The sequence below is a fragment of the Xiphophorus maculatus genome, chromosome 4 (assembly GCF_002775205.1).
Source record: "Xiphophorus maculatus strain JP 163 A chromosome 4, X_maculatus-5.0-male, whole genome shotgun sequence".
NCBI lineage: Eukaryota > Metazoa > Chordata > Actinopteri > Cyprinodontiformes > Poeciliidae > Xiphophorus > Xiphophorus maculatus.
The window spans coordinates 12808484-12952662 of record NC_036446.1 but is presented as its reverse complement, the minus strand read 5'-3'; the positions used below and the strand labels follow the sequence as shown (position 1 = coordinate 12952662).

General features: G+C 38.1%; 5 protein-coding genes across 8 annotated transcripts in view; 2 read left to right on the top strand and 3 right to left on the bottom strand.

Moving 5' to 3' along the window:
• LOC102231071 (centriole, cilia and spindle-associated protein) overlaps nt 1-2151 on the bottom strand; it is a 7187-nt gene extending 5036 nt beyond the window's left edge. Inside the window, exon 1 of one of the 2 annotated variants that reach the window (XM_023332360.1) lies at nt 2067-2151. The gene's annotated coding sequence lies outside the window, so the exon portion shown is untranslated. Of the gene's footprint in view, nt 169-2066 lie in introns of those variants that run through there. The other variant, XM_005804239.3, reaches the window with a different exon arrangement.
• A 2413-nt stretch (nt 2152-4564) lies between these two features.
• LOC102225200 (actin, alpha skeletal muscle A) lies at nt 4565-8424 on the bottom strand. Its single transcript, XM_005804216.3, has 7 exons — nt 8317-8424; nt 7350-7486; nt 6688-7012; nt 5691-5852; nt 5412-5603; nt 5145-5326; nt 4565-5046 (listed from the first exon to the last, which is right to left on the bottom strand). Exons 2-7 carry the CDS (start codon nt 7476-7478, stop codon nt 4903-4905), a joined length of 1134 nt encoding a protein of 377 aa, XP_005804273.1. The 5' UTR covers nt 7479-7486; nt 8317-8424; the 3' UTR covers nt 4565-4902.
• Nucleotides 8425-15121: 6697 nt separating this feature from the next.
• abcb10 (ATP binding cassette subfamily B member 10) lies at nt 15122-27175 on the bottom strand. The gene is made up of 14 exons (XM_014470699.2): nt 26194-27175; nt 24894-25100; nt 24018-24220; nt 21968-22102; nt 21583-21729; nt 20447-20582; nt 20274-20369; nt 19281-19490; nt 18096-18175; nt 17812-17992; nt 16784-16827; nt 16507-16541; nt 16316-16374; nt 15122-15670 (listed from the first exon to the last, which is right to left on the bottom strand). The coding sequence occupies exons 1-14, from the start codon at nt 26585-26587 to the stop codon at nt 15477-15479; spliced, it is 2121 nt and encodes a 706-aa protein (XP_014326185.1). The 5' UTR covers nt 26588-27175; the 3' UTR covers nt 15122-15476.
• Nucleotides 27176-27918: 743 nt separating this feature from the next.
• On the top strand, nt 27919-59876 carry urb2 (URB2 ribosome biogenesis 2 homolog (S. cerevisiae)). Of its 3 annotated transcripts, XM_023332352.1 has the most exons (13): nt 27945-27979; nt 28060-28110; nt 28316-28443; nt 29931-30107; nt 31256-32292; nt 34050-34188; nt 35250-37560; nt 38812-38972; nt 40042-40152; nt 45034-45276; nt 50676-50772; nt 52841-52974; nt 59479-59676. In XM_023332352.1, exons 3-13 carry the CDS (start codon nt 28318-28320, stop codon nt 59674-59676), a joined length of 4734 nt encoding a protein of 1577 aa, XP_023188120.1. In that variant the 5' UTR covers nt 27945-27979; nt 28060-28110; nt 28316-28317. The 3 variants fall into 3 exon arrangements, with proteins under 3 accessions (XP_023188118.1, XP_023188120.1, XP_023188121.1); XM_023332350.1 differs by lacking the exon at nt 28060-28110 and having other exon boundaries at nt 27919-27979; XM_023332353.1 differs by lacking the exons at nt 27945-27979; nt 28060-28110 and having other exon boundaries at nt 28318-28443; nt 59479-59876.
• A 4011-nt stretch (nt 59877-63887) lies between these two features.
• On the top strand, nt 63888-138852 carry galnt2 (polypeptide N-acetylgalactosaminyltransferase 2). The gene is made up of 16 exons (XM_005804218.3): nt 63888-64342; nt 102486-102573; nt 114703-114856; nt 121489-121587; nt 121670-121737; nt 121825-121890; nt 121984-122105; nt 126567-126654; nt 126750-126837; nt 126930-127033; nt 129548-129674; nt 133002-133094; nt 135221-135304; nt 136311-136437; nt 137142-137261; nt 137783-138852. Exons 1-16 carry the CDS (start codon nt 64247-64249, stop codon nt 137936-137938), a joined length of 1680 nt encoding a protein of 559 aa, XP_005804275.1. The 5' UTR covers nt 63888-64246; the 3' UTR covers nt 137939-138852.
• The last annotated feature ends 5327 nt before the right edge of the window (nt 138853-144179 follow it).

Below are 144179 nucleotides of genomic sequence, written 5' to 3'. Positions count from 1 at the left end.
TCTAACTAATGGGTTTACAGCTCGCCTTTCGAGCAACAAAAACAGAACCAGGGTTCGGTCCGAATGAAACTGTGAAGAATGACATCTGCTTTCTAAATCTTTCAAAATATCGGCTACAAGAACAGCGAGGAGTCTGTCCGCCATAACTACGTGATTACCAGAAAGTTCCTGAACGCGGTGACGTAACTCTCATCTCTTCCTCTGATTGGCTGCCAAGATTACCTTGACAACAGATTCGAAGAGGTTTGCTACCGTAATTCGCCCAAACCCATTTCAATTTAGTAACTGTAAACAAACACTTGAGCAACAATTTGTCAGTCACGGCTGGTGAATATTTGTAATCAATTATAGTAAAATTACGTAGTTTCTGAAAATCTTTATTTATTATTTCTACATTATTTACGGCAGCCAGATAATCTTTTACACCAAGGATAGTCAGAATACGGTCTATAATGCAAAACTTTTTCAGGGCAGCAAAGAATGAATACCTGGTCAATACAAAACTCCCTCTGAGTCATAAAAGAGAACTCGACATCGTAACCCAAAGACGTTGGGCACAAAACAAAAGCTACATCATTAGTAAAAGAAAAAGAGAAAAGGAGAAACACAAGCATAAAACATTTATACGCATGATGGCACACTTTCACAAATACACACAATAAATATTTAATCATTCTTTAAAATATAAAATAGCCTTTGAAGAAATCTTTTCACAAGATAGAATAAATGAATAAATATTTAAAAACAGATTAACAGGCATTTAACAAATAAATCTGAGCTTCTTTCAAATATGAAATCAAATTTTTGAGAAAAATATAGATTATTACCATTGATAACATTGATTGATGTTACTTTTGTGGGGAATATTTACATAATGTGACAGTAGCTTGTATTTGCACTGCCTGCAGATGATTGTACACAGAGAAAAGAGTGTGACTATCTTGTGTGCCCATGTTAGATTTGCTTAAAAGTTCAAGTTTAAGAAGTTTGTGCATAATTATTTAGAAGTGAAGAAGATTTATTTGTTTGATGTCTGTTAATCTGGTTTTATAGTATATTTCATTCATTCCATCTTGTAAAACAGACCTCTGGGTAAGTTATTCATTTGAAACACTTTGTAGAATAAAACAAATGCTTTTTGTGAAGGTATAGGATTTCTCTGATATCTCTGATAATACCACAAAATATATTTTCTTATCTGTACGCATCGACATGCAGAGGTTATTTGGATAATTGATAACAAACCAAGCACCCGAGACCATCTCTAAAGAGTATAGTAAGATTATTAAATATCTATTCTGGATACAGATGTTCATTTAATAGATTCCCAAGAACTTTTGCTGTCACCTCTGAAGATTTGGAAGAAATAAATTCGCGAAGATGACGCATAGGTGGCATTATGAGGTACTTTGACCGAGTTTATCTCCAAAAATGTGCAATAAAATGATAAAATATTCATTCTGGACACAGAATGTGGATGTGGAAGTATGTGTAGATGTCATGCATTTTTTATAGTTGTGCTTCGTTTCTATTTTTATCTCCAACAAAGGCTCCCCCTGCTGATCTATTACCGTAATGCACCATATATGCGCGATGATGGTCTTTAAGAGAGATCTGGCTTGACTTTACATGCAAGTGTCGACTCAGTTGACGCCAGACGACCAGCTCGGGTACGAAACGACCGGAGTTTAAAAGAAATCATGTAGAGCGACTATTTTTAACACATCCACCAGGAACCATAAACATGTTTTCCACACGACACACATGGACTCAGTGCAGCGCGTCTATGTTCTCCTTTTAAAGTATGCACAGTTTGCCGTCATTAAAATAGCCTGCATGTTGTTCTGCGCAACCTTTTAATAACAAATATATCGCTGTTACGTGCAGCCTGCACGTCAGATTAGTCGTGGCACCACGGGAGCGCTGTAATCGCCTGTCGGCGGCAGCTCCGGTACCAGCTCAGTAAATCCGTCAAACACTCCGTCCAGTCCACAACAGTTGACCCGCTCGACGGGAGCGACTCTTGCCTGCACAGATCTAATTTTGTATACAGTACACATACTTACTGCGAGCTCGGATGTCACGGTAGCGGCCCAGAGCGGATGGTTCTGCTGTAACGACACAGGACTTAGCTCCGCCCACCGGCGAGGACGCTTTTAAAAAGCCAAACACACCCCGCAACAGGTGCTTTATCCCTGCACAGTTTAGTCCGTTTGAGCTTGAAATATTTAAGTGTTAGGTGGCTGATGCTTTGAATAATAATGTTGCCTTTTTTTCCCTCTTTTTTTTTTTTTTTTTTTTTTGTCTCATGTGAGTTTAAGAAAGTCGTTTTATATGAGCTGCATCTGTCAGCGCGACGTAGAGATGATGAACCTCGTGTTGTTTTATCTTAGACTCCAGAGCCTGGTGGTAACTAGTTACATTTACTCGGTTACATTTACCTGAGTAACATTTTGGATAAAATGTACTTTTAGGAGTATTTTTACTACGCTGTGCTTTTACCTGAGTAGTTTTATTATGACGTATTTTTACTCTTACTTGAGTAAAATGTCTATTTTCTACCCACTGAATGAAAAACAAACACGTTTTAACCAAAAATTCACCAGATACGGACACACGCCTGCAGTTTTTAACATTTTTTAGAAGTTTTGTATTGAAAAAAATATATTTGAAAAAATATGAATTTTGATATTTTGTAATTATGTTATTTATATGAATAAATTTGATCTTTAAAATACCCAAATTCCCGCATAACTTTATATTTTGCTCCGGGTAATTTTCAAACATTAAGTTATTGATACTGTTTTACTTGAGTAATTTTCTGGGTACTCCGCCCCTCTCGGATTACCTGGTGAGCTCATATTCATATAAGGCAGAGCTTGCGGAGAGGGTCCCTCTGAACCCAGTATGCTTTCGACTAAAAATGGTCCGGGGTCCAGGGCGGTGCGTGTGGCAGCTCAACGGGATTCCGGAGCGGGTGTCCGGTGTCCCAGCGCTACTGATCCGGGTCAGCTATAACAGCAGAGCCGCTCCTGTTGCGCCTGTTGCCTTTGCGCATTCCTGCCAAGTGCTATTCTGAATGTGCGTGTTGAAGATGTTCCCACTTTTGTGACCGAGCAGTCCGCCAAGCAGAACCGATGATGACGTCACGCACCTTCATCCCACATATCCGTCTCTCTATCTGACATGCTCGTATCGCAAATGCTACATTTGGTCAGGTTGTGTATTTTGGTGTTAATTATTCTTTCTTTTTATGAATGTTTTCGACATTCATGAAGAAATTTAAACATGTGCAGCTCTGGAATAAATGAAGAGTCCGCTGCACTGAGCCCCATTGAAAACCTCCTGGTTTTTCCACCAAATATTGATTTCTGAACTCTTTCTGAGTTAAAACATTAGTATTGTTGTTGTTTCTAAATAAATATGAACTTGTTTTCTTTATATTATTTGAGGTCTGAAAGCACTGCGTCGTTTTAAATTTCACCATTTCTCATTTACTGCAAATAAAAACTAAATTTTTGCTTTGAATATAGTTCATTTTACTCAAACATAGAGCTATAAAGAGTAAAAATTGAGAAATAGATTATTTTAAATGGTCTCTTAATATTTTCCAGCGCTATTTGGACACTTATGGGGACAGATACTGTTATTTTTTAGGAAAAAAAAATGTAATTTCTTATTTGTATGAGGTTAAAATTGAGAATACTCATAAGTCATCAACAAAAATGAACATTTATGTTTAAAGGCTACAAAAAAATTCAATTGCAGTCTTTAAAAGGAGATTTTGTTTGTGTTCCAGGGTCGTAGGTGCAGCAGTTTATTTAAACAATGATCATTTGTGTTGTTGCTAATTTTTGACATCGCAAAATTCAGGCAATAATCAATGTAAACCCCTCCAAAAACAACACATACAATGTCATAAAATAAATAAACACTCAGCAAATTCATTGATATTGGTTCTGGTGAGAATTGAAGTCAGTGATGGATTTTATTGGAAGACTTTTTAACTTTTTATGCTGCATGTCGCTAATGTAGTTATTTTTGTGTTCAAGGGTCATGTGGAGGAATTGATTCATTAGTTATTGATCAGATTCAGTGTTGATGTTTGATTCTCTCAGCTTCAGATAAAACTCACTTCCACCACAGGAAAGAAAGTCAAATCTACAAATATATCATATAGGAAAAAAGAGAAAGTGAGCTTTTGATCGCTAAAACTGGCATTTCAGAGGTGAAAAATTAAGAAAATTTGTACTTTTTTGAGAGAGGGAACTAACAATTTATGAGTTAGAGTATCAAACAATTTATGATAATATGTTTCGCATGTTAAAAACCGAATTTAAGCTCAGGCTTCCTTTTTTTTTTTAAAAAAAGGAAAAGTCACATTATCTTTTTGTGGCAGTCTTTAAAATTTTGTCCAGATGGATCACAAAATGCTCCAAATGTTCAGCTCTCGGTTTAATTTTAGGTCGTTGTTTAAGGAACCCCTGAGCTTTGACTCGTTTTTACTGCATTTTTAGTTTTTCCACCCTCCCCTTTAAGAGAAAACCAAGGCCAGGCGCAAAAATACCAAATAATGGACTTTAATAAATTATCAATATGTATATACACTTACATTCACATGTGTTGGGCAACATGTCGTTGTTATTTCTTTTTTTTTTATTAAAGTTTTTTTGGTGTATGCATGGTTCAGTGGTTGTTTTCACAGCCTTTCTCCGTGCAACACAGACAACAAACAGCTATGAAATATGCAGATTTTAAACCAATATAAATTGCATTTGGATGTCAACGGCGCAGACAGCCAGTCCATTGACAGCAGAGTGTTGCTGTGCCGCAGAGCTCTTCCTTCCTCCTCGCTCGTTCTCCAGGCTGCCGGTGGTGGTGGAGAAGAAGAAGATGGAGGATTTAGAAGCACTTCCTGTGGACAATGCTGGGGCCGGCCTCGTCGTACTCCTGCTTGGAGATCCACATCTGCTGGAAGGTGGACAGGGAAGCCAGGATGGAGCCACCGATCCAGACGGAGTACTTCCTCTCGGGAGGAGCGATGATCTAGAGAGAGGAAGGTGGCGGGAGTTTAGTAAAAAAAAAAAAATCAGTCAAGAAGCTGAAATTTGTGCGTAAAAAAAGTTGTGATCTGGTTTGTTTACCTTGATCTTCATGGTGCTGGGGGCCAGGGCAGTGATCTCCTTCTGCATACGGTCAGCAATACCAGGGTACATGGTGGTACCGCCGGAGAGCACATTGTTGGCGTACAGATCCTTACGGATGTCAATATCGCACTTCATGATGCTGTTGTAGGCAGTCTCATGGATGCCAGCAGACTCCATTCCTGGTCAGGTGAGAACGCAAGTGTTAGGAGGACTAAAGTGGAGTCGTGGTTGCCATTTTAAGACAAAGAAGAATATCTGGAGTACCGATGAAGGAAGGCTGGAAGAGGGTCTCGGGGCAACGGAACCTCTCGTTACCGATGGTGATGACCTGACCGTCGGGAAGCTCGTAGCTCTTCTCCAGGGAGGAGGAGGAGGCAGCGGTGGCCATCTCGTTCTCAAAGTCCAGGGCCACGTAGCACAGCTTCTCCTTGATGTCGCGCACGATCTCACGCTCAGCTGCAGGGAGGAAGATCCATAAGTTATTATTCAGAGAGCAAAAGGGCGGCGGCTGTCAATAAACGTGCGCCAAAGTGAGTCTCTCACCGGTGGTCACGAAAGAGTAGCCACGCTCAGTCAGGATCTTCATCAGGTAGTCGGTCAGATCGCGACCAGCCAGGTCCAGACGCATGATGGCGTGGGGCAGGGCGTAACCCTCATATACTGGGACGTTGTGGGTCACACCATCACCAGCATCCAGCACAATACCTGAGAGGAGACAAGAGGGTGAGCTTAGTAAAGCTCGAGTGATTCTTTAAAAACAAAACAAAAAAAACTTCTCAAAACTACATAACATGATGTGACGGTATGTTCATACATTTTAAAAGAAATTCTGTGTGTAAACGCTGTGCGTAAAATTGGCTAATCTGAAAAAAATACTCAGGTAATTTGTTTGTATCTTTGTGAGGAGTTGCAGCGGAGAAAATCTTGAATGATCCTAAAAAAAAATCTTTAAACTATTAAACATAATGTGACGTGTTGCGACTAATGCAGGTGCGTAAATATTCAAAGAAATGTTGTGCGTAAAATGATCCAATCGGAAAAATCAGGAAAATTGTGAGTATCTTTTCGAGGAGTCGCAGCGGAGAAAATCCCCAGTGATCTTAAAAAAAATCTTAAAATTGTAGAAGGGATGCGACTAAAGTGTGTGCGTAAAGTTATCTAATCTGAAAAAATACTCAAGTAAATTCAGCGGACCTTTGTGAGTCGCTTCTGAGTTGTTGCAAGAAGATGAATTTAGTTAAGACTTAAAAAAATAATGTTAAAACAATTAAACACGATGTGACGGGATGCGACTAAAGTGTGTGCATAATATTCAAAGAAAGGTGCGTAAAGTTATCCAATTTGGAAAAACATCCAGGTAAATTGTATGGATCTTTGTGAGGAGTCGCTGCGGAACAAATCCCGAGTCCTCCTGAAAAGAATCGTGATGTGACTAAAGTATGTGCGGTAACATTCCAAGAAATGTTGTGCGTAAAGTTTTCCCATCTGAAAACTCTTCAGGTAATTTGTGTGGGTCTTTGTTTTTAGTTGTGGTTCTCACCAGTGGTACGGCCGGAAGCGTACAGGGACAGCACAGCCTGGATGGCCACATACATGGCGGGGACGTTGAAGGTCTCAAACATGATCTGGGTCATCTTCTCCCTGTTGGCCTTGGGGTTCAAGGGGGCCTCAGTGAGCAGGGTTGGGTGCTCCTCGGGGGCCACTCTCAGCTCGTTGTAGAAGGTGTGGTGCCAGATCTTCTCCATGTCGTCCCAGTTGGTGATGATGCCGTGCTCGATGGGGTACTTCAGAGTCAGGATACCCCTCTTGCTCTGGGCCTCGTCGCCGACGTAGGAGTCCTTCTGACCCATACCGACCATGACACCCTGGAGGAGGAGGGAAGGAGAAGGTTATCCATGCGGGTGGGCGCAGAGAAACGACCTTTGTGCAGCCAGACTGGCTTCGCATAGCGATCATTGCGTAAATGTGCCAAATAACGGCGTGCGTCACAAAGATGGCACAAGTGACAAATTTAGTCTCAGTGACTGAGCCGCAGTTACACGGCTCACTCTGAGAAACTAAACTTAAACCTGATGCTATGCATTCAAATATTTACTAATATCTCTTCTTTTCATGTGGATAACAGGCTCAGGTGTCACAATTGCTACCACTAGTTTGTATTAAAGTCTCATAATTTGGAGGCTTTTCTTCTTCGTTGGTTACCTGGTGACGGGGGCGGCCGACGATGGAGGGGAAGACGGCCCTGGGGGCGTCGTCTCCGGCGAAGCCGGCCTTCACCAGGCCGGAGCCGTTGTCGCACACAAGGGCGGTAGTCTCATCGTCGTCACACATGTTGGCTTCTGTCACCCAGGAGAGAAACAGGAAGATCAGAGCGCACCGAGTCACCTCACCGTGTGGGAATATATGGATTAAATCCACACGCAGCCTTTAAGGAACCCGCAGTTTTCCTTCAGACGACTGCGTTAACTCCACGTCTAAATTATTAAAAATTACTGCAAGGATTACGAAAATGGAGAGCTTGGTGCCGTTATGGATTCAAAATAGGCTTTAAATGGAAAGTTAAAACACTCTTTGATTGGATTTAATGAACAAAAGCTAAATTGTAAATTTGACTTTGATTTTAGACAAAAAAAAATTGTGGATGTTTTATTATGTAACTGGACATCATTTTTGCAATTTTACCTTTAATTTGGAGGAATTTTAAAATCAAAATATGGCTTACCTGTTCCCTCGTTGTTGTCTGAGGAAACATACAACAAAGTGCGTTGTATGTTCTGATTTAAAAATTTCTCAAAAGAATTTTTGATTCTTTTGAGGAATTTTTAAATCAAAATTTTGCCAAAAATGAATCCAAAATTTTGATTTTGAAGCCAAAATCAAAATTTTGGCTTCATTTTTCCTCAAAACTAAAGGCAAATACAGCGAGGAAACAGGTAAGGCCAACAGTAATTTTGCGCTTATTCAATGCCAATTATTATTTAGGTTTAGTCTTACAGTTTCAGATTCTTAGACTGTAAATATTTCCTCCGGATCGTGTGTATTTTTTTTTACAAACTATCTGGTCCTACATCTTCCCCGGACGCTCCGCCGGTTCTCTAAGGCCTACAGTCTGCGGCTCCAACCGGGACGAGAAGCTTCGGAAAGCGGCCGATCCTCGCAGGAGTCTTACCTTAGGTGTTTGTCTGCGGCTCGGAGAGAACGACCCAACCAGTGCTGCTGCTGAACCAGCTGGAGTCCTGGCCGCTGCCCGTCCGCCTTTTATAGCGGCCGTCCACCATTCACAAAGCTCAGCACTGGCCCCCATCCCGGCCCTCGGCCATATTAGGATGCTGCCAGGCACCGGCGGCGGGAGTGGGTGGGTGTGTTCGCGGGGGCAGAGGGGTTCTGGTGGGGTGGCCCTCATTGATGGGGATCCAGAGTGACGCTGTGCGCCCCCAGCGAGCAGAGCGGGCGCTCCATGTATGGGCCTGTCGCTCTGACCTCCCTTCGAGCCCCGCAGACCCACCTAGACGGCCGTATAAGGAGCCGCCGCGGGCCGCCGGGGGGTTTCTATGGGAGATGCCAGTTGCTGCCAAGCAGGGTTATAGATTTGCTGCTAGTAGGCCTCATCCGGCCTTAAAATGGGAAAACGCTTCCCTCATGTGAACCGATTTAGGCCGCAGAGAGCAGAGCCGGGATGGTCCCGCTGAGGCGGATGGACTCATGGAAATCTACTGGATGGAAACTTTTAGGGATTTTCTTACATTTCTAATCATGAAATGTAAGGAATTAAACTCCGTCAGGTTTTATAAGACAATTCAAGCCTCTCACTCACTCACTCACTCACTCACTCACTCACTCACTCACTCACTCACTCACTCACTCACTCACTCACTCACTCACTCACTCACTCACTCACTCACTCACTCACTCACTCACTCACTCACTCACTCACTCACTCACTCACTCACTCACTCACTCACTCACTCACTCACTCACTCACCATGCACTGATTTCCTTCTGCAAAGCGAATCACACACATCCCACCTGCATTCACATGCATTTTATCCTCTGAATTAATTCAGCGCTTCACTTTTTAAACCTTTTTGCAGAGCACATGGCTCAGTGTGAGCTGGACCGGCCGCCAGCTGAAACCTGATCCTCCTGCAGAGCCTGTACTCTGCTCTGTCACTGCAGCAGCAGCCGGAATAATTATAACTCTGCTGGAGGTGGTGGTGGTGTGTGTGTGTGGTGTGTGTGTGTGGGCTGTGTGTGGGGTGTGTGTGAGAGAGAAAGACAAATGTGGAGGCTGTGTTCATGTGCGCACATGCTTGTTAGTGTGTTGAAGTGCAAAGATGGCTCAGTGTTCATAGAGGAGGAGGAAGGGAAGGACAGAATAATGCTTCATTTTAATTTAATTTAAGTTATTGGATTAGGACAGAGCGCATGAATCTACATTGACAGAATCCAGAGGAAAGTAAATCAGCTCAGTTTCAACCTTTACACAAAAGCTAAATTATTCATAGGACGGATGTTATTTGGGAAACTCAACTGGAAAATCTAACGACAGATAAACTCATCAATCGATCTTTACTTTTAAAATTCTTGGATTGCGTATGCCTTTAACTTAGATTTAGGGTTGTACTTTGACTAGACCACTCAAAAAATCTTCATTCTCGTTCATATTACCATCCAGGGATGCTCATGTTATCTCCCCTGTGCTCTTGGTGTCCCCTCATTTGTTTCAGTTTTATGTCGACAAAACGAGGACAGAAACCTTCCAGAAGTTTCCACTGGTTTCTCATCAGATCAACAAAATATTTCCCATGAGTCTTTGGGATAATCAAGACACTTCTTGTGTGTTTATAAGATGAGGCATTGTTTCCCTGTGATTTTTGCCCTGGATGTTTCTTTCCTATTATTAAATCCTAAATGTTGACCTTTAGGGAGGTTCAAGTTAAACTTTGACCTTTGCTCTTTTGGGACTCAGTGGACGTTGTGTCAATTGGCTATTGGAGTAATTTTGGTTGGAAAGTTTTATTACTGCTCTGTGGTTTCTCCATTTGTGGATGTTTATTATTATTTTACCTCTTCATAACCAGGAAGTACCACTGAAATAAAAAACACAATAAATCAGAACTATTCATACAAGTTAAGTTAAAGTAAATGGCATTGTGATCCTTTTCAGGAATGTTATTGAATTTCTTTCAGATCTCTCGGCCTACTTCATGCTGTCAGGCAGGTTCTGTTCTGCTTCTGGCTTGTGAAATTGAGGTTAATTTAAAAAAAAAAAGTAATTAAACAAACATAATTCATGATTTAAGAAGAGCAGGTTGCCTTGGTCTGATGTTAACTTTGATCCATAAAGTCAAAGAGTGACAAAGAAGCACAAACAGGAGAAATACTGTATCTACACTGCAAAAAACAAACCAAACAAAATATTTTCCAAACGTTTCCAGAGCAAATATTTCAGTGCACTTGAATTAAGACAAAAAACAACTCAGTACAATAAATCAGGTTGCTTTAAGTCAGTAAATCCTGGATTCATTTATAAAAAGTATCAGTTCCGGGGCGTGGCGTAGCGGTTAGCGTGACCCGTATTTGGAGGCCTTCAGTCCTCGACGCGGCCGTCGCGGGTTCGACTCCCAGACCCGACAATATTTGCCGCATGTCTTCCCCCCCTCTCCTTCCCCATTTCTTGTCAGCCTGCTGTCATATAAGGGACACTAGAGCCCACAAAAGACCCCCTGGAGGGGTAAAAAAAAAAAGTATCAGTTCCACTAACAAATTTTTCACTTAAACAGGAATAATGTTTCAGTGAAAGTGAAAGTAGTGCATTTTACCTGTATTCAACAATTATTTAGTTAAATTAAGCTTGGTGAGAAGTTACTTATGAGCTAATTTTGTGTTATTTCAAGCGTACGAAGATATTTGCCAATACTTGGTGATATTTTGTGTTTTTGCAGTGTAAGGTTTCTAATCCCGGGAGCAGGCGATAAACTCTCTAAATGCTGGTGGATGGGAGCTAAGTGGGTGAGGCCTCCTTTGCACTGCATGGATTAGGCAATGTGTGTTTGCGCTTGGGGGGGCTGCAGAGCGAGAGCCAGGCTGAGCTACTTTTATGCACTTGTTGTGGAGCCGTTCTGAACCCGAGGGCCAGAGAAACGCCTAAAATGTAAAGGGGCTGGCAGTTGTTGGGGAAGGAGTGACGGCGGAGGGGAGGGGAGGGCGGAGGTCACAGGGGCCGCGGTGGGGGAGGAGGAGAGCGAGGCGCTCTGCGGAGGCATAGGAAGGTGGAGGAGTGTGTGCAGCAGGTGGCGGAGAGCATGAGTTCAGTCTGAGCGACAGAGAGCAGCAGATTTATGTCGATTTAAGCAGGACGGGGGAGAGATTTCCAGGATCGCTGATGCAAAGTGATTTTTTTAAAAGCATGTTTGGTTACTGACTTCCTGTTCATGTCCTCACAGGTTTAACTCGACTGAAGGTTTCCGGACGGACCCTGGAGAGAGAGATTAGAAAGATCAAACCGGTTCTCCTACAGAATCCCATCTCTGTGCAGCATAGCAGCTTCAGTGGACTCTTCTGATTTCTTTCCTTTTTTTTTTTTTAAAGAGAAATGTATTTTTTGAGGCGTAAATCTTTGACTTTTATTACAGAGGGACTTGGACAGGAATATCTTCTGGAATTTGCCTGAATGACTCCCTGATTATCAAATCAAAATCAAATAACATTTTATTTGTATAGCACATTTCAGCAGCAAGGCATTTCAAAGTGCTTTACATCATATCAAACACAGAAACACAAAGCGACATAGAATCAACAATCAAAACACGACATTAAGTCAGGTTCCATCATTAAATTTGTAATTGATTACATTTCAAATACAATCCTAAACAAGTGGTTTTTAGTCGAGATTTAAAGAAAGTCAGTGTTTCAGCTGTTTTACAGTTTTCTGGAAGTTTGTTTCCAAATTTGTGGTGATTATGTTATTGACATGCTAAATATCTGCTTTCATTTTATAAATTTAGAATCATAAACTGTGACAATTTACCCATAAAGTGAGTTTATATTTATATGCAGCTCTGGAACAATTGAGAGACCACTGAAACTGATCAGTGTGTCTGGTTTTAGTTTTTATAGGTTTATGTTTGAGTAAAATGAACATTGTTCTTTTATTCTATGAACTACTAACACAACATGTCTCTGAAATTCCAAGCAAAAATTTAGTATTTATTTCCAAAAAATGAGAAATGGTAAAGATAACAAAAAAGATGCAGAGCTTTCAGACCTAAAATAATGCAAGGAAAACAAGTTAAAAACAACAATACTAATGGTTTAACTCAGGAAGAGTTCAGAAATATTAATATTTGGTGGAATAACCAGGAGGTTTTCAATCAGAAAGTTAAATCTTAGTTTCATCTGGCACTTTGTTTACTGAGAGCCATAACAACATGATTTGTTGTAAACAGAAAACTCCCTTAATCTTTCCACTCCTTCATAAGAAAAAGCTGTATATATTAAGAAATGCCGGTTGTTACTGATAGTGGTTCTCTTTTTATGATCTTTATATGTAGAAAACTATAAAAACTATGTCCTTCTTCTTCACAATTACTTTGCAAAAGATTATTATTATTATTATTATTATTATTATTAATAATAATAATAATAATAATAATAATAATAATAATAATAATAATGTTGTGGTCGTAACCTGACAAAATGTAAAAATACAAAAAACTAAACCAAAAACAAAAAATTATTACAATCACTAGATTTTGCAAAAACATGTTGGGTCTTCAACAAACTTTGGTTCAGTTCCAGATGGGACAACAACATCCAAACTACATCTGTAGAGGATATTTCAGATCTGTCAACCAAGTCTGTTCAGAGCTGAGTTCACATTATGCATCTCATCTCTGTGAGTTTTATTTTCAGACAGCAGCTCCGGGCTGAAAATGGCGCCACCTGGTGGCAGTCTGAGACATTCCGTAAACTCCTCTTGGTTTTCTGTTTTTGTTCCGTAAAAATTAAAAGAGCAGAAGGTAGGCAACTATTTTTAACATACTGGGCCAAAAAAAAAAAATATATATAAAACACGCAAAGCAAAAAAACTAGAAATTAATATTCCACTTTATTTATTTTCGGAAATAATACTTTATAAAATATGGATAAAATTTAGGTTATATTTATACAGCTTCATATTAAAACCTTTAAAATTAAAAAAGATGAACATATTTGTACTTCCCGTGACAGACATTGATCCTACATTGACAAACAAATCAATCTGATAATTTATTCCAACCTGAAGTGAATCAGATAAACTCAAATTCATTTCCTTCTTTTTAAACATTCACTAAACACAAAAAAGATCAAACATAAAGTGAAAAGATTAATAAACACAATGATGGGATACTGTAACCTGAATAGAGGCTAAAACAAGACACTTTTAAATTGAAACAGGGTAAAACAAACTACAGAATGATTAATAAAAAACAAAAAACATAAACTGGACTCATTTTCTGCAGCCATACAATCTACAAACTTGAATCAATAAATATTTAATGACTACACATTTACAAAACCACAAACTAACAGACACAAAATTAAGATTTAGTGAAAGTTCAGCGCTGGATCTGTTCTCAGTTTCCACGTCAATCTCTCTTATGAACTCAAACAAAAAAAAACTTTTATATTAAAAGGACGTCATTCCGTAACAAATGATCAGAGCGGTTCTGTGATGGCAGTACTTGTATTAAAGGTGCACAATTTTTTGTCCTTCTTTGTAAATCAACTATAAATATACTGTATATACTAGGAGTTATATTTTTATAGTTCTTCACAGGGGGCACAACCTTATGGGATTTGAAAATGGGGAAAAGCAATAATAATGTTTGATGCTTCCAATTAGGTTTTCATTTAAAAGTCAGATATTACAAAAAAAGAGGGGATTTAATCCAGACTTTTTAAATGTTTCATGGAGAGAATTATTCCTTCTTAGTCTGGATTTCTTTACCAGCTGTAACATTTAGTTCGCAATGAACAGTTCAGTGGTTTTTGACATGTTTATAAAGAATTAAAGGCTTTCATGATTAAATATTTATATACAGTTGTTATGCATCTACTCTCTAATTTGCAACAGAAAACATTTAAGCTACAGTATCCAACTTCTATAAAAAAATAAGTCAGATAATCTCCCTGAGATACCATTGTTGTCTGAAGAAAGGCACTGCTCCCCCAGCAAAAACAACCAATAAGAGGCAGAAGACAGGTGTTAGTGCTGTCAATCAACCTCATGTAATCGCTGCTAAATGTGCTAATGGAAAATAAACAACTCATTGTTGCAGAAAAGCCGTTTGTCTGCCGTCATCAGTGGTCATGCTAACTAGCCCGATTATTCCTGACAATTGAAACGTAATCAATTACAAATTTATTGATGGAACCTGACTTAATGTCGTGTTTTGATTGTTGGTTCTATGTTACTTTGTGTTTCTGTGTTTGATATGATGTAAAGCAGTTTGAAATGCCTTGCTGCTGAAATGTGCAATACAAATAAAATTTCATTGATTGATTGACAGGCTATGTTAGCGCCACACATAGGGTGATTGACAGCGCTAAGACCCGCCTCCTGGCTCCGATTGGTTGTTTCTACTTATCACTGGGAGAAGGCAGAGAGTAAACATTTTTTCACAGATTATCTGTCTCATATTAAACTGTTGAATAGCGACAGTTTCAACAAATATGTTAAGAAAAAATCTTTTATAAAAGTTACATACTGCAGCTTTAAGTCGGTCGATGTCTGATTCTGACGATGGTTTGGAGACTCGACCCGCTTTCGTAAAAACGGTCAAGTTGAGCAGCTTTATAGCAGCCACTTCAAACCAAATGTAAATAACTGTAAATGGAGATGTTGAAGAAAGACAATTTTACATAGAAAACAATTTATAGACCAAACCTTTCCAATGAGCACACGTTGGTCAATAAATAATGGTCTTCAGTACAGTGTAAAAACCACATATAGCTGCTTGTATTTATTTAGGCCCTAAAAAGAGCAGTAAAAAGCTTCAAGTTTTCAAGTTCAGACACCAGTACATAAATATACATTTAGCAGTGTTTTTGGCTGATTTGTATAAAGTGATTACACAAAGTGTTTCATAGCACGTGGGAGGGTTTGGTTTAGAAATCAAACATCCAGCGAGTAAAAAGTTTGTCCTCAGATCTTACTCAGATTAAATCGGTGTCCAGGAATAAGTGAATCCCGGCTTCAGTACAAATGTGATCCGCTCTCAGGAAATCTGTTCTCAAACTGCAGTTTCCCTCATATTTGATTCTCCCCTCCTCCTCTTCCTCTCCTCAGAGAAGCGCTCGCTGCTGTTCTTCCTGGAGAAACGCCTGCTTCTCCATCAGCTTCCTGAACAGTCCCTGCCTGTTTCCCAGCAGCTCCGTGGGCTGGCCGCACTCGGCCACCCGCTGCTGGTCCAGGACGGCGACGGAGTCGGCGTTCTTGATGGTGGACAGGCGGTGAGCGATGATCATCACCGTCCTCCCTGTTCATCAAGAAAGAGATTAGGGCTGCAACTAACGATTATTTTAGTTATCGATTAATCAATTATTCTGACAAATAATCAATTATTCTCACGATTAATTGATTATTCTGACAATCAATTACGCTAACATTATTAGCATATTCTGATGATTAATCTGACAATTAATCGGTTATTCTGACGATTAATCAATTACTCTTAACATTATTTGTATATTCTGACAATTAATCGATTATTCTGACAATCAATTACTCTAAAATGATTACAATATTTGATAATTGATTATTCTCTAAATTAATCTCTAAAATTTGCCATTTAAAGCAAATGGCACATTTTAGAATCAGTTAACGATTAATACCTTACTAATCATCATATTAATCAACATATTGATTATTCTGATGCTTAATCGATTAATCAAATTTGGCTCAATTACTGCTCTGAGTATGTTGTTCTTTCAGCAAATTGCAAGTTTTAGAGTCTGAATATCCAGTTAATGACAAAAGCAGTTACTAAATTAGTCGATTATTTCAATAGCCAATTCAACGCGATTAATTGTTTCAGTCCTAAGTGTGATTAACAAGAGTAATGATAAAAGAAGTGCAGGCCGTTTGCTTGTTTAAAGCTGTAACGACTAAATGAATGGTCTACCTTGCATGAGGCGCTCCAAAGCCTCCTGAACAAGGAACTCGTTCTCAGCATCCAGTGCACTGAAGTAAAGAAGAAATCAAACGTTTTCGTGAACAGAATGAAACAGGAAGTGTTTTTGACCAGAAGGTGTCAGGTAAAAGCCACCACAGTCAAAATACTGAAAACAAACTCAGTCAGTCAGTCAGTCTCACCTGGTGGCCTCGTCTAACAGCAGGATCTTTGGGTTCTGAAAAAAAGAAACATTAAAATGACAAATTTGTGTTTTTTAGGAAGAATTTCTCTACCAATTTGTAATTTATGCCCATTTACAGTGATCAATTAGATACTTTAGTACTGTTTCTTGATGTAACCCTACTTTAATCTTCCTTACACCTCTATTCATTACTATGTGCAGAAACAAAAAGGAAAATATAGCCGTGCTTTCCTCTTATGCATTGCAAACAACAGAAAACATGTGGCTGTGGTTACCTTGAGCAGAGCTCTGGCGATGGCTATCCTCTGCTTCTGACCACCTGACATCCAGACACAGATCAATCGTGAGTAAAAGCTGCATGCTAGCAGTGGCAGCTTTAATGTCACTTTTATTTCCACCAGAGAAATATCCCCAGACTCATTTACGTTTATCTTTTCCAGTAGCCATTTTACAGCGCATACAGAGGTAAAACCATGACCACACATGCAGGAGTTCCGCTGGGGTTGCTAGGTAACAGGCCTGGGCTAGGCTGGGGTTGCTAGGTAACGATGCAGTGCTGTGGAATGTGGCGGTATTATGTGAAAGTGACTTTTTTGAGCTTTACATCATGTTATAATGTTATTCCATTATTTTTATGATGTAAAGCACTTCGAAATGCCTTTTTGCTGAAATGTACCATATAAATAAAATTTGATTGAGTGATTGATCAATAGCATACCTGGAGTGTTGCCTTGATTCATTAATGCATTCATTAATGCATGGAGATTAAATACTTTAATCTGCAGTGGCAACCATTCAGCTGAGCCCATTATATGAGCCAATTCTCAGTGCAATGCTAGCAAAATGTTAAAGGGTTAACTGAGAGCGATTTTGTGATCACTTCCTGAAGGTGGAGTTTCACAAAATCAAGACTTTTTAAAGAGACAGTGGCCCAATTTCAAGGCGCTAAATTACAAACGTAAATTTCTTTTAAGTCATATTTGAAATATAGCATTTTTATAACAACTTAAGATAACACTGTTACTTGATTGTGCTATAAAATGGCACTATATAGCTGGAAGATACGCAATACTGTCCCTTTAACAATCTGGAGGTTTTGAAATGGCTCATTTTCCAGACACCAAAAAAAACATTAACCTATTGCCAAAAAATGGCTGGATGCATTTTTAAGCACTTGGTCTGTTTTTAGAAGCAGTTGAGACCCAATTGGAAGCACAAAAATGTGCAAAATGTGAATTTTGCCTAATAGGTTCCCTTTAAAGCGTGGCTCTTAATCCATCCTGTTGCTGCTCCAGTTCCTCACCTGACAGCAGCACTCCTTTCTCCCCCACCACAGTGTCAAAGCCTTTGGGAAAGCTCTGGATGAAGTCATAGGCGTTGGCCACTCTGGCGGCGCTGTGGATGTCCTGAATGGTCACAGCGTCCGGGTCGACGGCGCCGTATGCAATGTTTTCTCTGATGGAGCAGGAAAACAAAACTGGCTCCTGGAAGAGACAAAACACAGTGACTACTGTATTCTCCTTTAAATCCTGAATCCTTTAAGCTGCTTTCCGGTCTGGTGTTGGGTTTCAATGGGTCTTTAATTACCTGGCTGACAGTCCCAATGTGATTCCTGAGCCAGTAGGGATTCAGATCCCTGATGTCATGGCCATCTATAGTAATGGTACCTGGAGAAGAGAGATGTTTCATAAAGATGCAGAAATGTCCATTAACTTGGCAGCAGCACATTCATTCACAGGCTGCCCTAGTGCTGCTAAATCGATTTGATCAATAATCAAATGTTTGGCTTGTGATCATTTAATTTTTGGAAAATATGGAGTTGATTGTAGGCTCAATGTCTGCCATCTCTGACAAGCGTTTTTTTTACAGCTTTTATTCATTTGGACTTTGAATTCAGGTCAACTCTATGACGGAATATTACGACCGTGCTAAGGCTATGTTTATTTTATTACGAGAATAAAGTCATAACATCACAAATGTACGGTCGTAAATTTAGGAGAATGAAGAAGTCATTTTATGAGAACTCTAAAATGAAAATGTGAAGTTATACTTTGGTTTTATTTTTTTGCCAAAGTATAACTTAAGTATAGAAATATTTAATCTTTTAAAACATCAGCATCATTATCAGTAGCAGGATTTGAAACAATCATGCAACCAACTGAGTCTATTTTGAAGAAAGAGTCATACAGACTGAGCAGATTATGTCATATTTTGTTAATTTGATCAAAAAAAAATTTCTTCATTGAAACAACATTTTTCTCGTAATTTTAAGATGTTTCTTTCTGGTAAAATTACATCTTTACTGTGCCAATATTATGACTGCAGTCTCGTAATTTAACAAGAATTCTCGTACAGCTTAACGAAGGGATGATTGAAATATTAACCGTTTTTACAACCGTTTTTCTTTCTAAAAAGAGAAAGCGAAAAAAAACCCATTTAAATAAAAACAAAAATTGATCTGGTATGAAATATATCAGTTTTTATTTTTAACTCATGTCGCACAGCCCTAAGCTGAACAATAAAGCTGTAGTTCGCACTTTTGCCTAGTGGCATTAAGGTAATTGGTTTAAAAATCAGCCTGGAGTCTTTCTAGCATGTTCTTTGTGAGCATACATGTTCGCCAAAGTCCAGAAACATAACTGCTGGATTAACTGAGCTCGCTAAATTATTCTTAAGTCATGCTGCTTTGTCGCCAACCTTGAAAGATGAGCAGGAAAAGACAACAGATCTTTTCCTGGAAAAGACAACAGATGGACATTTATTTACTCTTACCAGCATCTGGGTCATACAGCCTGAGAAGCAGAGACACCAGGGAGGACTTCCCCGAGCCACTGGGCCCCACCACGGCCATGATGGTTCCCGCCGGGACCAGAAGGTTCAGATTCTGGAAAATAGGAGCGTCCTTCCGTGTCGGGTAGGAAAAGGAGACGTTGGAGAACTCCAGCTGGCCTTTCAGGTGATCTGGAGAAAGGATCCGTCCCTCTGTAAATGAGTGGAGTAAATAAAAATAAATAACCTGAAATATTGTTAAAAGAAAAGCAAAGTAATGGAGAAGACATTGTTTTTAGCCAAAAAGCACAATGGGTCAACTAAAACCAAAACAAGACATAAAAATCACTAATGGACAGAGTTGGGTAGTAACCAGTTATATTTACTCAAATACATTTACCTGAGTAACTTTTTTTTTTTTTTTTTAAATGAAGAAAAGTACTTTTAGGAGTATTTTTGCTATGCTGTTCTATGACTCTGTAATTTTACTATGAAATATTTTTACTCTTAGTTGAGTAAATTTCTGGATTTTCTATCCACAGAATTAAAAACAAACTTGTTTTAACCAAAAACTCACCAGACACAGACACACACCTGCAGTTTTTGTTGAAGTTTCGTAAGTTTTTTTATTGAAAGAAACTGATTTGGGAAAAAAACATGTTTTTACCTGATCTAGTTATTTTTGTTACATGTATGAATTATTGTCATTTTGGTTCTTTAAAATACAGAAATTTGAACTTAACTTTATATTTTGGTCTGATGATGTAATTTTTAGATATGAAATGATTAATAATTTAATCAGTTACTCAGTACTTGAGTAGACTTTTTATCAAATACTTTTTTACTGTTACTTGAGTAATTTCTTGGATGGCTACTGTTAACTTTTACCTGAGTAAAATATGCTGAAGTGGTGCTACTGTTACTTTGCTACTCTGCCCACCTCTCCTAATGGATAAGAGAAGTAAATATGAGAAGAAAAATCTTCTTCTTACAAACCATTTAGAGGAAACTCAGGCTTCCTGTCCAGCAGCTCCCAGAGTCTGGCTCCAGCTCCAAAACCTTTCATCAGCTCTGAATAGAATGAACTTAGACCTGCACACACACACACCCCATCAGTCACAAACACTGTGTGTCATACATAGTGCATCAGAGAGCAGTCATGGAGTTACCTGCGATGCTGATGCCCACCCAGAAGGTGTACATGAGGAAGGAGGAGAGCTCTCCCACCGTCATGTGCTGGCTGGCCGTCAGGAGGCCTCCTTTGTAGAGCACCGACAGGATCATGAGGTTACCGCTCAGACCAGTCTGGGACATAAACAGATGCATCGTTTTACTTAATTACAACAGCATCTGGTGCAACTCACAGTGATTACACAAAGAGAACTTGCTAAAAGTCTCCATGACAAAACTTCCCCTTGATACGACCGACTAATAAAAGTTTACAAAATAAAAAACACATACACACCTAGAGATAAAATCCAGCTGGAGAATGGGTTGTTGTCTAACTTATAAATTTTTGGGGGTTTTTTGTGTTTGTTTTAAAGGGTGATCTATTATGCTTTTAACAGGTTAGGATAGATCTATGGTCTTTACAAAACATTTTTAACAACATCATTCTTAGATAATACGATTTTAGTTACTCAGTTCTGCCTATTTTGAGCTTTTCTAGGGCCTTTAAACTCTAAATCCAAGTAAGCTGCTGCTGGCCACAACCCCTGACTCAATGTTTACCCTGAGACAAAAAAACCCCGATGTGCAGTTATACAGCTGGATATCTTTGAAAAGCAGAAGTGGGGCCTCATGCACAACCAATGCAGCTGGTTTATGGATGGTAAAGTCAACAACAAAACACTTGTCTTTTTCCAGGAGCCATTGTATAGCGCATAAAGCAGTAAAACCAGCTGACCAAATGTGGTGGTACTCAGATTGGGTTGCTAGGTAACAGCCTGTGCTCAGCTGGGGTTGCTAAACAATGGCACAAAGCCCATTGAATATGATTCAACAATCAGGAGGTTTCAAAAACGGCTCATTTTCCAGACACCAAAACATTAACCTGCCAAAAAGTGGCTGGATGTTTTTGTTTTTTTTTTAAGTATTTGGTTTGCTTATAGAAGCAGCAGAAACCCAAATGGACGTAAAAAAATTTACAAAATTAAAATTTTACTTTACAATACCCCTGAAATGGAAGAGTATTATTTAGTGGTTCAGTGTTGTAAAAAAAACAAAACACACACACAGCAGAATCCTGTGTGCAATACCTCCTGCTATAACTGTGGATTTGCGTCACAACTGTTGCCACACTTACCACGCCAAAGAACCCGGCTCGGATGACGGCCTCCTTCCTGGCCAGGCTCAGGACGTAGTCCGTCTTCTGTGTGTACTTGTCGACCTCTGACAGCTCCTTACCAAAGGCCCGAACCGTCCGGATGTTGCCAATCCGCTCCTCCGCCAGCTGCATGCACCGTTTTATTAGGGCTTATTAAACTTTATCTCCAGTTTTAATTAAGTTACAACAGGCAGAGCGGGCTTTAAATCACACCAATACAAACTGAGGGCTGAGCAAACATTGGTTTGAAAAGGGCCACATTAAAATAAGAGAGAAGAAAGACGTAACACTGAGCATAAAAGCAAATTAATATAAAGTTTAAAAAAAATAACCTGAAACCACCTTCTGCTGCCAGCCTGCGTACCTGTGTCGCTTGTGCAAGTGCATCTTGTGTTCGTTTGGAGATGGAGCGAAGGTATCGGCCATAGATGATAGCAAGAACGGCGATGGGAGGAACGATCATCAAAACAAAACTCGCAAGACTGGGAGAGACATAGAACTGGAAGAAAACAACAAGAAAGCTGCAATTAGTGGAAAAACAAACAAAAACAGCAGTATAAAGACATCGACAGACTAATTAAATGCATATTGTGGTAAGATTTTCATAAGGAACACACAAAGATAGATTCTGTATAGATATTGTATAATTCTTCACTTTTCATATTTATATTGTATTGAGTCGGTTTCAGTGCCCAACCCAAACTAGTTTCTTTTACGCATCCTAAATGCAATAAACTGATAATTAAAATTGCATTTGTTCTCACAGACAAGGCACAACTTCCTGAAAGAAAGAAAACTCTCTAGTAATTAAACCAGACCAGCGACTCCTCGTGTTTCAGGTGTAAATAAATCCAACAACATATTATTAATGCCAGTTAGATTCAGTCACACTATGAAAATTAGTTGTGAATTGGTGGGATATAAATAAACTGAACTGGATTGAAGCAACAGAGCTGTTGCTGTGTTGTGAATGTAGAAAGCTCACAGTCTAATAATAATAATCTAATAATAATAAAAAGATCAGTGATCTCCTCATTCCGGCTGCAGGAACTGATAAGTAGTTTCAGGGAATTCTTTCACTTCCTCATCATTGAAAAACATGAGAGCAAACCTTGTATTTAATGACTTACTTTCTTTTAGGTGGAAAAAGACAAAGCAAATAATTTAATAAAGTAGAACACGTTTTAATAAGTTTTTTTAAGGAATGAGTTAAAGAAATCTAAGAAATATAAAGCAGGCCTTAGCAGGAAGGAAAAGGAAATAACCAGAAGGGATCTGTTTCCTTTTAGGTATAATTAGTTTTCCTGTGAATCACTTTACCGTGCCAGAGTCTTTTTTTAGTAGCTTGACTGAAACTCGCTTCACTTATACAGGAAGGACATAATGAAGAGGACAAGAAGATGTCAAGACAATGAAAACTATTCCCAATACGAAGCGATTAATACGCTCAGTTTGCTAACTATGCTGTTATTAGCAGAATGACCACAACCTGAACATGTAGGTTGTTTACACAAAATGCCATCCAAAATATCACCAAGGCAAGTTTCTCTACCATGCCTCCTTGAACAGGTCAGGTTAGGATACGTCTACGGGCCACACAAAACATGTTCATTACATTTTCATTACAAAATCATTCTCACATAAAGAGATTTCAGTTTGATCAGTTCTGTCGATTTTGAGGTCTGGCGACCTGCCAGGCTTCTAATACACTGGGGAAAAGCAGAAGTGGAGCATCCGGCACAACCAACAAGAATCCAGCACGTAGTTCCTGGATGATAAGTCAAGAGCAAAACACTTGTCTTTTCCAGCAGCCATTGTACAGCGCATGCAATAGTAAAACCAGCAAACCAAACATGATGGAACTCAGTCGGAGTTGGTAGGTAACGGGCTGGGCTCAGTCAGGGTTGGTAGGTAACGGGCTGGGCTCAGTCGGAGTTGCTAGGTAACGGGCTGGGCTCAGTCAGGGTTGGTAGGTAACGGGCTGGGCTCAGTCAGGGTTGGTAGGTAACGGGCTGGGCTCAGTCAGGGTTGGTAGGTAACGGGCTGGGCTCAGTCGGAGTTGCTAGGTAACGGGCTGGGCTCAGTCGGAGTTGGTGGGTAATGACACAGTGCCCGTTGAATTTGACTCAACAATCCGGAGGTTTCAAAACAGCTCATTTTCCAGACACTAAAAAACATGAACTTATTGCCAAAAATTGGCTGGTGGTTATTTTTAAGTGCTTGGGTTTTTAAAATCAGTTCAGACCAAAATGGAAATACAAAAAAAGTATGAATTTTGGATAATTGGTCCCCTGCTTTAACATTTTAAAAACTCTTCTGTGGAATTAACAGCTTTCTTTCAGATTCTTAAAACTGCTCTCTTTCCTGCCCCGAAGTGGCTGCAGCTTGTTTGTTCAGACTGAGACGGGTTTTACCATCATGCTGACGCCGGCCACTGCCTGAGCGACGGCTCTCAGCCCGTCTGACAGGTTGTCCGTGATCGAGTGGCCCACCACCGACGTGTCAGACGACAACCTGTTGATGAGCTCTCCGGTCCTGTTCTTGTCAAAAAAACCCACTTCCTGCCTGAGGACGGCGGAGAAAACTGCGGCTCGGAGATTACGGACTATCTGCTGGCCTGAGGTGAGAGGAAAGATTATTTTGATGATTTATTGATTAAACAGATTTTTAAAAACATTCTGCAGGTTTTTAATATGAGCCTTATTTTATGCAATATTAGAAATACATTAAAACATCGAAATAAACAGATAATACAATTATTTTTAGAAATGCAAATAAACACCTTATTGCCTAAAATGAAATAGAACAACATTCCTTTAGTGAACACTTGATCATTTGTAGCAAAGGATTCATTAACATCAACAAGAGAAAAGCTCAGCTCTTCCTGCTCGACTTAACATCAGTACAGTTTCAGCTGATCTATTGATATTATTTGGATTAACTGATTAATAATTGGATAGAAAATGGTGCTAACAGGAGATTTTATTTACAGAAGTTGAACCAAGTAAAGCTAAAACTGCCACTTGAGGATTTGAACATATTTACAGACACAAGTTTTTTGTTTTTAAATGCAAAATGTTTTATTTTTTGTTCTGTTTTGTTTTAATTACTGCTCTGAGTGTGTTGTTCTTTAGTTATCTAAATTACTTAATGATTATTTCAATAATTAATTTATCTGATTGTTTCAGCCTTGCTCGACGTAAAACAATGCTGTGTACCTAAGAGGTTTGTCCGTGTCTAAGTAATGCACGACGTCTTCAAGCGAATCCTTCATGTGCCGCTCGACTCACCTGACGCTTGCATGAGGTAAACTCTGGCAGCGTTCGCCGCGCCGCCGCACAGGAAAACCCCGGTCAGCATGAGGCAGAGGGACGTCAGAGAGGCCGTCATCGTCTCCGTGTCTGCGCCGGACGCGTAGATGGTGTCTATGACTCGGCCCAGGAAGAAGGGAGCCGACATGGTCACGGCGCTGGAGACGGTGAGGAAGCCAATGCCGGCTGGAGGAGCAAGAAGCCAAAAACATGCAGGAAGAAATCTGGATTAAAATCTAAAGAGTCTAGTGTTTTTCCAGGGAATGATTGCCAAGCAGTGAACACAGGTTACGTTTTCTATGCGTTTGGGCAACTGAGCATGCAAAATGTACAGAAATAACTGCTGAAAATTACACAAATTGATGAACTTTGTAGAAGTTGTAGAAAATAAGGGCTTCCTGAAATAAAAATGCCAGCCTCCTATTAACTTCAACAAAGAGAAACAACATTTTTTATCATCAAGCAGATGAGGGCAGATCAGTGCTAAAGGCCTTCCGCCAGCCTCTAACACAGGCTGACACATGCACTTTATATAGGAAACCATAATGCATTGAAAATTATGATAGCATAAGCTGGATGTAAATAACTTTGAGTGAATTCATCGTTTAACTTTTACAGGACAAAACTCAGATATTTTTCCTTGACGAACCTCTTTAAACATTTAGATATATGTTCATTTCATATGTTTTTGTTCAATTATATTCATTTTAAGGTGAAAATGTATGTGGACAATACTTCAAGGCTATAATGTTTAGTAAGATATTACTTCATGGAAAAATGGAGCAAGTCACCCGGGCCAGACTTTAGAAATGGCACTTTTTAAGAGGAGACCTGGAAATGTATTTATTTATTTATGAATGCATTTTTTTCAGACATTGTTCTTCATACAAGTGTCAGAGACCTTTATCAGATGAGTTGTAATAATATTTTGGGATATTTATGAATATAAACAGTACTCCAGGATTTGAAAATTATGAATTTATAGCATTTTTTGGGAACAACGTGGAGCTTCTGGCCAAGGGAGGAAAAAACCCACCATGATTAGTTCATACTCAATTTTACAGATTAATGCACTGTAGTTTACATTAGTTTTTTTTTTTTTTTCCTTTAGTGGATAGGACACCAAATCAATTTCTAGCCCAGGTGCCAGAATCGTTGAGAATCAGGTCCCGCAAATCACTGTAATAGTAACTAATATGCTGCTTTTAGTAAAGGTAAAATATGAAGTGATAAATCTATAATCTGAGTCATTGTTTTTAGCCTGTTATCTGCAGGTTACCTGCCAGTCTCCATCTCTCCGGGTGAGCGAGATCCAGAATCCGTTTAACATCATCCAGAGGGACGGTGGTCGGAGTCCGCTGGCTCTCCGCGTCCGCCTGGCTCTTCGCGGACTCAGCAGGTGTGGAGGCCGCCGACGAGCTGGCAAAAGCAACAGGTGTGTGTGCGACAGTCCGTCCACGGAGGGAAGAGAGTCCGCTGGTGAACGCGCTGCAGGACAGGACAGAGAGGACGGGACTGGGTGGTGGACATGCGGAGGTCTTCAGGCCGGCGGACTGCCTCCTCCTCCGGTGGGAAGCTGAAAGGATCGCCCGGTGCTCCAGGCACAGCAACCTGGACTGGGCCAGCTTTAATTTATTGAAGTGCATCCTGTTCATGCGAATTAAAAGCCTCATTGTCCCAGCGGTGAGACAGTAATTTAACAAATCTGATTATATTGATGCCTCACAGAGACATTCAGAACCACTGACTCACTGACAGCGTCGACGCGGTTCTGATTCGGTCCACTCGAAGCAGAGTCCCTCAGCACTCCATATCCTCAGCAGGGACGCTTGTCGTCGCTACATTGCGGGCTCTTTTAGACCGTTATTGCAGACTTTATCAGCCCCTGACAGTCGCCTTTCACCCAGTTTATCTCTTATCACTAACCAGCTCCCAACACCCTGCTGCTGCCCGTCACTATCATCTGCGCCGGCGGCCACCTGGAGCGCAAACAGCAGCGACCGAAAACCGCCGTAACATCCGGGAAAGCCCCGCGACATTCGACCTAAATCCACCTGGAGAGAGCTGGAGTCACACAAACATTAAAGGTGGCCCTCTTCGGCTCGCAGTTAACAGTAACTCACGGTATATCCGCCTCGGTGAGGTTGATGATGTAAGAAAACTTTCCCAGGCCGAACTAAACGAACCCAGAGCGAACAAGCTTGAACACAAAAACGGTTCTTCTTATTCCTTTTTAAAATAGTGGTTGCCAAGCGTCGTTTTAATGCGCACTACCGCCACCAACTGGGATGGAGTGTTATGGAAGAAAGAGTGTGGATGAAGGTACACTTTTTGGGCAAGGTGGGGTTTTAAAACAAGTAGATTTACTTTTACTTGAGTAAAATTATTATGACGAAGTAATACTATCTGAGTAAAATTTGTGGCCACTATTACCCACTTTGACTAACTTCACAAAATGAAGAATAAACATATTTATTTATTTATTTATTATTATTATTATTATTATTATTATTATTATTATTATTATTATTATTATTATTATTATTATTATTATTAGTTGTTTGTTTGTTTTTTCTTGGTGCAAGTTAAATATTTCTTAATAAAAAGCGCAGAGTATGTATCTCTCTTTTCAATTTGGTCAAATAAAAGATAATGCAATCAACAATCTTTTTTAAAAAATTGGATCTCTGGAAGCCCAACACATAATAATAATAATAATAATAATAATAATAATAATAATAATAATAATAATAATAATAATAATAATAATAATAATAATAATAATAATAAGTTACATGAAAATTTGAATAATAAATATATAAAAAATAAATATAAATTTTATCAGCCTATTAACAGGCCGTGAAAATATATTAAATTTTAGTCAGCAAATAATGTACAGAATTCGTCAAAAGATATGCAACGATTAATGTTCATTTTGTTTTTTCATTGTGCATGTTATTAATGTTCATTATTTACGATTAAATCTTGTCCGATCGATTACATCGACTCTCGACTTGCTGGGTCTGTCTCATGGGGAAATCGGAACAGGCGGAAGACACGTGCAGGTACTGAACTCTGCTGTTATGTCTGTTTATATACTGCAATAAATAAGTTAAATAAAAATATTGAACATCTATTCACGCAGTTGACGAATATCGAGAGAGGTTTTATATTTGTCACTTAAAGGAAGCTAGAGGTGAGTGAGTGAGCTGAAATACTGACTCCCACAGATGTAGCTTTCCTATTCATACAAAATATATTCGTGGCCATTCACGTTTATGTTTACTTAATAAATATCTTACAAGATTCTCTGATCATTTTAGCAGAGCGTCAGTTTTTTGTACTTTATTTTCATATCTTTTCGCTTATTGGTGCCTTGTTTCTGTTGTGTCCTGCTGCAGCCATGGCGGCCATATACTCAGGAATCCACCTGAAGCTGAAGAGTCCACAGACTCCGTGGGAGGACAGGCTAAAGCTGGCCCGGTTTGCGTGGATCTCCTCCCAGTGTCTGCTGCCCAACAAAGAGCAGGTATGAACACATGAATGTTAACAGGGTTGCTGTGGGGCACGATTCAATCAGTCACAATCAATAAATTAGAATATAATGGACCTTACCAAGCTCCGCAAACAACCGACCCACGTGACCGTGAGTCTCACAAACAAAGCCTCGCATTGTGTTGTTTCTATGTAAACATGACTCGATTAGTGCATCATTTCTACCGGATTTTCACAATATATCAGCTACAACAATGGACAGAGGAACTAACAAGTTCATGTCATCATCTGGGAGGAGGTTACTGGTTTCTCAGTCACAAGCTGGTTGCAAACCTGAGGCCAGCAGGTGTCAGTCAGTTATGGTAGATCTGAACTTTGACCTCAATATGAGAAGCTACAGCCTGATAGGAGGAACCAAAGAGCTCTGTAAAGGTAAAGGCAAATCTTCTGAAGTTGGGATATAATTAATTTAATTTCACATAATTATCGCGATAGAAGCCATTTGTTTGTTAAAATTTTATGAAATATATTTGTTCTATTTGATGTTTGTTGTGAATGACGTAAACTCACAAACCAACGAGGTAATTAGTCCAACGTTTAGAAACTACAGCGGCTGTAATGCGCCACAGCAAAGGGAAACAAAGGTAAAATAACCTTTGTTTTAAACTGATTAAAAATGTGGTCATTTTTAATCAGTTGAATCAATATGATCATTTTTAATCAGTTGAATCAACGTGATCATTTTTAATCAGTTGAATCGACATGATCATTTTTAATTACAGTCTGAAGTTAAATCAGACTCCCTAAACCTTTCCTGTTTTAGGTCTGCTAAAATTACCTAAATTATTTCTATTTCCTAAACACCAGAAACTTTAGTGAGTACTTTCTTTAGAGAGAGATTTTTTTATCTCTAAAAAAATAAATGTATTTTAGCATTTAATTCAAGCACGAATGTCATTTAGCTTAGCACAATTTGGATTGTTTCAATGTAATGAATATTTATTGTTCTCAGTGTCTCACTTACTGATTGTACTGTATACGTTAAAGTTAATGAAATTGTGGATTTTTTTTTTTTTTAATTAGTGTTTTGTTCTTGGATCAGTCAGGTGTATAGGAGAAAGACATTTCAAAACATCAAATTATATTATATTTTAGTTGATCTTGTCTCTGCTATAGAATATTAGATATGACCATAAAATTATTAATAACAGTAATAAATATGATAATAGTGAAAATAAACACTTTTTAGATAATTTGTATTGTTTTTATCTCCAAAGTTTAAGAACTTACCTTGAAAATGTTTGAATTTAAACTGTGGGAAAAACGTATGAACCCTGATAAAACTCTGATTTCTTAATATTCATATGTAGTTAAAGCACAAACCTTTAGGCCAGGTCACTGACATATTACTGGGTGCTCCAGGATGTAGCTTCAGCTTAGATCACAAGCTAACTAGCTTTAGCATCCACAACATTCTCATGTTTTCTCATGTTTCTTCATCTGGACTTGTTTTGCATGCAGGTTTTGTTGGACTGGTGCACCCACGCCCTGACAATCTGGCACAGTAAGAAGGTGGAGTTCTCCCAGGACGTCCTGGAAGGCTTGTGGCGCTACCTGGATGAAGTAGTTCACAGCAGGAAGCTGCATTCCTTCATCAAGGAGGGGAAGACAGTAACTCTGAGGCTCAACATGGCGCAGGTGTGTAAGCGGTTCAGTTCAAACACCAAGGCTTACTGCATTTACTGTCAGCATTTAGCAATTTACATTTGAATTTTGATGCATTAGAGCATCAAAACTTTAATAAATCTGTTTTATATATATATATGTTTATTAACTTTCACCATGTTGTGACCATATGTTATGAGACAGATAATGTTAGGAAAATTATCTAAGTTCATTTACTTATAAGTTTATTTGAGAGGTTATGTTTTCATATTATTATTTTGTGTGTTGTTTACTTGACTTCTTTTCTCTTGTGGTACATTATTAACTGTTTCTTGGGTGTTTGCTTGGGGGTTAGAAACGTTTATACCTTCCGGTGTTATCAGCTGCTTTGGTCATTAGCTGCCTGTGTTGTCAGCTTCCTGTGAAACTGATTGGTAACGGTCAATCAGTCAAAAGGTTCCAGAACATCCTGTAGTAAAGGTTTTTTGATTAATTATTTGTGTGACTGTGTGAAAAAGACCAACCTCTTTTCTTGTAAACATAATAAAAGGCAGTTGGGGACTAAGAGCTGGCGGAGTTGACCCCAGACAGTGTTTAACGGCGGTTCTCCGCGTCTGGCTCTGCTACCCTCTTCTGCAGAAAAGCAATTTGTGTTTTTGGTTGATTCCTTGCAGGTTAGGAACTAAAATAGACCCCACAGGTAATCTGTGAAAAGATCGAGCTCCTTCACCTCTTCCCTGAGCTACTATAGCTGTGTGAAGAAATGCACCGCTCCCGGTCAAAAACAACCAATCAGAGCCAGGAGGAGGGTCTTAGTGCTGCCAATCAAGCTCGTAAATGCCCTGCTAAATGTGCTAATGGTGGAGAAATGACTCACTGTTACAGGAAAACTGTTATATCGGTGGCTAACTAGCTTTAGCATTCACAACATTCTCTGTTAGATACAGAGAATGTTGTGGCGCGCACATGGACATGATTGACAGCGATAGGACCCGCCTCCTGGCTCTGATTGGTTGTTTCTAGTTAGCACTGGGAGAAGACAGAGGAACTCGATTATTTATTTTTTTTTATAGATTATCATGACAAAGTTACAGTTTCAACAAATATGTAAAAATATATATATATTTTATAAAAGGTACATATTGCAGCATTAATTCTAAGTTTTTCTATGTTTCCTTCAGCTGCTGCTCGACCTCCTGCAGGACTGCACACACGGCCGCCCACCGGTGTCTCTGCCCACCATACTGAGCGTGTGTCGGGGGATTCTGTCTTCTTCTGCCCTTTCATCTGTATTTACCACAAAGTATGAACTGATGGTCAGCCTGCTGGCCAAGTCCTGCCTGTTGGCCTGCCATGAGATTCAGACGCAGTCGCACACAGAACGACAGAAAAATGCTGAATCTGAGCATCTACAGGTGGAACCTGACGCCAATCTGATGATCACTGATGAGTCTAAGACAGACAAACCCTCTTCTAATCTGTTTGAAGTTTTGCTTCAGGTGCTGGTTTGTTATTTATCAGTGCAGCGACAACAAGCCAACCCGAACAGAGTCTTCACTCTGGTCACCAACCAGCTGGTCCAACCTTTAGTTTTGCTCAGATTCTTGCTGACTTCTCAGGATTTTGCTCCTTACACACACCTTCATGTCCGGCAGCAGCTGCGCAAAGATGTCCGCCTCAAGATCGACTCCATCCTCCAGTTGGCTCTGTTCCCCTCCGAGCAAATGGCGTCCTACAAGGCAGAGCTCCTCCCAGCCAAAGAGGATTCTGGGAAACGTGGTTCAGGTGGGACGAAGGGTCCTCTTAAGCCTGTTGGAGCTTTGCTTTCCAAACTGGACGCTCAGGATTACTGCGAGCCGACTCTGCGCTACTTGGTGAAGTCCGACGCCTCGTCTCTGATGTTCAGGTTCTTTCTGGAAAGCTACGGGAAAGGAAAAGGAGAAAGCGACGAGGAGCGGAAGATGTTGTGTTTCTATTTTTTAGCGAGACTGGTCCCGATGTTAGAACTTCAGCTTCATGGAGGTTCTGCTGAGCAGAAATGTCCTCCAGGTTCCCCACAGAGCTGGAGCCAGGCCCTGCAGGCCGCCGAGTCGCTACTGAGCCAGGCTCTGTCCGCAGACATCTACAACATAGCTGCAGACAGGATACGACACGGGGAAGTCCAGCTCAGGTTCTATAGAACCGTGGCCCAAACTCTCCTGAATGAAGCTCAACCGAGGTAACATCTCATTTTAATAGTTTATAAAGTTGTTGGTTTTTTAAAATTTATTTGTAATACAGGTGTATGCTCCAGCTAATGATTATTTTAGTGATTGATTCATTTATTGTCTATTCTGATGACTAATGGGGAAAAATTGAAGTTAACCACTTAATCCAGGGATGTCCAAAGTGTGGCATGGGGGCCATTTGCGGCCCTATGAATGGTCTTGTTTGGCCCCAGGAGGAATTTTTTACAGAAAAATAAAATGTTTTCAAACAATTTTTTAGGTACAAGAGAAAATATTTTTTTTATTGACAATGTTTCTGTTTTCATTGATTACACTTAGGTCTGTCACGATAAGTTTTACTGGGCAATAAATTGTCCCAGAAGTTTTTGTGATGAACAATAATATTGTTGTTTTGCGAAAAATTTCAAGTAATATAATAGTAATGGAGTAATGCAAGAACACATTCAAACTGCAAGACACATTAAATATATCTATAAAGAAAACCAAAAACAACAAATAAAATGAACTATGAAGTCGCTGTAAACATAAATGTCCTTCAAAAGGACCAGACTCAAGGCTTTTGTCGTCTAGTTTCTGGTAGAAAGAGAGAAAAGAGAAAAACAATAAATCATGAAAATGAAAATTATTGAGCTCGTTTTAATTTATCGTACAATTAATTGATTTATTGTTTATTGCAACAGGTCTAATTACACCTGGCTAAAAACAGAAAGTCCTGCCCAACTTATTTTGCAAATCAGAAAAAAATAGGAGAGAAAAAATGAGGACAAGAACCCAAAAAGGTTTTGGAAATTCTCAGTATTATTTACTACAGCCGCTGTTCTAAACCCTGATTATATTTTGAATCAACAATGATTTAAAGATTCATTTTCTACAAAAATTAGACTGCTTTTATGTATAAAATATTGTTTATGTAGTACATTATTGACGAGATTAAAACAACTGATGTTTTTGTTCTGTCAGTTTCTATTAAGAAACAAAAATTGTAGTTCTTGGGCGTGCCGTGGTGGCGTAGGGGTTAGCGCGACCCACATTTGGAGGCCTCAAGTCCTCGACGCGGCTGTCGCGGGTTCGACTCCCGGACCCGGCGACATTTACCGCATGTCTTCCCCCCTCTCCCTCCCCCTTTCCTGTCAGCCTACTTCATGAAAAGGGACACTAGAGCCCACAAAAAGACCCCCTGGAGGGGTCACAAAAAAAAAAAAAAAAAAAAAAAATTTGTAGTTCTTGAATGATCTCAGCTTGATCACAAAACATTTGGACACCACTGGCTTAAGCCTTTTTATACAATAATATATTAAAATATGCAAATAATAAGCTGATTCAGTTCCTTTTTTAAATAATTAAACATTTTACATTTGTTGTGTGTTCAGAGCTAAAGGTGGTCCAACAATATAATCGTGTATGTGACCTTTATATTGTGGTGGCGTTTTATTTTGGCGAGACGGTGTGTAACAGCATAAACTTGCCTGTTTACCTTCTGTTTGTTAACGAGAACAAAGAGCCACTTTTCTGCTGTATGTCTGGACTCTGCTGGAGACCTGAAGCAGGAAGGAGTCCAGACAGGAAGAGACATTAAAACAGGATGAAAGTGAAAAAATTGAATCTGTTGGAAAAAAAACACTCAGCAGATGATGCAGGCGAAAATATGAACAAGGCAAATAAGGATTTTCTGTGTCAGGTTTTCTTTTTGCATCTTTGGTTTTCATGTTTATATCAGGTTAACTGCTTTTGCTGTTTTGAATGTCAGCGTACCGTCGTGGTACCGGTGTCTAAAGGTGCTGCTGAATCTCAACCATCTGATTCTGGAGCCTGACTTGGAGCATCTGCTGTCCTCGGCCTGGGTAAACGCTGAGAACATGGAAGCACAAGTTCAACGCGCCAGACAGGTTAGAGCTTTTTACAGGCCGTTTTCCCTCTTCCATTCTTGGATAAACATCTAAAAACACACAATCAATGGTATTTTTAGATTGATTTAGACAAATCTGACGTGGTTTGTCTTTAATCTGCCAAATCACAGGTTGATAACTTTTTACCCGTCAGTATTTTCACAACAAAAGCACAAAATCTTACCCAGTATTTTTTTGTCTACTTGTAGTGCAAATAGGGGAGAAGAATCAATCAATATCTATAAATAACATGATAGAAACGTGATCAATATCTATCATTGAACCGCACAGAATTCTGGGAGATGCAGGCAGGGGGAAGGCTTAAGCTGCTCAACATCTCACGGCCAGCTAAGTAAAGCTAGTGGAATCGAGTAGCTCTCTCACTCTTTGGTTACCTAGCAACAACTAGCTCTCTCACTCTTTGGTTACCTAGCAACAACCTGCTGAGTAACTGGCATAGCTGCAGTTTAAGGTTTCACCTTAGAACGACTTGGAATGAAAACTGTGGATAAAACAGGAAACGTCACACAGTTTGGTAGTATCTCAGATATTTAAAACAAAAAACTAATCAATACTTGTCGATATTGACCCATATGAGAAGCTTATATTGTGATAAGTTTTCCAGTCATGTCATCCAGTCTTAGACGTCTTGAAATAAGACGAAACTAACTTACAAGTGAGCTTGTTTTAAGTCAATAATTATTTAATATTGATGAAAACGTTCTAGAGCCACTAGCAGATTATTTCACTCATAACATGGGAAAAATGCTGTTATAAGTGAAATAATCTGTCTGTGGAACTAGTACTTTTTAAATCAATAGTAAGGAATTATTGACTCCAAACAAGCTCCTATATCTTGCTGAAAAGTTACTTGTAAGGTAGTTTTGTCTTCAGCTGTACTAAGATATTTGCACTAGAAACTAGACCAAAAACACTTTGTAAGATTGGGCGTTTTTTGCAGTGTAAATTTGATTTATCCTCATCCTATGCTACATCTAAAATGTTGAAAATAAACTACTTGTTTTTACTCAGAATAACAGAATGTGTTTGTGTCTGTCCAGCTGATGGTGAGCGCTCTCCTCCAGACCTACGCTAAGCTGCGGCAGCTGCCTCATCTCTTCTCTTCGCTGCTCTCTGTGATCTGCCAGCCGGCTCCGGACCAGCGCCGCCCCCCTCTGCTCTCCGAAGGCGTGTCTGCTTCTCTCAGGTTTTGTCTCCTGGACTCGTCGCCTTCTCAGGTGCTGGAGATTTGCTCGTTAGTGTTACAGAACGTCAGGACCCATTTACTGCCCGACTTGGTCAATGAGGAGTTAGCCGAAGAGGAAATGGAGATAGACGGACACCAGAAGAAAGAAGCTGCGTCTCTCAAGCTGCGCTGCCTCTGTCAGCTGCTTCATGTCGTTTTGATCAACCTGAAAACTCTCGATAACTCGTCTCCGCTTCTTCTAGTCAGGCGGAGCAAAGCCTTCATGGAGGAGATGCAGGAGATGCAGAAAGATCTGCTAAATATGTCTTTAAAATCCTCTCCAAAAAAACGTAAAAATAAAGTACCAAAATGGGAACAGAATACCCAGGAGGCCATTCTTCTGCTCAGATACACCTGGGTGGAAGTGGACGCTCTCTTCCACATCCACTGCAGCAAATACATGTCAGTGGATTCATTCCTGACTGCTGTGGACGGGACTGAAGGGTCTCCGCTGCTAACCCACCTGGAGGCACTGATATCAGGTGCGTTCCTACCGACTCGTCTCCATCCGACTCCGTCCTGCAGCCCCGTGAGCTGCTTGCTACTCAAACTCCTCACCCTGCAGCAGATGAAGAAGGTTTTACTGGACAGAGCCTTACTGGGTGAAAGCAGCACCACCGACCTGCTAAAGACGGCAGTCCGGTTTATTGTGGCCAAGTCGGAGTTTGAGGAGGAACCCATTGGAGATGATGTGTGGGACGGTCAGATAGGCGGTGTGAACGTCAGCACTTACCCTGCTGCTCACTGGTTTGTTGTTGTGTCAAACTTGCCTCTACTTGTTCTCCACATGAGCGAGGAAGATGTCAGAGACGTAGCAGACGTGTTGGTGGGCTCGTTGATGCACAGAGACGTGGAACGGTCCGGAGATCAGCTTCCTGGAAGTCTGAGTTTCTCCTCCGTTTCCTCGCAGCTTGCGTTGAGCAAAGTTTTTCCAGAGCTGCCGTCAGTCTTCTCTGCTACAGTTCGCTCCATCGTTCGGAGGATCATTGGCGTTCTCAGAGTGGGACTTACACCCAAACGTAAACCTTCATTTGTGATGGTTTATGAGAAAGAAACCGGGTCGGTTCCTTCTGGATCAGATCCTGTGTTCTCGCCGCTGGTCGCCGAGGCCGTAGTTCAGGATATCTCTGCGTCTTTTAAAGCTAGAGAGGTTTTTGTTCTGCTGACAGACACGCAAACCAAGGAGCTCCTCGACTTGATCCAGATCTTATTCAACCTCAACCCAGACGGGATGAACACTGAAGATCTCTCCTCCATCTTCCTCCTCCTCTTCTTCACGTTTACCTCCACCTCCGTGCGTCCAGAGCCTCCTGAATCTGGAGGGGACGCTCTGTTCTTCGGGAAGCTGCTCCGAACTCTGACTCGCCTGCTGGAGGGAATCGGCTTCCCGAGTGTTTTGAGGCTCGTCCACGGCGGGACTCTTCTACAGACCGCTCTGGCTTCTCTCCTGCGGCGCTGCAGAACACCTGCAGTCATAATCACCTCTGATTGGCTGGATTTAGTCAGTGCGGCGCAGGGCTTCATAAAATCATTAGTTCAGCTGATTATAACCAGAAATAGCAGCGTTAGACTCAACCTGGACCAGGTTGGTTCCTACTTGACCAGTAAAGAAATGTTAAACGAGCAGCCCGGTTCTGGAGCGTCCATGTTTGTCCATCTTTTCCTGGCTTCTCTGACTTCCTTCTCCCAAGCATTGATGTCTAATTTGGGAAGAAACAAAGCAATAGATCGGACTTTAACAGAAATACTCACTAGGGTCACTTCTTTGCTGGGACCAACTGTGGAGTCTGCTCTGAAGCCCCAAAGTGTCTTTTCCGAGGCAGTAGCCCAGCCAGCCAGCGCCCTCGGTCAAGCCTTTGTTGTAGAAGTTGTGACAGTGATGCTGCGGAGTGAAGTGGCATCACTGGAGAACAACGGTACGCTGACACACGGTAACCTTTATGAAGCCATCTGCCAGCAGATCCTGAGAGAAATGAGCTCGGCTCCGAGGCCCATGGACTTCCTGGTGTGCTCGCTGCGTTTCCTGTCAGCGTTTTATAAAGCGATGGAGAAGATGAGAGAGCAAGGAGAGGCGATGGAGGAGCTCTACGTTCAGATCATCCAGAATGTGGACCACCTCCTGAAAAGTAAATGGAACAAACAGTAAAATCTTGTATCAAATGTAAATTCAAATGCATAGAATTGTGTCGAATAACAAAAGTTAACGACTGAAGGCTAATTTTTTTTTATTACAGCTAACAAACTCTCATCTCATGGTAATACTTTAGAATGAGATGTACTTTATTGATCCCCAACAGAAAATTGCTTATTTGTTGACAAACTAATCCATCCAAAGTATTAAAAAAATTAACCATAAGTGATATAAAATTTATTTAAAAAAAAATGTAAGTTTGTCATCATACTAAATAAGTCACTAAAGATGACTTATTATTCTTTCTTGAACAGGTTAGGATAAATCTGTGGACTGTACAAAACATGCTCACTACATTTTCTTTATAATATAATTATATAATAATATAGTATACATGTATATATAATATAATATAATTCTTAGATCATGTGATTTTAGCTGGAGTTCTGTTTGGGTTGCTAGATAAGGACGGAGTTCAGCTGGGGTTGCTAGGTAACAGGCTGGCTTCTCTGGGGTTAGTAGGTGAAAGGTCAGTGCCTGCTGTTTTGTGACTTTACACGAAAGTTTTTTTTAAGCGCTTGAGCTGATTTTAGAAGCAGTTGAGACACAAATGGAAGTACAAAAATGTTAAAGCTACTCAACATTAGTAACTTTTATTTATTTTTTAAAATTTATTTAATGAATGTGGCCTAATAAATGGGTTTCTGTGCCAAAAGAGATTAGGATAATATGGCAAATAAAAGATTATGACAAAATGTGTTTTCTAAAGGAGGAACTTCTACTACCGCTTACAAACGCAGTGGTTTTTACATTTATTTTAATTCAAATTGACATGCTTTATACCAAATGATACCTTGATTGTAACATTTTCCGATTACTGTTTTTGGGTTTGAAATTACGGGCTGAAGGCGGACCCATCCGGGAACATACGACCCTTTAGAACCTGTGCTTCCTAAACTGGGTCTAATGTGCCAAACAAAGCCCTAAAACTCCTAATTTGATTAACATTTTCAACCAAATTAAATATAATCTTCATTCAATCTAAAGGACTGGTTCTGTTTTTTAACAAGTTCCAAGAGATTTTTCACAATACAGAAGCCAGTTTTAGCCTTGTATCTTATTTTAAGTGGAACCTATAGATAATCAGACCCAACAGCTATTCAATCAGTTTCAAGGTTAGTTCATTCCACTCAAATGTCTAGGTTATAAAAAAGTAGAAAATAATTAACTTTTTACTTGTTTTCAGCTCCGTGGTTGTCATCCACTGACGCTGCTAAGCTGCAGCCAGAAGTGCAGGACCTGTTGCGCCACCTGGTGGAGAAAAATACCACAAGTCAGTTCAACATGCTTCTGCTGATGATCAGAGAAGGGCTGGATGTTCACAAGCTGAGGGCTGGAAACTGGAAGGTGAAACTGAGCAGAAAGAGAGATACAGTACAGACCAAAAGTTTGGACACACTTTCTCATTGAATTCAATGAGAAGTTGTGTCCAAACTTTTGGTCTGTATTGTACCACACATTGGTGGTTTAAATTAGTCTTGTTGTCATTATTGCACATTGCAGCTTCTTAAATGTAATGTTTTCTCGTTGATGTTAGACAGAGTGGGTTTTCCACCTGAGCTAATTTAACTGTAAATATCCCTGGTATAAATTAGATAGGTTTTATTTTTCGATTTTGCATTTAATCCGCTTTAACTGTCTTTTGTCATAAATCGAGATTTTGTGTGATTGGCTAACACTTGATCTGAATACAGAAGTATGACTGCAGCTAATGATAGTTTTAATAATTCATTATTGATTAATCAGTTTAAAAAATGGCAGTTTTTCATGTAAGCCTTTTTTTGTGCCATTAAAAATGGATGTAATTCAATTCCTTTTAAATAAGAAAATAATGATATTGTCTGAAGCTTAATCATTTGCAGCTAAAAAAATATACTTATAAGATCAACATGTGAAAAGCTCATTTCTGCTTGACTTATCAGTCAAGCATGTTGAGCTGGTTAAGCGATTGATAATTAGATAGCAAAAGGTTATAAGAGATTTTATTAGCAGCATTTGAACCAGGTGAAGCTAAAACTTTCCCACTTGAGGAGTTCTGGGAAAAATTTACAAAGTAGTTGTTTTTTATCTTAAATTCAAGATATACGTATGTTTTTGACTTAATTACTGCTCTGAATGTGCTGTTCTTTTAGTAATTGGTCTTTTTTGAGTTAATATACTCCAATAAATGGGTCGCCGTAAATCCGATTAATCGCTTCAGCCTTATTCTTTTATTTCAGAATTGACATTTTCTTTGAAATCTTTGCAATCATAATGTTTCAGATTTTTCAACCTGAAGATCTCTGTTGGAGTGTTTATTTTTATGTATTTGAATGCAAAAGCATATTTTGAGTAGAAGATGCCATGCACTAAAACTTTCCTCAAATATTCAAAAACTCAAGTTATTCGAAGTTTTGATTTTTTTCCTGTTTTGCAGGAGGTGCTGTCAGCAGTGATCACCGTTGAGCTGCTGTCCAGCTGTCAGCTGCCAGAGACCTGCTCCAAAGCGCTGTGGCTCTTTGCTCCGCAGATCATTTCTGCAATGGTGGTAGGAAAAAAAAAACACATCAAATCTAGCTCCGTAGAAAAACAAAATCTGAAGGAATAATACATTAGACATGTGAGAAAACCACAGCATCCAAAACCAAACCTGAAGGTTGTGACCAAAGACAAAGAAGATGAGAAACTTTATAAACGTGTAAATTAAATTTTAACGTTGGTGCACAAAAAGCCAGAAAAGCAAACTTTATACACATTTTTTTAAATGAAACTGTCTTTGGTGTCACATTAGACAGTAAGGCTGTGACAATACCCTGAAATCACGGCTCTGTGCATAATCAGGTTGCAAAGTAAAAGATTGGTCTGATTTTAGAGAAGAAGAAGAGGAAGTAAAAGTAAAAATATAAATAATCCCAAAACAACACAAAAATATCAACCTGCTGTGACTTTTATATATATTTTTATTTCTTCTGTGCCTTCTGTACATGTAGACTATATTGAAAATTGTGGTTAATTTGCAGATGGTTTCCCATAGATGACATATAATAAACAATTAAAAGTTTTTCATAGGTAGGTGAGTAACTAGAAGCTAGAAGAAGTGAAACTGCACTAGGAAGAGATGTTACATATGAGGATGGATTTCATACATGAGCTGTTTTAAAATCTTTTACCTGAAGTCAAAAGCGTTTAGTTTCCTCAGAAGGTGAGTACTTTGAGTCTTTTTGTTGATCTGGTTCACATGCTGAGAAAAGCAAAAGAGAATCTTCTCCAGGTCTTTGCTGAAGTATTTAAAGGACAGAACCTGATCCAGTGGCCGGCCAACATGATAATCAACATGTAAACATGACCAGGTCATGTTGACGAAACACTCTGCATTGCGGATGATGTTAATGAGGAATTAAGACTTAAAGGTAGTTAATGTCCTTAGAGATGCTGTTCCTAAGAAGTTAGACATTCAAAATAAGAATATAAATATATATGTAACAGGGTTTTATTTTAACATTATAAATGTGAAGTTTGTCAAAATGTGCTTATTTATTCTTTGAATTTATTTTGTTTAGTCAACAAGTTGTTTCTTCAGACATTTATTGGTGTTGCTGTTGCTGCTCTTGGCAGTTGGTGGTTACCATAGCAACCAGTAACTGACGGCTCCTCCCCCTTTTTTTCTGCTGCTGTTTGTACCTGTGGGGCAGAAGCTGCTGGACTGATGTTAACCACCAACTGGAGCTATAATGAACCTGAATGAACCATCATATTTTATACAAATAATTAAATGAAATCAAATAATCAAAAGTTTCTGTAAGCTAAGTTTAATTTTGTCTATGGTTAGTGTTATTGTCCACTTAGAAGACCCATGTGCAGCCAAACAGCCCCACAATGTGATGCTGCCAGTTCCACCACCATACTCTGGTAAACAGAAAATCCTGGGTTCAAATTACGGCAATGCCTCCAAATGTAAAAGTCCTGACAAGGGGAACAATTCAATAAATGAGCCACAAACATGTTCTTTCCTTTGCTATAGTGTGTATTGAATGAGTTACTGTTGCGTACATGCATACCAGTGACGCAGGTCAGGGGAGACAGGCGTCATTATGGAAAAATAAGATATAATGATAAAATAATTTATATTGCTTTTTTTAGCCTGTAGTTTGTACTATGAAGTATTTACTTTTCATTTAGCTTAACCAATTTTGATTATTTTTTCTTCTAAATCGCTGAATTTTCGCATTTTCCCATTCAAATGCTCGGAAGTGCAGCTGGTGAGGCAGCAGCGCGCCAATAAAACGGTTAAAAACACTTAATATATAAACGGATTTTCCATAATTTAGCTTATGTACATAATGTACAGTGTTTTTTGTCACCAACTGTGTGTGTAACGTGTTTTGTGTGCTGAGGAGCGATCATAAACGGCAGAGAACAGATTCGAGGTGAGGCAGGCAGTTCTCTTGCCTCATGGCAGGGGGCGCTCATGATCCCAGACATTGTGACTCCACAACTGCAGAGTAAGAGACAGTAACAACGAGCTAGCCAAACAGTAAAGTCAAGTGTTGCGATATATTTATGGTTTTCTCCTCTTACCACAGCAATCACTTATTAATAATAGCAAAATAAACATTAAGCCTAAAACCACACTACAGATTGAATGTTCTGCTCTTTGAATGAATCATTCACTTAATTCACTGATCAAGTGAATGAAAAACGTCATGGAAGTCAAGAAAGAGAATAAAACTATTTTCTGATATTAAATCTGAGTAGTAAGACAAGTGTTATACTATCAGTTATATGGCTTCCAACCATAAAATCATGTTGAGTTTCCTGAAAAACACCATAAAGGTCTCTGCAAAATGGAGGAAGAGGTTGTTAGGTTAGCTATGAAATCATATTCACCTCTTTTATTTGCTTTGGTGATCAATTTTTGGTTAGTACAATTGCTTTATGGTCTGTTAAGAGTGTTGTCATAATTTCTGTTTGGCAATGCTGCGATTGTCAGCCTTTGCTTCGGCAATCTCCTGGTCCTTCTGTTTTAGCTCCTCAGAGACCTTATGATTGAGTGCAGGTTGGCATTCAGTTTCAGCTGTCGATGCATCCAGCTCTTTTTTTATATCTTACTTCATTTAAAAAGAGCTTGCGTTTAACTTCATCCAGTTCCTTCTGTAGCAGGTTCTTCTGGGCGTGGAGGAATTTGGCTCTTTTACCATTACGTATCTCAACCTCCGCATGTCGATATCTCTCATCCCTGTGTTCCTGCTCCATTGTTTGCATTTGTTCTCTAAGGGCTAAAATATCGACTTCATACTTCTGAACTATTTCCAGACTTGCGTCTTTGGCTTGCTGGATGCATCTCTCTGCTTCTCTGGAAGCGTCTTGCATCGAAGCCATTTTTTGACAAAAAGTTTCATTCTCAGCTTGTAGCTCTGCGTAAAGCATTTTGTTGATTTTCGCCATCTTGGCATGAGATTCTTTGTCGTCTTTCAGCTCCCACTCCAGATGTTTTAACCCGTTTCTTAAGGGTTAAAACATCTGTTTCGAATTTCTTGGTCATTTCCAGGTTTGCCTCTTTGACTTGGTCCAGCTCGCTCTGGAGACATGTCTCTGTCTCTCTGGTGGCGTTTTGCAGGGATGACAGTTGTTGACGAAGAGCCTCATTCTCAGCTGCTAGACCCGCATAAAGTGTCTGGTTCATCTTCAATACTTCAGCATGAGCTTCTTCATTGTCACTTAGCTTCTTCTTTAACGACTCTGCTTGTTGTACCAGGACTTTAACAGAAGTTTGATAATTGCTGTATAGTTCCTGGTATGACTCCGTCATCTTCTTCAGCTCTTCCTGTAGATGCCTCTCCTTCTCTGCAGACGTCTTTCTCAGCAGTGCCATGGCCTTCTTCATTTCTGTACACTGAGCTGTGTTTTCACCTTTTATGATCTTAAAAAACTTCTTGTTCGTATTTGTTTGAGAGTTAGCTGTTCTTTCTATTTCCAGCTCTTCTTGTAACGTTGCCACCTGTTCTGACAGATTAATCATATCAGTTTCAAGCTTAGCAAGGACTTCTTGATATAAGGCCGTACTTTCCTGCATCTCTCTCTGTAAAAGTGCCTCTTTTTCTTGAGAAGATCTTAGCTGATGTTGGAGGGTTTTATTTTCCACGAGGAGCTCAGAGGATAGGATGCCCTCACTGGCATTTGATCCTTTTTTGCCTCACTGCATACTCCAATGTCATTTTCATTAAACCTGCATTTTTCTTGCTTGAGGTTTGCGTCATGCAGTTCTTTTCCCAAGTCATTTGCTCTTTGGTGTACCTCATTGAAACAGTAAAGTCAAGTGATGCGATATATTTATGGTTTTCTCTTCTTATATATATATATATACAGTATATATATAGTACAGACCAAAAGTTTGGACACACCTTTTAATTCAATGAGTTTCCTTTATTTTCATGACTACTGACATTGTAGATTCACACTGAAGGCATCAAAACTATGAATAACACATGTGGAAATGTGCACTAAACAAAAAAGTGTAAATAACTGAAAATACCCCTTATATTATAGTTTCTTCAAAGTAGCAACCTTTCGCTGTGATTACTGCTTTACACACACTCTGCATTTTCTTGATGAGCTTCAAGAGGTCGTCACCTGAAATGGTTTTCACTTCATAGGTCAACCTGCCCTGTCAGGTCAATAAGTGGGATTTATTGCCTTATAAATAGTCATGAAAATAAAGAAAACCCATTGAATTAGAAGGTGTGTCCAAACATTTGGTCTGTACTGTATTTCCAGGCTGATATATAATTTCTTTCTGAAGAAGAAAAAAATACTTTTTTGAATGTTGTATTTACGTATGTATTTAATACAACAGAAATATAAAACTTTTCCATCTTCTGTGTCTGTGACAGTTTCATTAATAAATTCTGTCGTTCTAATGGGAACTAGAAGGAAGTTATTCAAACTTCTGTTTCACTCAGGAATATGCAGTCATGAGTTCAGAAATCTGGCGTAAAATCAGTAAAATGAGGCTTTATTAAGAACTTTTTTAAGGTGAAGTCTGAAAAAATGATTAAAAATCTTGCTGCCTGAGGTTTTTTTTTGGGTTAGACAGAAGTAAAACCACACAGAAAAGCTTTGTATGACAGAAAAGTGACAGGACTCTCAGATCAGCAGTTTTACTGTCTGTGTACTGGAAACGCAGAAACTATTTTAAATGACACAGCAACTTAATGACCTAAACATTTTTGTGAGTGTATGTGTGTGTGTGTGTACTCATTGACCTTTCCTACTTAAATACAGACACAAATCATGTAGATTATGTTTTTTGATGCTTTTGGATCATGTAATCCTTTTAAGCTGTGTAAATAAAGTAAGGAGGAAGCCTTGACTGCTGAATATTTTTCTTTTATTTATTTTTTTACAGTTCTTGTCTCGTTCTGTGTTGCAGTACTTGGCGAGATCGGCCAGCCAGGACCTCGCTCTGACCCTTTGTTTTACCGTTCCCACGGTGACGGCGCTGACGTCACTGTTGCGCCAAGGCGAGGGACGCATCGCCAACCCTCAACATGTGACTCTGGTTCTTGGAGCGCTGCAGTCGCTGCCTCTCGACCACCGGAACCCAAACGTTTACCACTCTGCCTTCCTGGCCGTCCACGAGGCGCTGTTCGCCATCATCAAATGTCATCCCCAGGTAGATGGACACAAAACTCTGTGTTTATTGACTTTAAGGAATAAAACTAGTTATCAGGTAGATCTAGACAGTATGGCTTAATAGTAAAATATCTTTCTTACCAGATCAGAAAAAAAAAATGTTACTCAAGGCTGAGAATCAGATGGCTGATTTCACACACTATTAAAACTATGTCACATAAATGTTTACACTACAGGGCAGTTTCTCCTGTCTGAGTCTGTAAGGACAGGGTGAGATGTGGGTAAAAGAAAGAAGAAAATCTGAACCAAAAAACCTGATTTTAATTTTAACTGATTTCTTTTTCTTCTTCTTTTTGTTCATTTTAATTGGTGGCTTTTATTTCATTCATCCCTTCTGTTCTACGGCTGAATATGAGGGCCAAACTATGAGAATTTTTGTTTAATTACAAGAATGCAGTCATCATAATAGCAGAAAAATTACAAGAAAATTTTATTTTAATGAGAAAACAGCTCGGTTATTCGGATCTGAAGTTACCATCTCAGATCACGTGGTTCTTTCTTTGAAATAAACAGTTGTTTGCGCTATTAAATTCACATTTTGCACATTTGTATACTTCCTTTTGGGTCTCAACTGCTTCTAAAAAAAAAGCCCAAGCACTTAAAAAAAAAGAAAGAAAGAAAATACATCCAGTCTGTTCTTTGATGTCTAGAAAATTTAAAAAAACTCTAGGGGTCCTCAAGGGCCGCAGTCCTGCAACTTTTAGATGTGCCTCTGCTGCACCACCTGAATAGAATAATTAGGTCATTCAGGATCTGGAGATCTGATCTACACAAGGAGAAGGTAATTAAGCCATTTCATTCCAGTGTTTTGTACGTGTGGCACATCTAAAAACCGCAGGACAGCGGCCCTCGAGGACTGGAGTTTGACACCTGTGCTCTAGAATGAAGCATCAGAAATCAGCAGGCAGTGCCCGTTACCTAGCAACCACAGTAGAGCTCAGGCCATCGCCTAGCAACCTGAACATCAATACAAAGCAGGGCTGATCTGTGGACTATTTTTTAATTAACCAACTAATAATTGGATGCTTAATAGATTTTTTTGTGCAGAGTTAAATCAGGTGAAGCCAAATCTGTCACTTGAGGAACTCTAAGCAAAACATATTTACAGACAAAAAAGGTTATTTTATCTTAGATACAATTTTAGAGTAATTACTGCTGTGTTTGTGTTGTTCTTTCAGCAAATGGCTTTTTTTGAATCTGTATAGTCAAGTTAACAATCATTACTAAATTGGTTGTTTGAATAATCGATTAATCACGATTAATATAATTAATCATTTCAGCCCTACACCACATGTTCTGTAATGAGCTGCGCTCAGAAACTTGTGGTAATTTTCGCGTTTCCAAGTAATCACAAGTCAAGTTAGGCCCGCTTTATTCCTAAGTTCATATTCTGCTGTTAAACTGAACCCGCTGCACTATGATCACCATCTGAAACAATAAGCAACCCGTTTATTTTGGATGTGGAGAGAATTTCAGATGAAGAAATGCTGCAGGTAGTACAGACCTGTGCGAGTAACTTTGTGTGACAAAGATTAACAAGACGGCACATGAGGCTCACCTCCAAAATGAGTTTCCACAACGCTGGACTTTCCTCCAAACATTAATGAAGTTGTTGCCAGGAAACGAGGCTGAGCATCTTCCTCTTACAGCAGGGCATAAAGGTTGGAGAAAAGAAAACAGGTCTTTGTTCAAATTTAGTTGTTACTTGTGGTTTTTGCACTTTCTAAGCACTAATCAGTTTCTGCATCTAGATTTCTAAAGTTTATATACGTTTACAGCTTTGGTCCCGACTGTGGTGGAGTTTAACACTGATGCTGTAAAAAAGTGCTGTCCAAGCGTTTAATCTTTAGGGCTGAAAGGTCAAAATGATAATAATTTATTCTCTCAATTCAAATTGAAAAAAATAATAATAAACTTAAAAGGCCAACCTTTTCTTGTTTTAGGTTAGTTAGAATTACCAACATTATTTAAATTTGCTAAATCCGTGCGGTGTGCTGTGGTGGCGCAGGGGGTTAGCACGCCCCACGTTTGGAGGCCTTAGTCCTCGATGCAGACGTCGCGGGTTCGGAGAAAAAAAAAAAAGGACAAAAAACAAAAAAAAAACATAATATACAAAGAAATTCACAAATAAATCTCTAAAAAATTTTCTTGTTAAGTTTTCTGGGATTTAGCAAATTATTATTATTTTTTTTTTCCCGAAGAGTTTTTGCGGCGCTAGTGGCTCGTATCTTTTCGACAGTAGGCAGACAAGAAGGAGGGTGAGTAGAGGGGGGAAGACATGCGGCAAAGGTCGTCAGGACCGGGAATCGAACCCGCGACGTCCGCGTCGAGGACTAAGGCCTCCAAACGTGGGGCGTGCTAACCCCCTGCGCCACCACAGCACGCCCGTATATTATGTTTAAGCATTTAATTTAATTTAACTTGAACAAGAAGGTAATTTACCTTAACAGGATTTGTTTGGATTATTGCAATATAATTTATATTTATTATTCCTAATGGTCTTTGTATTTGAAATAAAATCTGGCTTATATTTTATGCGTTAAACAACGTTACTGACGTTTCGGGAATTTTTGGTTAAATTAGTGTTTTCTTTGACTCGGGTCAATAGGGTGTGTTTAAGAGAGACTATTCAAAACATAAAATGTTATATTTTAACTTTAACTAGAGAATGTGGAAAACTTTCAAAAGACATTATTAATGATATCCAGAGGCGCACCGATTGCAGTTTTTAGGCCGATCGTGATTATTGATCTTTAAAAAGCCTTACCTGTCGTGTTCTGTGTTTTCTGTTTGTTAATTTCGAGTTTTCGGTGTCTCTGAGTCTCTTCGTTGTCTTGTCCTCCCCTTGATTGTTCCCAGGTGTGTCTCGTTTCTGTGATTACCCTCCCGTGTATTTAATGCCACCTGTGTGTCTGCGTCTCTATCAGGTCCTTGTCGAATGTGCGTGTAGTCCTTCGTCTTGTCCATTGAATTTACCAGTTGCTACCGGCGTTGAGCCCTGGCTTCTGCTCAGTCGTGCTGCCTGGTTGTGTGGACTTTGTTTGGGACATTCATTAATAAAATCATTTATTCATCCTGCCTGGGTCTACAAGCGTCTGCCTCACCATCACCTCAACACCACCGTTTCATGACATTACCTGCCGATTCCATTATTTTTCTTGTCTGAAATGTTGATAAATATAGTAAAAAAGTCGCTGAGTGGGAAACAGTGGAGAGACTGTCGTTAACGGCAAACATGCAGACATGACCAGGTGGGCCAGTCAAACCTCTCACTGTAGAGCAGAAGAGGACAGAGGATGATTTTTAGATCTTTGCCGAGGTAAATAAGATCAGTTTCACGTAGTAAGTATCGGCCAATCTCCCAAAATTAAATAATTCGGCACAGATAAATTGGTGCACCCCTTAAAATAACAGTAGTAAATTGTTCATTAATATTGTTTTTTTTGTGTGGTGCTGGAAAAGTACCTTGAAAATGCTTGAAGTTTACGAACCCTGAGGCGTTATCCTCTCCTTAGAGACAGAACCTGGTCAGATTCACAAATCTCTCTTTTTAGAGATTAATTGTTAACGTAAGCTTAAAAATGTCTGTGTTTGTGTTCTTGATGTTAAGACTCCGTACATATTGCTGCATTCTGCATAAGAAACCAGTCGTTTGCTCTCATGTGTTGGAAGTGAATTTAGGTGCTTTGAATCTATAATATGATGAAAATGTGCTATGTGTTGCCGCTGAGCCCTCAGGACACTCCACTCAGGAATTTCACTTCCAACCAGAGGATATTGCAGCTCACTACAGTTGCACTTCACCAGCATGGAAACCTTGTGATGTTCACATTTTCAGCTCCTCTACAAGTTTGCATTTTGCCCCAAAGGCTCAGTTAAAAAGAACATTTTCCCCTGAAACTGAAACATTTAGATTATAACCACACACAATAGCTTTTGTTGCCTTTGTGCTGATAGGATTTCTTTTTTTTAAAACTCTGTAAATTGTTTTTTCCAAAAACAAGAACTGAGCAGAATTGAAACTATGCAGCTGCTATGAATTAAATGGGCCAGGAACCAGTTAAGTGTTGTCAGATGTTTGCGAAGAGAAAATACACCAGAAAAGGAGAGGAGAAGAAAAGAAAGTGGAATAATTTTTAAAGAGGAAGAGATGTGGAAATGAGGAAGGAAGCCGGAGATGAAGGGTTAAAGTGCTTGATTGGATCAGGACACAGAACAGGGTCTGGTCCAAAATGCAAAGTATGGGCGTGTTGTAGAGAGAGGAGACTGTAGTGGGTTGGCATGAAGCATGTTTAAGTCAATGGAAACCACTGCTGAGCTCCAACCTGGGCCGGTGACTTCATCCTGGCCTCGTTTATATTCTTCCTGTTGCTCTTTACCTCCATCTGTCACAGCAGGAACGAGCTTACAGCTCGGTTTGGGCCAGCAGGACACTCTCGCATCATAACTTTTAAGTAAAAATACCAATGTTTCACTGTGTCAAAGTATTTCGTCGTCTATTTTTTTGTGTTTAGTCCTGGTTTAAAAGCTAACAAGGATTTGTTCAAATGAATATTTTCTCACCACTTCTACAAAATCCTGCAAATATTAGCGATATCTGTTTAGTTCTTTGTTAAATTGTTATAGTTTTTAACTGAAGAGGAGAAAAACATTACCACTAACAAAGAACAGTGCACTTTGACTTGTCACGATAACACGTTGTACTGGACGATAAATTATCCCGGAGGTTATTGGGATAAACAGTAATATTGCTTAGGGTTTCCCACAGTGAATTATAAGCCTGGCGGGCCTCCAAGCTTCACTTGTGCCCCCACCAGGCTTAAGACTTTATTGTGGTTGTTAAGGTATTCATCCTCCAGTCTTCCAATAAGGCATAACTATCAAGTGATATTTTCAAATTTCCTGTCAACTTTAAACATTTTTTAACTCAAAAACACGACGGGCCGCTTAATGAATGTCCTAGCGCCCCGAGCACCGGGGTTTTCTGGGGTAAAACTTGTTGTTGTTTTGAGACCATTTTCAAATAATGTAAAGTTAACAGCGTAATAACACATTCTCAAAGATCAATAAACTTTCAATTTTCATGAAAATTTAACAGTGGAACTGGGAGACATTTTAAATATAAAAATAAAACAACAGAAACAACAAATAAAAGTGAATTATGAAATTTGTGTAAACAAAATTATCCTTAAAAAAAAAGTGATAATTGAGACCGAAGCACAAGACTGATGACTTTTGTCATCCAGTTTTGGGTATGAAGAAGGAAACAATAAATCATGCAAATTGGAATTATTGAGCTTGTTTTAATTTATGATGTGATTAATTGATTTATTGGGACAGGCCTAGATGCAGTAAATTATTGCACTTGTGTGTCTCCAGGTGATTTCCAGGGCCGCTCCATCCTTCCTGAATGTCTTCTATCGGCTGGTGTCGTCGATCATGCAGGAAGGTCGGCAGAGGGGAGACACTGATCCAGGTACCTGAACCCGATGTTATTCACACATCGCCTTTCAAACGCAGGACACATTAGAGGCGACCTATTGCACTTCTTTGAACAAGTTACAGTTGTTTAAGGTCTATAGCTTAAACAAAACATGTTCAGTACATTTTTTGCACAAAATCCTTCTTAGATAATGAGATTTTAGTCTGATCAGTTCTTCCCATTTTGAGCTGTTTTAGGGCCTCTCATCACTCTAAATCTAAACAAGCTGCTGTGGGAACCATGACCCCCGACTCAACATTTACACTCCTGGGAAAATGGCTGCCAACACATGCGTAACACACAACCGTACATTTTTGAAAAGCATAAATGGAGCCTCCTGCTCAACCAACAACAATGCAGCAAGTGGTTTCTGAATGTTAAGTCAACATCAAAACACTTGTCTTTTCCAGCAGCCATTGTACATTAAACGTGCTGGAGCGCTGCTTGTGTTGCTAGGTAGCAGTGGAGTCCCCATTGATTGTGACTTAACATTCGGGAGGTTTTTGAAATGGCTCGTTTTCTAGACACCAAAAGTCATTAATTTGCTGCCAAGAAACATCTGGGTGTTTTGTTTTAAAGTGCTTAGGCTATTTTTTGAAGCAGTAAAAACCCAAATGGAAATATAAAAATGTGGAAAATGTGAATTTTATTTTAGGTGTTTAGATGCAGTTAGTCAGGATGGGGCGCAGCGCTGCTCACCCCCTCTTTAGATGGTACTCAGCACAGAAATCTGCTACATATTGTAATAATGTTCAAAAATAAAAGTTCTTCAACTCACCCTGAGAAACTTTCCTCCTGTATCTTCAGGCTTTCATTTTTGTGATCTGGCTTTAAGCCATTTATACATTATTATTTTTAAACACAGTCCTTTGGTAAGCTAGCTGCAGCGTAGCACTTTGAGCTGACGTCTCGGCAAATAAATGGTTTTTTACATGCAGTACCTTAGAGACCACCGGGGGCGCCCACGGACCACCAGTAGTCTGACTGACAAGCCAGGCAAGAAGAAGAATAGTCAGAGAAATAACTTAAAGGCCACACTTTTCAGATTATCCATCCATGCATTTTCTGGTCCTATTTCATCAATTAAAGTTCATAAATGAATTTATGTGCGTAACTCTGTAACTGATTACTGTGAAATGATGTGATGTTCTTCCTGCACAGCATCACAGACTAACGTTCAGCTGCTGCTTAAACATGATTTATCCAACCACTAATTCAGGCGTTTTCACTTGAGAGTTTGATGAAAAGCTGCTAGCTGCTGAGGTAAATCATGTCCTCAAGACTTCAAGGTGAAATTGTTTCTTTTGATTTGAAGCAAGTGAGCTGCCAGTGAATTACTCACACAGTCCTGGTCTGGCCTGTGGTTTTCTGTTTATGCACTTACCGCTGGGCTGCTGCCTCTTTATTTTAAGAGAAATCTCTTGTTAGTCGCAGACATACTGGTTTTTATGCGCACAAGTTGGAGTACGTATGAAACATACTGAGAAAGTATTTTCTAATCTTCTATTTTTGAAAATTGCATGACTTAACCAGCTGTGTTTGAGTCTTTCACTGTGATTTTAAACATTAGAGGACCTACTTTACAAGATTGGTACAATTCAGATGCTTGAAATCCTTGAAAATGCTTGAATTCCAATCAGGTGTTCACAAGGTTTGAAAAGTGTTTGATTTCTGCATATTCAAAATGCTCAGTTTTATAATAAACTGCATTCAAACTCTTGATTAAATCTGGAAACATTTACATTTAATTAAAAAAAACAGAATATTTTTTCTCACTGCCTAAAATGAAATCAAGATTAATTTTTTGCTGTTGTAGCTTATTAGGTATGTATTAGGTATTTTTTGTCCATTTGTATTATTTTTTTATAAAGTTTGGTGCTGGAGAAGTTTTAAAACTTACCTTGAAAATGCTTCAAAAGTGCTTGAATTTTGCTGTGTGAAAAGTGACTTTGACTTTAAGAAGAGGAATCCTCTGAAACTTGATTTCTCAGTTGCTTTAGCTAAAAATACACGTTTCATGTCTCTCAACCCAGTTAGAAAATAAACATGTTTCTTTCTGCAGGTGCGGACGGTGACGTGTATCTGCAGTGCTCCAGGCTGACGGAAAGGATGTTCTCTCACATTGCTGCCACACCTGAAAGCTTCACTGCATTGCCAGCCTTCATGGTGGCTCAGTACGTCACGGAGCTGCAGAAGGTATTCACTCAACCAGCCGAACACAGAATAACATCTTCTCTGCCTCGAAACAGGATTTACTTGATATATATCTCTCTATTTTCATGATGTAGTAACAGTTTGGTAGCTACATGCATATATCTGGTGATCTCTGAACAGGTTAGGATACGTCTAACGTCTGAAACAAATCACAAAAAAGATTTTGTTCTGCCTATTTTGAGCTCCTTTCAGAATGAGATGTTTTAACTGTAACCTGTAACAATAGAGCAAATACTTTAAACTTCTGTCAACATCTGAGTCATAGAATAGAAGAAAAAACTAAATATCCTTTAAATCCAAGGGAGCTGCTGCTGGCCATACAGCAGCAGCAGCTCCTCACCTCAACATTTTGTGAAAGTAGCTGCAAACGGATGCGCAATTGTACAACGTAATATCTTTGAAAAGCAGAAGTGGAGCCTCCTGCACAACCAACAAGAATGCAGGAAGTGGTTTCTGATTCCTAAGTCGACAACAAAACACTTGTCTTCTACAGCAGCCATTGTACAGCGACCACAGACTGAAACTAACTGACTGAATGTCAGTTAGTTTTACTGGAGCTCCTCTTGGATTACTAGGTAACAGCAGAGTGCCCCTTGATCTTTGAAAAGCAGAAGTGGGGTCTCCTGCACAACCAACAAGAATGTAGCAAGTGGTTTCTGATTGAACCGTTGTCTTTTCCAGTAGCCATTATACAGCACATTCAGCGGTAAAACCATATAACCAAACGTGCTGGAGCTGCTTTGGTTGCTAGGCAACAGGTGGAACTCCACTGGGGCTGCTAGGTAACAGGCAGGGCTTTGATGGGGTTACTTGGTGAATGGCAGTGCCTGCTAATCTCTGATGTTACATTCAGTTTTCTTATATGGGTCTTTTTTTCAGACACAAAAGAACATGAACCTACGCCCAAATAACAGCTGGGTGTTTTTTTTTAATGTTTTCAGATGCAGCTCAGACCCAAATTGAAGCACAAAAACATGCAAAATGTGAATTTTGTATAATAGATCCCCTTTAATAATACAGTACCAAGCCAGCGCCGTCTCATCCGTTATAAGTTTTAACAGACATTGGAGTCTAGGCAGCAGGATCTCAGCTGATCTGTTCCCTCTGAGCTGAATAACTGAGACGCTGACGCTCTGAGGAAGAGAAGGGAAATATTCCCAGTAGCCAAAACTGTCGATGTTGACACAAGCCACTGAGCGGGCCCAGGATTACTGCTACATTATGTGCAGGAATGAAGCTTGAGGCTGGATGTTCCCTCAGTCCGGTGAGTCACGTCTGGCCTCAGAGTGCGGCTGCCGTCTGCTGCCAAGCTGCTTTTAACGCGACGCCTGAATCAGCAGTTTCCATCCCAGAAGCACATCAACGCATTATGAGGAGTTTCTGTCAGACAGGAGAAAACTGGAACATGAAGGTGTTGGGGAGTCTTTAACCAATTTGTTTCAATAAGTAGGAAAAAATTTAGCTAGTGCATTAAAACATAATATTCTCTATGTAAGTTAGAGGTAATTTAATCATCTGTTTTTAAAATTAAATCCCAATATAGCAGCCAGGAGTCATTCTATAGTCTTTATGTTAATCAAAAGTTCTGTATTTTCCCACAGAGGGAAAATTCAGCAATATGTCGAAGCCTGTGAATTCATACGAAGGTAAAAAATACATATATAGACATAAAAACTGGAAAATAGGAATAGGAAAGTGTACAGCAAAGGCAAATTTACAACATCTACAGTTATTAAAAGAAGAAATGTGCAAATGAATAGGATGATTTAAAGGAAAAAATGCACAAAATGAAAAAAACAAGGTCTGTACAAGAAATAAAAATAAACTGCAAACAGTAGCGATGTATTTATATCCACTTTAACGTTTCACAATTTGTCGCATTACAACCATATGGAATATATTTTATTTGATAGCTCGACACAAAGTACCGCAAAACTGAAACAAAACAAAAACTAAGCATAGTTTTTCTTTTTTTCTGTTACACATAAATGCCAACTTTACTCTGATATAATACAATATGGATATAAATACAATCCAGAGCAACCAATTATTTTCAAATGTTGACAGATTAATAGTCATCTTGTCACCTAATGTTTGCAGCAGATTTTATTTTAAATTTTTACTTAGAAGAAATTGGTAACAATTTATTTGATGGGTTGTGAATAAGACTGTCATGACACCGTCATAAACATGAATAAGTCTGGCATAAATTTGTTATAAAAGTATTACTGATTAAACGTTAGCTTTAATAACACAAAGCTACATAATTTTTAAAGTTTAATCAGTAATACTTTTATAACAAATTTATGTCAGATCATGATTTCTTGGTTAATGTCAAGTTGTCATAACAAAGACATTTTGAAAAATGTCAACTTCGTATTTAAAGTGTCATGATTTACCAAATGACACTTTATGACAATAGTCATAAATATTCATGAAGACTTACTCATGTTCATGACAGGTGTCATGTCATGTTTATGACTGGGTCGTGACATGTTTATGACGGTGTCATGTCATGTTTATGACGGTGTCATGTTTATGCCGGTGTCATGTCATGTTCATGACGGTGTCATGTCATGTTTATGTTGGTGTCATGTCATGTTTATGACTGGGTCGTGACATGTTTATGACGGTGTCGTGACATGTTTATGTCGGTGTCATGACATGTTTATGACGGTGTCATGTTTATGACTGTGTTGTCATGTTTATGACGGTGTTATGTCATGTTCATGACGGTGTCATGACATGTTTATGACGGTGTCATGACATGTTTGACTGTGTTGTCATGTTTATGACGGTGTCATGTCATGTTTATGACGGTGTTATGACGTGTTTATGACAGTGTCATGTTTATGACGGTGTCATGTCATGTTCATGACGGTGTCATGTCATGTTTATGCCGGTGTCATGTCATGTTCATGACGGTGTCATGTCATGTTTATGTTGGTGTCATGTCATGTTTATGACTGGGTCGTGACATGTTTATGACGGTGTCATGACATGTTTATGACTGTGTTGTCATGTTTATGACGGTGTTATGTCATGTTTATGACTGGGTCGTGACATGTTTATGACGGTGTCATGTCATGTTCATGACGGTGTCATGTCATGTTTATGCCGGTGTCATGTCATGTTCATGACGGTGTCATGTCATGTTTATGTTGGTGTCATGTCATGTTTATGACTGGGTCGTGACATGTTTATGACGGTGTCGTGACATGTTTATGTCGGTGTCATGTTTATGACTGTGTTGTCATGTTTATGACGGTGTCGTGACACGTTTATGTCGGTGTCATGACATGTTTATGACGGTGTCATGTTTATGACTGTGTTGTCATGTTTATGACGGTGTTATGTCATGTTCATGACGGTGTCATGACATGTTTATGACGGTGTCATGACATGTTTGACTGTGTTGTCATGTTTATGACGGTGTCATGTCATGTTTATGACGGTGTTATGACGTGTTTATGACAGTGTCATGTTTATGACGGTGTCATGTCATGTTCATGACGGTGTCATGTCATGTTTATGCCGGTGTCATGTCATGTTCATGACGGTGTCATGTCATGTTTATGTTGGTGTCATGTCATGTTTATGACTGGGTCGTGACATGTTTATGACGGTGTCGTGACATGTTTATGTCGGTGTCATGACATGTTTATGACTGTGTTGTCATGTTTATGACGGTGTTATGTCATGTTCATGACGGTGTCATGACATGTTTATGACGGTGTCATGACATGTTTGACTGTGTTGTCATGTTTATGACGGTGTCATGTCATGTTTATGATGGTGTTATGATGTGTTTATGACAGTGTCATGTTTATGACGGTGTCGTGTCATGTTCATGACAGTGTCATGTTTATGACGGTGTCATGACATGTTTATGACGGTGTCATGTTTATGACTGTGTTGTCATGTTTATGGCGTGTCATGTCATGTTTATGACGGTGTTATGATGTGTTTATGACAGTGTCATGTTTATGACGGTGTCGTGTCATGTTCATGACAGTGTCATGTTTATGACGGTGTCATGTCACGTTTATGACGGCGTCATGTCATGTTTATGTCGGTGTCATGTTTATGACTGTGTTGTCATGTTTATGACGGTGTTATGACAGTCTTATTCACAACCCGTCAAATAAAGTGTTACTGAAGAAATACACTTATGCATTTTTTTACTGAAAGGTCCTGATTTTAACCTCTTTAATGTTGATTTATTGTAGTTATTAACATTAACCTGCCTTCTTTAATAAAACCAGTCTTCAAACGATGCTGTTTGCATATTTAGTCTAGTTTTAGCTTATTTTGTATTCCAAGACAGGAAGAAATGAAATACTGTTCAATATTATGCAATTTTCTTATCACTTAGAAAGCTCAGTTATCATAAAACAAAAATGCAGAAACACCAGGAAACACATTAGTGAGTCACACGGGTGAGAAGCTGTCACCGGAGTAATAACATAATGATGCATTTGGAGATTCCCTGAACTCCTCATCACATTTCATCAGCTGGTGCTTGTGGTGACACATAACAGGTTGTGTTCCTCATAATGGGAGCCTTGCTGTTTAAATCACTTAGCATGGGCGGCTCCGAGCGACAGCCGTGTCTCACAAATGTCTGTGGCGCGGACCGCGTCACGGCGGACGCCACCTGAACCCTCGATGAGTGTAATGTATCTGAGATGAATAAGCAGAAGCTATTAAATGTCCTGCTGCCTCGCTGGTTAGGGTTCACCGATCACGATGATTGTTGTTCGACCGGGGTGTGTTTACCTGTCGTTGCAGAAAGAAAAGCTCGCTCTGTCTGCTTGTCTTGCCTTTGTCTCACATGTTGAGCTGCAGCTCAGCCTCGTGTGGATCAAAATATTCACTTTAATAAACAAACTGTGTCTCTAAACAAAGGTCCAGCGTCAGTGCTGCAGGTTTGTAAATGTAATAGTACAGGACTCTGTTCTGGTTTGCACTGCAAAAACACCAAATGTTTCTGATCTAGTTTTTAGTGCAAATATCTTAATACACTGGAAATGAGAAAAACTAACTTGCAAGTAAATATTCAGCAAGATATTGGAGCTTATTTTAAGTCAATAATCCCTTAACATTAATGGAAAATACTGCTTCAGTTGGCAGATTGTTTCACTTATAACACATTTTCCCCTTCTTACCAACTGAGCTAATAATTTTTTTATCAATATTAAGGAGTCATTCACTCAAAACAAGCTCCTGTATCTTGTTGAAAACATACTTGTAAGTCAATTTGTCTTATTTTAAGCGTACCAAGATATTTGCACTAGAAACTAGACCAGGATTACCTGGTAAGATTTTGTATTTTTGCAATGTGCTCTGCATCCCCAGAACCAGAACCAAACGAGGAGAAGCAGCATTCAGCTTCTACGCACCACAAAATCTGGAACAAACTTCCAGAAAACTGCAAAACAGCCGAAACACTGAGTTACTTTAAATCTAGACTAAAAACTCACCAGTCTAGAGTCACTTTTGAACCATAATAAAACAAACATTGGCCAACTTATTTGATGTGAATGATTTTGGTGACGGCTCTCATCAAACTGTTTGTTCAGTTGCTGACTGCATAATGTTTTCTTTATAACTTTGTAATTTTTTTATTTTCTTATGTAAAACATCTTGCTGCTGAAATGTGCTATGCAAATAAACTTCATTGATTGTTTGAAATGTGAAGGGAATTAGAGCTGAAACGATTAATCGTGATTAATCAAATATTTAGATAATGGTCAACTAATTTAACATTTGATTAAATAACAATTACTTTAAACAAACATATATATATATATATATATATATATATATATATATATATATATATATACTTTTAAGTTAAAATCACTTTTGTCTGTAAATATGTTTACCCATGCCTCCTCAAGTGGCGTGGTTTTAGCTTCACCTGCTTCAAATTCAGTAATATAATGCTATGTTATTGCATTTTAGGGAATAGAATATTTAGTTTCTTATTTAAAAAATTATTTAATTATTTGTTCATTTGCATCTCTTGATATATTTCGAATATTTTATTTAAAAAAGGGCTCAAGTGGTTAAATGAAAAACATGTAGAATATGCTTATTATTTTACCTGATTAATCGATTGTCAGAATAATTGATTGAATATCGGTTCCTAAGGTAAGCCTTAGTTGCAGAATAAGTACAAAGTAACATTAATCAACCACTTTATGTTTGTCTGTCATAGATTATGTAAAAGTTTGATGTAATCTCAAAATATTGAGGAAACATGAATGAATACTTTATCAGCATGACCGTGAAAATAAGAGACTATTAAAGTGTTTCTGTAAGGAAATGTGAAAGCTTGGAGTAATAATTTTTATTATAACCAAAATTAAACTTCATAAAGTGAAGAACCTGTGATTTATGAAGCGGAAACCTCTCTGTGCCTCATTATCTCCTCCTCCGTCTCTTCTTTTCCTTTAATCTGCATATTTTCTGCCTCTGCAGGTCACCCTGCGGCCAGACGTGAAGCTCCACCTGACTGAGGGCGTCTACTGCGTCCTGGACCTGTGCCTGGAGTCGGACATCAAGCTGCTGAGAGCCGGGCTGAACGCCGGAGTCAGAGAGGTGTTCAATGAGCTTTACAGCGACTACACCCACTACCACAAAACACAGAGGCAAGGAGAGGACAAGTACACCGTCTGACCCGAAACAACCGGATCCAAAGTGATCGTGATCAAAGTCATTGAAGACTTTAGTAGAGCTGAAAATTAACTGCTTAACTTTTATTTCCTGTCATGAGTTTTATAAATCTGTGTGCTTATCTTGTTTATAAGGTTTTATATCCAATGCAAAAATACATTTATGAATAAATTTCTGAGATGTTTTGCTTTCTGCACCATAAAGCTTTCTTCTGTTTGTGATTTTTTTTGTTTTGTTTGTTTGTTTAATCACACTCAAATCTCTCAGATCATCAAACAAATGTTAATATTAGACAAGAATAATCTGATTAACTATAAAACTCAATTTTCAGGTGACCAAATAATGTATGCAGAGAAATAATTTAACTTTAAACTTTAATAATTGGTTTTGACACTTTGGTTGTGTTTGATATTCGCATCACTTTTGACTTTTTTTTTGCAGAATTATTTTAATTCATCCACAGTGGAGGGTATTCAATCATTAACGTAAGCATCTCAATCAGATTTAAGTCTGGACTTTGACTAGGCCAGTCCAAAACCTTTTCTAAAGCCATTCACATGTGAACTTGCTGGCGTGCTTTGACTCCCTCTGCTCTTGAATAAATGAAATATTCCTGAAGTCATAAACTGACGGCAGAACATCCTCCTTCAATCTTGTGCAGGTCTATGTGTTAATTTTAAAATAATTTGTCCTACTTCATGTTGCGGACAGGTTCTGCTCAAGTGACTTCTTGAATCTGACGGTAATTTGTTTACAAAAACAAAGATTTAATCTTACTACCTGATTTAACACTTTTAAGTAAAATCATTTGAACATTTCTTTATGCAACTCCACAGCTTAACTTTGCACAATTAAAATTTGCTTAATAATCTGGAATATTGAAGTGACATATTTGAAATATACTTTCTGGCAGCGCTGTATAATAATATCTTAAATTATGCAAAGATTACTGTATTTTATTTAGGAGGATTAAGGCTTTTTTTTCTTAGGGTGGCAAATGAATTACTGGAAGTAATAAATTGTTTAAAGACTCAAATGACACAAAAATAATTAAATTAGAGACACAGTGGTGTGGCTGTTTAATAAGAAACTATTCATTTACTAAATGTAGAACATTTTAGGGATTTCAGACGTTTTAAGATTGTCGTACTGCTACTGAGACTCTTATCAGCTGTTACTACAGGAGTTTTTATATGCTTTGAATCAATATTTGCACATCATGATTTAAAGTGACAGTTGTTTCATTATCACAAATCATTTTCAGCATCTGCAGTTTCTGATTTATCTATTTTCTGGAAAAGGAGTGCATGTGGGTTTTTTTTTTTGTTTGTTTGTTCTTTTTGCTATGGCAACCCAGCAGTAGACTGACGGATTGCAGTTCTTGTTTGAATGCTGCCCTTGATGAGCCTCTCCTAATTTGATTTACTATTCAAAGTACTGGATTCATGATGCGGCCTTTCAAAATAAAACAAAAGAACTAAGAATCTGTGTTTTCAAAAAGGTTTTCAAATTAAACTGTTGGTAGGTGTTACGACTGGCTCAAGGTCATAAAAATTGGAGGAGACCATGCAGTGGTTAAAGTGCAGAAAAAGGAATATTTATTAACAAAAACTACAATGGATTGTGGAAGTCAATGTCAGTGGCGTAAAGCAAATGCTTGGATGTGTTGTATGAGTACATATGGAAGTGTTGAAGTGCAAAACAAAGACAAACTCAAATGTGCAACAGGGGGGGGACTGAGGCCGACAGCAGAGCACCACAAGCAGCAGAGTGGACGCCGAAGGCGACCCAGAAGGCTTAAATACTCTGTGCTCCAAATCAACGGGCCAACAGCACCGGCAAAGGGGAGGAGCACAAAGACAGACAAAAGCACCTGCAACCCAGCCCACAAGGCCCAGGGCCGTAACAGCAGGACTCTTTAATCAGACCAAAATATTTTAGCCATTTCAAAAACACTTGATTTCTCTGAAAGAATCTCCTGTAGCAGTCAGTGTAGCAACAAATCTGAAGAGATCCTCTGACTGAAGACTGTCATAAGCAGCCAGCAGCTCAGCTTCCAGGCAGCGTGGACGATATTCACGTTCTGGATGACACCATCAGTTGTTGGCAAGCACTGCTAATCCACCTCATTTGCTTTGGCCACTCCCCTTTAAAATGAGTATGATTGATGGAAGATATAATATAAACTTCCTCTTTCTCTCTCTACTATTTGGTCCTGCTTTGCATCCATGAAGCCTCTCAAATATATTTCTATATATTCTTTGTGTGTGTGTTTTAAGGAACAAGGGCTTTACTCTGTAAGTGTTTTGAGGAGCCTATATTTAGCATGGAATAATCCAGTTTAAATTAGATTTTGAACCAGAACTGATCAAACTCAGTAAAGACTAAAATAAAAGAAATCTTGAATACGATGCTAGCTCAGTTAGCTAACAGGTTAGTGTTTACACTCTGCAGAATAAAGAGGGAAATCCACTTCCTGTTGATTGTAATCTGTGATTAGGAATAGTTATCATGCAAACCCCCAGACAAAGCACCCTGGATAGTGAGCCGTAGTTTAAAACTTTTTTTAAAAACCCTCTGTAGGCAATATACTGAGGTTACCGTATCAAACATGTCTTTACATCATACAGAAATATTTCTGTTAAATGGGTTTTTAACTGATTTGTACTTGTTTTCTGATTTAACCTTTAGACTTGGATACAATAAAAGTAGCTGACTCATGCCCTTTACAGAAATGCATTTCTTAATTTCTGTAAAGTTTAACAGGCTGATTACAAAGTTCATCTGCAGGTCACGTTTGCCTTGAAACTGGCAGTGAGCCGCTGAACTGAAAGTTTCCAACCTTTGACTCATTCACTGACTAATCACGTCCTGAGATTGGCCCACAGTACAAAGAGAAATTCCTCCTTTTTACAAGGAACAGGAGGTTTTACGATCCATCTCTCAGATGTTTGAACACCAACAAACCAAAGTTTTGTTTTCCTGCATCTTGACTGAAGTATTTGTGACACACAATCTATTACTGAACTAATATTTTGCTCTTATTTCAATATAAACAGTTATTACAACCATTTATCATTTGATATATGCATACAATTACAACTACATTACTAATATATAGTGTATTTGTATTAATATTGTGTTATTCAGTAAATTCAGGTTATTTTAGAATATGACTATATGGGAAAAGTGTCATATTTTGACATCTTTCTGGAAAAACAATTGAGGTTTGAAAGATTCAACACTGCCAGATTGACAAAGTGGAGAATTTCTCACTGATTATTCAGTGTTTTTAAAAAAATGTTCTCCAATACTGATGTCACACATTTTGTCATACTTCTACAAAGAAAAGAAATAGCCTTTCTTGTCCCACAGAGCGGAAAAGCAGGTGACATCAAGGTACACATTTCAGCAACAAGGCAGTTAATAGTACTTTAAATCATAAAAACACACAAATAAAAAGTCATAAGAACAACATACAGTCACTAATTGAAAAATCAATAACAGACATTACATTTTGACGAGTGGCATCATCAAAATCATCAATACACATCAAATATGTGGGTTAATGTTCCAGTGGTTATGGGTCGACAGCAACTCTAAACAGGTGGGTTTTAGCCTTGATTTAAAGGAACGCAGTATTATATGTTTACGTTTGTATAAATATTTAATGTATGTACAAATATTTTCGATACTATTACTGACATGGAGCTCTAGAACTGATCAACAAAGGAATTTTGTCTTTTTATCTTCCAATAATTGCCCCTTTCTTTTATAATAATAATAATAATTGTTATTATTATTTAAAACTTTACATTTCTTAAAATGTTTTAATTTCAAGAAATGTAAAATTTTATATAATAATAATAATAATAACATTTATAATAATCAATTTATGATTAAATAATTATTAAAATTATGATATAATACCAATTATTTTATTACATTTATTATTATATAATTATAATAATAGTCATATATATATTTATTATAAATTTATGATTATTAAAATTATTAGTTTTAATTATTTAGATTAATAATTATAAAAAATATATTCTTGTCATCACTAATAATTATAATAATCAATGATGAGCTGTTTTAGGTTCATCTGAGGTTCTTCTTTGCTCTCATCTTTTGTTTGCTGCTTTTAACCCGGTTTAAAGTGTGTCTAGCGCCCCTATCGGCCGCACATGGAAACTGAAACAGTGTGATATATTTCCCCCCTCTGTTCCTTCAGCCACATCTGAACCTTTCTAACAATTCGCTTCCCAATCGGGACTTCCTCCACCCCGGAACCGCACGGCTCGACTCGCCGCCGACCCCCCGGCCCTCCTCCAGCGCTGCCTTAGCCGGTGTTTGATTGGATTAGAGTCGCTTAGCCTTTGCCCTCTAACCCCGCCGATGTTGGCTCGCTGCTTCCTGCTCTCTCCGCTCCCCCTCACCGACTGAACGAAGGCTGGCGAAGCCGCACGGCGAAGCGACGCGCTCCGCACCGGACACAGTGCTCGGCTTCAAGCGGGGTGTCGCGGATCACGCAAACCGGAGAGAGAACAGCGACGCGAAGCTCTCAGCCATGCGGAGGAAATCCAGGGTGTTGCTGTGTTTTGCGGTGCTGTGGGTGCTGGGAATAGCCTACTACTTCTACTCGGGGACAGCGATGAGTCGGAAGGTAGGGTTTCCGTTCCTCGACTGCTTTTTCCGGCGGCACGGTCCGCCCCAGCCGGCGCCCCGGTGGATGTTCCCTCCGGGACAAAGCCACGGCAGCCACGGCGTGATTTGTGGCTGTTCTCCCTGTGTTTTTGTCTGTGGATGTGAGCCGTGTGATAAAAGGCCTGCTACTATCAGTGGGCAGGCATCGATTTGGTGGAGATGCGTGTGGACAGGGTGGCTGGTCCGGCGTGCACGGAGCCCCCTACCCGGTGCCGGTGGTCGCCGTCAAGCGGCTGCCGGAGAAAAGCTGCCCCCATCAGCAGCTTTTCTCTGCTACTTTCTTTATTTAGGTCTTTTTGAATACAGTAAGTGTGCACGCATGCAGAGCAGCGGTAATCAATATGAATGTGCCCGGCCTGGCTTTCGGAACCGGGGGTGTTTAAGCCTATAGAGCACGTCAGCACAAGCTGCCGCTGCTGCCTCCTGAGCAATAAGCAAAGATCAGGAAGTGTGCAGATTAACGCTGCTTCAAATCACTGACATGCCACATGCTCTCACAAAGTGGCTTTTTAATATATAATTCAATGAAAACAAACATTTCTAACACCACTGTTCCACATATTTCAAAGCTACATCGATTATTCTGACGATTAATCAGATAAAAATGAGCACATTCTTGGAATTTTTCATTTGACACATTAAGGATTTTAAAAGTACAATATTAGAAAAACTTTTGTAGATGTAAATAACAAACAGTTTAAATCCTAGGGTGCTGATCCTGAAAAAATGACAAGTTTAAGCTGAATGTAGTTTAGTAATCAATTAGATGATTAATTTATTAATCGAATTAAAAAATAGATGTACAGCACAGTTTTCATTTAACTACTTAAAACATTTTTATACCATATTAGAAATACATTAAATATCCAAATAAATCAGTTTCTTAATATACATAATAAGAATATAAACATTTTATTGCCTAAAATGTAGTAACACCGCATTCATTTAGTGAATGCGTGATCATTTTTTGAAACAAATAATTCATGTGCAGCTAAAAAATACTTCTGACATCAAGATGTGAAAAGCTCAACCCTTTCTGCTTGACTTAATATTTATCTGTTGATTAATTTTCTGAATTATTGATTGATAATTGGTTAGCAAAAGGTGTTTAGTGGGAGATTTTATTTTGTTTATTATTATTATTTGTATTATTATTATTGAAGAATTTGAACTGGGTGAACTGGGTTTGTCACTTGAGGAGTTCTGGGACATATCTTCGTTTTTCTTTTATAATAAATACAAAATGTATATATTTTCTTTACAGTTTTGGCTTAATTATTCCTCTGAGTATGTCGTTCTTTCAGGAAATGGGCTTTTTTTTCATCATATTCTCCAGTTAGCGATTAATCGATTACTAAATTCTCCATTTTTGTTTACATTTCATGAAGTTGTGTTCATGTCTTCTTCAGAGGTTTGTGTGTTGCTTCATCTAGTGTTCTTGCTTGCAGCGCCACCACAGGTGAAGGGAGGAACAAGTTTTATTTTAACGTTTTGGATCGTTGGACACAGTGGAGTGTGAAAGCGAACCGCAGCTGAAAAAATATAACAAATGTTGCAATTTTGATTTTTTTTGATGAGGAAAATGTTTTAGATTTTTCAGTATTTGAACTATTGGTCACCGATTAGAGCTAATGAAGGGAGTTTGGTAATCTATGATCGATTAACTGATTGTTTGAGGGAAAAAAGGCTGAATATTTAGTTGGATTTTAAGTAAGAAAAAAAAACCCATTGGGATTATTCAATATTTTAGACTAATAAATGTGAAACTTATTTGTTATCTTGCCTAATTTACTGTATCCTGCTGCCTATAGTAAGGATGCACAAATTAATCAGAAGTGGCCAATTTTACTTTGGCTTTCTCTGATCTGCAGGTCAAATGTTAAAAATCTAATTTTTTCTTCATCCTGTGAATTAAATGCATCAAAAGCACTTTATTAGATTTTTTTTTTAAATCACTAAATTGGTGTTGGCCAAGAAAGTCCTGATTGTTGCATTTTGATAAATGAGAACATTACCTTGAAGCTGCAACTTGTTCTGACATTTCATAGATTAACTGAGTTCCCACCTGGCAGATTAATCAATAATGGTGGTAATTGGTATTTGAAACCTTATTTCAAACACCTGAGGTGAGTCGGATGGAGTGACCCTCTGTGTTTGACCTCCCTGACTCAGACTGAATTAGTTTTAGCCCAAACTTACCTAATAAGTCAGTCAGTTTTCCTCACATGACAGTGTTTTCCGTTCACATTACACCCAGCCTGTACATGCAGAAGTCATAAAACGCAATGTGTCGATGCATGATGGCTGTTTCCTCTGTGTGTATCCAGGTTGTGTGCTCAGTAAACTAGATGAGGCCGTGTGGACATCCTGTGTGTATTCCACCTGTCTCCCGTCTTGTCCTATCTGTCTCTCTGTTTGCTCTGCTCCAGTCAACCACAGCAAGCCTTTTTACTTTTCCATTAGGCTGATAGCTCGGCTCGCTGTGTGTGCGTTGGTGAGGTTCTCAGAGGGGTCAAAGTGACACACCCAGATAAGCAACTTTCTCCAGGCGTTAGATTTCCAGGAGCATTAATATGGATGAGGGATGCGCCCGGCAGGTGTCTTTACACAGCGGGACAGTTAATCAGTTTAAACAACACCGCTGCAGCTCGGGTAGAGTGTCGCTTTCTGTCACTCTCTTCTTAAGTCTGACAGAAGCGTTTGATGACATATTCCTCCTGTCATGAAGCAGATTTGACAGAAATCTTGTTATGAGCCTAAAGTTAGCTGAGTTTTGGGGAACTCGTTTTAGTAGATGTGATTTACCTAAATAATTAAAATTGATTCATAAATGGTTCTTAAATGCCACTTTAAATCCAAATAAGCTTCTGCCGGCCACGCCCTCCAACTCAACGTTTACATTCACATGTGAAAATGGCTGCAGACAGATGTGCAATTATATAACCCTACTTCATTGAAAAGTAGAAGTAGAGGCTGCTGCACAACCAAGAAGAATGCAGCAAGTGGTTTCTGGATGTTAAGTCAACAAGAAAACATTAGTGTTTCCCAGCAGCCATTGTACAGCTCATTCAGTGGTAAAACCAGCTGATCAAATGTGTTGGACGTCTGCTTGGATTGCTAGGTAACGGCAGACTGCGCCTTAATCTTTGAAAAGCAGAAGTGGGGCCTCCTGCACAATCAACAAGCATGCAGCAAGTGTTTTCGGAGTGGTAAACCCCTCGACCCTAGTCTTTTCCAGCAGCCATTGTTCAGCAGTAAAACCAGCTGACCAAATGTGCTGGAGCTGCTTTGGTTGCTAGGTGACGGGTGGAACTCTCCTGGGGTTGCTAGGTAACGGGGTGGGCTTCACTGAGGTTACTTGATGACGGGCAGTGCCTGCTTATTTGTGACGTTACATTCATGAGGTTTTTGAAACGGCTCATTTTCCAGACACCAAAAAACATTAGCTTATTACCAAAAGTAAGGTAATTTTATTTGTATAGCACATTTTCAGCAACAAGGCAGTTCAAAGAGCTTTACATGAGTTAGAAGGAAATACAAACAAACCAACAAACCAAAAGAAAGACAAAAGGATAAAAGTATTAAACTAAATATTTGTTCCCCATGTTTAATAAGAATAAGTAGTCCATGTAATGTATGAACTATTGGGTGTTTCTCTGGATTCTTGTCCTGATAAAGCTAAATGATGGTTCTCCATGTTTTATTCTATTAGTAAGTATAAAACTTTTAAACTGGTTTTAGAAGCAGTATAGACCCAAATGGAAGCTAGAAAACATTCAAAATGTGAATTTTGCATAATGGTTCCCCTGTAACATCCATCTGCACTCGGCCCTGAACTCCACTCACCTCTTATTGGTCAGGGAATCGCACAGCGCCTGCCTGCTTCCATTCCGCCTGACAAAGATGAATGCCGGCGTGTCATAGCTGGCCCCGATCACTCGGGATGCGCTCGGTCACGGCAGCTGCCTCAAACGGCCTCCTCTGAAGGAATCTCAAACGGCCCTGTCTCTGCGAAGAGAATTAGTTCAGCTGGCTTCTTCGTCTCTGTCACACACCGCTCACGCTCCGGCGCCGCGGATCAAAGCGTGACACTCCAAAGCCTGAAACTTCCTCTGCTTGGGAGAACTCCTCCTCAGAGTGTGTAGACCAATTTAATGAGGCTTTTTGAAACTAAACTGTTAGTCGGTGTGTTCTTTAGTGGGTTTCTCCTGCTATAATGACAAATAAATAAACAAAAAAAATTGTTTAGATCTCATAAACTATCACAAAATATTAGGAGGGATTTAATATGTCCCATTGCTTTGCAAAATAAATAAAACATTTAAACCTTGTGTTACAACCACAAACCTCAATGTATTTTATCTGGATTTCATGTGGTTGTCCAATGCAAAGTAGGGAGTGAAAGTAAATCCCTGACCTTTGTTACATCTTGTCACATTGCAGCTGAAAACTTTATTCGATTTTATTGGGTTTTTATGCATAAAGGCCAATACAAAGTGCTGGGTTATTGCAAGGTCTATAAAAGGCTTAAAAGTTGTCATGTCAACTTTAGATAAAAGGTATAACATTTTTGAAAATGCCCAGATCTTCCATGTTTGCATAATCGTTCCCCTGTAGTTTCTAAAATCATTGCTTTATTTTTGACACATGCATTATCGAAAATGTCAAGTACATTTAAAATAAAAAAACGTTTTGTTTTTCTTCTAAATAACACTATATTATATTGTAGGGCTGAAACGATTAATCAGATTAATCGTGATTACTAAAATAATTGGTAACTAATTTAGTAATCGATTAATCGTTAAGAGTATACAAATTCAACAAAGGCTATTTGCTGAAAGACCAACACACAGAGCAGTAATTAACCCAAAACTATAAAAAAAAGAGAAGCTTTTTGCATTATGATGCAAAAAACGTCATTTTTCTGTGAATCTGTTCTACCTTGAACTGCTCAAGTGACAGTTTCATCTTCACCTGCTTCAAATTCAGTTAAAAAAAAGTGCATTAAACGCCTTTTGCTATGCTATTATTAATACAAAATATAATCAACCGGTCAGCTCAGCACTATATTGTTGAGCGTTTCACATGTTGATGTTACAGGTGTTGTTGAATATGAATTGTACCATTTGTTTATTTGCATCTTTTAACACATTTCTAAAGTGGTATGAAATGAGCTCAAGTTTTACAGGAAAATCATGCAGAATGTGCCAATTTCTTTATCCAATTAATTGCCAGAATAATCGATGACCAAAGTAATCGCTAGTTGCAACCATAAAATCATCTAAGATGGTTCTTGACATGAGGTGCACAGGGTAACATCTGCCTCAAGATAAACGGTGTGATTGTGCACACATGAATTCACGCTCCTGCTCTCACCCAAAGGGGAAGCCGAGCCTCAAGCATCAGGGGAGACTGAGTGGGTTTTGTTCAGGTTTGCATTGGTCGTCTGTAGGTGGCAGCTGAAGTTCTGCGAGTTCTTCCTCTTTCAGAAACCCGAAGCAGGGAGACGAGCTCAGTGGGGAGTCAGGCTGGTTCAGTCAGCTATCTGCAGCTCTAGGCCTTCAGCCTCCACCTGTCTCTGCTGGTAGCAAAGATTGGATTTGTGGATACCACCGTCTTTTATCACACACAGCATGGCTTCTCTGACTCTGCATCCGGCTGGTTTTAAAGTAGGAGCTTTTTTTTTTTTTTTTTTTGGAGAAGTCGGAGTGAAAGTGAAGCTCCCTCGTTAAGGGCGTAGATGAGTTTTCTGTTTGGTGGTTTACAGAAGAAATGGGAGATTGGAGTAGGGCTGAATCGATTAACCGCAATGAATTGAGTATTGAAATAATTGTCAGCTAATTTACTAACTGATTAATCGTTAACCAGAGTATACAAAATCAAAAAAGGCAATTTAAGATGCAAAAAACGTATTTTTCTGTGAATCGGTTCTATCTTGAACTGCTCAAGTGGCAGAAATCCATTATCTTAATAATGGATTCATCACGATTAATCTGATTAATCGTTTTGGCCGTACAATATATTCTGGTTTTATTTTTAAGAATACCTGCAAGAACAACGCACTCAGAGCAGTAATGAAGCCAAAACTGAGCAAAAATGTGTATATTTTGCTTTAAGAAAACGTACAGAACTCCTCAAGTGGCATTTTTAGTCAAATTCTGTAAACAAAATCTCCTATTTGGAACCTTTTCCATCCAATTAATTGGTTAATCCAGTGGTTCCCAAAGATTTTCTGGACTCCCTATGGATTACAATAAAATCTTCCCCAAAAAAGAAAAAAAAAATCAACTGGGCACACACATCGTTCAACCAGACATAAACCTATACACATATTTTTTTCAAACTCCATTGAAGTTTACTGTATTTCACACTTCAGGTTGCAACAAAACACATTTCAAACCATCTTTACAGTGAAACACTTTTGTGTAACAGTTTGGGGTTTTTTCATTCATCCATAGTGCTTCTCCCCCTGCAATGGCACTGCAGCCCCACTGTGGGAACCACTGGGTTAATCCAAAAACAGAAAAAAAAAAAATCACAGATTAGTCCACACTTTAATGTTAAATCAAGCAGAAAGGACTGAGATTCTCACATGTTGGTAAAGTATTATTTTTTAGCTGCAGATGCATTGTTTGCTACTTATGCAGCGTACACTAAAGGAATGCTTGTGTTATTGCATTTTAGGCAACAAAAAGTTTATTTTTCATTGCATTATTTATTTATTGGCATCTTTTAAGGTATTTCTAATATTTTACAAAACTGCTTAAGTCATTAAATGAAAATTCTGCAAAATGTGCCAGTTTTTATCCGATAAATCGATTAATTGTCAGAAAAAGCGATACATGAATCGATTACTAAAACAATCGTGAGTTGCAGCTCTACATTGGAGTGTGAAATTCCCAGATTGTTCACATTTTCACCCATAATCGGACCAAAATCTATGACTTGCACCTTTTATTGCTGTGATTTCTGTCCTGAAACCTGTTCATACGCTGCTTTACTCATAATATTTATCGCACATGTAGGGGTTCCTGCTACAGCAGGGCCACATCTCTTCAACACCGACGAGGCTTCAGCAGCTCGAGAAGTTTACGCTGCCAAAATATAATATAATCTCACCCTCTGTGCTGTTTCATTGAGCCAACCCCAAGAATCAATGACTCAAATTAAGCAGAGAATCTCTGGATCTTTTTTATATGAGATGTTCAACGTAATCCATCTGGAAGTTTAGAAATAATTGATCATTAAAGTTGGGTTAATGATTTTTTTAGCTGGAGAAGGAGTTTTTAAAAAAAAAATTTAGCCGATAATCTACTTCACGCTCTCATTAGAGTTGGTTAACTTTACCCCTGCGAGTGTCGGGGAAAAGACGTTGCTGCTGTGCTGCAGCAGCGCCGCAGATGTGCGAGTCTGTGTGGGTGGTTTTAGGGTCAACAGCTTCTTTTCTCTGGGGACGGCTGTCAGTAAATCTGGGAGGCGAGAAACTTATCAGTGCAGCATCTGGATCTAGAAAGGAGAAATTAACACAGAGGATTTACAGTAGTTGTTATAGTTTACATGAAGGAAAATGGCTTCCTATGTTTGTGAACTTGCACATTGTTGAGTTGTTTTAAAATGAAGGCGAAGTCAGAAACTAAAAATTAGTTTTTCCAAGTTTTTTGAGTTTTATTTCAATGTGGAAAAGACTAACTAAAGGTAAAAGTCATGCTGGTATTTTCTCATTCTTCTTTCTAAATGGAATTGTACTAATTTATCAAATCTGCCATCAAACATAATTTTAATTCCTTTGTAATAAGATGCGAGAAAAGTGTAGAAATGATCCGTTTTCTCTGGACGTTTCAAGCATAATGCGATGGAAAAAGGTCGAATGCATTTAACTACAACAGTTTCAAATTTTACATCAGAGGATGTACAACTTGATCTAATTGCTTTTATTTAAATTAGAAGATGATATAATGCTTATCATTTCTATAACAATGTTATCTAATAATCATTTATCACTTTTTTGTCGCTTAATTGCTGCTTCTAATTGCTTATTATGCAGAATAGTTGAACTACTTGCCACTTTCCCTGTTACAAGAACAAGGAAAGTGCTTCCTTAATATTTGAAGGATAATTGATTTGGTAGTCCTGTAAATTTTCAAAAAGCTTTGTAATACAGAAAATTAAGTTTGCCAAATGAATTTTCCTGCTTTTATAAAAGGTTGTTGAAGCACAAATGTCCTACATTTGTATTGCCCTTTCCAGAGCTTTTTGCTTTTAAACCTCAAGTTGAGTTTACTTGACTATAAACTACTTCAATCTGGAACTTTTAAGATGGAGAGGAAGAAACTATAGCAGAAAAGGACTGATAATGGGACTGCAGTAGATCCCAAACAGGAGAATAAATAGTAATATCTCCTTGGCTGGCTTTATTTCTAGCAGCTGTATGCAGTTTGTATGGAGCCTCTAAAACCCAGTTACCATCTAATGGCACCGCTACAAGGAGATGGAGCCTGAAAAATGGCCAAGAAATCTTGATGCCTGACATAAAACCTCCTTTCTGTGTCTGCTTTTCTTCTACTGTACCCCCTCTGTCATTTAAGCCCTTCTGCTTAATCGCAGCAACATGTTGGATTCATGTCTAAGTTTTAAACTGATTACTTTCCTCTTATGTCATATTTGTTTTATTTTTTTCTTTCTGCCAGATGACAAACTTTAATGGGAAAGTTGAAAGGAGCGATGATATCTATTGTTCTTTGAGCTCATGCAGAGGGAAAGTTTTCAAAGAGATGCTTCTTATTATCACATCAAGAGAAAACAGAACAGCCCTCTATTGTTCAGCTTATTGCAGAGCACCGTATTGATGTAGCCGTCGCAGCTTCACAGTCGGGGTGACAGCAATCTGTGCTATCGGGATACATTTATAAATTTGCAGCTTATGTGGTGCACGAGTGGTCACGGTGTTTTGCCTGTGACCTTTCCACAGCAGAGGCATTCAAATAGAGAGAATTACCTGCTCAGCGCTGCTGTGATAAGGCTTTATTGGGTGCGTGAATCCTCACAGCTGTAAAGTTTCAGCCTTTAACAGAAGTCTAGGTTAGAGGATAGATATTGCCTCTTGTTTTCAGCTTTTTTAAAAAAAAAAAACAAACAATCCTTACAAATCCAAGGAGATAAAAGACAGACTGCATCAGCATATGTGTCAGATATTTACATTTTACACTTTGGCATCTTTTTTTTTAAGCTACTCCATCTGCCCCATTTCATCTGTTTGTTCCTGCAGATAAATCAAATACCAAACATAGTCAGAATAAATTAAGGTGCATAAAAAACAGGCATCCTGCCCACCCACCTCCTTCTCTCCCTGGTAGACAAAGCAGATAAATGTGTGATCTGCCATATTTGGGTCACAGGATCCCAAGACTGACTTTGTTCTTCTACCTTGAATTCAGATAAGATTCATGTCTTTGTTCACTGTTTTTGTGCCTAAGCAGGAAGACATTTAAACATAAAGTGTTGCTTTAAAATAGTTTGTAAAGCACTGCAGATGCAGGATGCTTTTTTGTTTGTTCCCAATTAAAGCTGGGCAATAAATTAATAGCAACGTATCAACACATGATCAATATCAATAGATAAAATGTCTAATATTCTGTAGTTTCACTGAACTCTGATCCAGAACCGCACAGAATTCTGGGGAATGTAGGCAGAAGAAAGACTTTAGCCACTTAAACTCTCAAGGATGGTGGAATCAACTAACTCACTCTTTGGTTACCTAGCAACAACTAGCTCACTCATTCTTTGGTTACCTGGCAACAACCGACTGAGTAACTGGCGCAGCCGCAGTTTAATGTTTTACCACTGTGCTTCATAACTGCTTAAAAATAAGAGAAATAACAGCGTGACGTGAAAACTGTGGATAAAACGGGAAAGGTCGCCTCAGCAGTTTCACAGTATTTCAGATATTTGAAACAAAAAACTGATCAATTGTATTGATATCGACCGATATGAAACGCTTGTATCATGATACGTTTTTCAGCCATAATAATGTCTAACTGGCACCATTTTTAATTCCAAGCAGGAAGTTGTGGTTGTTTTTGAAGCAATCTAATTGGCTGACTTAGGTTTTAGCTTTACGCTACACTGCCCCCTGTTGGTTTGGCATGTTTGTTCGGGTTCATTTGGGTGAAAACTTTTCTGAAACCGATCCTCTGTGTATGCTGGTGTTATATTTTTACATTTTGTGACAGAGATAAGTCTGTGCAAGGCCCAGATCGATTTGTTTCTACGTGTTGTCTCTAACAACAGAGCAAAGCTTCTCTTCTGTTGATATTTAAAGATTTTTCTGGCATGAAATATTTCCACATCCATCTGACCTTTGTTCATTTTAGCTCTCTTGTGTTAAAATGCCATCCTTTGAAGCTCCCATCTGTAATTCACTGTGAATGCCACATCCTTCTCCATTTCCTAGCTTTCATTATCTGACTCCAGCCTTTCTGTGCCAGCACTGAATGAATGAACAATGTGCCATTTCTTGTTGTGTCACTTTTTCGGGTTTTGAAAGCGACCTGAAGGACAGATATTACCAGTTCAACCGTTGGGAACAGACACAGAAGAATGCGGTCAGGTCGTAAAGCAGGTTGTATTTTTGTACAGATGCAGTCAAGGTTTTTTTTTTTTTTTATCTTTAAAACTGGAAAGATAAACAGCCTTCTTGTTCCAAGCAGGCTGTTTTCTGTGATCTCAAAACCTTTGTATGATGATGAGGCAGACTGAAGTGAACACACACTCAGAGAAAAGCGTAAAAGTTTTAAAGTTATGGTCCAAGTTAAAGGAAAGGCCTGTAAAGTTTTCCTTTTACTGTATTGTGAAACGAGTTTCAGGAAGCAAAGTTGCTGATGCGGTTCTACTGGCCTTTACTGCTCCTTTTTAAAAAAGGAGGAAGAAACCTAGATGAATAACAGCCACGGGAACAAATATGTGACGTTTGTTGTTTTAGATAGAAGGAGAAGGCTTAAAAATACACGTAGAAGTCCAACAATTAACCTTTTAGGTTTAAGACGGATTCTTCCTAGACCTTTGAGTTTATGTTAAAAAATAATGTAAAAATCCATAAGTGGAGTTTCCTTTTAAAGCTGCTGGAGTTCTGACGAGAAAAGCATGAATGGTGCGCATAAAAAGACTCGTTGGATGGCACTGATACTCTGCTGTTGTGTAGGACTCCCTGTTCTGATGGAGACCTTGGTTAGTGGTGTAGGATAATTAGACCTATTTAATGTAATGTCTGTTATATTTGGCTCGGTTTTAAACCAAACCCTCAATTTTAACACAAATATGTTGAGCATCCACAGAGAAAACCCTCTGGCTCGGCCATTTTCAGGTTTTTGTAAAGCTGCAACCTGCTGATTCTGATTTCACTAACGTAACTCTTCAGATGTGTTGCCGTTGTAATTTAAACCAAAATGATGTTAATGACTTTTCACTGTAAAATACTAAAAATTCTTTCGTCAGGAAATCGACTAATATCAATCAGGCTTTTTAGCATACAGATATGTTTTATACAAATAACATCGAGCTGATTAGGAATACTGTACACCTTGCTAGGCGTCTACTTTAGATCTTTGAATGTGTACCAATGCAGCAAGTGGTTTCTGGATGGCAAGTCAATAGCAAAACGTTTGTCTTTTCCAGCAGCCATTGTACAGCATATAAAGCGATAAAACCAGCTGACCAAATGTGCTGGAGCTCCGGTTGGGTTGCTAGGTAATGGGGCTGGCTTGGCTGGGGTTGCTAGGTAACAGTACAGTGACCAGTGAATGTGACTTAAAAATTTGGGAGGTTTTTGAATCGGCTTTCAAAAACCTCAAGTTTCAAGTTTGCATAATATGTCCCCTTTGATACAATAAGTGAAATTAAAAGTTGAAGCTGTCTTTAAAATATTTTATAAGTGAGTGAGTTTAGGCTGTATATAGCATTTTTTGTGTAATCGCTCTTATTTTGTCTGAACAATGCTCTATGATACACGTAAATAACCCTAAATTAAGCTCCTTATTTTTGTATCCCCTTTTTAGCGCTTACGTCTTTTATGTAGTTGTATTTGTATAATTTATGATGAACTTCCGGTTTTTGGTTTGGTGCTTTTATTTTGATAGGATAACTTCCGCTTTATGTGTCATCGAACGTCAGTTTAACGACAAAGGACGGAAGACGAGTTGTAACGGAGTTGAAGTGTAACTTATTAGCAGCTCCCTCGATAGAGGCACACAAGGTATGTTTATTTTGTAAATAAGTATATTTTTAATATTTATTTTAAAACTGTGATTCTTTTTTTTACTGTATGAAATAAGTAGAGTATAGTTTTTAGATATTTTTAGTTGTAAACGTTATTTTTTGAGTTAGCAACGTTACGGTTAGGTCCTGTAGCTTACACTGCGTTTGTGTGTGTGTGTGTGTGTGTGTGCGTGTGTGTGTGTGTGTGTGTGTGTGTGTGTGTGTGTGTGTGTGTGTGTGTGCATACAGTACAGCTCTTACGGTGAAACTAAGGGTTTATTTTCGTTTTATCTATGATACATACAGATTCACTAACTGAAGGGCTCCAACCCAGCAGGATTTTGACTAGCTCTAGGTCTTATGAAGGAAGAAAGTCGAATAAATACCTGCATTAAACCTGTAAAAGAACCAATAGAATTTTATAGGCTGACTTTTTAAAAAAATAAAAGTTGATTTATGTGCGTTTCTTCTGTATGCTGGAATCAGTTTCCGGTTCACAGTCCTCTGTCTGTGCCAAAGACGCATGTAATCTGCGCTCTGGGAGCGGGGCCAGGCTGTGCACATGCAGTGTCGTAACTCTACTTAAACAGATTGTAGGATTTTTTTTTTATCAAGTCAGACGGGCAGCTGGTTTGAGAAGAAGAGAAAGTTTCCTCCTCGTACTGCAGTTATGACAAAGCTTACAGGGTTTTTATTTAAATTTTTTAAATGCAATATTAGAAATACATTAAAATACGCAAGTAATTACATTCTTTTTTCAGATAAGGAAATAGATATTTTATTGAAAGTGAAATAACAGCATTAATTTAGTGTGTCTTGATCATTTGAAGATACATCTGCAGCTAATAAAAATACTTCTATCAATACTTTCTGCTGGACTTAACATCAATACAGGGTAGGGATACTCTATTTGTCTATTTTTTGGATTAACTGATTAATATCAGATTTTTCTTTTTTACTTTTTACAAAATTTGAACCAGGTGAAGCTCGAACTATGCCACTTGAGGAGTTTTCGGTAGAATATTTTACAGACAAAAGGTTTTTTTTTTTATCTTAAATGCAAAATATATATACTTTTTTTTTTTTACCCCTCCAGGGAGTCTTTTGTGGGCTCTAGTGTCCCTTATACGACAGTAGGCTGACAGAAAACGGGGAAGGAGAGGGGGGAAGACATGCGGCAAATGTCATCGGGTCCGGGAGTCGAACCCACGACGGCCGCGTCGAGGACTCAAGGCCTCCAAATACGGGTCGCGCTAACCACTACGCCACCACGGCACGCCAAAAATATATGTACTTTTTGTACAGTTTTGGCATAATTACTGCTGTAAGTAAGTTTTTTTTCAGCAAATGGCCTTTTTTGAGTGTATACTCCAGTTAACAATTAATTGATTACTAAATTAGCTGATGATTATTTTAATAATCTGATTCGATTCGAATACGATTATTTTTTGTCAAATAAAAGCAACTGGATTGGGCTAGATTACATTTACTGAATTTGAAAAATACCCGTAAACTGTGGCATTTTAACTATACTATACTGTAACAGTCTCCTATCAGCCTTTGCACAAATGCAGGCCTTTAAAATTCACAAATAAATCCAGTTTTTTCATGTATTTGGTTCTTTTAAAGCAGCTGACCGCTGTGGGAGCCCATTCGCCTACACTTTACACCTCAGATTTTACAGACCCAACAGAAACAGGCCTGTGACTGACTTTCTGCCCAGTTAATCCAAAGTTTCAGCAACCAAACTTATGAAAAAAGTTGTAACAAACCCAAAGCTCTTGGGTTTCTTGTGCTTTTTTCTCCCTTCTGTTGCTGTGTTTCAGCTATAAAAGGTTGGTTTGATTTATCTTTGCTTTCAGCCTGGTGTGGGTGGAGCAGCAGCCCATCAAGATGAGCTAAAAATAGCTAAAGGCATCCAACACCGTCCCTTGGATTGGTTTGAAATGGCTCGTTTCACGCTTTCCCTGTTGCCTGTTTAAATGAACCCGAGTCCAACGTCACGTTTGAGTCGCAGCCAAATCTGCTGCTCCCTCTGCTGCAGACGTAGCTTCACTGGACGGGCCCAGGCTGTGGGAAGCAGTCGGATCTGTGGCCCCCTTGTGATATTCAAGGCTGTGTTGGTGCTTCCTCCTGTCTATCTGTGGAATATGTGGATTGTTTGTGTAGATCATCACAAGCTGCTGGCTGTCAGCTTTGTTTGCTCCTGACGCGCGCTGTCTCACCTGTCATCCTTCATCTCTTCTCTACGTCTCTTTCTCGCGGCCACCCGTTAACAAGATGGCAGCCGCAGACTGTGGCGATGCTCTTACAGGTCAGAGTTCTCCTGTCGGTGAATGATTGACTCAGCAGTGTGTAAACAGAGCAGCGCCTGAATATCTGCAGCCTTGTCTGGTAATTGGTGAAGTCAGGATGCTGCTCCTGTCTGCCGGCTAATTAAAATGCAGGAACACGACAGAATGAAATTACACCGTGAGAAGTTCAGTGGCAGGGCTCGGACAAACTGTGACAGCAGGCAGGTCTGTGACTCCACGCTGAGGCTTTTCAGTCTCTCTTTGTTGTCTGACTACTGAGCTCTCATTAGCTTTTACTCAAACAGAAACGGTACAATGTGACGGACAAATATTATTTGATATGTTTAAGCTGAATCCCATGAAGTAGATCTAATTTCTAATACTGAGTGTGCTTGATTACTGACACGATGATTTAATGATCGTGTGTGTCACTGAGGACTGAAGAGATGAAACATGAGGGAACTAGGCCTGTCACGATAACAAACCTGGCTGGACGATAAATTGTTCCAGAACTTATTGCGATAAACGATAATATTGTTGTTTTGAGGCCATTTTCAGGTAATAATGAGATAAAAATGCAAGAACACGTTCTGAAAGAGCTTAAATTGTAATGAACCTTTAAACACTGGAACTGGAAGACATATTAAATATCCAAAATAAATAAGGAAACAACAAACAAAATGAATTATGAAGTATCTGTAAACAAAATTAACTTTCAAAACAAGGGATAGTTGAACTCAAAGCACCAGACTGACGACTTTTATCATTCAGTTTTTGGTAGAGAGAGAAAAATAATAAATCAAGCAAATGGAAACTATTGAGTTTTTTTAAATTTATTATGTGATTAATTGATTTATTGTTTATTGTGACAGGACTAGAGACAACATATTCTGGTGACAGACTTTTGCGGGCCAATGAGAAAATTCATTCATCATTTGTCGTCTAAATTTGCACAAATTAGTTTCAGTCAATTTCTCTTCATAAATAAGAGCAATGCTGAAAAGTGTGGCATGCAGCTGCTGTTTTTTGCATAACCCCTAAACTTTGCATATCTAGAATCTGAAACTTTTGCCTGTTCTGTTGCAAAGTAGTCCAACTTCCGTCGATGGAGAGCATTTGTGATCATAAACGTTAAATATTTGCCACATATTACCGTTAGCCTCGTCTCACATGAATATAAATGATCAAATTTTCTTACCATCTCTGCCTGTATATATGGAGTCGTTGTCCTGGCGGAAAGTTTAATCCACTCCACTATATTTTGCAGCTTTCTGCAATGTTTTGTTTTTTTTCAACACTGTGTGTTTATTTAGCTCCATCCTAACCCTACTAAAAACATTATATCACTGAACTGCACACAGTAACTGCAATTAGTAATATTTTCAAATTTAGTGACTTCTTTGGAGGGAGAGAAATAAGGAGAGAAAATAGTAAAAAATAAAATTTCAAATAATGTCAGTTTTATTAATACCCTTAATTGAAATATATTGAAACAATGTCAAATCAAAATTCTCTCTGGTGGACTCTGTTTACTCACTCAGTATTTGAAGGCCTGTTTGTTGCTGATTTTATTTAGGGAGTAAAGCTGACTGAATACAAATGATTACACAGGATTTTTATTTTAGTTCCTTATTATTCATCACTTCCTGTTTGCCTGCCACATAAAATCCCAAATGATGGCATTGATGTTTGTTGTTTTAGTGTGAAAAAACACAAATTGTTTGAACACACTACAAACTAATGACTGCATAAATATATATTTTTATTCTTCAACATACAACATTCCTTCAAACTCTTGGTCATTACTAAGAAAGCTTTCTCCTTCTCTCACAGATGAGTTTTAGGGTGAGCGTCTGTTTCAAAGGGACTGTACGTCATTAAAAATGTAAACTTTTATGTGCCTGAAGGGCTGCAGAGCAGGAAGCAAAGTGGCTCCTCAGCCTTCATTAAAACTCTTCCATCTGCTTCTGTAAGTGCAGCCTGTTGAACACGTCAGTGAGGTTTAATGCAGAGCCGACTTTTGGCCGTCATGCATCTCAGGACTGACAGGCTGCGTGTTCGGGAACGCAGCAGCGCAGCAACGTGATGCATCCGTGCATCGAGGAGGGCCCATCAGGACCAGGCGTCTGAATGACACATAACAAACAAGCCATGGATCGTGATGACACAAAATCCAGTGTTTTAACAGAGAACGAAAACATTCCAGCTCCCTGTGGGTTCTTTAAACACATCACCAAACATTAATGTCATTTTAGAGTCGTGTAGCAGCCAACTCTGAGCTGCTGCTGCTGGAAGTCCTCTGATCAGGAAACTGCAGCCAGAGGTGTGTTGAAATTTATTACTGCATGACGGAGGGAGCAGTAATAAACTTTTGATTAATTACCAGTAACGAGCATGACAAGAGAAAATGATATGAGAGGAATCCTTTATCGGCTTTATTTTTGGTTTATTCTTAAATAAATTGAACCTAAATTCACTCTTTGCTGACTTTTATACTTTTATCTGGATCCTATCTGTTTCTACAAACATCCCAAGCGCTTTTCTGGCAGTAAGTTGCTGTTTTTTGGTGCCTGTAAAACTTCCCAAATGTTAGTCACATTTAAAGGGCGTTACCTAGCAACCCCAGCCAATCCCAACCTGTTACCTAGCAACCCCAGTTAATCCCCGTTACCTAGCAACACAAGCTTAGGTCCAGCCCGTTTGGTCAGCTGGTTTTACCTCTGTATATTCTGTACAATGGCTGCTGGACAAGTCGTCTGTTTTGTTGCTGACTTAATATCCAGAAACAACTCGCTGCGTTCTTGTTAGTTGTGCAGGAGGCTCCACTTCTGCTTTTCAAAGATGTACAGTTGTATAATTTGTGTATCTGTTTGCAGACATCTTTACGTTTGAGTGTAAAGGTTGACTTGAAGGGCGTGGCCAGGAGCAGCTCATTTGGATTTTAAAGGGGCAGTGTTATGTAAAATTGACTCTTTTTTTTAGCATTATATCACGTTATAATGTCTTTCCCTCATCAAAAACATACCTGGGGTGTTGCTTACGTTCTTTCATGCATGTTTGAGAAATCCTTTAATCTCTATTGCAACCATTGAGCCTTTGAGACGCAGCTCCTCCTTGGAGCTGCAGTTTCCGTGTTTCCGCCTAACAGAGCAGCTTTTCCCCGTGTCCTTAACACTCAGCTCCTTCAGACCAGCAGCAGCAATTAGCAAACACATCTCAGTGAAACGCTGGTAAAAACGTTGTTAAAGGGTTAACAGAGGAGCCATGTTGTGACGACTTCCTGAAGGCGGAGTTTCAGAAAGAGCAGGAGTTTTGAGACAGAGACCCAATTTCAAGGCAATAAATTAGGGAGTAAAATTTCTTTTAAGTCATATTTGAAATATTTACAGCATTTTTATAACCACTGAAGGTAACAGTTAACAAATTGTGCTATAAAATGGCAGTGTAAACAGATAGTACTAACACAGCTCCTTCTGAAAGGAGCTCAACATCGTCAGAGCTGACCAGACAGAAATCTAATGATCTAAGAATGATTTTGAGCACAAACTTTAATGAACATATTACCATCCTAACCTGTTCAAGGAAGAGTAATAGGTCACCTTTAACTGAACCCTATAAAACTTGGCTCCACAGAGGTTTACTTGTTTACAACGTTGGTTTAAAAGCTTGTAAAAGTGAAGGAAGCAAAATGCTTAACTTTATTGATTGAAATAAAAATAATTATAGGAATTGGTTTTCACCTCTGCTTCTTCTTACCCTCTGGGTTTTGACTAACTCTGCTGCCTCAGAAAAATCAAACTGATACCCGTTTACAACCCTCAAAGCTAAATGCGAACCTTGACCTCTGCACTGACGCCCCCTGTATGCTGACTTTTAACCTCTTGATGAGAAACCAGAACTTTGAACTTTGGATTTTTATGCTCAATACACATCAAGTACTAAAATGATTTTTGGAGGATCTGTCAGGCGTGTTTCCTCTGAGGGTTTTTTGTTGCGTTGGTGTCCAGAATAGATGTTCGAGTTTCTGCTTTGCATGAAGCATTCCGGAATAGACCCACAGTTAATGTCAAAAACTAAAATAGTGGTTTCTAAAACCTTATTCATAAATGAACTGATAACAAATATTTTTGTCTTGTTTTGTGGCGACCTCTAAATCCTATCTTACCCCGTCTTTTAACAACCCTGTTTTGTAAAGCTTATTTTTCTTCCTGAACTTTGATTCAAGCCAGACTTCTAATTATTCATGCGGTTTTAATGTGCAGAAGTTTTTAATTATTTCTTAATCAGCAATTCTTCAGGCTTTCTGAGAATTTTCTTTGCACTTTGACTTGTTTTTTGCTCATTTTTCAAAGCATTACTGACCATGACAAACGAGTTTGAGCTTAATAAATGGTTAAAGTGGAGGAGAAATAAAATAATTAGATGTAAAGTATATTGACAATAACATCCTTGTAGAAAAATATTCAGACAAGTATTTTTTTGTGATGTCAGAGGCTCTGTGTCACAGCTGCTGTGCAGTTTAGTGACACAAGTTACACTTTTTAAAGTAAGTGGCATCCAAACTTATAGTAGATGATGCTTGTTGCAAAAAAATAGGCAGAACTGAGAATGTATTTTCAAGAACAGTATTTGTGTTTGTGGTGCTGTGGATGCTGTACCAGGCCATCACAGTCATAAAGTTGCATAAAAATAAGCAATAAATAGATTTTTGGATCATAGTCTTTATTGTTATACTAGTACCACAAAATAATGTGACCTCTGTTATCTACCCCTGCAATTTGTGATATCCCTTTGCAATCTTTTAGTTAATTGTTTGATTTAAAGTTTACGTTTACATCAATGTCTGGTGAATAATGAAGTCGTTTTCTGTTTTTATATTCTCATTGTTTGTGTGTAGGATCCAGTTCTTGCTTTTAGCTCGGCTGTGTGAGCCGACTTAAACCCAAACGCATAGATTACCCTCGCTTCCTCACAACCATATGTGATTCCCATCAAGGAAAAACACTCGTTCCCCTGCTGATTTACAGGAAGCTGTTCTCCTTGTAGGGTAAAGAAAACATTTATAGACCTAAAGCTCCCTCTTGTTCCCTGCACACACACCAACACACTCCTGTTTTGTGAGATCAGGGTTGGTGTGATTTTTAGTCTTTATCTGAAATCGGATGATGTCAGTGTTGTCGTTTTTATCTGCTTGCCTCGCCTGATGTACCTCATTAGATTCTCCTTTGACCTCTTATGCAATATTCAGTTTTTGTACATTTTAATGCTTCCATTTAAAAAAAAAAACAACCAATAAGCTGTTTTCTGGCAATAAGTGAATGCTTTTTTTGGTGATTGAAAAGTGAGCCGTTTCAAAAACCTTCTGGTAAGTTATATTCCGTCGTTGCCTAGCAACCCCAGCCAAGCCCAGCCTGTCACCTAGCAACCCAGTCAGAGTTCCAGCGGTAAAACTTGGCTGGTTTTACCACTGTATGCTGTGTACAATGGCTGCTAGAAAAGACAAGTGTTTTGTTGTTGACTTACCATCCAGAAACTACTTGCTGCATTCCTGTCGGTTGTGCAGGTGGCTCCACTTCTGCTTTTCAAAGATGTCCAGTTGTATAATTGCTCTTCTGTTTGCAGCCATTTTCACGTGCAAGTGTAAGCGTTGCATATTTGGATTTAAAGTGACAAGAGGCTTCTGAAATTAGCTCCAAATGACTTAGAAGGAATTATTTTGTGCAAAATGAATATAATTTGTATAGGCCATCGACCTATCGTAACCTGGTCAAGGCATCCTAATAAGTCACTTTTATCACACCTGGTTCTGCAGTTTGATCAAACGACAAACCTTTGTGTGTAATAAGCTTCATGATGACATGTAGTTCTCCTTGTAGCTGTAGTAGAAATGTTAGTATTGGCTGTAGTCAGTGGTGACTGAGGAGGGACTATCAATTACTGTTGGCAGCGAGGAGGAGGAGAAGGAGGAGGAGGATGGCTGAAGGAAAAGAAAGGAGAGGAAGCAAGTGGTTGATGAAAGAGTTTGTACAACTGAATTGAGGATTTCAACAGCCTCACCCGCTGCGCCCCACCACCCTGACCTACTTTCCTCCTCCACTGACACGCACTCAGATGATTCAGCTTTTCTCCCGTCTCCCTCCCCTCTCCGTCTTTCAGCCTCACCGTTCCTCCTCGTCTCCCCGCGTCCTTTGTCGTTTTGTAAATTATTTCTGGTTTTGTGTTTCCAGCTGGGTGTTCTCTGGTTTTCTGAGGGTTTGATGTGAACTTGGCCTCTGCCAAGAGCTGGTTGTTTGAATTGATTGTCCCAGACTCCCACCATGTAACAGGAGAGGAATGAGCAGCTTTCACAACGCTGAACAATCGCCATCATATCAACATTTGGCATTTTGAAAATCGCACAGACTGGACTCCACATTTCTTTTCAAAGTGGTGATTCAGTTTTTGAGTGGATTGAGTACACGACCAGATGATGGTGTTATGACTCCGAGTGCTTGTCACTCAACACATGGTGGATGTCTTTACTTCTTTTTTTTGTCTATTTTGTTCCTGGACATTTTTTCGGAATTAACTTTTCTATAACTTTTGTTTTTATTGAGGCAGTTGGCCATTCAGTTTTGCTAACTTATGTGTTTTGGATGACTTTTATTATTTTTCTTTGAAATTCTGGAATCTGTGTCCCATTGATGTTTTCTTTATTATTTTTTATTGTTTTGTTTTTTAGTTTCTATTCTATAGTTGATTTTTTTGCACTGCCCATTACTAAAATATTCTCAAACTTTCCTAATTTAGGACGGTTAAGATTACTAAAGTAATTTTCATGTACTAAATACCAGAATAATTACAGATGTTTTTCTTCTTTGTAAAAGTTTTATTTTTGTTGGATTTAGTTCAAATGTTTTAGGTTTTTATCCATTTGGAGGACCGATTTGTGAACAAGCTTTTACTTCCTGGCTGATGTTTTGAGACGTTGCTTCCCACACATTCCTATTTTCATCCTTCCATCTCTTTCGGGAGATGCAGATAAATGCCCCCACATCCTGATGCTGCCATCTTGACACTTCAGATTTGTCAGACTACAGGATGTATCTCTACAGAAAAACAAAATCTTACCAAGTATTTTCTTGTCTGAATTCTAGTGCAAATTTCTTAGTACACCTAAAAGACAAAACTAACTTACAATTAACTTTTCAGGAAGATATAGGTGCTTATTTTATGTTAATAATCTCTTAATATTGAAGAAAACGTTTTAGGTCCACTGGCAGATTATTTCACTTATGACAGGGGAAATATGTCTTATTATAAGTGAAATAATCTGCCAGAGATCTAAAACCTTTTCATCAATTATTGACTTAAAACAAGCTCCTATATATTGCAGAAAAGTCACTTGTAAGCTAGTTTTGTCTGTTTTTTAAGTGTACTAAGATATTTGCTCCAGAAACTAATTCTGTTTTTGCAGTGAATTCTTGGCTTCTGAGTGAATTTGCAAACTGTTGTTTGTGCTGCTTTTGGAATAAATAGCTTCTTCCTCTCTAAGTGGCTTATTGTTTCTGGACTTGTTTCATTTGGGATAATAATAAAATGAGCTTTAGTCAGCATCTTCAAAAGGTTTTCAGCTTTTGTTCTTCAGTTGATTCACAGATTTGGCACCCAAACGCCTTGAAGAAGGGCTGATGGCTAAAATCTGCATTTACAGCTCATAGATTCCAGAATCAAATGCTCGTTTATTTTTATTTCCAGTTTCTCATCGAACTCCTCAGCGTTCTGCCGTCCGCTGTGAATAAGCTCTGCAGCGTTATTGTTTCTGCTGTCCTGTCCGGCTGCACCGCTGGGCAGAAACACAGAGGCTGCTGTCTGTGGCTCTTCTCACTGAAACATGAAAAGACTGGTTGGCACTGTAGCGTCAGCAGCGCTGTTTACTGTCGAGAAATGAGCAGGCAGTGGCGCTTGGTAAACTTGACTAGCAGGCCGTTTTAAGACTCGGTGAGTTTGTTTCTCCTCCCTTTGCAATGCGTGGCTGCTATCAGCGGTAACTCCCACCTCCGCCTCAGCCCACTCCTGTATTTGCATTTAGTTGTAGGCGGGTATGAAACGATTGGTGCATATTTTAATTTTTGCTTGGCATTGTCAGTGTTAGCCATATTGGAGATTGTTTGTTGTAGATATGCAGCCAACATTAACAAAATGCCTCCATTTGCTTCACATTTTATGTCCTGTGAAGTGCCAGTGATTCAGTTTAGTTGCTTCTTTAACTTATTGTAAGTACAACTCTCTTCAAAGCAACTATTAAGTGAGTTGTGAATACTGTAAAAGTGATAAAAATGCTTGAATTTCAATTAGATGTTTTTGAGGTTTGGAAAGTCTTTTAGTTCTGTATAAAATCCTTGAAAGTGCTTAATATTCAAACTTTGAAATAAAGTGCAATCTAACATTTGATTAAAAGCCTAGATTTGGGAAATATTTTTTACAGTTAAAACCAGATCTTCTCATAAACCTAATAAAAAGACAAACACTTTTTTTTTGTCATTGTCTGAAGGTAAATCAGACCAAACTTTTCTTGCTTTAGGTTAGTAAATGCCAAAAACCTTGGTGAAACAAAGTTATTGGTAAACAATTTTTAGAGATTATTTTGTAACTTTCTTTGTATTTTGTGTTTAAGTATTTAATTTGAGCAGGAAGGTAATTTACCTTAACATGATTTGTTTGGATTGTTTCATTGTAATTAATATTTATTATTCCTAATGGTTAAATGCATTATTGTAATTGAATTAAAGTCGAATTACGTTAAGCAATGTTATTGAAATTGGGGGATGTTTTTGTTAAATTTGATTTTTAGTCCAATCCGGTCTATAAGTTGTGTGCGTGAGATGTCGAGACATAAAATTTAGTTTCCCAAGACATTATTAATGACAGTAATAATGATTTAAAGTAGTGAATTGAAATTGACTTCTTTAGTCCATTTCTATTGTTTTCATCTTAAAAGTTTGGTGCTGGAAAAGTTTGAAAAGTGCTTGTATTTTATTGTGGGGAAAAGTTTGTAAATCCAGTGACTGTAACAAAGTGAAGTGTTTATCCTGCAACAATCTCTCACCCTTTTTAAAAAATAGCCTTAATGAACAAAACGTATCTCTATAGAAAATGCTTTTTTTTCTCTAAAACCTTACAGCAAACTTAATCTTTCCTCTGATTTTGTATTTAAAAACCTCATTGAAACTGAAGATGGCTCACTTTGAGTAACTTCCACACTGAAGAGTGTTGTTCATCTGTTGGCTCTGGTGTGTGTAGGAGATACTTCTCCACTTTTTTCTAATAGACCATAAAAATCAAACACACACACTTTAACTCCAGTAAAGCATTAAAGTGATAATTATCAAAGTTTTTTTTCTTTTGCTTTTTGAATCTGATGCCGCAGATTTGTTCAGCTTTGAAGAGACAGAAATAAAAGTCTGTCTGGAACAGGAGCTGTCCAGGCATTGAGCTGCAGCTGAGCCGAATCAGTGACTAAAAAGCACAGCTCAAATCTCCAGAGAGAATCCTTCCTCCAACCGTGTGAGTGCTTTGTAAATGATATTTATAAAAACTATTCAGAAACATTTGTTTTATTGACAGAAAAGCATCAGATATGTCAGTAAATAGTGAGAGTTGCGTGTGCAGAAACTGTGACTGGGATGTTTGGCAGACTGACAAATTAAAGTCGCTCACTTGATTGAGACTTCAACTCCGTTAAGCGGCGTTACGCTGAGAAAAAGGGACAGGAACTGATGTTTATGTAGTAGATTTGATGCTTTGTTGGAGTTTGTCTGCCGATCTGTGTGTGTGTACCTTTCTGTGCACGAGTTGGTGTGTGAGGAGGATGCAGATGGGGTTTCGGGACAGAGTCCAGCAGGCACAATTGTTCCTTTGAGAGAGAGAGAGAGTCTAGTATGAGAAAGCTCAAACACACACACACACACACACACACACACACACACACACACACACACACACACACACACACACACACACACACACACACACACACACACACACACACACACACACACACACTGGTGAGACTTGTCACAGTTTGCTCAGTCCAATCTTAATTCTGAACCAAATGAAGGCTTCAGGGATTTCTTAGGGACTTTACTAGCCGCTCTTTCCACATTTTTGTGCATTAACATTTTTTTTTTCTATCTAGACTTAAAAGCAAAGATAATTTATTCCTCTCAAAAAGTACTATTGGTGCACACATGTTTAAAGCATAGCAGCTATTTTATGCAGAAATAAATCTGAGGAATGTCTCTTATCAGCTGCACTAGATTTGGAAATACAGCTAATCCCCAAATCATTCATTGCCCTGAAAGATTTAGACTTGACATGATCTTAATTTTACCCACATTCTTTCTTCTAACACAAAGTAATCCTGACTTTGTAACAATAAATGGTCAGAGCACTCAGCATTGATAAGCTGGGTTTATTGCTAAAATGTCAGTAAAGAATTTTCCATTGATTTGAATGATTTTTTTCACCAACCCTTTTGAAGAAAATCTGAATGAACAGATCTATTTTTCCAAACTTATTTTCCTTTTGAGAGATGGCGGTTTCATTTCCAAACAAACAAACAAACAAACAAAAAATCTGAAAAGCATCACTTAAAATCTAAATTCTGGGCTTAACTGTATTTGTACATCATCACTCCTTTGTTTGCTCTGATATGTACAGTCAGATTGTAAAACCTTCCTTTTTCTTTGTTTTACACTGGTAGAGATTGTAGATGAAGACTCTTTAATGCAACAAGAGGAATTATGTAATAACACACAGTCCACTCGTTCAATATGTTCTTCTTACACCTACATGATAAACCTAGAAATACTTGAGTGTTTCCTCCTTTTTCTCAGCTCTGTTGTGTCACTCTCATCCTCATTTTGCTCACGGAAGGTGAATAAGTTCACATTGTTCTGCTGTATTTCCCCGCAGCAATATTTAACTGGGAGCAGTTATATAAAGTCAAATCTGGCACAATGTGCTTCACAAAGAAGCGCTACGCTCTCACTCGAGGAGGATATGATGCTGATGCGTTTTTGATAGCATTGTGCTGTTTATCAGGTAGCAGTGTATTTGTACATCATGCAGCGTCCCGATGAAAGCTGAATCGTGAAAAGCACGCGATGGGAGAGCAAAGGGAGGAAAGTTGAGAATTGATGAGAGACGAAAAAGAGATGTGTGAAAATGAAGTTAGAAGACACAGAAAGAAGGGAGGAAAACGTCAGTAATCTTCAAGGTGATCTATTAGCTTTCCTTGAGTAGGTTAGGATAGATCTATGGGCTACACAAAACATGTTCACTACATTTTTTTGCAAAAAAAAAATCATTCTTAGATGGTAAGATTTTATTCCTCTCAGTTCTGCCTGTTTTAAGCTCCTTTCAGAATGAGCTGTTATAAGGTCTCTTGTCGCTTTAAATCACAATAAACGGCTGCTGGCCACGTTCCCCCAACTCAGCATTTACGCTCAAATGTGAAAATGGCTGCAAACATGCACAATTATACAACCGCACATCTTTGAAAGTGTAAATGGAGCCTTCAGCATAACCAACAAGAGTGCAGCAGGTGGTTTCTGGATGGGAAGTTGAGAACAAAACTCTTGTCTTTTCTAGCAGCCATTATACAGCACATACAACAGTAAAACCAGCTGACTAAACATGCTGGAGCTCTGCTTGGGTTGCTAGGTGACGGACTGGGGTTGCCAGCTAATGGCGCAATGTACCGCAAATGTAAAATTTTTTGAAACAACTCATTTTCCAGACACCAAAAAACTTGAGTATGTTTTTACTTTGTTTTTTTAAGGACCCAAAGGAAAGTATAAAAACTTACAAAATGGGAATTTTGCATAACAGATCCCTGTTATGATGACATTTTATTCCCCTTTTAAATTTACTGCAAAAAGGGGAAAAGTCAGTTAGATGCTGAACCGTATTGAGTGAAATGAGGGCAAATGCCAGCAGCTTTAATCTGCCTCCTCCACCCCGTCACATATCCTCGCTGTCCCACTGCGTAACGACACCCCACTTAGGGCTGTTTTCAAGGCCTTGTTTCCTCCAACAAGCTTATTTTCTCTGCTTTCATCTCTCCAGTTGAGCCGCTGCCAGAAGATGCTATTATAGCGTGTTCTCTGCGTGTTTGTGGGCCTGAAGACAGAGCTGTGATTAAAAAGGAGGAAAAAACATGACTTGTTCCCAGGTTCTTTCGTCTCTTGTTCAAGCAAATTTCAGCAAGAGCTGGAGGCGATCAGAGCACAGTGGGGAGCCTGAAGTATGGATATTAACCAGGGCACACTGAACTCTTGCAGCTGATTCACTCGCGGAGACAGAGCAGTCGCATCATTTTGCAGAAAATGCATCCTGCACTAACTCTGTTGTTATTGCGCTTCCGTTTTGGAGAACATTAAGGGTGCGTTCACACCAGCCCAGTGTAGTCCACTTAAGCAGAACTCTAGTTTGTTCACTAGATAGTCCAGTTCGCTTGTGGAGGTGTGAATGCGAAATCCAACTCTGATGCAGAACAAAAAAGCAAACTCTGGTCTGCCGAAAAACCTAGGGCTCTGTTCGATTAAATTAAACTCGGTTGCGAGTTCACCTTAATTGCATTCTGGGTAAATGCAACCAAAGGAAACGCGCTACTCTAGTGCTGAAGGGAGAAATGGCTTGTGGTGTTTGGCGAACGACAAAATCTCCACTAAAATCTGATGCCGCTCAATTTTTGTTTACATTTCGTGAAGAAGGAAGTTGTGCTCATGTCTTCTTCAGAGATTTTCATGTTTTCTTCAGTGGTTCTTGGTACAGCGCCCCCATAGGCGAGGAGGGGAACAGGCTTTTCAGTTAGTCTGGTTCGATGACACAATGCAGTGTGAAAATGTAACAAGTGTTGCATTTTGAATTTTGGCCCCGATGGAACTGAGCGTTCCAGACTATCAGATGTGAAAACACCCTTAGTTAGCATAAAGGCACCGACTGAAGGTCAGGATCGGCATTTGATAAGTCAGAGGTTGGTGATTTTTTCCTCTTATCTATGTCGGCAGTGCCCTTCAGACTTATTGGCACCTCTTGTAAAAATGTGCAAAACCCCTTGAAATATCCTCGGCTTTTGTTGCTGCAGCAGTTCCATCAAAATAATTTTGCAGGTTTCTTTTGTAACGTCTACTTTTATTTTCTTTAAGTAATGTGAGTTTTGACATCTGTACTTGTTAACACATGGCATTTTTTTTTTTTTTATGTGCAATGAAAGTACAGAGGCATTTTTCCCGTAGCTACTCATTAAAATGGGTAACATGAGAGAACATTCTGTCCAAGAAAGGCAGATTGGTGGTGATCGTTAAGTTAGAGAATAGTTACTAGAACAAAACTATTCGCCAGTACTTGATCATTTATTCAGTCGGAGTTATAAAACGTTTAGGAGAAGCCTTATCTGAGGGAGAAGAAGAAGAAAGGGCCGCGGACTCTGGAAATATTTAAAAATCTTCCTCATTATAGTTGTCTACCTATGTGTATGTATGTGCTCAGGATTTCTCGATGCTTGCATTTCAGCAGACTCTTTCGATTTGCAGTAGAAACATTATTGTGCAAATATTACTTCTTTAAGTGTATTAATCTCGTTGAGAATGTTCTGTGGCTAATTATGCTTCTTTGAACAGGGTTTGGCCTAAAACCTGTTTACTACATTTTGTGCACAAAATCATTCCAGATTTTTGTCTGGTCAATTTAGCCTATTTTGATCTCCTTTCAAAATGAGCTGTTTTAGGGCGTCTCTTCACTTTAAATCAAAATAAGCTGCTGCTGGCAACACCCTCCAACTCAGCGTTTATACTCACACATTATACAAACCTCTTTTCTGAATGTAATTCAACAACAAAGCATTCGTCCTTGCTAGGAGCTGTTGTACAGAGGTAAAATCATCTGATCAAATGTGCTGGAGTTCCATTTGGGTTGCTAGGCAACGGGGCTGGGCTAGGCTGGGGTTGCTCGGTAACGGGACAGTGCCCATGGAATGTGACTTTGTTTAATTTTTTTGTCTTTATTTCTTATTTATATTTAGTTTTTGTACATCACAAATAAACTTGAATAAACTACTTGGAACATCAGTGGGGAAAAAAAATGTAAAAAAAATTTGTGAAATTGGATAATTACTCAAAATCAGATCTGACATGTTGGACATAATTCAACTATTTTGTCCAACAGTTTTCCAATTTAATTCCAGATACCAAAAAGCATCAACTCATTGCCAAAATATGGCTGGTGGGGTTTTTGGTTGTTTTTTTTTTATGCGTGGTCAAAATGTGAATTTGCAGAATAGGTCTGTTTTGGTAGGAATTGTCAGGTAAGAAGTTAACTGAATTTAATGATTACGTTTGGGTAATAGCAGGAGAGAACATTTGATTTCTGTAGATTCGTCTTGAATTGGCCGGGTTACGGGGGGTTGATGGCGGTTAAAAGGATCCGTTTTCCACGCTGCTACCGGAGGTGATTGATGGCTGTTTCTGCTGTGGTGGAAAGTCATTTCTGCTGCGTTTTTGATGTTTACCCCAGCAGGCAGGCTGGTTAAACACATCCTCCTTTCAGTTCAAGTGGCAAGGAGAAAAACAAAACAGACACATCTTGCCTTAAGAAGCCTTTTCTCTGGAAAGCTGTGGTTTGATTCACAGATTTGTGACTGTGCTTTGAGACTCTGTGAGATTTTCCCTCTTCTCACTCCGTCGGGAAGTCAAAGTTGGCCTGAGGCTGGATATCATATCTGTCTGCATATGGGGACTTCAGCAGGACAGATGCTGGAAGTCGTCAGGATTTGAACCTCAGCAGAGGAGATAAAGAACCGGATCAGAACCGGCGCTCAGCCTCCAGGCGAACGCCTTCCACAGATGGCGTTTCCCTCTTTGGGCTTAGTCATTATTAACACATATGACACAATAAATAGGACTCCTAGACTACCATCTTCATGCAGCATATTGCAGCAAATGTAATAATGCCGATGTGTTGGTGAAGGGTATTTAAAGCGTACACATTTGCTGGTTGTCATGGACTACTTTTAATGTTTGCACAGTGACTAAAAAACAATTTATTTGATTAATTCAAGCTTCAGAACTGCCCTGAAGTGTTTCAGACCTGGTTACACGGCCCTTTCAGTAAACAGCTCTACAATAGTTTTCTTTCCAGATGAAGAAAATTATTTGTTTGTTTGAATTGGTGCATGAAGCCGTACAACTAATCAGAATATAATTAAAAAGTTCATGTATTCCACTAATTCAGTTCAAAAAGGGAAACTTTTATAATAGATTATATAAATTAATTATTCAGTTATATTTCAAGCATTTATGACTGCTTCTCTGACTATGCTTTACAGCTAATGAAAACAAAAAAAATCTTTTTCAGGAAATCTGAATATTACATAAAACTAATGGAAAAGTTAGATTTAAAAATAATTCACATTATGGACATGTTATGTCCTACACTATCACTGTAGTGCAAAGACCTCCTCCCCAAGTTCACAAATTGTTATTCCTTAAAGAAGCCGGTTATTTAGGATGCTGAAAATCAATGGAAAGTTTATTGGAAGGAAAATGTGATGGGGGGGATAAAAAGGAACAGAGAAAACCAAATCATTAACAGGATGGTGAAGCAAAACCGGTTCTCAGTAGTCTGGGTGAGGTCCACAATTCACTAACTAAAGGAATAAAGAAACAAAAAAAGCCTCTTTTTAGACACTAATCCACTTTTTATGCCAAAAATTAAGAGAGAAAGAATAAATTACAATGTCTGTTTGTTCAAATACTCTCATGTTTTCATATTCACATTTCAAAAACGGGTTCTACATTTATGAATTTGGTTGTTTTGCTTTATTTCTCTTCTTTTTGGTGGGTAATATTGCAGAACAATTTTGGTTCTTAAATGAACAAAAAAAAATGCAATTCCCATTTTTTTTTTCTCTGTTTAGACATTTGCAAACGTGTCCAAATGTTATTTTCTCACATTACTGGATACTTGTGTCCATCAAGTCGTTGTTGCAACTTGACAGTTTATCTGCTGCCTGTTTGTCTTTTGCTGCTGTTGTGATGGATTTAATCTACAGAGAAAATCCCATCATTGGCACAACTTGACCTGTCACACATGATGTAATCTGATTTAATCCGATTTGTTTTGGTTGAATGGGAATGCTCAGTAGCCATATACAGTTTATCTGACTGAACTGAAGACGTTTAGTCAGAAAACAGTTGTTGGGTGAAAGAGAGAGTCTTTAGTCAGAGGCTTCTTCAAATCCGCTGTAATACAGATTTTCTACAGGAGATGTTTCCTGCCAACAATCATCACCGTCTATAATGGCTATCTGAGGAATTTGAATTGATATGAATTACAATAACATTTAATTTCCCTTTGAGATCAAGAAAGTATTTTTGAATTTGAGTTTGAAATACCTGGTTTCAACAGTATGAACCGTCCCCACAGCATGATCCTACCACCACCATGTTTGATAGCATGATTTCTTTTTAGGACAATCTGGGGTTCTTGTGTCTTTCTTTCACTCTCTCTTCACTCTGTAGCTCTATAGTTAAGTTGTTTTGGGTTGGGTGGGAATAAGCCCATCACCATAAGCAATTAATCAATTAGTGGCATGATAGATCATTTCCATCCAGATCATTAATATTTTTTGATGGGCAATTTTGTACATGGTGACATCACAATCCATTTTATTTTTGGTTTTGGTTGTGTTTTGTTTATTGTTTTTGGATATTTAAAATGCCTTCCAGTTCCGGTGTGTAGTATTTGTTTTAAATTAAAGTTTATATATGCCATTTATAACGTGAAAATGGTTTCAAAACATTATTGTTTTTACATTATTGTTTATTATCGCAGTTATTATCGGGACAATTTATTGTCCAGCAAAATGTATCATAGCCACTAGTATGTTTTATCTGCAGTCGCTGTCTGTCGCTGGTGAACTCTTGACTCGTATCTGCTGTAATCTATCAGCGGATGTGATCAGATTAGAGTGGATTATTCTGATTATTAGGAGCTCAGATAAGACAAGTCGACAAACAAACCTGCAGACAGTTACCTGGGATGTTGAGCGTATGAACCCTCACCTGCGCAAATGTAGTTGTAAAGAAAAAAATCCTGGATCTGTGTGTGTGTTGTGCCGTTCATTCACTTGGCAAAGAAAAAGGCTTAGACATTTAATTTGGTTTCAGTCGACCTGAAACAGGAGTGATTTCTGACATATGAGCGCATTTTCAGTGTTATTATTTTCTATTACATTTCTTATTAAGTCAGTTGTCTTCTCACTTCTTTCAATTTTCTACCCCATTGAGTTAAAACATGAATTTGAACAACTCTACAACTGCTCTTTCTTTTTTGGCCTACATAAATTTTCTTCTTCTTTTGGCGTCTAACCAACACCAAAGCACAGAGATAAACAGGAATAAAAAAACAGGCAGAAAAACAAACCAGTGGGTCTCAACAGGAGAAAAAAGAAGTAGGAAAACAGAGATTCAAGGCCAAAAATGTGCAAAACACTTTAAAAGAGGGTCAGAGTTCTTGACCACAGACGTTAACACTGGGGTTAAAGTTCAGTTTTTATAAAGGCTCACTTTAAAAATACTGGGAGAGATTTGATTTCATACTTGCACACTGGTGTACACTGCAAAAACACAAAATCTTACCAAATATTTTTGGACTAGCTTCTTGTGCAAATATCTCAAAACACTTTAAATAAGACAAAACTAACTTACAAGTAACTTTTCTGCGAGATATAAGAGCTTGTTTTAACACAATATTTCCTTAATATTGATGACAAAGTACTTACTCTATTGGCAGATTATTTCATTTATAACATGGGAAAATGTCCTGTTATAAGTGAAATAATCTGCCAATGGGACAAGTATTTTTTCCTCAATATCAAATAATTATTTACCTTAAACAAGCTCCTATATCTTGCTGAAAAGTTAGTTGTAAGTTAGTTTTGTCTTATTGGGGTATATTTAGTTATTTCCACTAGAAACTAGACAAAAAATACTTGGTAAAATTTTGTATTTTTGCAGTTTAAGGGCACAAATAAACATGAGCAAACAATGATTTGAATCTTCACTAACGTTTATGCAGACATACATAAATGTTTCAAAAGTTATTTTCTAATCTACCCAGTTTGCTTTTTCACCCAAGCTCTAAAATTGTACTTCTCTTTATATTTGCTTTGGCAGCAAAAATCTAGTACAAATAGGGTTTCATGGATTTGGATTTGTCCTTGCACAATTACTAAGCCTTATTTTCAATGTGTGTGTGGGTGTGTGTGTGTGTGTGTGTGTGTGTGTGTGTGTGTGTGTGTTTAAATCAGTCCAAAATATTTAAATGAAGTGAAAGGGTTTTTTTTTATTTGCCTTTATGTGCCGTGACCATCTGTGAGATTGCAGATCCACCATAGATAGCGAAGCCAGACAACAGAGGGCAGAAACGTAGAAAAAGACAAACAGTAACTGCTAGATGGTGGGATGAAAGAGAGATGACGATTAAAAGTACACCAACCTTAATTGTGAGCTGGGTAGCAGCAGCGATTCCTCAGCCAGGACTGCAGAGAAGCGGCACAGAGAGGTATTTTTTTTTTCAGATTTCAGCAGATCTTCTTTATCCTGTCTTAAACTCCCTCAACTCTGAACAGCTGAAAAAAAGGCATCCCCCACAGCATCATGCTACCATCACCAAATGTTAATATTAATTTCGAGACGTTGCTCCCAAAGTAGGGCTGGATGATACAGCTTAAAAACGTATCACAATATAAGTGTTCATAGCATTTGACATTGATAATTGTTGATCAGTTTTTTTTGTTTTGAATATCTGAAGTACTGCCAAACTGGTAACGAGATCCTTCCTGTTTATCCACTGTTTTCACTTCAGGCTGTTGTTTTTTATTATTATTTTCAAGCAGTTATGAGGACAGTGGAGAAATCTTAAACTGCTTCTGCGCGAGTTACTCAGCAGGTTGTTGCTAGGTAACCAAAGAATGAGTGAGTTGCTAGGTAACCAAAGAGTGAGCGAGTCCGTTGATTCCACCAACCTAGCTTAGCAGGCCGTGAGAAGTTGAGCTAAGGTCTTTCCTCTGCCTACATCTGGATCAGAGTTCAGTGAATATTCTATAAACTGAATATTAAGTAATATAACTGAGCAGAGGTTTTACATACAAAAGTACCAGAAAAGTTTGTTTTAGTAATCTACCAGAGTTTTTATGCAACATCTTTAGAGGATATTCACATCAAATAACACAAATGGTACAACACAGTAAGAATATGACTATTCTTCTTATTCTTTACATAGCTACAAACTATTCTTTCTGAATGGAAGTGTATTCACTTTTTTAATAGAAATGTTATCTTTACTTTGTTCTAACACTTAAAAGAATATATAAAAATGTTTTTCAATTTTTTACTTAGTCATAAAATACATTTTATGTATTAGGTATTTTGTGTAATAGGTGTTCCTAAAACACATGTAAGTTTTGTGTTTCATTTTTTTTGTTAGTCTCTCCCATAAAGTCCCAGTAAAATCCATTGAGATTTGCAGTGGTAATATCCCAAATGTGATGAGGTTTAGAGCGTGACAGCCAATATTTACATAATTTCCCTAACTGTTAACATTTGGACCTCACATGTTTCTGATTATTTGAGCACTAATAAAATATTAGAAATGGCATCATAGATTATTATTAGTTGTTAAGATTAGCAACAGCTGAGGAAACATTTATTTTAAGAAATAAGCAAAAACATAAATTTGGACACAGTCAAGTTTTTGTTTTTTCGCTTTTAACGCCAGGAGACAAAAATGATGAGAATCTAAGCTCTTACTGACCCACTTCTGACTGGAAGTAACCACAGCAGGGTGCCCTGAGTCCAAATAAAACAACTTTTACTGTTTAACTGTTTGTCTTTTTTTTTTATCAGAGCTTCGTGTTAGTCAGGCTTATTGTTTCAGAGGCAGCTGAGGGTTGGACCGCTCATGTGATGCCTGTTATAAAAAATTACCTTTTTGCATCTGCTCCTTGTTTTTGCCCCTTTAAATCATGATTCAATCAGCATTATTTATTACATCCAGATGTTGGTGAAGCACTGCATTTTTTCCCCTTCATCTCCTCATGTGTTCTGTCCTGTTGTTCTCGGTGTTGAGCTACAGTTTCCCACAAATCCTGGCGCTCACAAAAAAGCACGACCTGCTTTATATTGCAGTGATTTTCTCTAGCTGTATGTTTTTTATTAGTGTCATTGCGTTAACAGGCTGTACCAAGGATCCAGTGATTACAGGAGTCAAACTGCTGTAACTCCTGAGCCGCCGCCGCCTCGTCCCATTAGGCTTCGCTTCCTCAGTCAAACGAGGCACTGATGGTAGCATGACGCTCTTGGAGTCAATTGAGGTTTTTAATGTGCGGCGGTTTTGCTTCTGGATTGCAGGTCTGACTGAAGGCAGGCTGTACGTCGCAGCAGGAGGAGTAAATAATTAATTTGAAATGGCTGAATGCCATTTAGCTGCATCACTCGCAGGGTCGCGGTGTTAATGCTGCAGGCTTGTTTTCACGCAGTCATCATTTACCGACAATCAGCAAGAGCAGAGTTAATGTTGTTAGTCACAGCTTGGCATTTCCTTCTATATATGGGGAAAAGGCTTGTAACTCGTGCTTCTTAACTGGAAACGTGATGCATGCAGGTTTTTACCTCTCTCTCTTCTAACTTAGAGGTGGTAAAGGCCTTCTATAAAGTCGTACACCAGCGCTGTTTCATCCTGGACATTTCTGAATGTTGGCTTTGCTCTTCGATGCAAAGATTTTATGCATCTTGAAGGATGTTTTAATGAGAAGCTGTGTTTCTATAACGGAGGTTTAGTGTGGAGTTTCCTGTGTAGTTTGGCTGAGCCGTGGGCTGGGAAGCTCCCAGGGATTTAAAGAGACGGATCGGCTTTTGGACGGACAAAGGGAAACTTAAGCAGGGCTGAAACTATTGGTGATTAATCAGTTATTGAAATAATTGTCAACTAATTTAGTAATCAATTAATCATTAGATGCATATACAAGTTCTTTTGGTGAAAAAACCCAACATATTCAGAACAGTAATTAAGCCAAAAATTTTACAAAGCATATACATTTTACTTTTACGACAAAACCCATCTTTGTCTGCAAATATGTTTTACCCAAACTCCTCCAGTGGTATTTTTAGCTTCAACCAATTCAGATGTACTGTATTGAGTTGCTGAGCAGGCAAAACAAACAAAAAAATAATAATAATTTTTTTGGCCTACCAGTAGTTTAATTTTCCCAGTTTTGACCCCCAGGGCAAAAATCTTTGGACACCACTGGTGTAGCCCATAATAATTACAATGATGGAGAAGAGGATATTTTAATTTGTTAAATTTATTACTTAACTGTAGTTGAGTGGATTATTCTGATCTCACAACTACATTAGGTGACGTTTTGCTGGTTTAATACTCATAGCTATGAACGTTAAGCACCAGCTGTAACACTTTAAAGCAAGATCGTTTTGTAAAAAGTTAACTTTTTATTTGCAGCTTTTTAAATGTTTGTCCTCTTTTCCCCTTTTAAAATGGCTGAATCTGACAAACACTAACAGTTTTAATTTTCATCCCACGCTGAGCCTTTACCATCTGTCTGACTCATCTTTTCTAAACTCTCACGAGTCATTATGTTTGTGTAAACATTTTGGTGTATGGTTGTTTTGAATTATGTTCCCACACTTTGTAAATGTGGTGGTTTTGGACTGAGTGGGCTCCGGCTCTTTCCACAGAATGGGAAATAAAATAACTCAGACACAGAATCCAAATGATGAAGCGCTTCTTTTTTTCTCTTGCTGGTGTTGAAAAGGCTTAAAAAATGATGAAACTGAATAAAGAGAAGAAAATTATTTCTCAGAGTAAATACCTGCTGAACACTGCAGTGGTGGCATTTAATCATCCTGTAGCAGTAAAAAGTAAAAGAATGGATCAATAAGACATTTGGAAAGAGGGTGAAGGTGAAAATGAACTAGTGGGTAAAAAAAAAAGTTGAACAGCAGTTTTATTAAACTGAGTGCATCAAGATTGAACAGGGAATGAATGGTACTAATTGCTCTGGCTCTCTGCTTATTGATCCACTGGATTTTAATGTGGATGCAAAGATGGATGGCTCTGTAACGGTGTATGGTAAAGACAAAGGCAAAGGTGTCCTGTTGTATAATTCAGTGAAGGATTATCTGAAACATAAAGATGTCTGGATTTTTAAGGATTTAGCTCGTATCCATGACAGTATTACACCATAAATGAGGTGAAATCTGATAGATTTATTGTCTAAGGGGTAGAGAACTGAAGTGATGACAGAATGGGATAATTTATTTTTAATTATAGTCTATAGTCCAGGGTATGTTTATGTGTAGCCTTCCTATGTTCATCTCAAATTCAGTAGGTCGACTTCATGACAAACTGCAGAGCAATATCTCCTGATGAGCAGTTAGCAGCAGTTAACGTTTGTCAAATTAAACATAGCTAAAATGGACAACATTAATAATGAAAACAGGTTAAAAATATATACAAAACATGGCAAAATTACTCGTGAAACACTGTACATGATTAAATTTATCTAAAATATATGTTAAAATATAATACTTGTAAAGAAAACAGAGTTGATTCTGATACGTACCACAGTTACAAACAGCAACAGAAAAAAGAGGGAGGAGCCGTCACGTACCGGTTACTATGGTAACTGCCAAGAGACAGAACTTAAAGTCTGGAGAAACAACTTGTTGACTAAACAAAATAAATTCACAGGGTAAACACATTTTGGCAAACCTCACATCTATAACGTTGTTAAAATAAAACACTGTTACTTATGCTTGAATGATTCACAGTACAGGAGAGAATCAAGTGGTTTAAAAAGAGAACGTTTCAACTGAAATTTGTCAGATCTTAAATGAAAAAGTAAAATATTCAAGGAAGAAATTATTCAAGCTAATAATGTTCAACAGAGTGTTACTGATGATGAATGAAAGAATAACTACAGGGATGGATGGAGCTTGAGATCCGTTATTTTTATTTTTATTAAAACTAACTCAGTGAAAACACCGTCCACATCATGAAACATGTTGATGGCAGCATCATGCTGTAGGGAAGGTTTTTCTTCAGCTTCCCAGAGTTGATGGGAAGATAAATGGAGCTAAATCCAGGGAAATCCTTAAATAAAACCAGCTGAACTACTGTGTGATGGTTAAACCTGTCTTAATAAATGAATTAATTGCATGAAAAAATGGTCTCAAAACAACAATATTATTGTTTATTGCAATAACTTCTGGGACAATTTATCATCCAGCATCACTTGTTATTGTGAAGATCTAATCACATAAAATAAACCATAGTTGGAGATTGAATGTAAAATGTTCAAGGAGTACGAATATTTCAGACGCTGTACTTTTTCATTCACATTCTGTTTTAAATCAAACTTTTTGGTCTACTCAGATTCTCATAGCAATCTGTTAAATATCTAAGTGGAAATGTCTGTTTTGTGTTTGCTTTCAGGATGAATGGAGCTCCAGTTACTCGTCCAGCCGGGGAAAATCTCACGGCGCCGATGAAAAGGCGCACACCATCGACGCTCTGCCACCAGGTGGGATGACACACCTCCTCAAACGACCTCGCCTCAATGAGCTCACAGATCATCTGTAGACCGAACAAAAACTGAGCAAGAGAAAAACGTGCCAAGCTGTTTACATAATGGTTATTACTTTCTTAGAATTAAAAAAAGAAAACAAATCTAATGTTCAGCATCAGTTGAAGGTAACAGTCTTGGTTCAGCCCAATTGTAATTTTTCTAAACCTCTTTGTCCTTGCACTTTGAAATTCTGGTGCTCATCTTATTATGTAAAATCAATCTTGATTACCTGCAGGTTTTGGTGCAATCTGATAAAGGCGAGGCTGATGAGAACATTTGTTTCCACCTACATTTCCTTCATGTTTTTATTCAAGCAAGGCTCGGTTTAAATGAATGCTGTAGCTTCAGTTGAAGTCTTGATAGATTTTATGCAATTTTCCCCCACACAGTTAAATAACAAAACATTGTGTCACAAGTTGAAAGGACGTGTTGGCAGGATGCAGTTCAGTAGCTGGCATCCATCATGATTTATATCATTTATATATCAACATTGTATTTATGTCCAAGATGTTAAACTTCAACTGGGAATTGCTACACATTCTTGAATATTTGTTGTTTATTTAAAGAAACAAATACAGTTCTTTCAATGTTACACCACATTTCTCAACATTTTCATGTCCAGTTATTTTTATTTGCGGGATGTAAGTTATAGTTATTTATTTTTTAAGTGTGAGAGTGCCTCTAGTTTGTGATGAGACCGGTGTAGACAGAATTAAAACCACCCTGTGATCTCCAGGACAATTGTGCAATTGTTGCTGGATAGCATTATATTTGGGAAAACATAATTTCAGCATGAGGGGAATCATGAGGCTAGTTTCTTTTTTTTCCTCTGCTGCTTTTCTGACTATTTCACCACAGTTCTTACCCCCAGGGGATCATGCTTGCATTTGAATATTTCCTCATTGGTTACAGATTTTTCTTCCATCAACTTGAGAGATTTCGGTGCATAAAACTTCTCATATCAATATTAGTTTCAGTCCTTCTGTAATGGAGAAAACATCCCTGAAAATAATTTTTATTAGCAGTGACTGAATTTAATTGCTAACCATGTGAGCTGTGTGGTTAAATAGAAGGCTGTAGTTAACTAAAATGTTCTCTGTAGCATGTTGATCGTCAGTAACAAACTCACAGGTGTGTATTGGCTAAAATAATCAAGTAATAATAAAGTTAGTTAAAGTGATGTCAATAGCACCTGGCTGTCACTACAATATTGACAACTAACATTTACTTAGTTCGTTCAGAAAGTTAAGTATAGTATTTATATCAAAATTTGCTAAAGTGCTACTTTAGATTAAATTGCTATCATTAGCATGAGGGATATCACTAGCATGATGCCCTCCAGTAGCGTTCTCCATGTAGTATGCAAACACTGGATAAGCTAAAATTAGCTAAAATGCTAAGGTTAGCATGTGGGCTATGACCAGGATGTTTACTAACATTGACTTACTCCAGATAGTGTACAATTTGCCACAATTGGCCACAATGCTAAGGTTAACTAAAATGTTTTTTAATTACATGTGGGGAATCACAAGCCTGTTGACAATCATTAACTTATTCCATTTAGTGTGTAAAAGCTAAAATTGGTTAAATGCAAAGGTCAAATAAAACGCTTTCAACAGCGTACAGCCCATTTCCAGCATGTTGACTAACATTCAATTACTCCATTTAGCATGTAAAGCTAAAGCTAAACATTAACATTTTAGTTAAAATGTTAATGTTAGCTTAAATGAAAGTATGTAGGCTATTGCAATGATGTTGCCTGACATTGACTTCCTCCATCTAATATGCAAACTGTTGTCTAAGCTAAATTAGTGAAAATGTGAAGGTTAGATAAAAGCCTTTCAATAGCATCACTAGCATGTTGACTAACATTGACTTACTCCATTCAGCATGTGAAGCTTAACTTTTACATGAAAATTAGCTAAAATGCTAATGTTAGCTTAAATGCTACCGATATAGTTTTGAATGTCACTATGATGTTGACATAAACGTACGCCAATCAACATACAAACATTATAAGCTAAATTTAGCAAAGATGCTGTCAGTAGCATGTGAGTTATCACTATCATACTGACTAGCATGATATGTTAAACTTAGGTATTATTTCAAAAATTAGCTAAAATGCTGATTTTAGATAAACGGGTAATAATGTCAGAAAGTATTGCGTATTCAGCCTGACCTGGGAAACATTATATCAGATATTTTGGCATATAGTAGAACTGAGAGTAACAGCTGGAGAACATGGCTGATTGATTATCTCTCATTACCACTTACACTCAGCGCCACAGTAGCCTGTTCGTATCCCTCACACGACTGAGACCTGCATCTGCTGAACACTTTCATCTCACCCAACCGTAGAAATCAGGACGTTTCAACTTCAGGGAGACTTCACGCTTGAATTTGTTTCACGTATAACTTTCAACAGTAACTCACCTAAAAAAGCAGAGATAAGCAGAGAGAAATGGAGGAAGAGAAGGGCCTGGAAATGAGGTCTGAAGATTAAAAGATGAAAAGATTAGGAGGTGAAAAATGTAAAGATGGAGCATTTTCCTCATGCTATTAATAAATGTGTCGCTCTGGAAGTTGTAATGCACTTAAAGTCCTCACACTAAAATATTTAAAGCAGATAGATGAACTAAACCAGCACAGTTACCATGTCATAATTTTTGAAAGCCTGTTTCCTGAATGGCTGATCATCTTTATTCAGTGTAAGCTGAGTAGCTGTTTTGGTTCTCACACACTTCACATAAATGTTTAATGGGATTCAGGTTAATGCTTAGTTAAAGGTTAATGCATGCTTTTTGAAACCCAGACCAATATTTGTGTAATGTACTGCAGACATGAGGGAAACTTAACCCATTTCATACTTCAATGGTTTGTTGACTTTCTTTATTACAATCTCTCACTTGTTTGAACTTTTACTTCATTTCATTGAGGTGAACTTTGACCCCTTCTATACGTTCATTGTTTTCTTTTTCAGCTTTTTTGTTGTGTGTTTGCATTGTGAGTTATCCAATAAGAAATATACTGCTCATATATATTAATTTCTTACCAACCCCAAATTGACACTCGTCCTTGGTTATGACATCATCAAATGTTTGTATCCCTAAATGTCTGCAAGGTGCCATAGTGTTTCCCACTTGTAAATAATAATTCTTACTTTAGAAAGATGGGCTGCAACAAGTTAATCATCTATGAATATTATGATGTATAAAATTAGAAACCATCTGTTTTCTTCCTAGGCTCCATTGATTTGTGTTTTTTAGCTGATTCTGGCCCAGATGTTAGTCAGTAAGTTCTTTATGAACCAGGTTTCCAAATACATTCCTGCACAAAAAGGAACGATGCAGCTGTGATGCAACATCTGGGCCCTCTAATGGAGCTTGGAATGATAAATGTTCTCCTTAAAGATCACATTTTATCATACACACATTAAATATAAATAGTTTAACTTATCTTTTAATGTGTTTTAGGAACAAGTTGTTCATCGATGATCAGGACTTGTCCAATTCAGAGGTTTAAATGAAGCCTCACACTTGTAGTGCAGCCCATAATTCAATATTTTATCATAATTTTGGTACAGATGTTTTTGGGGAAAAAAAGAGTGTTAGCCACTGAAAATCTCTAAATGATGACCATTTTTCAAGATGGTCGGCAAGGAAAAATTAGTTTTGCTCTAAAACTAGTTGTGCGGCCATGTGCAGATCTGAAACCTCTGATTAAAGAAGCAAATTTTAGGTTAGCATCAAATGGATTGAATTTTAGCAGTAAAACAAATTTTGAGGTACATCAGTTTAATGTTCTGACCTGACATTTTTGGGAAGCTAATTTTTAGCTTCACTTACCATACTCAGGTCTGATTCTAGTAAACATGTAATTTATAGAGAACATTATCTGGATGATTCTCAAGACTCTGGAGAAAATATTCTGTGGACTGATGAGACGAAAGTTTTTTTTTATCCCGTTAGGCATAACACAAACATCTTTTCTAAAAATAATGCTATGAGAATCTCCAGCCATCAGTCACTGACCTTTAAACTCGTTTAGATTATACAACACTCCAGCAGGTTCACCTCTGATTGGATCAAATAAGATAAAATGAAGGTTTTAGAGTGGCCTAGTCAATGTCTGGACCTCCACCAAACTGAGATACTGTGCCATGACCCTAATCAGGTCGTTTTTGCTTTAAATGCCCGAATTTAGCTGAAATAAAGCAGTTTTGCAAAGCAGAGCAAGTCAGAGTTACTCCAGTTCCAGTGATGTCAGATTCATCGACATTTTGCGCAAACACTTGATGGCAGTTGTTGCTGCCAAGGATGGAAAAATGTTTATGTGTCACAAGTTAGACACATTAAAATGTGTCTAACTTGTGAGAGGGCAATATTTTTCCCCAGAAATGTAAAAACTGAACATTATTGTTCATTTATTCTGATGGAGTGCATGTTTTTAATCTGTCAGTATTTATTTAGCTATGTATAATCAGTATTAGACAAAAATGTGTACCTTTGTGTGTATTTTTCTGACTATAAGCGGCTTCTTTCTTCCCACGTTTTAAGCCAAGAGAATAAACGTTTTATTTCCTAAAAGACAATAACAGCATTCCTGCGGTTAATGTTTGATCATTTGTAGCTAGAATACATCCAAAAAAAATGTATAACTTGTCATATATAAATTTTTGTACTGATTCCACGTTTGTTGTTCTTTCAACAAATGGCCTTTTCTGAGTTTGGATACTCCAGTTAATGATAACTTTATTACAAAATTAGTTGACGATTATTTTAATGATCGATTCATCACGATTAATTTGATTAATCGTTTCCGTCCTAATAGACCCTTTTCACATGACGTCACACAACTTCCGTTTTGGCTCGAAGCTGTGTATCCTTAGTTCCGGTGTACATAGTAAGTAATGATAAAGTTGTCTATTTCATATATATATATATATATATATATATATATATATATATATATATATATATATATATATATATATATATATATATATATATATATATATATATATATAGAGAGAGAGAGAGAGAGAGAGATGTATAAATCTGACAGCATATGTTGATCAGACAGATCACCGGAGCATGGAGTTTACACAGTCTCTAAAACATTTGCCTAAAATAAGATTTGAAGATATATCACGATTTGCAAACCAGTTCTCTCTGACAAAAAAATCTAAATTAGACAAAGGCTACAAATTCTTCACCGAACAATACCTGTTTGACTATGAAGGTAGGTATTTTTGTTTTGCGTAACCGTTAGCTTAGCATTAGTGAATTTTGTTAGCTAGCTAACTACGTGACATAACTGTTCCTTAACCAAACCTTTTTACTGTTTTTGAACTATAACGTTTTAGGCTCTAATCTTGATCAGATTATTAAATTATAGACTGGAGTTGCCACTCATCCCATAAAATAGGGATTTGTTTGTTATAAGCAGAGATGTCCGGTGCCGCCGCTGCTTTGTAATGTCTTTAATCGGACCACTTTTTCGGTAACGAATAATCTAACGAGTTCGTATTTCAAATCCAGTAATCAGATTAAAGTTATTTATCCAAATCATTGCACATTAATATTTTCTTGTGTATTTATTTTTATTCCTTCTTTGCGTCTTTGGGAGAGACTCTGTGACAGTTAGCAGTGACAGAAACATGAACAGTGCATGGAGATGCGCATTTTGTTGCTGGAAAAACAGAAATATCGTCAAGCCCAACTGTTATTTGTGGCTTTTGTCTTGTTTTTATTTTCCATTAATACAGAAAACGAACCTCTAAACGTTACATCACTGACAGGCGGCGGTGTATATGTTTCCTAACTGTGGCTAAAGCTGCTGCTAGCTGGTTTACTCATGATCGGAGGCTGGTTCCTTTGAATACAGTTGGAGAATGGTAAATTGACAATGACTTATAACGGTTATCTAACACGTAAACACCGTTTTATAAAACACAGAAAGTGAACCTCTAAACGTTACAGCGCTGACAGAGAGTATATTTTTCCTAAATGTGGCTAAAGCTGCTGCTAGGTGGTTTACTCTCCGATCGGAGGCTGTTTATTTTATACACAGATAGAGAATGGTGAATTTACAATGATTAGTAACAGCTATCTAACACTTAAATGCTGTTATTATTAAACTTACCTTTTATTATATCCTTAAGATTATGAGAATGCGGGAAGTTTTCAGCTTGGTTCCCAAGGCAAAATCACACCGGAAGTAAAGATACCCAGTTTTGAGTTATGGCGGCCATTGTCTGACGTCACTGTGAAAAGGGTCTATTGCTTTGAGTGGTTGCAAGTCTATCTTAACATTTTCATATTTCCCTGCTTATAAAGGACAGTGAACTTAAAACTCCAGTTGAAATAAATATGCACCATTGTTCAGTGTTTGTGGTGTCACTTTAGGACAGATGTGTATTTATGTTCAGCATTTCTGAACATAAATCCTTCATCTATTGCTTGGAAACACATCAGCGTAGCATGACTTCCTGAATGTTTTCAGTCTGGAGCATCTTAGTGAAGAGAGGCAAAAGAAAGAGAAAGTGTTCAAACATCTGTGAGGTTCCACAGATCACACTGCAGGCAGACAAGTTCAGACTAACGGAGATAATAAACTGCTGACTTAAACTAGACGGATGTTTCTCCTTGGACTTTACAGAGAAGGGAAAATGTCAAATAAATAAACTTTCCCAGCAAGAAAGGGTCCATTAAAATAAGAAAAGTTTTCAGAAAGAGAAATAAATCGTCATAACTCGTAAATCCTTTACTAAGTGGATCATCTTATGAAAATCAGAACTAAGATAATGCAGATTTGATTCAGTGGGATAAAAACTTGACAAACAAAACACAAAGCTAACTTTCAATTAGATTACTTTTTTCCAGTTTTGTTTCTTTGTGAATAACAATAAAGCAGCAGAAGAGTAAAGATCAGAGTTTTGCATTAATCTGTAAGATCAGCTGCATTCAGGTCAGCTTGCGTTCTGCTGAAGTATTCATATGAGACAATATAATCTAGAAAATATTAATAATGTTTTAAGCATGTTTTAAATTATGTATGAAAGAAGTAAAAGTCAGGTTTGTAACATGAAGCTTTAAGCAGATCGGAGGATACAGCAGACCAAAGTCATGAAACCACTGGAGAACAAAATGCTTTTTATTTTTTTAACATTATTTCTGCACAAAGTCAACATTTATAGGTGGGTGACATTTTCTATTTGCTAATTTGAAGCAAAAATGTAATCTAGGCCTTTATTGTTGCCTTCTCACTTTGTAAATTCAGTCCCATTTATGCTAAACCTGCAGCTTTCATATCTTATAAGAATGTTTGATAAGACTGAAGAAATCTTAAGAGCTGAACGTTTACAGCGATTCAGCAGAGCTGCACAATTTATTACACATTTATCGCCATAACGGTGTCAGCATGTGCAATGTAATGTTTGGACTGCAGCAGAGCGGCACAATATGTTGCTGCTAAGTTTCAAGTTTTACAAATTCTGCATGCCAGTAATATACTGGCCCTGCTGCTTGGAGTTTCACTGCTGATGAAGACGCTAAAGAGAGGCTGGGACATTTTGATCAAGGAAAAGAATAAGAATAGTCAACAAAATGTGCTTTAACTTTGATAGATATTTTTATTGCACACTGCAAAATCACAACCTCTGACCAAGTATTTTGGTCTAGTTTCTAATTCAAAGATCTTTGTACACTTGAAATAAAACTAACTAACTTTTAAGCAAGATATAGGAGCTTATTTTTTGTAAATGATTCTTTTATATTAATGAAAAAGTTTTAGTGCCATTGGCAGATTATTTTACATATAAGACATTTTCTCCATGTTATAAGTGAAACCATGTGCCAACTTAAAACAAGCTCCTATTTCTTGCTTAAAAGTGACCTGTAAGTTTGCTGTCTTATTTCAAGTGTACTAATATTTATATTAGAAACTAGACCAAAATACTTGGTCAGATTTTGTGTTTTTGCAGTGCAGCAAAAGCATCATGTGCACTGATTATATTCCACGTGTGGAGAACTCCTCCGCTGCATGTTTCCCCTGTTGGATGGAGCCACCAACCGAACACAGATGATTCCCAGGAGGCTAAATGTCACAGGAAGAGTTGGAAGCAGATTAATGTCTGATGAGAAAGAGAGAAGTGGAGAGAATATAAATTTAAAGTTTAACAACTTTATCACCACTGTTCAGTACAAAAACACGTTTTCAGGCTTTGTGACAGTCTTTGGACGTTACTGACAGTTTATCACTCCTAAAGTAGTTTGACTTCTTCTTTAGCTGTTAAATATGAGTGTGTGGTTTTCTTTCTTGTCAGTCGACATTTAGAGTTTAAAAAATTGTGGTGTTTTCTGAAGCTACAGATAAGTACAGAATCCCATAACTTTGAAAAAGTTATGGGATTAGCATGCTAACACTTCAGGGACATTCGCGTTTTAAAGGCTGAGGGACGCTGTCGACGTGGGATGAAGGACTGACTAATCTGAAAGGTTCTCCACTGGTATTTTGACGTTAAATGGTTAAAGCTTTTAAATGTAAAGTACTTACACTACCCTCAATGTATTTGAATGTTTATATGATGTTCTTTGTGGAGTTTAACAACTTTAAATTCATATTAAAGATGAATAGATGAATTGTTGCATTTATTTATGCAACAATTAATCGTTTATCGTTTCTGGCATATTCACTTTTCACTACACTGTAAGATTAAGGTGTGAGACATATTTACTGAAAGGCTGTGTTGTTTTTTATTATTATTACTGTCTCATGCATTTATTCAGGTGCAACTTTACAAACTAAGTGTTGCTGTAATGTTCCTTCTGGAGAGAAGAGACTTTCTCCTTGCAACCCATAAAAAAGACAAACATGTTTTTACTGTCATGAACTCAACAGTCTATTATCTCAACTAATATACTGAGATTAACTTGTAATTGATTATTCTGTCAATTAATCAGATTTTAAAAAATTTGCGACATTCTGCAGATTTTTAATTTAACTACGTAAACCTTTATATATATTAAAAGATGCAAATAAACAAGAAAATAAACATTTCTTTACTGAATGCTTGATCATTTGTAGCAAAGAATCCATCTGCAGATAAAAAAAAATACAAGACAGTGAAAAGCTCATCTTTCTGCTGAACTTAACATCAGTACAGTGTAAGAGTAATCTGGGACTCATTTTTGGATCAATTGATTAATTATTGGACAGCAAAAGGTGATTAACAGAAGATATTTTTTACCAAATTGAACCAGGTTCAGCTAAAACTGCCACTTGGAGAGTTTTGATTGCAGAAAAAGAGTTTTTATTTTGGCTTGATTACTTCCCTGACTATGTTGTTTCAGAAAATGGCTAGTTTTTTTTGTTTTGTTTTTTTGTCTGCATACTCCAGTTAATGATTAATTGATTACTAAATTAGTTGACAATTATTTCAATTCATCACGATTAATCGTTTTTGCTCTTCATTTGATTGAGGTTTATAACCTCTGCATTTCCACCAACAGTCCAGTGCTTCAGGGAGGAACCAACATGCAGATCATTGTTTAAATTTCTCCACACTGATTAATTACTCCTCCTTCCGACATATATCAGCAAGGACATCGCAGTCACATGCTACGGCGTCTCCAGTTCTGTTGTATATCATTCTTCTAATTAACATGCCAGACACATGAATGACTCGCTCTCCCCTCCTCTGAGAGTGGCTCGTTTCTTTGTCTGCAGCACACACGCTCATCTACGCCGAGAGACGCTGTAATCTCACATTTCCACATGTTTCCCTCAAGTAACCAGCAGCTGAACTGTACTAATGGGTCGTATTAATATCTGTGTTTTTCTGCGCGTCATTAATCCACGTTAAACTGTGAAATTAAATGTGACAACTCAGTTTGCAGCGCAGTTTGCTCCCTGAAATCTGGTCACACTGCATCTGAAGACACCATAATAATATCTGTTCTTAAAAATAAACCGCACTTGTTGGTTTGCATATTGTTTAAAGCTGCAGCAAATGTGCGAACACAAAGCTTTTTTTTTCCCCCTGACTCTCAGCGGTTCATGATGTGTCCTCGCTCTTTTCCCATGAATCCTACTCAGCATATTCATGCATACATGCAGCATAAATTCTCCGTCAGCCTCTCTGAGCGCCGCCTTGTTGAGCTGCAGCTCTCACTGCCTCACTTGATGGAGTCTTGCATCAGACGGGCTGCTGCCCCCAGTTCTTACTCCCAGTGAAGTATCACCACTGTCCAGTACAAAAACACGTTTTCAGGCTTTGTGACAGTCTTTGGACGTTACTGACAGTTTATCACTCCTAAATTAGTTTGACTTCTTCTTTAGCTGTTAAATATGAGTGTGTGGTTTTCTTTCTTGTCAGTCGACATTTAGAGTTTAAAAAATTGTGGTGTTTTCTGAAGCTACAGATAAGTACAGAATCCCATAACTTTGAAAAACTGACATTAAGATTGTGAGCATGCTAACACTTCAGGGACATTCACGTTTTAAAGGCTGAGGGACGCTGTCGACGTGGGATGAAGGACTGACTAATCTGAAAGGTTCTCCGCTGGTATTTTGAAGTTAAATGGTTAAAGCTTTTAAATGTAAAGTACTTACACTACCCTCAATGTATTTGAATGGTGGTATGATGTTCTTTGTGGATTAGACGCCTTCCAAAATATCCATCCGTCAATAAAACATCTTCCCAAATGTCTGGCACATGTGAGAGGAACCCTTTTTCATTTCCTAAATCATGAAAACTGATCTTAAAGGGGACCTATTATGGGAAATTCACTTATGTTTTTATTCTTCCATTTAGTTCTCAACTGCTTCTAAAAACAGACCAAGCTCTTAAAAAAAACCCACCAAGCTGTTTTTTGGCCATAAGTTAATCTTGTTGCACCGTTACCTAGCAACCCAAGCTGAGATCCCACACATTTGATCAGCTGGTTTTACCGCTGCATGCTCTGTACAATGGCTGCTGGAGAAGACAAGTGTTTTGTTGCTGATTTACCATCCAGAAACGACTTGCTGCATTCTTGAGGGTTGTGTAGGAGGCTCTACTAATGCTTTTCAAAGCTGTATGTTTGTGCCAATGTTGTCTCACAGGTTCTGTTTGAGCTGAGGCAGTAGTCAAGTCTGGGTTTGAATACTGAAGTTTAAATGTTATATTTGAAACATTTAAGCAGGGCAACACACCACAAAACAGAAGAAAATTTGTTTAATTATTCTGGTCTTAGATTGATTTTTTTAAACTTATAACTTGTGAGTTTTGAAACAGTTTGACACATTCAGTTCAAATTTATTTAATCAGGGACAGCACTTTAAGCAACGTTACGTGTTGAGAACAGAGTTGTAAGGAGCTATTTCTCCATTTTCAGTTAAATCTTAGAATTTAGATTATTTAGTTTATTTGTATTTTTTGCTTATTTTCTAGCTGATTTATAAGTAGAATTTTTGTTTAATTTGTTATTTAGAATAGGTTTTTGGCTAGTGATTCACTTCATTAGTTAATTAATTTCAGTTTGGGACGTGGGTGTTTTACGGTATAAATAGGTAGCTCTTTATGCACGTGGGTGGTCATATGGTTTTCTGTCAGTCAGCCGGTCAGCTGGCCAGCCCGGAGTAAGAGCAGTAGCAGAATCCTGTAACCTGTTTTGTCTGAACAGTGAAATAAAACAAAGAAAGAACTGCATTTTGACCCTTTTTGACCTTTTGGGCTGCGTAAGCCAGAATCCACGGTGCATCAGTGACTATTTGAGTTGAATTCACTCTTTGTTTTGATCACGTTTAAGTCTTTAAGTTTTTTGATTTTTGAATTTGAGTGTTTGGACAAATAGTCATTACAAGAGTAACCGTTTTGTACATAATAATTTGCAAACAAAGATAGAGAAATGAAAATGAAAGATTCCTGTCTCACACACACTGAATTTCTGCGACTATAACATAAAAATGTATAAAGAACACTAATTCTGCAGGTTTGTCTTCATCAGTTTCACACATTTTTGTTTTTGTTTGTCGTTGCTTCACCTGGGAACTAAAAACTTTAAGGTCTGCTACCATTTTTACTGTGATTTTTGTGTGCAGGTAAGGTGCGCTGGCAGGATTTCAACCAGAACCTTTACATCGGCGCCACCTTGGTCCGACCGGGTCAGGATCCTTACGCCAGAAACAAGTTCAACCAGGTGGAGAGCGACAAGCTCCAAATGGACCGAGCCGTTCCCGACACCAGACACGACCAGTAAGCATCCGCTGTAAAAGAGGAGAGCCAGTGAAGGCCCCCTGCTGTTCCTGTTAATGACATCTGCTGCGTGTGTGACTGCGTTTCTTCATGCTGCTCTTTGTCGCCTGTCAGCTTGACTAATTGGTACCAGACTGGATACGATCTCCTGGGAACTCCCTCCATTGTTATCTGAGAGATAAAACCAGGAAGTCTCCGCTGAGCAGACTCACTGATGTTTTATGTCAAGGGCATAAAGCAACACAACCCCCCTCCCTCCGCCAGTGATGGCTGCAGATTGTTTGGTTCATAGGAGATAAAAACGAACTGACAGACCGCTGACTGAATTAATCAGAGTAAATTATCTCTTACTAAGCCAGAATGCCATGCCCCGCTCATCCCATTTAGCCTTAACATTTGAATGCAGATAAACTGGTATTAAGCTCTTTTTGGGCTGAATCCCATTTACTAGCCTGACCTCTACACAACCACTTTCCCTTAACCTTTAATTTGAAATCACAAAGTGTAACAATTACATTATTCCACTGCGAAATGGGCTCCCTTTAGGAAGCTAATAGTCACTTTACATAAAATAAGTGACATTAGCAGGCCCACACAGGAACTTGCAAACTCTTGATCTTTTGCTCATTTTTCACATTGCGACCACAAACAGAGTAATTTATTACGATTTACAGATCTGGAAAAAATAAAGAGACCCATTGAAAACCTCCTGGTGATTCCATCAAATACTGATTACTGAACTCTTCCTGGGTTAGAACATTAGTATTGTTGTTTCTAAATGAACATTAACTTGTTTTCTTTTCATTATTTAAGGTCTGAAAGCTCTGCATCTTTTTCCTTATTTTCACAGTTTCTCATTTTCTGATAATACAAACTAAATTTTTGCTTGGAATTTCATAGACATGTTGTCAGTAGTTCATAGAATAAAAGAACAATGTTCATTTAACCAAACATATACCTATAAAGAGTAAAACCAGAGAAACTGATCATTTTCAGTGGTCTAATCCTGTTTAAATCTCCTCACATTTATCTCTGAACTACGATGTTTTCTTTGACCTTTACTGATTCTCCTCAGCAAAACTCTTCACAGAATAACTGTGTAAATATTGACATAAAGTTGCACAAAGATGGACTTTATTCACTAATTAAGTGACTTGTGAAGGTTATTAGTTGCACAATTTTATTTATGGGTATTGGATTAAATGCAACTGAAATGAAATGCAATTTTAATTTTTTTTTTTTTTTTTTAATTTTCACTACTTTGTTTTTGTGTTTGGCATAAAATCCTTATTGAGTACATTACAGTGTGTGGTTGTAGAATTAAAAATAATAGAGGTCTGAATTCTCTCTGTATATAAAAAAATGGAATGAAAATGCTGAGGATTTTTTAAAAACAAAATAAGATTGTTTTGTAAAAAAAATTTTGACTTTAGAAGTTTGACATTGTTATCCAGATTTTCACAGTAAGTCACATTAGATTAAAATGTTTTTAACAAAAAAGTGGAACCCATTGTTGCTATTTTTATGGTTGCTAAAAATAATTAGATTTCACATGAGTGGTTTCTTTAAGCCAGTAAAAATATTTTCACAAGTGCAACTGTTTTTGCAAGGGCAGCTCATAACTCTTTGCTTCCCAGCACAGCGCTGATAAATCAGACCAGACGGTTATCGCCTCGTCTTCCTGTTAAAAGACAAAAACGAACCGGGGAAACACCGACTTCCCTACACTAACACACACAATGTAGGCGGGTTCACATACATATCCATTGTTTTTGATTCAATATAACAACTTAGGGCAGAGTTTCTCAAACCTTTTCAGGTTTCAGGACCAATTAGCGTATTTAACAAACACTCACAGATCACCTAACTTGATATTGCCCCTTCAATAACACAACATCTTAATATGTACAACTTTAAACAAAAATATTAGTCTCTTAACTCACTTATTGTTGTCTCCTTTGTTCGTCTTAAGAAGGGTGGCGCCATTTTGTAAATGTGACTGGCCACAACAAAACCATAAACAATTGGGGCTTTTTTTTAGTTATTTATAGATTATGAAAATGTGGACATCAAACACATGGAAATCAAAAAATAAGTTCTTTGCTTCGAAGTGTTGTGCACATTAATAACATTTTAAGGCCGTTTGTAATTTAGAAGCATAATAAAAGAAAAGAATAGACTTCAGTTGCTTTGGCAGAAATAAAAATCCTCCGCTATTAAATATAAAAATTATCCCCCACTTTTTATTAATTGTATTTATTTGCTGATTAAATAAAAATAACAATAGCTGTTGACGTGTAAGCAGAGCATTGTAAGCAAGCAAACTCGTAAATCAAATAACTGTTCCCACCAACTGAGACTCGGTCTCAGGCACAGAGCCGTTCAAAAGAGTCGAATCACTCATGAATGACTCATCAGTACTCAGCAGGTATGACTTCCTCCGATCATGTAAGTAATCCTGGCATTGCTTTCTGTCCACCAGTATTGTCAGTTTTTCATCTGAGTGACCCGGTGCTCTTATCAGATTATCATACGCTGTCAGAATAGGATACATGCAGTGAGTACCATGCCTGCGCATGCGCATAGAGGAGGTGTCAGTTCAGCATACGCGACAAGTTATGACGAAAGGAAGTCAACAAATTGTTTTCAATGATAACTAGATGGATATACATGCATTGTCGTAGTTTCAAAGTGTATTTAAAGCAGGGTCTAGCTGCAGCTGCAGTCAACTACAACTCACGCCGTGTGAAACTCGCCTCCCTGTTGCTTGGTGATGGTCTGACTAGTTAACCACTAAGTCAGGATGTCATACAGCTGATGATAAAGTGTATGAGGATCTACGTCATGATTCTATGTTGCTGATTAAATAAAATCATATGGCAATGACAGCGTATACGTGTCTGACAGAACACCAGTTTTAAGCCATTTATCCATTATTGTTTTTAAACGCAGTCCTTTGCTAAGCTAGCTGTGGCGTCGCACTTTGAGCTGACGTCACGGCAAATAAACGGTCCTTTACATGCAATACCATGCGGGCCACTAGGGAGCGCCCGCGGATCACAGTTTGAGAAAGACTGCCTTAGACAACTGAAAAAACATATTACTACCGAAATCTGGTATTTAAAATCTGATAAAGTTACCAGAAAAAAAGAGCTATAGAGAAGTTCAGCTGAAATATAAGGCTGGATGGATAATGCTCAGAAAATCCATCCAATCAAATACATTCTCCATCTTCTCTGCCTCCATCTTGAAGGTTCAGGGTGGGATCTGTTTGTGTTTTTGTTTTTTTACGCTGTTAGATCAAGCTGAATTGAGGGGATGTAAGAGACCCCACTCACCCAGAAAGCCACCTCAGTCTGTGAACATTTCTCAGGAAGAAAATTTTAAATCTGTTCTTTATACTGCTCATTTTTGTTGACAGGAACGTTTGTGGAGTAACACCACTGTTTGTCAGATAGCCATCTCTGCTCTGTGACGTTACCTTCCTCCAATATTTCCACGATACTTTAGTTTCATGTAACATTCATGTCTGTATCAGTTATATTGCTGTCTGTAACTTTCTCAGATGTAGAAAAACAGAACAAAAACCAGATTATGTTGCTGATTCTTTGTGATTAGATGTTCTCACACTGTTTTTCCATCTTCATTTTTCCGTGATGCGCAAAGATTTCAGGTTCAGCTGTCACAGTTTTCTGGCTTTATTCGATGCTCTTACTCTGTGTTGATGCTGAGTATGATGACATTCTGCTTTACTCTGAAGAGACGGGAACATTTTATGTCCTAGGGAATGAGAATACTCTGAATCGATCATTTCTATATCTGTTTTTTTATTGTTAACTTTAAAATCTGGACCAACTTCATTGACTTTTTGCATCATTCTCTTGCTAAACTTACATATTTTTGGTGTTTATGAAGTTTATTGAACGCTATAAATTACAAATAAAATCATAGCAATACAATAAACAATAAAACGAGTGGGTAGCAGCATAAACTTATTAAAAACAACTCCTTCTCCAGCAACAATACAAAATGATGTCACCCTATTTATAAGTATTTCTCTTCCAGATTCTTGACTAATGCAATACATTCAATGATATGTTAATAGTAGCTCTAATAGTATTAACAACAATAATAATTATGACATTGACGCTAACAATGCTATCCAACAAAGACAGTTTATCATATTTAGTGTCAACCATTTTCTTGTACAAAGGTTTGAATTGATCTTTAAATACTGCAGAATATTTGTGTCTTTGTTGGAGAAATGCTTAAAGCTTTTCATCAATAATCCAGTGAAATGTGTTTGTTAATTTCCTTACCGTTCATCGGCTGTATGGACCATCTTCCCTTTGAAACAGTGACGTGTAAGCGCTGCATTTATCATCCTAATGGAGCAAGTCATTAAATCCATTCAGTGGTTTTATGGCAGCAGCCTCTGTTGAGATGTGCTCTGTGATTTTTGGGTTGTTTCTATGAACACAGACATGCTTGCTCATATATTGATCTGACTCAGACCGTCTGGGCCATTAGCCCGCTGACGGCGCTGGGTCGAGTCCATTGATCCAATACTGATGTGTCATTTGCACAATGTGCATCAGTTCTGATTGCTTCCTTATTGTTGGTTTAATCCAGGGTCACAGCACTTTCAAGACCAGATCAAAAGTGCTTGTAGGCTCGACAAAGGTTGTGGTAAAGTGAGATTATGTATTTATGCCATTCCAGTATAAATGGAACCGGAACGGCTTTCTGCAAGATTAATACAGGCGGTTTAAATGCTAAAGCTCTTCTGAATGTATTTTTGGGACAAAAGGTTGGAGCATTAATACTCTCAAACCTCTGATTGTTCTTTTATCACCTGTCAGTAGTTTTAATCAGGACTGAAACAATTAATCAGATTAATCGTGATGAATTATTTAAATGATCGTTTATTAATTAACTGTAGATTACAGACTCAAAAAACATTTGTTGAAAAAACAACCTATTCAAAGCAGCAATTAAGCCAAAACTGTACAGAAATTATACATTATATGTTATCAGTATTTTTTTAGATGCATCCTCAGCTACAAATTAAGTATTCACTAAAAAGGAATGCTCCTTTATTGCATTTTAGACAATGAAATGTTCATTTTACTTAAATTGATTGAATCATTTATTTGCATTTTTCAATGTATTTCTAATGTTGTATAAAAAGGCTTACATAGTTAACTGATTTTTTTTCTGTCTGATTAATTGATTAATCATGAGAATAATCCATGAATTAATTGATTACCAAAATAATCATTAGTTGCACTGAACAGTAGTGGAAGGATGGTCACATAAAATTATATAAATATGCTGATGACAAAACGTGAAAGAGTTCGGAGTGTGAATACTTTTGCAAGACACTGAATCATTTGTTCTAGCAATTTGTTTCAGCAGGAAGATAAAGTTGCACAATTGTTAAAAAAATAAATTTAGGAGCAGTTTACACATTTTATACTGGCTGAACATCTGGAGTTAATCATGAGGTGTGGTTGCTGGAAACCATCCTCTATCTGAACTGGGTCCAGCACAGTATTCAGTGTTGTCACAGGGTTCACTGGGCTCACTGCTTCCAGTCTGCATGGTGTCACTGGTGTTACTGGGCAGGATTTCTTCATCAGAGCAACAGTCTTCACGCTTATGTTGTGTGTTTTCATGCTTCGTCTCCATGCCTTTATGGGCAGAATCAGATCCATCTGGATTTAAAGGGGACAATTTTTTGTGCCTCCATTTTGGATCTCAACTCCCTTCTTAAAACACTCTAAGTGCTTAAAAAACACTCTGCTATTTTTTTGGCATATCACATCTGGAAGCCGTTTGAAAAACTTTTAAAATTAAGTCACATTCCATGGGCACTGTGCCGTTACCTAGCAACCCCAGCTAAACCCACGTAGTCACCTAGTAACCCAAGCTGAGTCCCAGAACATTTGGTCAGCTGGTTTTACTGTATGCACTGCACAATGACTTCTGGAAAAGAGAAGAGTTTTATTGTTGAGTTACCGTTCAGAAAACGTTTCTTGTTGGTTTGACTTTATTTAGTGTTAAAAAAAAAGCAAAGTTATATACAAACTAGGTAAATTTAAAACAAATACAAAAGAAGAACAGTAAAGTATATCTAGACGTTCAAAGTGTTATTTCTACACCCAGCCGTTTTACATTAGTAGCATCATCTGATAAATTACTATTGGTTGTGCAGGAGGCTCTACTAATGCTTTTCAAAAATGTACTGTTGTGTAATTGTGCATCTGTTTTCAGACATTTTCAGTGCGACCTTAAAGGTAGACTTAGGGGCACAGCCAGCAGCAGTTATTTGGGTTTAGAGTGACAAAAGGCCCTAAAGCAGCTCATTCTGAAAGGAGCTCAAAACAGGCAGGACGGAGCAGACTAATATCTCATTATTTAAGAATGAGTTTGATGAGCATGCTTCATATAGCCCATAGATCTAAGCTAGCCTTTTCAAGGAATCATAATTTGTCACCTGTAAGGATCTGTTCAACAGCCTGGCTTGTACATTCAGCAGTATGTTTGTGTGTAGAAGCTAATATTCAGGTTAGGGCATAAAAAAAAAAGAGGTGTGTTTTCATCTTTGTCTTGTTTGGTTTTGCATTCAGCTGCAGAAGTAAACAGTGGAGGTCAGACCTGCCAGCCTCCAGTGTTGTCATCACCTTCCATAATGAGGCTCGCTCTGCTCTGCTGCGGACTGTCATCAGGTAGAGCTGTGCTCTCTACGCTATTATTCTCTGATTTATTGACTCAGATTTATTCATCTGTTTCATGTTTCTCTCCGTTTAGCGTCTTAAAGAAAAGTCCTCCTCACTTGGTCAAAGAAATCATTTTGGTTGACGACTACAGTGACAACCGTGAGTCATCTGCCCCGTCACTAACCATTCTGTTTAAATCAGAGCGTAGAAGTGAGTAAAAAGTCTTAATTTATGTGTGTTTTCCAGCGGAGGATGGAGCCCTGCTGGGGAAGATCGAGAAAGTTCGCATCCTCAGGAACAACCGCAGAGAAGGTACAAAGAAGTAAATAGAAAATGTCAGCTGCTCGTTCTGTGGTCGACAAGATGAGACCGTTTTGTTCTGATAAAGCGTCTTCATTCACTCAGGACTGATGCGTTCGAGGGTCTGCGGTGCAGATGCTGCCACAGCGCCAGTTCTTACCTTCTTGGACTCTCACTGTGAATGTAACGATCATTGGCTGGAGCCGCTGCTGGAGCGAGTGGCTGAGGTAATCTCAAACACATTCTTCTCTAAAACCACCTTTTAATCAAAGTTAAATTCCCACTTGCATTATTTTACTGCCATGTATAATGTCGTTATGGGTGCTTGGGATCCTTGGAATTGCTTGAAGTCCAATTAGGTGTTTTCAAGATTTGGAAAGTTCTTGATTTCTGTATAAAGTCCTTGACAGTGCTTGATATTCAAACTGCACAGCTTTGAGATAAAGTGCAAACTAATATTTGATTGAAAGCTTAAATTTAGAAACGGTTATTTACCAGATATTTAAAGATAATAAAGAAAAACACTGGCACATTTTTCACACTGTATGAAGTTAAATCAGATCAAACTTTTTTTTGTTTTAAATGATTTATTATTGTGCTAAATAACAAAAAATGTATCAAGAACATTTAGAGGTTTTTGTACCTTCATTAAACCAGTCAGGTGTATAAGACAGACATTTCAAAACTTACATTTTTGTTATATTTTAGTTTACCTTGCCCATGCTGTAGAATGTAAAATATTATCACAACATATTATTAATAACGGTGATAAATGATATTGTATAACAGTGAATTCAAACTGTCTTCTTTAGTTTATTTGTATTATTTTTATCTCCAGAGTGTGCTGCTGGAGAAGTTTGAAAACTTGCCTTGAAATTGCTTGAACGGTTCTTGAATTTTACTGTGAAGAAAGTAAAATATGCGGATTCAAACCCGCATATGGACTTTGAACATGTGAGCCAACAGTGGTTGTTTGAAGAAACAGAAACATTTAATTTTCAACAAAATGTTAATATTGTGTTATATTGCTTCTAGCCTCTTTCTCTTTTATGCACTAATGGCACTAACTGTTTGTCTTTGAGCTCTTAGAGGAGTGTTAATACCTTACATAAGTGCTCCACAGTATATCAATATCAGTGTGATTAATGTTAATATTTTAAGAGACTGTTATGCACGCCATAATTGTTAGCTAAGAGCCATGTTGCACATTCTGCATGTGAAAATGATAGTCGGCCCGTTGGTTGGTGTCTCACTGCAGTAGATTCCAGAGACAAAATGTCACAGGGCGCATTCACACCAGTCCTGTTTGGTTTGCTTTAACCAAACTCTAGTTTGATTATCTAGAAAGTCCGGTTCATTTGTGGAGGTGTGAATGTGCAATTGGACTCTGATGTGGACCAAACACACAAACTCTGATCTGTCTAAAAACCTTGGTCTCGGTTCAGTTGAAGTGAACTCAGTTTGCATGTATATGTGAACACCAAGCAGAACGAAGTCGGCTCCAAAAGCAGGAAGCCGTCTATTGAAGGGCATTCTGGGTAAATCAACCTAACCTTTTACCAAAAACTAGGGGTGGTAGAGTACCCAAACATTGTACTCGAGTAAGAGGAGCATTACTTCAACATATTTTTACTCAAGTAAAAGTAAAAAGTTCCCATCCAAGATCAAATTATCAAACATTTAATATTTAAAAATTACATAATCAGATGGACCAAAACAAAGTTAAGTGGAAATTTAAGTATTTTAAGGACCAAAATGACAATTTTTATAAGTAACAAAAAATAACAAAATAAGGCAAAAGATCTTTTCAATTCAGTTTCTTTCAATAAAAAAACTTATAAAACTTTAATAAAAACTGTAGGTGTGTGTGTGTGTGTGAATTTTTGGTTAAAACATGTTTGTTTTTCATTCAGTGGATAGAGAATCCAAAGATTTTACTCAAGGAAGTGTAGCGATACTTCATAATAAAGTTACTCTAGTAAAAATAAAAAGAAATGTGTAACCCACAAGAAAGGTTACTTCAGATACCTCTGATAGTTAGTAGATGGCAGGTAAGTTAAGTTACTTCAATGACTTAATGTCCATGTTGGACCTGATCAGAAGATTCTGGATGGGCTCTTTGCACGTACGGCTCTGACGTCATATCCGCATGAGTGAAACGAGCCTTTCTTGTTTGCTTTGAGTTACCATGACAGCTAGGAAAGACAAAGTCGTATTTCAGAAGCAAATAAAGCAATACTATTAACATTGTTGTCTTCCTGATATAACGGGCTTTTAAGTTTTCGTGGATTTCCAACCGATCCTGATTTAAGAAGACGGTGGCTTGTAGTTATTGGTCGCTACAAGTTAACGCTGCACTGCAACGTTTGCAGCCTTCACTTGCTACACGACGCTACACTGGGATTTCCGGGCTTCTGCCACTCACTACGGAAGCTTTAACGGGTTTACTATTTTGAATTATATATTTTGTGTAGCTGTTTTAGCATTGCTTTTCTTACCGATTTCCAAGATTCTTCATCGAATTTTACAAGAACGTCCGGGCTATTAGCGGCAGCAACCATCAGCTCCTAGCTCTCTGACGTGTCTGATGAAATCTGAGCGAAGGGGCGGGACCATCAACCTTATTGGCTGATGTGAAATTAGACTGCGCCAGCTATTGGTTGTTTAAGCCATCACTATAAACGATCACTAAAGGCGTATTGCACAGTTTTTAAAAGATTTTTAGCACTTTTTACATATATTTCTGAACATATTTCTGAACTTATTTTTAATTTTATTATTTTTTTAAATCTTATTGTTGAATAATACATGTAATATATTCATTTATACTTTTTAATCTCATTGTAAAAAAAGATATTAAATCAATATTTTTTCTTGCTTGTGTTTTTTACACTGGGTTACAACAGAGTAGTAAAAATACTCATTAACTACATTTTTGTTTACATTTTGTCAAGAAGGAAGTTGGCTCATGTCTTCTTTGTGTGTCGTTTCCATTAGCAGTTCTTGGTGCCGCACCACCACAGGCGACGAGGGGAGTTAGACACAGTTCAGTGTGGAAGCAAACAGCTTTATCTGAAAATATAACAAATGTTGCAACTCTGATCCCTAATCAAACCCAGTTTACTGGACAATAAGCTGTTAAAAAACACACAGTCTAATTACACCAAATATTTAACATAATTTTTCAAATCAAATGCTTTCCTCATATTGTGCAGATCTATTTCTTACAATATTTGCAGATCAGTTATCAAACTAAAATTACATTACGCTGTGATTCCGACAGCCTCATAAAAAAGCAGCACTAAAATGAAACAATCTCTAAATACTAATCTCATCCCATCCAGAGCCGCTTGACAGCTTGAAGGTTTGTGTGATCCAGTTTCTCTGCTGAGAACAGGTTGAAATGACATTTACATGTGTATCTAGCACAGTTTTGTTCTCAGTTCACAATAATCAATGAAGGTTTATGTTTTGTTTTCAATCAATTTCTTTCCATCAACAGAGCACGTATACTTCAGGCTGTTATTGATGTGTGAAATGTGTTTATGAATGGATTTTGAAGTAGTTTCATGTAGGAGAAAAATGTAGAGATACTGTTTTGTTTCCTTCATTTTATTAAAAAATAGCTTTTGCACAAAAATGATGTTTATGTCCCCTTTTTCCTACAAATAAAGATCAGGGTCTCTTTAACAAAAAAGTACAGAAATGTTTCATTCACTGTTCAAAACCAAAACTTATTTTACATTCACAAACTATTCCTCTGAAACAAATGTATAGACTTTAACACCATCAAATGCAAAGAGCTGCCAGGTAACGTTTTAAAAAAACTTTCATAAACGGTTCTAAAAATGTTCTTCATCATAGAAGATTTGGTACTATTAAGTTGCTTTAACTTTTTAAAATGTTTATTAATCAATCACACTCGACCTTTCCAGTAAGAAGAATCAAAAGTTGTTTGTTTATCTTTTAGGATTAAAATTTACTTACAATAAATCACAGATAATTAAAGTTAAATTAAAGATTTCAAAAAAACTTAAAATGAATCCAGACAGCTAAATCAAACTTAAATCTGTTCCTTAATAGGTAAAAGTGAAAGAGAGACACAATTAAATAAACAGGGTTTCAAACAAATACAGGCGTTAATTGTCTTCAACAAACTGCTAACTAAACTGATTAAATCTGGGAAATTGTTCAGTCTCTAAAAAGCCAAAAGAAATTAACTTTACTGCTTAATGCGGTGTGTTTTTTGTTGCAGTTTGCTAAAACTGTTTTATTGTTTGCTTATTTGGTTCATTAAATAATAAAAGAGGATAGAAACAGCATTCCTTGTGGTTGTGAAATCACAATACAATAAAGGATCTCCTTTAATACCTGGAGGTTTGTTTCTGTGTTTTTGGGCCATGTGTTCAGTGTTTTGTCTGAATCCGTTTTAAACCAGCTGAGTCTCACTGCACTGAAGCTCTGCTGGGAATAACGAAGCTGCACAGCTTTCCAGCTCTGAAACTCAAACAGAAAGTAAATTCAAAACATAAGCGCACGAATCAATATTTTGAGTGGAAATATTTACTTGAACTTTCTTCATCATGAGGTCCTTTGATTTCTGATAAATATTTACTGATGCGCCAGATTTCCTGTCATTGTTTAGCTGCAGTGGAAGGAAAATAAATATTTTTCCGCCTGTGTTTCAGGATAAGACGAGGGTAGTTTCTCCAATCATTGACGTCATCAACATGGACAACTTTCAGTATGTGGGCGCCTCGGCCGATCTGAAAGGAGGTCATTTCAGTTTTCACATCTCTCACTATGACTTGTGTTACAACTTATTAAGTGACTGATGATAACTGTCGTCTTGTTTCTGGTTCTGTTGGTAGGCTTTGATTGGAATTTGGTGTTTAAATGGGACTATATGACTCTGGAGCAGAGACGAGCCAGACAAGGCAACCCTATCGCCCCCATCAAGTGAGTTACACTCACATCCTGAAACAAAATGACTGTTTTTCACCCCAGTGTTTGTTGTGAACCCCTGACCTCTCTGTTCACCGCACCTGTAGGACACCGATGATTGCTGGCGGTCTGTTCGTCATGGATAAGGAGTATTTTGAGCGACTAGGAAAGTACGACATGATGATGGACGTCTGGGGAGGCGAAAATCTGGGTGAGTTCCCAGAGTTAGGGTCAACACCCCCACTGTGGGTCAAAAAAACACCAAATGACCTCACTTGGATATGAAATCCAGAAAGAAAACAACATTTAATCTGACTTCTTACATAGTTGCTTTAGATAAGTGTGACCAGTGAACTTCTGCGTCTGGATTCAGACGCGGTTTCCGTTTATTCAACCTGATATATTAGCATTAGCACATAGCATGTTCATCCCCTTCTGTACAAAATAATAGTGTTAGCATGCATTGCACATTGTGGTCATAACAAAACCAAGTGTTTTGTTATGACCAGAAAACGCTTGGTCTTTTAGTCATAACCAAGCGTTATGACCACAAATGTTGTGATGGTGTAATAACAACTTAAGTGAAAATATTCAAACGCCCATCATTAATACATGAAAAAAAAACAACAACATTTGAACAATATACATAAAAGGATTGCAGTGGATTATAAAACTTGCCTCTTCCCAGTGGAATAAGTGACAAAAGGGTAGAAGAAATTAATAACTTAGTATTTATGATGGTCCAAAAGAAGAAAAAAATGAGGTGGAGCTGGAGGACCACACCCCGAATGATAGACGTGAGGAAACACAGGAACAGTCAGGTATAAACAGACAAATGCATTAAAGAAACACATTTTGTGTAATTATACAACTATTAATACATACCCAATTACATAAGCCTAGTATGTGATTAATTGTCGATTAATAACTTATTAGATTAAAATTAGTTCCAATCTATTAACTAATAATGTCCGATTAGATAGTTTTTTTTACTGTTGTAGTTTGGCCGCCGTCCAGCAGAGGGCGACGCTCCTCATCCTTAAGCAGAGCCGTTCATACAGGAACCAAGATGGTGGACCGTTTTACAAAACAGAACCTTCTATGGGCGGTTCTGTTTTGAAATATAAACGCTTGACAAACTCTTAAAGTTTGACCTTAATATTGATAATTCAGCCGAGCTGCATGGCGGAGCGGCGTCAATGTAGTCAAAAAATTTCTGATATGCTAAGATACGAAGACCAGGATAATCTGACAGAAAAGTGGAGAAAAATTGTACAATGATGGAAAAAGTCATGAAGCCAATAAGCAAGGTAGAATTTTTCCTACTCTGTCAGTTTCATGTATTTTGATTCATTTCAGTTCATTTCAGTGCTGTTCTCTATAGTGCATCGTAAATTAATGCAAGAATGCTTCATTGACCCCAAGCAGAGAGCTATACGTTATGTTCAGTGGAAGTTTATTTCATAATCTGCCGCCCTGCTGTAATCTGTGTTCTTTTGTTTTTGGCTCCCACTGATTACTTCCCACTCATTAAACTCCCACTCTCCTGTGCGATGTTTACTGATGAAGCTCTCTGCTTGTTCTTCATGCCGCGTCAGGAAATTGTCTGCATTTCCATGCCAAAAGCAATACGAGCAGAAAGCCATTCAGTGATTATATTCTCAGTTTAGAAATGACAGCGGTGCTTCGATAATAACACAACTGAAACACTGCGTAAAAATAACTGGTCTACACAGTGGAGATCATTTGCAAACTGTGGAGTGATATAATTGCAGCTTTGTCTCCCTGTTGCCTTTGTTTTGGATTCAGTTGGGAAGCGGGATGAGCTGACAGAGCGATTCACGGCGCTCCCTGGGAGGTGCAGGCAGAGACTCAGAGCTGGATTGACAGTCCAGACTCATTCAAACCCAGAGGATGTCACAAAGCTAACTGCAAATTATAAACACATTTCAAACATTTAGAAGGTGCAGGAGACTAAATTAGTTGTTCTTTTCATACACTTTTTGTTATAAATTACAGAGCCCCTCCAGGAAAATGGGGAAACAGTTTTCTTTTGTGTTGCCTCACAATAAATGAGCAAATACACCCTGTATTTATATACACCCTGTATTTTGTATACAGTCACAAATGTCACACATTTGAAAAGCCTCAATAAAATTTGTTTTTATATTCTTAACTCTTTGCTGCAAAAAGCGGATCGAAATCTATTTATTCACCTTTTGTTTGTATGTTTGTGTAAGGTTGAGATAAAGCTGCACATGAAAACGGCTCTTTATTAGCCATTCAGACTAACAACACAAAAAAGACACAATCAAAACTGTTAGATGACTTATTACCCCGTGAAAATAACTCAGAAATACTCCAAATAGTTTGGATGTATTTTTTCTTTCTTTCCTCCTTGCAGAAAGTTTCTGTTTGTATCTTAGAAGGGATGGAAAGTCCATGTTTTGCTTTTGTATTTTGCAAATAGGTTTGTAGTGCATTTATACCCTAACTGAGGAAATATAAAACTTCAGACTTCTCACAAACGAGACAAAAACGTACATGGAAAAACCTTTCGAAAACCTTATTATAGCAGAAAAACTTTCAGTATTCAATCATGCCGCATGAACTGACCAGTAAATTACTGCGAGGTAACGCAAAATAAAGACAATCCTCCATGTTCCCTTGGCGGCTCCGTTATAAATAACAGACTGTGATGGGCGTTTGTTTGGGTTTTTTTTAGAGATCTCGTTTCGTGTGTGGCAGTGTGGCGGCAGCCTGGAGATCATCCCCTGCAGCCGGGTTGGCCACGTCTTCAGGAAACAACACCCCTACACCTTTCCTGGAGGCAGCGGGACTGTGTTTGCGAGGTAATGCACCACAAAAAAAAACGCACACTGGAAACTCAACGTTTTGTGTCCTTTATTGACGTCACACCAAAATCTTGGCTGCAATCAGCAGCAACAAAAATCCACAGAAGAACCATTTCCAAACTACTCCAGTCCACCTATTAAAGGGTTTTATGCAGAACACACAATAACCACAGTCTTTTCTCAGCTCTCCCTCAGTGTGTGAACGTGCTAATTAGTTGGTACAGAAGATTTTTTTTTTTTATCTTGGCTTTTCTCAGAAAACATAAAATAAATTCATTAAGAACCCCACCAATCTGCAACCCAAACTTTAAAATATCTCAAATAAGGCTAAAAATGATTCAACCTTTTCTTACGATTCCCAAGGTTTTATCATCGTTCTTATTTTATTAGTAACCATTAGGCGGCACATACCTGCCAGCTGGTTGTTAGTGAGCGATGCCAGAGAAAAGCCTTTTCTGTCTAATCATCACAAACGTGTAGTTTTCAAAATGCTACTGGGACTTTAACTGGACCAGTGTGCTTTGGTGAGATTAGAATAAGATCTGTTTCACTTTCAAAAGCCCTGAGAACATCGTTGAATTAGGGATGAAACAGTTATTGAAAAAAAATCAGCTAATTTAGTAACCGATTAATCGTTAACTGAAGAATACAAACTCAAAAAAACCCACTAACTGAAAAAACCCTAACATATTCAGAGCAGCAAGTAAGCTAAAATTGTTCAAAATATATGTTATACATTTTGCATCTAAGATAAAACAAAACCTATGTCTGTAAATATATATTAACGAAAACTCCTCAAGTGGTTTAGGTTTAACTTTGCCTGGTTTTAATTCACTCTGCTATTGCATTTCAGGCAATAAAATGTTTATTTTCTCATTTAAAAAGAACATAAACATTTCTTGCAGGGGGTCTAAACTAAGCAGAATGTGCCAATTTCTTTTTCCAATTAATCACCAGAATAATTGATTATTAAAGTAATCGTTAGTTGGAGCGTTATAGTGCATTTGCATCATGAACTCTTTTCTTTTTCCACAGTCACTTCAGGGTCTTTTTTTTTTTTTTACAATCATCTCATGAGAGATTTTTTTCCCCCTCCGTGATTAAATGAACAAAAATTAAATGTTGAATTCTTCTCACTTTGAGATTAAGCATCATGGTCATGATTAAGGATATTTGAGGACATCAACTAGCAAATATAACAAAATGTTGACATTACTGCGACTCCCTCTTGTCTTTACCTGAATGTTTTTAGAGTCGATCATCATTATCTTTACTATCTTAGTTTGAAACGAGTGAAGAATCTTCAACGAGGAAAAAGTTGCTCCTCCAGCAGCACAGTATGAAGCTGATAAACCCCAGTCTTCTGAACCATGGGTTTGAAATAACATATCCAAATCTAATTTTGTTTTTCTCAGGAGCTACAAACTCTGTTTGAATAATCGCGGTTTTAAAATAAAGCTAACACTTTGGAGACTCAATCAGAAGTCTCAGTATCACAGCAACTACTATAGTTTCAGAGAAAAAGAGGATAAAATATAAAATCATCTTTTTTTACATTATATACTATATAAACCTTTTAGAAATACCATAAATAAGACTACAAACTTTTGGAAACCAAAAGTCCATCTGTGGATATTAGCTGTGTGAAACTTGATGTAGCTCAGCTAAACTAAAGTAAATTTACAGAGGTCTGAGTTTTGCTTTTGGGTGGGTTGACACATCTCCTAAACTGGAAATTTATTGTGTTTAAGCTTTAAAACTCATTTTACACGTCTAAAATAGCTTGTTTTTTATTTTTTCTTTAATATCCTCATATGTTTTTTTTTTTATCTAGTTATAATAGAACAATAAGAAATTGATATTTGACTCCCACTCAACTGTAATATTTGAAAATCCAGTGTGAAAAAGAAAAATTAAAACAAATTTGTAACATTTGGTTTAAAACCACCAAAATAAATCCTTTTTTTTGGCAGTGCCAGAGCTCCCTACAATGTCTTTTTGATGATGACTGACGTCTGTCCTGCCCTTGGGCATAAACTTAAATTCTCAAATGCTTTTTATCAGCTTCTAGCCAAGAGTCTGACATTTCTGTGGACACTTAATACGTTTGTGTTTAAATGAGGGGAGGTGCAGTAATGAGTGTGGGGAAAAAAAGTTCAAATCTGTGACGCTTGGCAAGTTTTTAAATGTCAGACAACACACAGCAGTTGGCTACTCATGATGCGATGGATAAGAGGCGCTCTGGATGGTTCTTGAGCAGGATGAAAATAAACTCTGTAGATATGGATGAGCTTCAGCAGCAGAGTTTAAGCATCTCCTGTCAGTTTCACTCCCCGTGTCGTCTCAGCTGAAGTGTTTGAGTCCAAACGGAGAGCAGCAGTGCAGCGAATAGCAGTGCCAACTGCATGTACTGTAGGTGGCTGCGGTTCCCCGTCTCGCCCTTTAAATAGTCCCAGACAGTGTCCCGGAGCGTCAGGACAGACATTGTTTTGTGAGCCTGGGCGAGTTTGTAATTGTCCCAGAGGGAGCAGCATTTCCAGCACAGCCAAGCAAAAATGGGCTTTTTGAGGCTGGGCCAGCTCACACTGACTGTGAAGAAAAGCACCTAAATAAAGTTCAGATGAACATTATCTGTTGCTGTCCTCTAGATGGGCATTTCTAAGAAAACGTCTTGACTGCAGACTGAAACCACTTGCACTCTTGGACCTTGGAATAGATCATTTTTGTAATCGGCTAATTGAATCCAGTTAGAAATATCTGGAGGTACATTAAGAACAAGAAAAACAACAAAATGATTTTCCACAGTGAGTAGAATTGCTTTAAAGCGGATGAATTATGCAAAATTCACATTTTTCACATTTATATATTTTCATTTGAGCTTCAAATGCTTCTAAAAACAGTCGAAGTGCTTAAAAAACTCACCCAGACATTTTTTAAATAAGTTGATTTTTTTTGGTGTCTGAAAAATGAGCCGTTTCAAAAACCTCTGGAATGTAATGTCGCAAATGAGCAGGTACCCCCCGTTACCTAGCAACCCAATCTGAGCTCCAACACATTTGGTCAGCTGGTTTTACCGCTGCATGCACTGTACAATGGCTGCTGGAAAAGATAAGAGTTTTGTTGTCGACTTACCATCCAGAAATGGTAAGTCGACAACTTGCTGTTTTCTTGTTGGTTGTGCAGGAGGCTCCACTTCTGCTTTTTAAAGATGTGACATTGTCTAATTGTGCATCTGTTTGTCGCCATTTTTACGTTTCTCTGTTTTTAACTTTTTAATTTCTTTAATTTCTGTTCAAACGGTTGAGCTGTGCCGTTTTTCCTCAGGAACACAAGACGAGCAGCAGAGGTGTGGATGGACGAGTATAAGAACTTCTACTACGCTGCTGTTCCCTCGGCGAGAAACGTTCCCTACGGGAAGTGAGTCCAGTCAGATTTTAAATAAACGCAGTAAACAAGGTTCCTAGATCACATCAGTCCACAACAATTAGGAACAAGTAAATGGAAAATAACTTTTTCTAACAAGTATTTCAACTCCTACACATTCAATTTCTGTTGGGAAACACATTTGGAAAGCTTTAAAGTGAATTCATTTTATTATAGCAGCATAATCTGACACTGGAAAATATGAAATCCCACATTTAACATTTGTTCAGCAGGAACGAACCTGGTTAAGATCTGCAACTTAAACACAGGAGACATGTGCTGATCTTTATTAGCCATTAAAAGACAGCAGGAAAAAGCTCTTTTAATGTCTTTTTCCAGTTGTTTAAAGTTTAAAACAACTGGAAAAAGATAAACAAAGCTTGGAATGAAATTTCCCAGCAAAGGGCAAAGGAGGTGTGATGCTGCGGGTCATTTTTCCAAAGGCCCCTGGACGCAGCATGAACTCCTTAAAATAGCAGGAGATTGTAAATAAAAGGCTGCTGGATGTTACCAGTAAACTGTTATTTTGTAATTATTGGTTCTTTAAGCAGGAAAATGATCCAAACTTATCAACACAGAAAAGGTTCATTGAACTAAATGAACCGTTTTTCATGGTCATCTTAGTTCCCAGACCTGAATCTTAAAGAACAGGAACAACTTTTGATTTTTAGCAGCAGACATAGCCAAACTTTGTTCATAAATTGAGAAATAGCGAGAAAACAATTAAAAAGCTATTGGAGATGTTAGTTTGATGATCATACATAAGCAATGTTTCTGCGCTGCAAGGCTGGTGTTTTATGGGTCAGAAGCTGAAAACCGAAGAGCCTCTCATCTAAAAGGATAGAAGCAAGATTATGATAGTAAATACCAAAGTAAATAAAAGAAATGGGATAAAACTTCTAATCTGCGTGGAAAGTTATAAAAAAAAAGTGTGTTGTGTTGCTCATAATGAGGCAAAGCCGTCTGGGTTACTAATACGACCATTCATCATTAAAAATGCATCAAAACGTGCAGGAGGATTTAAGGCACGGTCTGCTGACCGTCTGTCCCGATGCAGGGGGTCTCCAACCTGTGGTTGCAGAGCCACAGGTGGCTCGTTTAGCTCCTCGTTCTGGGCCTTCCTGCCTCCGACCAAAATCGTTTGAAATGACCAATATTTGTATACAGGGAGATACTTTTATCAGACCTTTATGTGTTTTCATAGCAAGGAATTTCCACAGAAAGATGACACTTATTGGTACAGACAGGTTTATTTATTTAGTTATTTTAATTTGTTTGAATCTTTGTAATTGTTCCATAAATATGAAAAAGAACTAGCTTGTTTTTCCCTTGTTGTAAAGTTTTTAGGGTTTTCATTGCTTTGAAGCCCCAGAAACAAAAGATGAATGTTTTCAGTTTCATCCAAAATACAAGATTTTCATGCATTAATTTTTTAAAATTTGATAAATCATTTATCCGTTAATCCTTGGATGTTCAAACGTTCTGTCAAAAGGACTCATGGGCCAAAACAATAGGGGGGAAAGGAAAACCTACCTCCTCAACAATAAACCAAGTTGCAATACTTTAATTAAATAAGTAAAATAGTACATTTTCAAGTTGGATGTGTTAATTATTGTAGATCCAAAATGATGAAACGATTTTCCAGGTTTGCCTCATAAAAGAAAAGTGTCCACTTTGTGAATTGTAATAAAACATTTGTGGCTAAGTGTAATAAATACATTAAGATCAGATCTGAGTGCATCAAAGTCTCACAAGAGGAATTTGTATTTTCTTGAATTGGAGTCGTATAAAATCACTAAAGAGGTCGGAAATGGCCCCAGACCCGCACTTTGGACTCCTGTGCTCTTAAGGTTGATGAAATTTGAAAGAGGTTTGACACATCTCTCTTGTCTTTGTGCCTCCAACACCGACAGCATGGAAATGGTTGTTATTTGGACTTGTGGGAACAAAGCTGGTGTATCAGTGAGGCTAAGCGGTTATTTTCCCCTAATGCAGCCAATCAGACGAGCCTCCACTTCCTGCCCTCACCGACTATTACTTTGATCAAATCGAACCCCAGAAACACACTGAAGACCGCAAGTTACCATCGTCTGATTGTATGCGATGTCTGTGTGTCTCAGTATCCAGAGTCGCTTGGAGATGAAGAAGAGGTTAGGCTGTAAGCCTTTCAAATGGTACCTGGAGAACGTCTACCCCGAACTGAGGTAAGAACTTAATCAATCAATCAATCAATCAATGTATTTATAAAATATTTTTAGTCAAGTGTAGGGATGGAAATCCTATGAAAAGTGTACAATACATTATCTCGCAAATATGCAGGACTTGCATATCCAAGTAATTGAACTACTGAGAATCGTAAAGCAAACGTCTTAACGAATCTGCTTATCGGTGCCCGTAGCGTGACGTATTTGCGTGATGACGTTATAGCACACGCTCTGTATTTTGCTTTAGAAAATATCCAAGATGGCGTCGCGGCAGAAGCGATCCAAAATATGTTTATATTTCACAAAAAAGGCGATACAAGGGCCAGTTGCAGTATGTTCAGTACTTTAATCACCATAAAATAAGGAAACGTCCTCAAACAATTGGCCACACAACATGCAAACGATTTGTGTGAATGTAAAGCGTTATTACGTTGCTTAGCAATAGCGGTGCTAAGCAACCGAGGGCGGGGCTTTGAGCGCGGTGTCTCCTGCTATGAATGTCCCAGGTAACGTTAAACTAGTTATTGTATTAATGTTATCGCCATACAGCATGAATAATCTCCATCTCACGTTAACATTTACAGTCGTATTCAGTAAATTATAATATATTTAACGAAGAAGCTCGTTTATTATACTAAAAACAAACTGTTGTGCAGAAAGTTGCATTTCATGTTAAAATGTTCTTGTGACAGAAGGATTTTTATTGTTTATACAAGTTTTAATTTTGTTTGAATCGAATAAAACATGGTGCATGTTTTGAATTAAGGAGTTTATTTCCTACCTCAATGAGAATCGATAAGCCAGATTGATAATGAAATCAGTATCGATAAATTCTTATCAATTCCCATTCCTAGTCAAGTGTAACACAAAGTTCTTTAGAGTCGTTTAAAATGTAAGAATGACATTTGGCCCCAACACAGACTCACGATGAAATGATGAAATCATGTAAACAATCAACACCAAGTCAGAGCAGGAGGAGTCCGTCACCTGGTTCTGGTGTTTTCAGGGTTCCAGATCATCAGGACATCGCCTTCGGAGCGCTGCAGCAGGGAGGAAACTGCCTGGACACTCTGGGGCATTTTGCAGACGGAGTGGTAGGCGTCTACGAGTGCCACAACGCTGGAGGGAATCAGGTAGAGATTCAATAACAAAACACACAGGAAACCTGGGAGGACATGAACTGAAGGAGTGTGGTTGGATTCTGTTAGTAAAACTGGTGATTGAAAAGGATAATGCATAGATATCTCCACAAATGTGCCAAGTAAAGAAAATCTCCTAAGAAAATGTATAGGGTTTTTGTACAGAAATGTGCAAATTCAGCCAAAGGTTTTTGAAAAGCGTACAACTTTGTTAGTTTATCATTTTAAAATAAAATAAAAATAATAAAGATGATTTTGTTTTCATCAATCTGAACACATCAGACAATTTAATGAACACATTATATTAATTAAAAACTAATTAAGGATAAAATATCTTTGTGATAACGCATTATATCTGGGTTGTGCCTTTTTAGGAAGTTTTCCTGATGTTGAACTATTCAGACTATTGACTCCTGAATCTGTTCTATGGAGCTTATTCTGTTTTTAAAGATGTTTGGTCTGCAGATGCACGATAGTCACCAACATCAGTATCGGACGATTGTAGTCATGTTTTTCTTATCAGTATTGGTTCGATATATGAAACGGGATTTTTTCCAAAGGTGTTAAAGGTCGTAAAGAATATTTCACTGGGATAAGCTGAGGACATGTTGATCCATAATATAAATTAAATCCCTCCCGTTGTGATTGTCCTGTATCAAACCACTAATCTTATACATTTATTTATTTATGTATTTTAGGAATGGGCCCTAACCAAAGACAAGTCGGTGAAACACATGGACCTTTGTCTGACGGTGGTGGACCGGACCGCCGGCTCCCTAATCAAACTACAAGGATGTCGAGAGAACGACAGCAGACAGGTACTGATGAAACACACTGCATTAAAAAACAAATAAGCTTTTATTTCTCATTCTTTGACATTACATCAGACAAAACGTTTCTAGTTTTAAGTCAGCTAGGATCTCTAAAATAATTTCTGTGTAATAAATGCAGAACAAGGAGGGATGACTTGTTTGACCACTTTCATCAAATCAGAGGTTCACCTACATTTCCTTAGTATTTGGCTTAATTCCCCTAACGAGCTCGTTTTTATACGTCCATCTGGGTCTCAACTGCTTCTACAAAAACAACCCAAACGCTTAAATAAACACCCAGACATTTTTTGGCAATAAGTTGATGTTTTTTGGTCTGAAAAATGAGCTGTCGCGATAACTTCATGACTGCTAAGTTGTATTCAACGGGCACTGCACCGTTACCTAGCAACTCCAGCCGAGCCCATCCTCAGCCAACCCAATCACGTTTGGTCAGCTGGTTTTTCCGCTGTATGCTCTGTATAACAGCTGCTGACAAGTAATGTTTTCTTAATTTTTAATTTTTACAGAAATGGGAGCAGATTGAATCCAACTCGAAGCTTCGTCACGTGGGCAGCAACCTCTGCCTGGACAGCCGCAGCGCCAGGATGGGTGGGCTAACCGTGGAGGTCTGTGGGCCGAACCTTAACCAACAGTGGAAGTTCACCCTGAATTTACAATCATAGGGGGCGCTGCAGACCCCTGGATATCTGACTGAGACACAAAAAGACAGACATACGAGCAAAAGACTGGAGGAGCAGGATGGACTGGAATAGTCCTCGTCCTCCGCAGAGACGCAGCCAGTTCTCTCTACACCCCTCTCCCCCACCACTCCCCTCCCTTAAACGTCGAGCCACGCCCCGTGGGGGAGGGGCTTGTAGACGGCGTCGGAGCGAACCGGAGACTGACTGCATGCGGTGGACGGAAGCGATGAAGAGGATTTAGTTTCCAACAACATACCTCGGCGTTCTGTCATTGACGGTTCCAGAGAGATTTCCTTTTTCTTCTTTAATGCTGGTTGAAAACAAACTAAACTCTTTGGTGGATTATTTTTATTTTTCTTATGCATATTTTTTTTTTTATTCTTGAATCTCTGCTGAGAGCTGCTGGAGCTGGTTCTGTTCCTAAGTGATTCTTGTTGGGCCAGGTGGAGGTTTCCTATGGGGGGTTTTGGGTATCGAGTGATGATGGGAGGAGGAACACGGACTCGATTCTTCGAGCTGTTCTTCTTTTGTTCTCTCACTAGTTTACAGAATTGACAAAAAAGATGGAGGAGGAGAAAAGAGAACTCTGTATTTTACTTTCTGTGCGTCTGATTCCAGTCCATTGTCCTTGGGAGGAGCGTCTTTACTTCTTGACGGAGGGTTGTGTCTGAACAGAAAGACCGTCTCTAAGGTCTTCAGGATGTAGCGCTGGCTGCTGCAGCATCCTTACTTCTTCACTTTGTTGTTTCTTAAAAACTGCACAGAAAAAAAAACAAAAAGATCATAAGTCTTTGTTTTGTTTACTCTTGTCAACATATGGCACCAGATTTGAAAGAAAAGTTTGTTTTAAGTTTCAGGAGGACCAGAGGAGCAATTAAAAACAGTTTTTCCTTACATACTGTGACTGTTCTCTGACTGCTCCTGGTGGTCTGTCTTCACATCTTTACATTTACTGGTTTAGATATGAGATGGTATGATCAACTTCACTAAATTATATCCTAAATATTTTGACAATATTTAAAACTGTTTCACTACTTTAACCAAAAACAGAGGAGCAGAAATTATTTCTATTTATAAAATAACATCCAATGATTATTACACACTTAATAGTAATAGCACTCACAAATATTTATTTTATTTTAACACAAAAACAATGGTGACACCTGGTAAATTTAATTGTAGCTTTCAAGTAAACATACAGAATATTTGTATTTAGTTTCTTTGCTCTGTGGCGGCCTGGTGGTTTTCACTACTGGAAGTATTTTTAAACAGCTGAATTTACCCTTTTATAGAAGCGACAGTTAAAAACGAAAGTTTCGAAACTATCTGTTGTTGTTTTTTTAAGCCAGCTGACCAACAGTGTGCAGCAACAGGTGAGGGCAAGGCAGCACTGCGAACATCTGAAACTCTCCAGTTTAGCACTTTCTCTGACGCCTCGTTAAAGGAAAGCTTTAAGCAGCAGGGACAATTTTATGTTAGTTCTAATAGTTTTGAGCCCATAACCTTTGTTTTTGAATACATTTCACTTCTTCTTCAGTTCTGATCACTCAGGCTTCACTGTTGGAGGCGACTTGTGATGCAAAATTCACATTCTGCCTGTTTCTGTACCTCCATTTGGGTCTCAACTGCTTCTAAAAGTAACCCAGTGCTTAAAAATAAAAGGTAGTAAATGTGTTTTGGTGTCTGGAATGGGCGCTGCGCCGTTACCTAGCAACCCTAGCCGAGCACAGCCCTGTTACCTAGCAACCCAAGCAGAACTCAGGCACATCTGTTCAACTGGTTTCCCCACTTTATGCTCCACTAATGTCTTTCAAAGATGTACGTTTGTATAATGACACATCTGCTTGCAGCCCTTTTCATTTGTGAGCGTAAACATTGACTTGGGGGCGTGGCCAGCAGCAGCTTATTTGGATTTAAAGTGACAGAACGCCCTAAAACAGCTCATTCTGAAAGGAGTTCAAAATAGACATAAAATCTCATTATGTAAGAATGATTTTATGTAAAAAAAAACTGTGATACGTTTTGTGAAGCCCATAAATCTGTCCTAACCTGTGCAAAGAAGCATAGTAGGTCACCTTTAATGTGTTTTAGTTCAGCTCTCTGGATTTCTCTTTCCTAAATGATTCAGAATCTACACAAAGTTATGAAAACAGAACCTCCTCAGAGGTTCTGTTTTCAGTTCCTGGTCCATGGTCTGCTTCTGTTTCTGAGGTTTACTGTCAGCATTGAGTCTGATGGGCAAATAATCACTAATATCACTGAGGTGCAGTTTCAGTTTTTCTACTTTCTTATTGACAAAAGCATCAGAGGTGTTCATTTCGCTGAGAAGCCTCCATCAGCATCCTGTCATCACACAGAACCACTGGGTCGTTTGAGTCTTTTGGTTTTCTGCCTGTCAGAAGGACCGTCTGTAATAAGTTTGCAGTTAACAGGGTTTTACTGATTGTCCTCTCAGTTTCTGCGTAAGCTTTGCAGATTTTTCTGATAACTCAGGCATTGCTGCTCTGTTCATGCTGACCGTGGTTGAAATGGGAAGCCCCTTCTTATTTTACTCCAACAGACGATCCAGAGCAACAATATTTTGGTGTCACAAATCAACACAGTGGCGTTTTTTCCCCCCCATATGCAGCAACTAGATAGTTTTACAGAAGCCATTTTTCGTTCATTTCTCTTTCTATCGTAATCTGACTCCCTCTGAGTTTTTTGAGCATCTTCATTGCATCATATTTGTTGTTTATTCTCTTCAGTTCTATATTTTTAAAAACTGGTGATGCAGATTGGGGAGAATTAGCTCTGAATACGTTTGGAGTGACGCATTAATTTGGAAATTCACTGCATCTTATATCGGATCAAGCAAAAGTATTTGCAGTCCTTGAACTTTTATACATTTAGTTACATAAATTTGAAAACATGTTTTAGTATTTAATGTGATAATGCAAACGTTTTAAAGGAAATGCACATGCTTTTTCCAAATATTTCACAAATAAAAGTGGTTAGGTTACACTGCAAAAACACAAAATCTAACAAGTATTTTTGGCCTAGTTTCTTTGTACACTTGAATTAAGACAAAACTAACAAGAAACTTCAGCTAGATATGGGAGCTTGTTTTAAGTAAATGATTTCCTAATTTTGATTTAAAAATTTTTACTGGGTCCAATGTGAGATTATTTCACTTATAGGAAATTGTTTTGTTAAAAGTGAAAAACTCTGCCAGTGGATCTAGTACTTTTTAAAATCAATATTATTGAATTATTGACTCAAAACAAGCTCTTGTATCTTACTGAAAAGTTGCTTGTTAATTTTTTCTTATATAAATTATTTGCACCAGAAATTGGACCTGAATTCTTTGTTTTGTGTTTTTCAGTGTTTTTAAAACATCTGAAGCTCTAATTGTCTCTGGATCACTGTTGAGTTCTACTCAACACTGGGAAAGGGTGACGGCATTATGACGCTGTGAGGAGGTTTTACTTCAGGATGGCCCGGGTGAGGGGTCGAAGGTCACGAGAAGATGAATGAAGCTTTGCACATTTAGAAACCAACTTTTTTATGTCCTTTTTTTTGCAAAATGTGCCAATTTCAGTCAGCGTAGATGGAGAGGAACGATCAGCAGCTTTCCCATCCCTGCTGAAGAAACGCATCCCCACAGCATGATGCTGCCACCACCATGTTTCACTGTGAAGATGGTGTGTAGTGTGTGTTTACTGTTTCATAACCCTGATTTCTTCATGATGCCGTCGTCTTCCCCGTCCGATTTATTCACCACTCGACACTTTTCAAAACGAGCAGCTCGGCTTCGGCTGAGATAAACTGGAAATTCGACCTGACCGCTGATCTTAAGACCATAAATTATTTCTTTCTCTGCAACTTTGATCAAACGTTCCTGTTTACATTTCCCGTTCCATGCAGCCAGCGGACGAGGACAACATCTGGAGTGTTGTCTGATACTTTGCTCTGTGCCCTCCTGATCTTTGTTTCTCTCTCCTTTTGTGTTTGTTTTCGCTCTGCGTTGTGTTCGGCTTTTCTTTTCAACTTTGTGTGACGGGAGGATCTGCCGCCGAATCACAAATTTAAAAAAAATAATTCAATGGGTAAATTAGATGGGATAAAACCTGCTAGAGGCCTTTTAGGACAAAACTTTAAAACGTACATTAATGTGTTTTTAGTTGGTTTGTGCTTTATAGGGGACAGTTTGGAAATCTGATGGAAAAATGCTGATTTTTTTTCTTTATAGTTTTGAAATTTTCTACCTAACCCTCAGAAGTTCCTTCATTTTTACTCCACCTGGGTCTCTTTTAAATATTCCCATAGAAATATATACCATCATGTAAATGTTTTCTTTCTATTTGTAAGAAAAAGCGCAGAAAATTTATTTTTAGTGTTTTTAGGGGGTTTATTGCTGAGCTTTGAAGTGAGGAAACTGGCAGCAGTTTTATTTCCCCACCTGAGCTGGTGAAATACTTTTTTAATCTTTTATTCAAGGTTGCTATAGAAATATGTTAAATCAACATATTCTCCCATTTTTTATATATATAAATTCTTCATTTTGCTAACTTTAAATCTCTAAAATCTTTAGCAATTCGTTGTGAACTTTAATTTTCAGAGCGGTTAATTTTCTAGCTTGAGATCCTCTCTGAAGCTTGCGAGGATCCAAAAACAGACCCTGCCATAGCAACAACTTACCGCTCACAAAAAAGTTTCTTTTTTATCCCAAACATTCAAACTGGTAGGTTTAATGAACACAAACAAAAGATTTTTGTCCAGTCAAAGAATTAAGTGTGACTTTTTAAAAGGATTTCTGCCAGAAAATTAATATAAATCAAGAAATTGTGTGATTAAAGAAGTAGTGCATTTTAAATGTGCGTCAGTGGCACAAAAATACCAAAGGGACACAAGTTGCTCTAATTGGTTTAAAAAGCACATGAAAGGATTAGGTCATAATATTAATTTACAAAAAATATACTGCATGAAGTTTCCTTTGGTTGAAGATTGTGTTTGAAATCAGAAGAGCAGAAAAGCAACAAATTTTATATCAAGTTTGCTACAAACGTCGCATTTATCATTTTGGGACCTTTTTTGTTTTTTTATTTTAGGACACACAAAAAACGGCCCTGTTCTAACAAACAAAATTCATCTTTTTACTTTTGAGCACAAATAAACGTAATGATTGCATATTGTTTCCTGGATAAGATCAGGATTTACTGTCTTTTCAGTCACATTTTCTACGTTAACCTACACTGAAGTTTCGCCTGCACATCTCTGCTGTTTTTCAGTAAATCCTGTTGTTATTCACACAGAATGAACTTTAAAAGGTACAAATATTTTTAATGGCTTATTGCGTCCTCTGTTGCCACTCTGCTGTAAGCTGCAGCTTGTTTAGGACATCTGATCGACTGGAACATCATGTGACGTGAAGCCTTTTCTCTCCATCCGGATGAGATGTTTGATAGTTTTTTATTTGTAATCATGTTTTCCCAAGAGGACATTAGAAATGACAGTGAAGTTGATCAAATAAATAAATGTTTACTTCTTTTGCACAATGTGCCAAAGCTTCTTTAGATTTTTGTGTTAGTAGATGCTTGATGATTTGCTCTGCGCCGGTTTTAGTCGACTGATGTTAGCTGCAAAGTAGAAAATATCAGACTTCAAATTTGAGGGTGAATATTTGAAATGTAATTGGTTTGTCTCCCTAAGTCTGCAGAAGATCCTCTGAGCTGAATAATATTTTTTTTTTTTGGAAGAAATCTCGCAGACAAGCATTTTACTTCTTGCCTTTCAGGAGAGAGTAGCACCACTTGGTTTTAAAGAAGTTTTTCTTTTCAAAAGGGTGAAAAGTTTAAGTTTCAAAACCTTTAATTAAAGTTTAACAACTGAGCCCCAGAGGTTGTAAAAAAAACCAAAAAAAACCTTTGACGTTCAGCTCACAACTGGCTTTTATTTTCTGTTGGTAAAACCGTGTTTGTGAGTCAGCGAATGAGACAAAACACTGCTGACGGTTTATTTACCAGGAATCAGCAGCAATCTGTGAACAGTGTGGTTCTTTTTTAATTCTGGTGTTAAAGTACGGAGGCGGAACGTTTGACTCATGGGGTCACACATGTAAAAGTGTATATTTTTGTATATACCACATCCGTGTGTGTACAGTATGTACATATATACACAGTGTACTTAGCAGCAGTTCCTAGTTCTGTTGTCGGACTGTACAGCGCTTCTAACCGTTCCCTGT

Coding starts and splice junctions, on each gene's coding strand:
- galnt2 (XM_005804218.3), top strand. CDS start 64,247: ATGCGGAGGAAATCCAGGGTGTTGCTGTGTTTTGCGGTGCTGTGGGTG. Junction 121,738..121,824: donor TGACGACTACAGTGACAACC/GTGAGTCATCTG, acceptor TGTGTTTTCCAG/CGGAGGATGGAGCCCTGCTG. Junction 126,838..126,929: donor AACCCTATCGCCCCCATCAA/GTGAGTTACACT, acceptor CCGCACCTGTAG/GACACCGATGATTGCTGGCG.
- LOC102225200 (XM_005804216.3), bottom strand. CDS start 7,478: ATGTGTGACGACGATGAGACTACCGCCCTTGTGTGCGACAACGGCTCC. Junction 5,604..5,690: donor CTACTCTTTCGTGACCACCG/GTGAGAGACTCA, acceptor TCCTCCCTGCAG/CTGAGCGTGAGATCGTGCGC. Junction 5,327..5,411: donor CTTCCAGCCTTCCTTCATCG/GTACTCCAGATA, acceptor TCACCTGACCAG/GAATGGAGTCTGCTGGCATC.
- abcb10 (XM_014470699.2), bottom strand. CDS start 26,587: ATGAGGCTTTTAATTCGCATGAACAGGATGCACTTCAATAAATTAAAG. Junction 17,993..18,095: donor ACATTGGGACTGTCAGCCAG/GTAATTAAAGAC, acceptor TGTCTCTTCCAG/GAGCCAGTTTTGTTTTCCTG. Junction 16,828..17,811: donor GAAAGGAGTGCTGCTGTCAG/GTGAGGAACTGG, acceptor TCTGGATGTCAG/GTGGTCAGAAGCAGAGGATA.
- urb2 (XM_023332353.1), top strand. CDS start 28,318: ATGGCGGCCATATACTCAGGAATCCACCTGAAGCTGAAGAGTCCACAG. Junction 32,293..34,049: donor CTGAATGAAGCTCAACCGAG/GTAACATCTCAT, acceptor TTTGAATGTCAG/CGTACCGTCGTGGTACCGGT. Junction 38,973..40,041: donor TGAGGGCTGGAAACTGGAAG/GTGAAACTGAGC, acceptor CCTGTTTTGCAG/GAGGTGCTGTCAGCAGTGAT.